Raw genomic sequence first — 144179 nt, 5'->3', positions numbered from 1 at the left:
ATGGAGTTTCAGAACTTCTCTGGATCCGTTCCCTATTAGAAGAAATTGGTGTACAGGCAGAAGAACCTATGATGTTGTACTGTGATAACCAAGCAGCAATTAACATTGCCCATAACTCAGTCCAACATGACCGAACTAAGCACATTGAAGTGGATAAACATTTTATCAGAGAAAGAGTGACTTTTGGAGAAGTTTGTCTTCCATACATTGCTTCTGATCTGCAGCTTGCTGATGTTCTCACAAAAGGTGTTGCAAAGAACAAGCTGGAGCATGATCTACGCAAGTTGGGAATGTGTGACATTTACTCCCAACTTGAGGGGGAGTGTTGAGTTGGGCCTAATTGTTTTTATTCTTATTTTAAGTTATTTAGTTAGGAAGTTGTTGGGCTTTAGGCTCATTAGTTTATGTTTTTAAGTTGTGACTATTCAGCTACATTAGTAGCCACCCTACTGAGGGCATCCTTGTAATATCTCATCCTTTAAGTTATGTATAAATTATAATGAGGGGTTGGCGGCTAGGGTTTATCTAAGAATCCTGGTTGACTCCCTACTCTTTTCTCCTCCTCTTTTCTTCTCTACTGCTAAAATCTTCATCTTCCTCCTCTTTCCCTTCACAAGAAATTCAACTAAATCTGCAATCAGTGATTTCTATTCAATGAAATGTTATAAAAGAAAAAAGGAAAGGAATAGAACAAGAACTTTCTGCATAAAAGGTCATTCTTTCAGTTTAAAGATGTGAACTGCTTGCAATTTGACATGGGACTCACCATCCTTGGTAATAGTCCAGTATTATTTCTTACACTTTCTCTGTTCAGGCTAATTCATTGGACCTTCAGGGAGTTCTCACATGTTGGGGAACAAGAGAAAACGAATGAAGTTAAAGAAGGGAAACTGTATTTAAGGATGTCATGGAAAGTAGAAATGATTTACTTTTCTCAAAAAAAATCCAAACATATCCTTTTTTAACAAGGGGACTATCATTTCATTAACTGCTTAAAATGGTTTACATGATGAATCTCAGCAGCAGTAAACTGAAAATCCAAGTTCCTTCTATCCTTACAGGCCCTATAAGCTAGAACATGGGCCTATACATTTTCTTTTCTACTTACATATATATAAAACTATCCATGATCCTTTTCCCGCCAAGTAGAATGATATGGGTCATTATGTATTGAATGGAGTTTGATGAGAAACTCTAGCTACTCAACGTTCCGTAAGATGGGAAGCTTCACTCAGGTGGGGAAGTGGCGAATGGAGCTGGCTATAGAGTCAAAGAAATTCCTATTCGAGCAGGGACGAACAAAGGGCAAGTCATACTTGAAGATCAGGGAAGGAAATAGGGCAACGATTATTCTACCAGAGGAAGCTTGCAGTTGGCTGAAAGGTTTTGTTGATGGAGTAGTCAATACTATCAAGTAAGAAGGTTGGAAAAACTCACTGAGTTGCGGTGGTAGAAGATACGATGCAGTACTTAGGAAAAACGAGAGGGGCTGGTTCTTCACAGTAACTAAGTATTTTGGCATCAACAAGAAGCAGATGATTTGTGTGCCGAAGGGGCCAAGGGAGCAAGGTTGGAGCTCCTTTGCTAGGAACCTTCAAGCTTTCCTAGTGAAGGTTGAGAGGAAGGGCAAAGAGCCTAATGGAAACCAATTGGTTTGTAACTCCACCTCCTTCTGTTTACTAGCGTCGAGTAAGAAGCACGCCCCGCTCTGTCAAGAGGTCTTAGTAAACTCTGCAACTGTTCTTCAAAAGATAACTCTCGATGAAGAAGGAAGCAACTGGGAGCACAGAATGGTGTTAAAGGCAGATAAGGTGGTGAGGGATTGGACAAAAGTCCTTAACGCAGTGGCAGAGAGATTGGGTGTTGATGGCGATGCTGTTCTTTTGCCGTTTTCTGAGAAGAAAGCAATCCTTGACATGGGTGGTGAGAAGTTGAGTTTCAGCACGGTAAGAACTGAGGATGGGCTGATACAAATTCAAAACTGGGTCAAGTCGATCCAGAAGAAGGCGGTTTCTCCATTAAACTATTAGGGCTTCCCTTCAACCTTTGGAAAGAATCGATTCTGGGAAACAATTAATAATTCAGCTACTACTTCAGCTACAATCTTTCAGCAAACAATTAATAATTCTAATTCTAAGTACTATTACTTGGATGCCCTTAATGGGCCAGCCATCACTAAAGAAATAATTAAAGAAAATAAAAGAAGGCCCATAACTAAGAAACATAACTTTTAAATACTAGTTAAAAGAAATAAATGTAGAGAACACTAATGTGGACCCCACTAAGGTGGTCCCCACTGTTCGTATGTCAGCAATAAGTTATGATTAGGATTAGTTCTTTATGATAAGATTAGGACTAGTCTTTTATATGATTAGGATTAGTCTTTTTTCAGCTTTATCTTATCTTATCTTGCCATGTAAGTAATTCAGCCCTTACAAGTATGATACTATGTATATAAATTTAAGAGGGGGACAGCTGTTTCAAACAACAACCCAACTCTCTTTTATCAAAATCTCTCTCGAGTTCTCTATCTCTCTCTCTCTCTTTTATCCCTCTTCTTTTCTTATTTTTTCTCTTCTCCTTTTAAGTGTTTGTTCAATCTTGAGCGACTACTTGGTATCAGAGCATTCGATCTAGGGTTTCTCATGTGGAATTAATTCAGCCGACCACATGAGAATTATTTAGGGCTGTTTTTTTCTTCATTCACCTGATTCTTGGAGACTACAAGAAGTCTTCAGCAACTGTCCAAGGATTGGAAATTGCTCCTTGTAATTAGGAAGAATCAGAGAAGAATTAAGTGATCAAGGTTAGGTCTTTGATCAAGATTGGAGGTGCCAATCAGATTTTTTGGTTCTCTCATCAAGACTGAAGGTGGCAATCAAGAAGATTTTTTCTCCGAGATCAGTTCTGTTTCAGAAGTTTCTCGGGTTGATCAGAATCAAGATCAGTTTTGAGCAAACTGAAGTTGGCGATCAGAATTTCAGGAAGATTTTTTAATCAAGATCTGGTTTTTTCAGAAATTCCTGGGTAAGGTCTTATTCCTTCTTGAGGTCAGCAGCAAGGATAGCTTAATTTGTGAGGTACGGCTATATAGAATTTTTTTCTTTTTCTCTTCTAGGGTTTTAAGAGAAAACCCTGAAATCCAAGACTGTTACTATGTCCGGATAAGAGATTAGACTTGTTTTTAAGTTTGGCTGCTATCAGATTTCTGTTCTCTGATCTCTGTTTTTGGAGTTCTGTACCTGGGCCAATTGCTATTAGTTCTCAGATTTAGTAGGCTGATTGATACAGTGAATTGGAAATTTTTTCTTTCTTTGAATCTGATTTCTGCTTCTAGACCTACTGTCGTTAGTTTTCAAATCCAATAGGCTGATTGTTACAGTAAATAGAAGGTGTTTTTTGCTTAACCCCCAACCAAGAATGGAGTTCAAGCACCAAGGGGAGGGTGTTTTTGGGACTGGTTCAGGTGGCATGACTGAAAACACCTTCCAGATTACAACTGTAAAGTTTGATGGTTCAAACTACTTAGAGTGGGCCCAATCAGCCATGATGGCCATTGGGGGAAGAGGAAAGCTGAACTATTTGTTGGGAGATGTGAAGGAACCAAATGAGGAGGATCCCACTTGTTTTCTCTGTTGCTACAGTAGTCCGAACTAGTAGAAGAGGAGAAGAAGAAGAAAAAGAAGAAGAAGATGAAAGAACAGTCGAACCTAATAGGTTAACCCTATTAGCTGACCCTTAATATTGATTAGGCTCTAATTAGTAGTATAAAGACTAAACTGCCCCCACTTAAGTATGGGACAGGAAGTCTCTATAAAGACTGCCACATAAGCACATAACTTAACAGAAGTCAATTGACTAATCTACCCTTATTCAGCTAGCTCTAACACTCCCCCTCAAGCTGGAGAATATATGTCATATAATCCCAGCTTGTTACATATATAGTTCACTCTCCCTAAGCTTAAGCCTTTTGTAAACAAATCTGCCCATTGATCACTTGAGCCCACATGTTATATGCTTATCTCTCCAATAAGGACCTTCTCCCTCACAAAGTGGCAATCAATATCTATGTGCTTTGTTCTCTCATGAAAAGTAGGGTTGGATGAGATGTGAAGTGCAACTTGATTGTCACAGTACAATTTCATTGGTTTATCCATGGAGAACCCGATTTCTTGTAGGAGATTCCTCAGTCATACTAATTCACATATAGTGTGTGCCATGGCTCTGTACTCGGCTTCAACACTGCTTCTAGCCACAACCGTCTGCTTCTAACTCTTCCATGTCACAAGATTTCCTCCAAGAAATGTGCAATAACCTGTAGATCTTCTATCAGACACAAAGCCTGCCTAATCTGCATCTGTATACCCAATTACTTCAAGTTTTCCTCCTGGTTTGTACAATAACCCACAGCCCGAAGCTCCCTTCAGGTACCTTACAATTCTAAGAACTGCATCCCAGTGAGGTATACGAGGTTTCTGCATAAATTGGCTCACCACACTGACTACAAAGGAGATGTCTGGTCTCGTGGTAGTCAAATAGTTCAGCTTCCCCACGTCTATACCTTCCAGGATCATCAAATATTTTCCCTGTATCACTTCTCAACTTAACATTTGGTTCCATAGGAGTTTCAACCGGTTTTGCACCTAACAGTCATGTTTCATCCAGTAGATCAAGAACATATTTTCTTTGGCACAGGTTTACACCTTGTCTTGATCTAGCAACTTCTATACCCAAGAAATACTTCAATGTCCCAAGGTCTTTTGTTTGAAAAAGATTTTGCAGAAAGACGTTTAGTTTATCAATCCCCAATTTGTCACCACCAGTTATGACGATATCATCCACATAGACCACTAATAAAATCTTTTCGGCTTTTGAATCATAGTTGAACACTAAGTGGTCAACCTAGCATTATTTCATTCCAAAATTCTTCACTACTTCACTAAACTTCCCAAACCAAGCACGAGGCGATTGTTTTAACCCATAAATTGCCTTTTTCAGTCTGCACACCTTACCATCCTCCCCCTGAGCAACAAACCTAGGTGGTTGCTCCATATATACTTCCTCCATAAGGTCACCATGAAGGAAGGCATTTTTAATATCAAGTTGAAACAAGGGCCAATCATGCATAACTGTCAGGGAAATTAGCACACGGGCAGAGCCAATCTTAGCCACTGGAGAGGTCTCCATATAGTCTACTCCATACAACTATAAATAACTTTAGCAACAAGTCTGGCCTTCACACGCTCCACACTACCATCTGGCAAGTATTTAACAGTGTACACCCATTTACAACCCACAACATGCTTACCAGGTGGAAGAGTAGTGAGCTCCCACGTGTGAGTATGATGAAGGGCAAAGAGTTCCTTCTCCATTGCCTGCCGCCACCCAGGTGAGCTAAGAGCCTCTTGGACATTCTTAGGTATAGAAATAGATGACAATAGTGAAACAAACTGGCGATGCGAGGCGGAAAGGCGAGATACTGAAACAAATTTGGAAATGGGATGGAGGGTACAACTACGTTTACCTTTTCGTAAAGCAATGGGTAGATCAAGTCATGAGGGTTCAGGGACAAGAGCAACAACAGGATCCGCAGACAAGGTAGAAGCTGAAGGAGGAGCCGGTGTTTGTCGATGAGTACATGTGTCGGATTGGTGGACGTTCAGTAGGGATCTGCACGGGAGGAGGTGAAGGGTCAATCCCAACAGGAACGCCCGGAATGGGATCACGGACTGGAAGAGGAAGAGGAAGCAAAGGTGGAGACACAAATACTTCAGGTCCCGAGAAGAAGGGGACAGACTCAAAAAAGGTGACATCAGGACAGACATAGCACTTCCGAGTAATGGGATTGTAACACTTGTACCCTTTTTCAGTCCGAGAGTAGCCAAGAAAGACACTTAATGGAGCGTGCATCCAGTTTGTCTATTCCAGGACTTAGATTGTGAACAAAGCACACACAACCAAAGATACGAGGTGTTAATGGAAAGGGAGACAAGGTGGGGAACAAGATAGAGAAGGGAGACCGACCATGAAGAATGAAGGAGGGTATCCGATTAATGAGGAAACACGCAGTAATTACAATATCACTCCAAAACCGTTTAGGAACACTCATATGATGAAGAATAGACCAAACAGTTTCAAGGAGATGACAGTTCTTTCGTTCAGCCACCCCATTTTGTTGAGGAGTGGATGCACATGAAGTTTGATGAATGATGCCATGCTGTTCTAAATACTGTTGAAAGGAAGTAAGAAAGTATTCACGACCATTATCTGAACGAAGAACTTTGATTGGAAAACCAAATTGTGTACGTATTTCAGCATGAAATTTTTGAAAAATGGAAAATAATTCACTCATTTCTTTCATTAAGTAAATCCATGTCATCCTTGAACAATCATCAATAAAATTGACAAAATACTTGTAACCATTATAAGACTATTTTGATCGGGCCCCAAACATCTGAATGAACCAAAGCAAAAGGACTCAACATACGACTTTCAACTCTAGGACTGAAGGGAACACGATGATGTTTCCCATACTGACACGACTCACACTATAACGACGACAAATGACTCAAAGACAGAACCAGTATCTTGAGTGCCTTGAGAGATGGTCCCAGTTGACAATGCCACTGTAGAGGAGTGAGAGAAGTCTAAAGTGCAACTGACGATCCACCACCGTCAAGGTAATACAATCCACTAGCCTCATGCCCCCCACCAATCTTCTTCCTCATCTTGAGATCCTGAAAAACACAAAAGGAAGGGAAAAATGTAATAGAGCAATTAAGAGTCTTGGTTAATTTACTAACAAACATAAGATGTGAATGGAAATTTGGGGACATATAGAACAGATGATAAAGAGAAAGAAGTCGTGTCAACATTACCAACACCACAAATGGGAGAAGAGGAACCGTTGACAAGGGTGACAGTTTGAGATGTGGAAGTTTCAGAGAGGGAGGAGAACACACCTAGAGTCCTGGTCATGTGATCAGAGGCTCCAGAGTCAATAATCCAGGGGAGAGGGTTTGGATGATAGACAAGCTATACCTGAGTGGGCAAGGGTGGCAGTAGTATGCTGTGAAGTAGTCTAGAGGAACTGCTCATACTCATCACGCGGTACACTCACCATCTCCTTCTCGGAAACAGATGCAGATGTGGAAGGAGTTTGATTTGCCTGTTGATTATCACTGACATCAACCCCACCAGCTACAACATGATTGGCCCATGTACAAGCAGGGCCACGGAGATCATAACAGAAATTTACCGAATGTCCGTCCCTGCCACAATGGGTACACTTCCTTGTAGAGTTACTTTTTCCTTTGCCACGACCTCCCCCTGAGTCACAACCACCACCACGGCCAAATACGGAACCACCACGACCTCCTCAGGAGGCATGTCCTCCCCCTTCAGTACCACATCCACCTCCTCTGGCAATCACAAATGCTGATTTATCAGATTGTGTGGGATTCTCTGTAGGTCCCAAAGAAATCCTATAAAGTCGTGCAAACACTTCCTCAAGTGTAGGAAGAGTAGAGCCCCCTAATATTTGGGCCCTAACTGGTTCATATTCTGATTTCAACTCCACTAAGAACCTAGTGACATCTAGTTGTTCCCTCTGTTGTTGCTGAACCTTAACATCTGGAGTGAGGGGATGATAGACATTGAGTTCATTTCTGAGGTTCTTCATACTGGCATAGTACTCTTCTAGGGTTTTATTCCCTTGCTACAGATCAAAATACTCCTGATAGAGCTGATATACCCTTGTAGTATTATCCTACCCAGAATACAGCTTCTTGGCATGTTCCCATATGTCCTTAGTTGTATCTAAGAACATAAAGTTGGCACATATTTTGGGTTCCATACTATTCCATAACCATGTCATAATTTGGGCATCTTCCTATTCCCAATCATCAAACCTTGAAGAGTCAGCTGGTGGTTTATCTTCCTTCACATGCTTCACTTTCCTCTTTGCCATGAGAAAAACTTCTACTGACTTGGCCCATGGAACATAGTTCTCACCATTAAGTTTAATTGAAGTCATCTGTACACCTAGATAGTCAAAGGGAAACACCACACTAGGTTTCTGATCACTACAGCTATCTCCAATTGCTGCCATGATGCTCTTCCAATGCTGCTTCTAATCTAAATTCCCAGTCACCAACTAAGTACTGTTGTCAGGAGTTTGATGTTCTAGGAACTACAGCAGTCCCCAAACACAATGATAGGTACAGAAGCTTTTGTTCTTGTTCACACCACTACTGATTTCACAAAACCATGAATCACACTGACATTAATTCAGCATTTACTGACCACATACAAGCCCTCTTACAGCTACTCAATAGAGATTGTGCATCACAAGCACCACAACACAGCCATAGCTGTCACACATGGTGTAGACCTGTCTGACCTTTTTTAGAGGGCACTACAAGTCCAAAGAAAACTCAACTATTCCACTGCAGTACCCCTTACACCATTCGGCCACTGTAAACACAACCTGTTCTTGGACCTTTTTCCAAGAACCAAGGCAACAACAACCTAGTTCTCTAGGTTCTGATCAGTCCTCACAGATTTTTAAAGACTTTCAACCCAGAAATATCAACAGCACAAAAAAAGGAGGTAACCAACCTTCTTTTGAGAGCTTCAGTCGACCATTCACTGCTGAAGTTGTTCTCTTGAAAAAAAACAGGTCCTGCGCAGAGAAAGAGGAACTGAGGTGTTCTCAGACCTAGGCCGAACCTGTGTTCTCCGTTGTCAGACTAGAAAGAAGAAAAAGAAGAGGCCACGAGCAGAAAGGAGCAGGTCACGAATCCGTGAGGAGATTAGAGGGCAACGTCCTGCTCTGATACCATGTTTTCTCTGTTGCTATAGTAGTTCGAACCAGTAGAAGAGGAGAAGAAGAAGACGAAGATGAAAGAACAATCGAACCTAATAGGTTAAACCCTATTAGTCGACCCTTAATATTGATTAGGCTCTAATTAGTAGTATAAAGACTAAACTGTCCCCACTTAAGTATGGGACAGAAGTCTCTATAAAGACCGCCACATAAGCACATAACTTAACATAAGTCAATTGACTAATCTACCCTTATTCGGCTAGCTCTAACACCACTTATACTAAGTGGATTCAGGAAAATTATTTGGTGATGACATGGTTGTGCAATTCCATGCAGCCACACATCAGCCAAAATTACTTATGGGCAAAAACAGCTAAAGAAATATGGGATATTGTAAAAGAAACCTACTCTTAGCCCCTTAATGTTGCTAGGGCTTATGAGCTGAAATGTGAGGTTAAAAATCTCAAGCAAGTTGAGAAACAAGTTTATGTTTATTTTTCAATCTTGAAATCCTCATGGCATGAATTTGACCACCTTGAATCAATTGAATGGGAAAGTCAGAAGGATGCACAAATTTACAGAAAGCAGATTGAAAGTAATAGAGTGTTTGAGTTCTTGGCTGGTATAAATTCAGAATATGATATTGTGAAGCAGCAATTGTTGACAAGAGACAATGTAACTCTGTCCCAGGCCTATTCCTTAGTGCACAGCGAAGAGACTAGGATTAAAGTTGCTATAGCAATAGCCTTTTGAATCTGGGGGTGATAAGGAAAGAGACATGAAGAATGAAGCTAAGAAGGACCTAGTATGTGAGCATTGCAAGAAACCTAAACATACTAAAGAGACCTGTTGGAAGTTGCATCCACATCTAGTTCTAGCAAAACTCAGAAACAAAAAGGGGAATACAAATATGGTTGTTAACACTGATAGTACAATCTCATCTAGCACAAGAGGCAATCCTCTAGACACTCTAGCTGCTGACCGAGCTGCTCTAATTCAGCTGGAAAATGAAGTTGGTAATTCAGCTCCACCTCCTCAGACACCATCAGCACCTCCTAACTCAGCTTTTGCTCATTCAGGTAATCGGGCCTCAGCTCACCATGCCTCAGCTACAGATAATACTGAACATTCATGGATAATAGATTCTGGAGCATCTAACTATACGACTGGCTTGCCGTCACTATTTACTACCTATCACTTATTTTCAAGCAGAGACAAAGTGTCCATTGTTGATGGCTCCCTTGTTCCTATTTCTGGCAAGGGAGACATCAAGTCATCTAATGCTATTTCCTTATCTTCGGTTTTGCATGTTCTTAAGCTTAGTACTAACTTGCTTTCAGTTAGTAGCATTACAAAAAACTAGAATTGTTCAGTAATCTTTTTTTCCGGATCGATGTGTTTTTCAAGATCTGGAGAGAAGGAAGGTGATTGGGACTGGCCGTTAGGCAAATGGAGTCTATCTGCTTAGAGGGAGTCCTCATTGGGAAGATAGTGAGACTAAGAGGTTCTGTGTTTCTCAGTCTGTTGATCAGGCTATGCTTTGGCATAATAGGATGGGTCATTTATCTTTTCTGGCTTTGAAGAGTTTGTTTCCTAGTTTATTTGAATCTATCCAGATGTCTAGTTTGAAATGTGAGAGTTGTGAACTTGCAAAACACTATAGGACAACCTATTCATTAAGTAATAATAAAAGTAATATTCCCTTTGAAATTGTGCATATTTATGTTTGGGGACCATACCATACCACTACCATGGGGGGGTACAAATATTTCCTACTGTTTTTTTATGATTATACTCGTTTTTCGTGGATTTATCTCATGCGTTCTCGAGATGGGGTTTCAGCATTAACCCAGACCTTTCATTAGATGATTTTAACCCAATTTGGGGTCAAAATCAAAATTTTTAGATCTAATAATGCGAAAGAATATTTTGCAAACCCATTAGCCTCCTATTTGCTTCAACATGGGATTATCCATCAGAGTACCTGTCCTCATACACCACAGCAAAATAGGGTTGTTGAAAGAAAGAATAGGCACATATTGGAGGTAGCCAGAAGCATTATGTTTACCTCCAATGTGCCTATATGTTTCTAGGGGGATGCTATTCTTACAGCAGTGTATCTCATCAATAGGATTCCTTCACGGGTTCTTGACATGAAACCTCCATTTACCCTCTTATATCCTGATAAAGAGTTACTTACCATTCCCCTTAAAACCTTTGGTTGTACATGCTTTGTTTAGATTCTTGGCTCTCATCGTTCCAAGTTTGGTCCTAAGACCTCAAAATATATTTTCCTTGGTTATGCACAAACTCAAAAGGGATATTGCTGCTATGAACCTACTTTGGGAAAAAATTGTCTCAATGGATGTCACTTTCTTTGAAGATGTACCCTATTATCCAAGGGTTTCTCCTCAGGGGGAGAGTAGTAAGGTTGGGACTAACTCGTTAGAAGTTCCTTTACCTGTCCCATTAAGTGAAGAGGGGTGTAATGGGGAGGGTTGTTAGAGATGTAGAGATGTGAGAGTCTATCACAGATGATGGAGACAGGTTGATTTCGGACATCAACAATGTAGGCCAGTCCCAGTCTCCTCTGTAGATCCAGATCCCGGTACCACAGTAGCCCCAGTTCCTTCTGCAGAGCCAAATCCAGGTACCACAGATACCACAGATGAGAGACATTCCACCATGGAGCCTTCACCTTCATTAGATGATCTTGGTCTTCCCATAGCAGTTCATAAGGGCAAGCATCGTTGCACCACATCCACAGCTCACATCATTTCTCAGTTCTTGTCCTACGATCATTTGTCTCCCTCCTATAAGTCTTTTCTTGCATCCATTGCCAATGTTCTCATTCCCAAAACAATACAGGAAGCATAGGAAGTACCAGAACGGAAAGATGCAATAAAAGCATAAATGGATGCCCTCATCAGAAACAATATTTGGGAGATAGTTGATCAGCCTAAAGGTAAGAAACCGGTTGGATGTAGATGGGTTTTCACTGTGAAACATAATGTTGATGGTTCAATTGAAAGGTATAAGGCCCAGTTAGTTGCAAAAGGATTTACTCAAACATATGGTATTTACCGTTGGGAAACTTTTGCACCAGTAGCAAAGATGACCACTATCAGAGTCTTATTATCGCTTGCAGCTAGCTACTCTTAGCCGTTGTATTAGATGGATGTTAAAAAAGCCTTCCTCAACGGAGACTTGCAAGAAGAAGTTTACATGCAGCTGCCTCCTGGATTTTATGGTACAGAGACAGGAAAGAAGGTTTGTCGATTGAACAAAGCCTTGTATGTACTAAAACAGTCCCCTAGAGCTTGGTTTGATAGATTTAGACAAGCCCTTGAAAGGTTCGGATATGTACAGGCCTAGTCAGACCACACCTTGTTTATTAAGAGAGTGGATTCTTCCTTAACCTTGCTTGCTGTATATGTGGATGATATTGTAGTAATAGGAAATGATAATACTGAGATTGAGTCCCTTAAACAACTCCTTCATCAAGAGTTTGAGGTAAAAGATCTGGCAGAACTACGATACTTCTTGGGCATTGAGGTAGCCAGATCCGAGCATGGGATTTTTGTTTCTCAAAAAAAGTATGTTCTTGACATGTTGGAAGAAACAGGAAAGTTGGGTGTTAAGCCTACTAACACACCTATTGAACAAAATCACAAGATCAATGCAGAGGGTGGATAGCCCCTTGAAGATAAAGTTATGTTCCAGCAGTTAGTTGGAAAACTTCTCTATCTTTGTCTCATTCGACCCGACATCAGTTATGCAATCAGTGTGGTTAGTTAGTATATGCACTCTCCTAGGACTACTCACTTCCTTGCAGTTGAGAGGATACTAGCATATTTGAAAAGGTGCCCAGGCTAAGGCATTTTATTCAAGAATAATGATCACATAAAGATAGAAGTTTACACAGATGCTGATTCGGCTGGGTGTGTTGATGATCAAAGATCTACCTTTGGATATTGTGCTTTTGTAGGAGGTAACCTTGTCTCTTGGAGGAGTAAGAAACAAAATGTCGTTTCTCGTTCCAGTGCTGAAGTTGAATATAGGTCCATGGCAAATGGTGTAGCTGAGATTCTATGGTTGAGATCATTATTTGAGGAGTTAGGTATTGTTTATGAGAAACCCTTGATGTTGTACTGTGATAATTAGGCTGCCATCAATATAGCCCATAATCCAGTGCAACATGACAAAACTAAGCATATTGAAGTGGATCGACATTTTATCAGAGAAAAGGGTTACATCTCAAGAAGTATGTCTTCCATACATCACCTCCGACATACAGCTGGCAGACCTTCTCACCAAGGCGGTTTCAAGGAAGAAGTTAGAGGCAGACCTATGCAAGTTGGGAGTGACAAACATCTATTCCCGACTTGAGGGGGAGTGTAGAGAACACTAATGTGGACCCCACTAAGGTGGTCCCCACTGTTCATATGTCAGCAATAAGTTATGATTAGGATTAGTTCTTTATGATAAGATTAGGACTAATCTTTTATAAGATTAGGACTAGTCTTTTATAAGATTAGGATTAGTCTTTTTTCAGCTTTATCTTATCTTATCTTGCCATGTAAGCAATTCAGTCCTTTTACAAGTATGATACTATGTATATAAATTTAAGAGGGGGGCGTCTGTTTCAAACAACAACCCAACTCTCTTTTATCGAAATCTCTCTCTCTCTCTCTCTCTCTCTCTCCCTCTTCTTTTCTTATTTTTTTCTCTTCTCCTTTTAAGTGTCTGTTCAATCTTGAGCGACTACTATAAAGAACACTAAGGCCCATTTGGCCCATTCTCACTACAAAAGCAATATTGGATAAGAGTTCATTAAAGTATCTAATAGACTAATACGATAAACTGCCCTTTGTATCTGGGTATAATAGAATTTCACTCAAAAGGACATGGCTAATTACAAATGTTTTTCTTGATGCTTCATATTTATAAACTTTAAAGACATCATAGTCTAAAGACTCAAATCCTGGTCACAAGGTGACACCATATCTATAGAATGGCTATACCTCTCCCAAGTAACATCAGATTTGGAGGATCTAAGAAACTAACAAGCACTTAAGATGACACCAAGGTCAAGCTAAATGGACAAGTTTTTTTATTTTTTATTTTTTTGATAGGTAAACTAAAGGGACAAGTTTTAGACTCTAAAATTTAGAGCATAGAAAAGGTGGACAAGATTTCTCTTGGAGTAAGAAGTCTCTAAGTAAGACTCAAAAAACAATTAAAAATTAACTCTAATCAATAAGAACTATTTTCTAACAATGAAAGAATGGTATGAACTCCACCTGACATAACATAATACAAACAATACTGAGAAGGAAAAGTCTTATGGGCTTCCTAGGATATTTCATGGGCATTCTTTTGCCCCAAACCATTTAGTTCATGATTTTCTTTTTCTTTTTTTTTTTTTTTTTGTAAGAGGCATGGTATTATGCATATCAAATCCATTTAAAAAGAAGTGTTTTGTGTTGTCACAATGAATTCATCTCATCTACATTTAAGATGTTTATTTCAGGCCTTCATAAAGGCATTCATGGGCAAAGAATACTCATAAAAGAGATCTTAGTAGTTGTTGGCTAATGTTCATAGGCTTTAACTAATGCAGCTATAAATTTTTTTTCCCATCCCTTCAATCTTTCCTGTTGATCATATCTACTATTTATTTCATGCTGATATATAAGATATTTGAGAGTATTATTTGTCTCATGCCTTTCAGGCAATATTTCAGCGGTATCCTCGGCCTGAGAAGGAATATCAATCATTTTCTCTTATATACAGTGACAGATCATTGGATTTGGTATGTGCTGCTGCTTTGTTTGTCTTGCCTGCATACGAATTTGGCACCATCAACAACATAAAAAGAAACTAATGAATTATTAGATAGGCTGATTATCTTTAGCATATGTTAATATTATTTCATCATTTAACCTTCTTGGTTTAAAACATTATGAACCCTTGCCAGATATGCAAAGATAAGGATGAGGCTGAGGTATGGTTTGTTGCTCTCAAGGCATTGATTTCATATGGTAACTACCGCAAGTGTAGAAATGAACCAAAGAATGATAGAATCTCATCAGATAGTCCCCGTGGCATTACTCAAAGAACCTCTCCCTTTGCTTCAGTATGTGAAGACAATGATGCATTGCATAAGATTCCCTTTTTGATGTTTATGAGACAATATTGATCTACTAAGTACCTTTTTAATTCAACTCTTGTGTCAAATTTGTTTCCCCGGCTTACACAGGATCCCGGAGACACCCAACGAATTCAGGTTCCTTATGAGAGTCCTCCACAAAATGCTTTGGGAAAGGCATTCTCTGATGTGATATCATACACTGCAGCTGCTAAGAGTTCTAGTCGATCAGAATCAAATGCTACTATTCTCGGCTCATTTTCATCTTCTACTGCAGATAATTCAAATGGCCAATCGTCTGCAGTTGATAATTTCAGAGTTAGTTTATCTAGTGCAGTAAGCTCATCAAGCCAGGGATCATATCACGAAGATTTTTGTGCATTTGGTGATGTTTTTATCTGGGGAGAAGGCACTGGTGAAGGAGTGTTGGGTGGTGGTATTTATAGAGTTGGAAGTTCATCTGCAGCCAGGATGGATTCACTTCTTCCAAAGGCACTTGAATCAACGGTGGTTCTTAATGTCCACAGTATTGCTTGTGGTGGTAGGAATGCTGTTTTAGTCACCAAGAAAGGGGAGATCTTTAGTTGGGGAGAAGAGTCAGGAGGTAGGCTTGGGCATGGAGTGGAAGCAGATGTTTCTCACCCAAAACTCATCAACACTCTCAGTGGCATGAACATTGAACTAGTAGCATGTGGTGAATATCACACTTGTGCTGTTACACTGTCTGGAGATCTTTATACGTGGGGTGATGGTACTCATAATTCTGGTCTCCTTGGGCATGGAAGTGAGGCCAGTCACTGGATCCCTAAAAAAGTAAGTTGTCAAATGGAAGGAATACATGTGGCATCAATCTCTTGTGGACCTTGGCATACAGCTGCTGTAACTTCATCGGGTCAGTTGTTTACATTTGGTGAAGGAACTTTCGGTGCTCTAGGGCATGGGGACCGTAGCAGCACAAGCATTCCAAGAGAAGTGGAATCTCTTAAAGGACTGCGGACCGTGAGGGTAGCTTGCGGTGTTTGGCATACTGCTGCTGTTGTGGAAGTTATGGTCAAGTCCTCTAGTTCTGGTAGCTCTTCATCTGGAAAGCTATTCACATGGGGAGATGGGGATAAAGGCCGACTTGGGCACAAAGATTCCAGACTATCCCCAGCATGTGTAACTGCTTTGGATGATCTAGACCTTTGTCAAGTGGCCTGTGGGTATGACATTACAATTGCTCTTACAACCTTAGGACGAGTATATACCATGGGAAGTACAGTTTATGGGCAATTGGGTTGTCCTGAATCCAATGGAAAGCATCCCACTTGTGTTGAAGGTAAAATCAGCAATTGCTTTGTTGAGGAGATAGCATGTGGTTCTTATCATGTAGCAATTTTGACTTCAAAAGGGGAGGTCTACACATGGGGAAAGGGAGCGAATGGCCAATTAGGACATGGAGATAATGATGACAGAAATACTCCTGCACTAGTTGAAGCTTTGAAAGATAAACAAGTCAAGAGTGTTGTGTGTGGTTCAAATTTTACTGCTATCATCTGTCTCAACAAATCGGTTTCTGGTACTGATAATTCCGTATGCTCTGGTTGTCATAATCCGTTTGGTTTCAGAAGAAAGCGTCATAATTGCTATAACTGTGGGCTTGTCTTTTGCAAAGCATGCAGCAGTAGGAAATCTCTAAAAGCTTCATTGGCTCCAAATGTTAACAAGCCTTATCGTGTGTGTGATGATTGCTTCAATAAACTTAAGAAGTCAATTGAATCTAGATCAATTTCTCGACTATTTAAGACTCGAAGTGGATGCATACATCATAGTTCCAGTGATATTGCCGAAAAAGAGATGTCAAATCCTAGATTACGTGGACAACTTTCAAGGCTCTCCTCAGTTGAATCAATGAAGCAAGCTGAGAGCAGGCAGTCCAAGGGCAACATAACAGTAGAACACAACATTTCCCTAAACTCTGCCGTTCCCAACAGAGTTTCACTATCCTCATTGAAAACATCAACCTCCTCAGTTGGATATTCAAAGAATATGTTTTCTGCTTCTGCTTCTGCTCCTGCTGTAATAGTGGGTTCCCATGCAACATCTGCATCAATGAAGCCAAATCCACCTCGTTCTGCAACCCCTAAACCACCTCTTCTTGGTCATACATCTCTTAAAGTCATGGTTGATGATCTAAAACATACAAATGACAACCTCACCCAAGAAATTATTAGATTGAAGGCACAGGTAACTATTTCCTAGATGCACAAAGAACAAACTAAAGAAGAAAACTTAACATTTTTCGCTTATTCATCCATAACTTAATTTTCTCTAGTCTTTTTGGTATCATATTGTTCAATTAGTGCCTTTATATTGCTGAATGGAGGATGATGGAGTGATAGAAAGTTTGAAGCTAGTTTTCATTATTTCTTTATTTTAATGTTTTTTTTTCAATTTAAAAATGAGTGTAATCCAAGGATGTATTCATTGCATATCAGGGTTGTATCCAGTACCTTTATCTGTATCTTACTTTATGGATATTGGTACTCTAGCCTCTTACAGGTACTGGTTATTATACCCTGAATAATCACTAGACCCGTAAAAAACCACTTGACTGAATAATAGTTTAGTTTAAGTTAATTTCAAGGTTGCTAAGTCAGCCGTTACCTGGATTTTATAGGTAGAAGATCTTACCTGCAAATCCCAACTCTTGGAAGCTGAACTAGAAAGGACATCAAGGCAACTGAAGGATGCCACTTCTCTAGCAGAAGATAAAACTGCAAAATGCATGGCTGCAAAAGAAGTGATTAAATCTCTGACCACACAGGTGAGAGTAAGAAAATTATATCAACATTTAAGAGATTTAACCAAATATGTAATACTTATCATCACCCATATTAATACAACCTACCCATAACAAAGTACTGTCACCCACTTCCATGTCAGATGTAAAACTTTACTGAAGGTCCCCTTTTTTGATGCCTTAGAATTTGGGATGATGTAGCACCCACTCTATCACCATTGAATGGATATTTTCTACCAATTTCCTCCTTGTTCTAAATCTGTCTTCAAAAATTAGTCTATTTCTTTTCCACACTTTCCAACATACAGCCAAAGGTATAACACTACAACATTTTTAATCTTTTACCACCTCTAATATTAGGTAAGCCACCTTGAAAAGAAACCTCCAGCTTAAATGATTCTGCCCTTTGTCTCTTGAAAGTAAGAAGAATTCCCAAGTAAACTCTACCAAATTGTACCTACCAAATAAATGAATGACAGTTGCCCCTTTTTTGCAGATTCTAGAAGTCTGGAAAATTTCTGTTTGACTATCTATTCACCAATATGGGGAAAGGGACTGTAGAGATATAAGAGAACATATAGGCTCTCCATTTTCTCCAAAATCCATGAGCTTTATCACTTCAGCCAAAAATTCCCACTCCACATGATCTATGCTTTTCTAATTGATTTCAGAAATTAGCCCCGGTTCTCTACTTCAATATTTTCATCTATCCACTGACAAGCTATTATCTGTCTAAAATCTGTATCCCTTCTACAAAAGTCATTTGAGTAGATCCCACCACATCTAGGATGATTGATTGAAGCCTTCTTGATAATACCTTCACAGTCAATTTATATAGAATATGAATTAAGCAGATTGGATGGAAATCCTAAAGTGCTATAGTCCCATGCTTCATTGGAATAAGAGTAATAAAAGCAGCATTAACCCCTCTATCAATAGTTTCTGGCTTTGAAGTATGTCTCTCATCTTAATCCTGATTTTTTTTTTTTTTGCTATTACATTTTAACCCTGTTCCAACACACTTTGTAGAAAGCCAGCCATATTAATCCCATCCGGTTCTGGTGCTTTCTCCATTTATCAATCTCATCACCTCAATATCTTCCATCTCAAAGCCCCCTTTCTAACCAATTAGTTTTTTCCGCCACCAAGTTTATTAAAGAAATATTGCCTGATACAAAATGCCTCCTTGGTAATGCTATTCTTATATTTGCAGAATTCTTTCTTGGGACACAAAATTCTCCCTCCCCCCTCCCTCTCCCTCCCTAAAGGCTTTGCTCGGTTAATGGCCACCATGATTCACCCCATAACTAATAGGTAATTTGTGGTGCTCTAACATGGTAAACTTTAAAGTCTGTCAAATACACCATTACCAGATTTGACCTTTTTATAGGAAGCTTGGTGCCCATATACTATCTATGGAGCCATTACTGCTACCCATCTGGTGTGGTTTCTACTAATATCTGTTGACTGGGATACTGTATCTAAAGCCTGGTAATGTTCTCTAATTCGCATTCACCTATTTCTAGTATTTAACTTCAAATCCCATGGTAATCAATTGCATCAGAATTCCCTATATTGGCAAATCTTGTAAGTATTTGTTTTCTGAGTATGCTAATATAGGACATCAGAATGCCCTATAAACAAACAACCTGTCTTTGGCAAAAAAAAAAACAATAGAGAAAAATGGGGTATCCAAATTTGTGTGCCAACATGGAAAAATAATGATAAAAGTAAAAGCTAATTATCCCATCAACCAGTTATCTTCTCATTTGTCTGATAATTTCCGCAAGTGTTACTACTACATTCACCATTCAGTATGCTATATGGTCAATGTGCTGGCAGTTGAAGGATATGGCTGAAAGGGTACCTGCTGGTTCTACTACAACTAACAGATCAAGTCCAGTTGCTGGATACGCTCCCATTGCTCTGAGGCTTGTTTCTACTGATAGCCATTCAACCAGCCCGGCTTCTTTTGAACCAGATTCCAATGGTTTCCCAGTGAATCCAGTCTTGTGCAGTGAAACCAAGGCACAAAATGAATTGGCAGACCAGGTTGTACAATATGAACCAGGTGTTTACATAACTCTTACCCCCTTGCCAGGTGGTGGCAATGACATCAAGCGTATACGTTTCAGGTATGAGAACAATAACATTTATTTTGTTCCTAGTGGGTGATTAGGAGGAACCTTCCTGATTGCAAGTATGCAACTTGTTTTTTCTCCGTTTCCATAAGATATGGTAAAGGGCATAATGCATGGAAGATCTTGGTTCCAACTGAATGATCTAAACCTACATCATTTCTATAGAAAACATTGAAATGGGGATTCATGTACAAATGGATCATATCTTGGTCTATGTTATTGAATATGGGTTGGGGTGTAAAATTTGGTTGGTTCTGGATCTGAGGTGTAGAGCTGTTCAAATTCTTGATACTACTAGGCATGTTTATTTCATAGTACACTTTAGGATTTGACCTGTATTCTATTATAAGTCAGATTAGGTATAAATCTCCAGTGAAATATGGAATCTTCATTTTGAGCTCGATGAAATTGGATCCAGGGTACGTTACCTAGATACAAAAAGGATATGGAAGGACACGGTATCAGATATGGAATTTAAACTAAAAATTAAAATATTCGACATGTTATGGCATCCTTGTACACGTACCTGGTACCATTAGGCTTCAGACAGCACTTGCAGAATAAAGCTAAATCCAGTATAATGCACTCTTCATGTGTACCTTAAGAGTACCTTTTATAGTTAAATTGGTAAGACTTCTTGGAGGATAATAACACAAATTATTTCCAGCAGAACCATTCTAACCATCTTGCTTTAATGACTTCCATTTAGCCAGCCATATTTTTAACTCTTGATGAGATGTTTTGAACATCAGTCAATCTGCTTCTTGGGCTTTGAATGATACAAAGTAAGACTAGATATGTGCCCCTAATACCATATACGCTAACTTTGACTTCTATCAAGCATACCACCATATTGTCCTAATAGAGTTTCAGATCCTGAGGTGTTATTGTAATCCTTCACAGTTTTATTGTTTATCTACCGAAAAAATATAAATGATGCTTAAATCATGCTTATGATTATAGATGCATTGGATTTTTCATGTGATGCAACCATTATTTTGAGGTACAATATAGGAAGCCTGCTTCTGACTTGACAAGCTCTATACACTGATCATTTTCAGCATCTGTTTGAACTAAAGCCTATAAGACCACTAAAAACAGACTTAATGCTTTGGTACTATATATATAAGTCATTATTCCTTGGTGGTTTTTGCATTGTATATTAATATATTCTGTCAATCCCCAAAAGAGAGTATTCTGATCAATGATTTTATTGTTTCCTTTCACTATATGTGCTTTGGAGACACTTCTTGAGAAGAGTGAAGTTCAGAATCATAGAGCAATAAGAAAAAATCTATTAAGGAAAAGCGATATTCTGTGGTCAGAAATATACTTAATAGTAACAACAGCATTGATATTCACAAACTGCAACTTCTGTAGCCATTGTAAAGGATGCAAGCACAAATGCTCTTTTCTTTACATGATTGGAAAGGTGTTTAAATCTTCTGTGTAGTCATTGGTAATGTACATTTGTAGTTGTGTACATAGTTTCTAAATTAATTAACTCAGTTACTCTTGGTTGTCTGCAGTCGGAAACATTTTAGTGAGAAACAGGCAGAGAAATGGTGGGCTGAAAATAGGATAAAGGTATTCCAGCGGCACAACATCCGGGGTGTGGAGAATATCGAGAGCTAACATTTTGTCTGAACCACAAAGAGAAAAATGGCAACCTGTTTAACTGACTAGTGATAAACATTAACCTCCCCACTCACGGTGATTGTAAATTATTTTTGCACCAACTTGTGGGTTTGCCATGTTTGAAAGGTTTCCTTGCCAGAGATTGCAGGTAGTTTCAGAAGAATTGAAACATGTAAGGCGGAAAGGAAAATATATGTCAAGGTAGCTGCATATTCTACTCCCTGCTTTGAGTTTGTGCAGTTTTTTTTTTCTTTTTCTTTCTTTCTTTTTTTTTTTAACGATTCTATTAGGTTCCATGCATTTATGGCTAAAAGCTCTCATAATTTTCTTTCTTTTTTGTTTCACAGCCTTCCTCTTTATATCCCCCTTTGGGTCCTTGTTTCCCTTTCACTTAGACTGGAATTTCTTCTAAAAGAAAGCAAAGAAAATGCTAACTTGTTTTCAAAGGAAGGTGGTACTTAATGCCACTTACTGAAGAGCTTCTGGAAATATGAAATTGCCGCTCCATATTCTGTGAAGATGTGATATTTCATTACAAGTGTGCCATTAATTTGGTTCATCTGATATGGTATTTGACCAAGTAGTTTTGGAGTCACAGGAATTTGGGCCACCAAACTAATAGCCTCATTTCTAGATGATTGCACCCTTTTAAATTTGATATCACTGGTCCTGGTTTATTGTTGATAAGAAGCAAATTAGAAGAAATACTTTATTAGCCAGTGATCCTAGTGTGAGAAGGGCAGTGGATCACCAAATTCACTCTCTTCTTCGGCGACATGCCCTTTAGTCGTTATTAGACCTGTTTATTCTTGCCTTAACCACTCATTCCTTAAACTGCATATTATTTGATTTCCATTTTATATTCCCATTAGCCAGTTTGAGCCTTATCACCAAAGCAAATCCCAGCTGATTCCGTGCCTCCAAACCTAACTGAGACCTCAACTCAGGATGAAAAGATGGTTTAGTATGTACTTAACAGTAACACAAAAAGATAATCCATTAGGGAACAGGGTTTTGCTACTAGTGCCTAGGGTACAGCCATCACTCTAGAATACAGATCAAGTGATAAAACGATAGGTTTAGAAGAGAATTAATTATAGGAGCTTGTCTTTCTTGTTTTTAACGGTGGTCTTGAGGCTTAATGGTTATTTGCTTTCACGGGTAAAATGGGTAGGACTTAGGCCGCATTCCCATCGTCTCATCTTGTTTTCAGATTTAAAGTTTAACCAAGTACCTTTATGGCTTTACCCATCATCCTCGATCCTACATATCCGCGAAACACTGGAGAATGTGAGTCCGGATTTTCTGCCCATGAGAACTCTGTCCACATTTATCGTAGTCACACATGGAGAACATCTCATCCTCTGCATAACATATTCTTTTTAACTATAATCATGGACAAATATTTTTTAAATGTCATAAACTCTGTCCATGACACGTAATGCATTTACTTTTTAAATGTCATATTTACCTTCGACAAATATTTTTTACTATATCAGTTCGGAATTGCTCCATTCTTTATTTATTCCCCTCCTTCATTCTTTCTCTAATTTCTTTCTATCCTTCTCCCTTCTTTTTTTTCCCCTCTCCCTCCCTATTGTAACTGAAACAAGTAACTAGTTAATCACCAATCATCGAATCAGGGGTGAGCTTTTGTGCCCTAGAACTCATAAGTTCTTCCATGAGCATGCAGTCCTAGCTGTCATCCACCAGAATTTCAAATCTAGTAACACTCTACTGAATCATAACTTCAAATCAATGGTCAGATTACAACAAGCCTACGACAAGAGAATCATAATCGTTAGTATGCTGTGAATGAGAGAGTCGGAATCGACAACATTTAAGAACGGTAGAACAGTTTATTGTTATCGCTCAATTATTATTTCTAGAGAGTGTGCTCAATCACTGGATGCACCTCACTTCTTGCAGGTTCAAAAGTTGAAGACAATGAATAGTACTTTGTATTTTATCATTAAAAAAAAAAACAAACAAACAAAAGGAAGGTAATTGTATAATTTTTTAAAACAACAGGAGAGATTTTTGTTATGATTAAAACATAGGAAAGGTTTATATGATTGTCAAAGAACGTAGGGACGCTTTTATGTTTTACCCTTAAATTTATTTTAAAGTCAATTTCTGAAATTTCCGAGCATATATTTTAAGTTACCTTATTTAACTGGTCATTCTCCCCAACTTTGTGGAAGCCTTTAGGCTTTAGAAATCAAGTTTATAATTGAAGAGTGAGAACGGATATTATTACTGATGTACTTTTCACATATCACATGTGTCACCTTCATCCAAATTCCATTCAGTTCATTGTTTATCTTATGAAACCAATATGATATGGGCTGATACAAGTTGATATGCATCTCCATCATCATCATTAATTCTAGTTCCAACTAGAGCCGGCTACATGAATTCTGTTTCGCCATTTTTTTCAGTGTCTTGTCCATCTTACATTGTGTGTGCTTAATAGGGGTGCAATTTGGGTGGGCTCAACCCGAGCCCAAATACTTTCAGCCCATAAGTTTATACAGGGCTGGGCTTGGACTTTTGGTCCTTCATTCTTGAGCTGGGACTGGGCTCTAAAGTTCAAACATTTTAGTTTTTCAGGTTGCATTTGGGCCTAGCCCTTAGGTAGAACAAACCTGACCTGACCTTATATATATATATATATATATATATATATATATATATATAGAGAGAGAGAGAGAGAGAGAGAGAGAGACATTTGCATGCATACAAGCATATTATTTTTAACAAACCATACATATATGCAAATATGCATGAATTATACACATATGTATATTAATTTTTTAGTGTGGGCTGATTGACCAACCCGAGCCCGGCCTAGCCAAACCCAACCTGAGTGCATCGCGTTTTAGTGCAGTCTTGACTCAGGTTACATAGTTCACAACAGTGTTTTAAAAGACCCCCCCCCCCTTCAACCAGTGCTATGCATTTTCATTCATTTTAATATAAAAGATTTTTATTAAAAATAATCTTAAATGAGATCCTCCATCCTCTTCTTCCTCTTCATCCCCCTCTTCTTATGCCTCCTTGTGTTGAAGAGGCTTATTCCTCTTATGTTCTGAACTATGTCTCATACCTCTAGGTAGTGGAATGCCTCATGTCACACTTCCATGTTTAAAACATTGGTTCAGAATTGACCTCGGGCTCAGGTTGAGCTTGGGATTTAGACCCAATTCTTGGGGTTGGGCCTAGGTTGAGCTAAAACCCAATCCAGCCCACCTGACTTGCACCCCTAGCATTTAAATCATTCCTTATTATTTCCATCTCAATCGGCCAGTCCTTTTTATCTACCCCTATTTCCTTTGGTTCCTTCAACTTGTAATAAATCACTTTTTCTATTTTCTATGCCTGTGACCAAATCATTACAATCTACTTCACTTATTGAAACTATTCCTTAATCCTTCATAAATTTGTTTTTAATCATATCCTTTCTAATTTAGTATAAATAAAATTTTATATTAAACATCTTTATTTTTAGGGAAAATTCCGCTTTAGTATCCTAAATTTTGAGGGTAGCGTAAGTTAGCACCTGAACACCCAAACTTTCAAATGTGTCATTGCAGTACTAAAGTTTAAAAAAGTGTCAATTTGGTCCCTGCCATTAACCAACTATCAGTTATCTATTAAATGTCAAAACTACCCTTCAAAAGAAGACATTGTTCATTGTCTTCTACCTTGAGACTGAAATAATTATCTTCAAAGAAAAATAGAGATTGGGAGAAGAACGCCATAGCTGAACGTAGAGAGACTGGAAGGATGAAATCTCGATTGTTTGATCGGGGCTCTTGCTATCTGTTTCCCGTGTATTAAGATTTCGAAATCACGTTTCGTAGCCAGCTCGCAAGGACAGAGGCAATAGTGTGTTGGGAACCGTCACAGGTGAGGTGACCTTCTCGCTAATAACATGGCTTTGGGTTTTCATGACGGTGAGGATCAATGTTCAGCAGGTGCTAGAATAGAACGATGCTAGTGTTGAGATGGAGATGAGGGTAATATTGGGTTTTGAAAAAAAATTATAGGTAACGTGGGGTCATATGTGTATAGATCATGATGGAGCACTAACGGATGATAGTAGAGCTAGTCAATTATCAGAAACAACAAGGGTATATTTAGTCAATTAGCATTAGAGTCAAATAGTAAGGATATATTTAGTCAATTTTGCAAACAGTAGGAATAGTTTAAGGAATTTATCCTAAAAAATGATGGGAGAATCCTGATGGTTTGATGATGTATCGGCGTTTTGTTATGGCATGTATTGATCAAAGAAAACTATGGTACAATCTAGGGATGGCAACGGGGTGGGTTCGAGGAGGGTTTTGTAAATTATAGACTTTATTCACTTTCCTAAACCTCCCAACTTGTATCCGCCTCAAAACCTGTAGCAGGTTGGATTTTGAAAATGCAAACCCTTTCCATACATGAAAATGCAAAATCCTCCCCAACCCTATCCTCTCCGCATTCAAGGGTAAAGGCGAATTGGTTTAGAACTCGTATCTAATTTTTTATTATTTCTTATCATTTATAAGCAATAAATAAGTAAAATTCTACATATTATTAAATTCAACATCAATTATATAAAGTTTATTGCTTTTCAACAATATGTGGATTGAGGAGGGTTGGATTTAGCCTAACACGTGATGAGATCTGCTCCTCACAAATGGGCGCATCACAGGCACATCCATCGTTTATTGGAAACATCTCCCATGAATTATAACTAAGTATGGGAAATGTTCCCAATGCATAATAGGATGTGGGTGTGAGGCACCAGGTGTGAGGAGCAGATCTGGCAGTACCCTATTCATACCCGTATGGGTGGTAGAATCCCAAAACTCGCTCCCACCCCCAAAACCTGTCCTTCAAGAAAAAAATAATAAAAAAATAAAAAAAATAAGCGCCCTATCAGGGAGGGTAGAGGCAGGTACCCACTGGATAGGGTAGAAATTACCATCCCAATTACAATGACATTTTCATGCTGAATTTAAGGCCAATTCATCCGGCATTCAAAAATTTTGATAAAAACGTGAATTCATCAACCACCATTAAAAGCGATTGTACCTGAAATTGTTTTTGCGTATATTGTATTTACTTTTAATTTGCAAGCGTAATTAATAATGCGTAGCAATTAACATTAACATATATAATTTTGTAACTTGATTATTACAAAAAAAAATGCATTGAGTGTGAAGTGTGTACATGCACATTCTGGAGACAAAGTAGTTCAGCTGTGGTTGTGACCATAGTACAGTACTAAAGCAAATGGTTATGTTTATGTTTTATTACACCATTTTATTGAGGCATATCAGTGAAAGATGTTTGATGCACAATTCTGTTTGGTTGGTAGAAATGTCATATCAGTGAAAGATGTTCGATGCACAATTATATTTGGTTGTTAGAAATGTCGCATTGGAATACAAGAAAATTCATGTCCATATCAGATCTAATACATTAAACATTGAAATTGAATTCAACTTTTACCAAATAATAGAAAGAAGAAAAAAAAAATCTGACTTATTCTATAGTAATTTCAACCAAGTTGCCCAGGAAAAAAATTGTGTACCAAACTCCTATATGAGCTAGTGTGTGGAAGGGGCCCCAAAGGTCGATTGTAATGGAATATTTCAAAAGGTTTTTAACTCTTGGTAAGACTAGTTGCAAAGGGAGAATGAGTCCTATGGGTGGCAACGAGCCGAGCTTTTTATGAGCTATTCGAATTCGATTCGTGAAAAATTCAATTTGGCTCGGTTTCAATCGAGTTTGAGCTCGAGCTCGAGCCTAATTCACTGGCTCGATTATGAAACGAGCCGAGCTCGAGCCTATTAGAGCTCAGTTCGTAAGGCTCACAAGTCGGCTCGAATATATATATATAATAAAATTATAGAAAATAATATATATAATAAAAATATTATAATTATTAATTATTATAATTCTTATTTTTAAATATCAAATAAAAAATATTTTTATATATAAATTTTTATTTTTATGAAATATTTTTGCTCAAAATCGAGCATGAGTTTATGAATTTTTTACTCGAGCCGAGCTCGAGCTCAAGGTTCTGGCTCAAACCAAACTCGAGCCTCGTACTATTCATCTCGACTTGGCTCGAATCCACCCCTAAAGAGTCCATTTGGCTCTATGGCAAGTAGAGGTGGATTTGAGCCGAACCAAGCCTAATATTTGGCTATTTGAGCTCAGCTTGCCAATTAAGAGGTTCAATCTTGATTTGAGCTACAAACTTGAGCTCCATTTTGGTTCTACTCAAAAGCTCGTAAGTTCAAGCTTGATTCACTCGAGTTCAACTATGAGTCAAGCTTCCTATAAAAGTAAAAAATTATACATACAAATAATTAAAACTTATAAAAACTAGTTTTTTATATGTAATATATTTTTAGTTTATATATATATTAGGCTCATGAGCCTCATGAGAAGAACTTTACTGAGTTTGAGATCGACTTGAAAATCAATTCAATCAAGTCAAATCAAACTTTTCACAAGCCGAGCTCAAATAACTCGTGAAAAGCTCAACTCATGCTTACCCTTAGTAATAGACACAGTAAGCAGCAAATTTATTCGGAATAGGCGATCCAAATCCACGATCACGGGAAATATTTCCAAGACGTTGGTGCAGAATGTTAAGAGAGACATATACTTGACGGACATTGTGAGACATGAGGTGGGCGCACGAAGATGATAAATCCCATCCCAAAGTTCATCTTTGCCAATCAGTTTTGGGTCCTGTATGTAAATTGTAACATCCAGATTGAGAGAAAAGAACAGTTGATGAACAGACAAAAGACTATATTGAAACTGAGGAACATAAAGGACTCCGTGAAGTAACATTAAAATTTTCTCCAGTGGGAATTTCGCACAGATTAAGGTTTAGGAAGATGTTCTGTGTTAGGTTGCAGTGCAATTTTATTTGCACTAATATAAATGTTTGAGAATGCAAATTTTGATTTAAATTTGTTTTGAATTTTTGGATCTTATTTTACTTCATTTTTATTGAGATCAAAGTTACAAATAAGATGAAATTTGAAACAAAAATAAATCAAATCTTACACCTAAATCATTTTGCAACTTTGCACTGCAACCAAACACAGCCTAATGAACGAATCATGACAAATCGGATACCATGTGATCCGATGCACCATTACCCACAATCTATTGAGGAAAGTTCAAATCCAAGGGTTCCTTACCAGAAAGATTAGCCATATGAAAGGTGTGATGAGGATGGAATAATTAGCAACTGCATCAGATGGGATATTTATCAATTAGTTGAGGTGCTTATCAGGTTGGCAAATCTTAAAAACTAACTTAACAACTTCGAATCTCGAACATTCTACAAGCATTCCTTTTTGTCTCACAGTAGGAGAATGGTTAACGATAAAGATTTATGTCTTCTTGAAAACAGGAAGCGACATCTATCCATGCAAAACATCTCCATTCGCCAACAAAAGCCAATTGTATGTATTTTTGCAGCAAAAGAAAAGTATTGTTTGCCACTCAAGCAAAATGAAAGAGCCTCAACCTATATATACCTTTTCTTTATCAGTACCTTTAGCCTGTAATTCAGATCTCCTACACACAAGAATCCCACCCACACCTATCCTGCAAGACATTACAGTCACACATTTGGAACATCTGTATTTGCATATATTCATGAGGAGATGTTCTCAATGCACAACTGTTGTGGCCTGTAACCACCATTTAAAAAAAATAAAATAAAAGGAATGCAATTTTATAAAACTCTATCTTCTCTTAAATATTAGAACAAAAATAAGAATGTAGTGGTTTGTGGACCTAAGGCTCAATTTAGATGGAGTACAAATATAAATATGTAGACTGCAAATTTGTGTATTTTGTATGTATTTGTACTGTACATATTTGTATTTATACTCCTTCCAAACTAAACGTAACATATACCTTGCCCTATATCCACTCCAAGCTTACTTGATTCCATGTATCTCATATACACAATGTGATGCGATCTATGCCGTCAATCAAGAGTAATATTTATTGGTGTTTTTAAGCAAAATGCAAATCAATAATATGAATTAATGTAACATGTGATAAGAAAATGTAAGATAATTAAAAATTAATATTCATCAAAATAATAAAAAACATTACTAATAATAAAATTAATATTGATAATAAAATTAAGAAAAATAATAATTAAAACTATAATAAAAGTTAAAAAGTTAAAAAATTTAATGTTGATAAAAAAATTAAAAGCGTTATTAGTAATAAAATTAATAAAATAATAATTAGAAAATATAATCAAATTAAAATATATATTATATATAAAATAATAATTAATATTGATAATAAATATCTCAACTTATACTTGTTTTGAGATATTTTTTTCTGTTTAAACTCATTGCATCTGTTTTTGCTTTACTAGGCAAATCAGAAAAGCAATTAAGACCTCAAAGATAGATAGTGTTTAGAAACTTAGGCATCGCATGAATTTAAGGCCTTTACATGTTTTTGCTTTACTATTTTAAATGTGTTACTCTTCAAATTGACCACAGAGATTGCATCCATACAATTCATTGATACTCGTAGAACAAAACTTATAATTGACCAACTCATACATCAGAAACCGCACACACTGAGGTTTTTGGAGACTGATTTCATCACTACTAAAGTAGTTGTATCATATATGAAAAGTAGGAAGTTTAGAGTCACTGGCATAAAATATTTGGAGAGGAAATACCGATCAAAAACAGATTTTGAAAAAGGGAAAGCTGTAGATATATAAATATGAGGTAAGCATGTAAACTGAAAAGGCTTCTAGAAAGTTTATCAGCTATATGTTAGAAACAAACTTTTATGCATGTGCATTTTCTGTTGTATGTGTAGGCAACAGGCTCGACATGCTCACCATGTTCATACTTTTTTCAGAGCTTGCTCATTGCTGGGTGGTTCAGATGTCCTATACCCAAGAGACCAGATCTGCTCCTCACATATGGCGTCTCACACCGACTCACAGGTACATTCTACCGTGCATTTGGAACATCTTACATATTTAAGTGTTATTGGTGGGATTTACCTGTGAGGTCATTGTGAGGCACCCTGTGTGAGGAGGAGATCCCAATTCCCCCCACCCCCTACAAATCCATCCTGTTTTTTAGCTCTTTTATCTCCTTCACAAAGTTCTTGCACTGCCAATGAACCAAAGTAATACTGGTCTCCATTATAGTATAACTAATGGGAATTGTTCTCCTTCCTGTATTTTATTAGTTAATTAGATATTTCTCAGTTTACTTTGTTTTCTTTGGAAGGTTGGGTTTTAATTTGTGGTTCACAAATTCAGTTTAGTTTACCAGCAATACTCATTGTTAAGGTGTATCACAGTCTTGATGTGCACAGAAGTAAATAAAAGTAAATAAGATTAATTTTTCCTTGTTAGTAAGCAATTACAAATCTGATTTTCTTCACTATTTCTAGTTTATGCAATATTTAACTATAACTGCATTATAGAAAAATAAAACAAAAGTATTGTCCTCAAAATTTGGCTTTCCAAGCTCTTTGATGATGCAGACTAGAGGTTTCTTGAAAGTTTGACCCATGAGAACATATAACGTCTGTTGGAATGGTTAAAGCAAACAAAATCCTGTCCGTTGGAGCTTTGTTCAGGGATTAAACACACAGCTTTGATGCTTGTTAGACGTTATCCAACAGACTTGGAGATTTGTTCAGGGATGAAACACAATCAAACAAAACACAGTTCGACCCAAGGTTTCATTTGTACTTTCAAGCGACTGTTTCTTTCTCCATCTTCCTTCTCTATTGTTTCCAAGCATCTTTTCCAGAGTTTGCGCTCGGATCATCCAGTTTTCAGTTCTCTGTGGAACCAGAAGGCTCGTTGAAACGGAAGCACGTCTCAGGCAGGCAGAAACGACTTGTGAAGCTCCAGTATTAGCTAACGCAAAACTGGATAGAACCTAAGCTGCTTTCAAGGGGGAGATCAGCTTGTAAGACTAGCGACCCTGAAACTGCCTTCAATTGGTGCTTAGATCAAAGGTTCTGTCAGTTTGAAAAAAAAAAAAATCTCATCTGACTGAAGAAAACAACAATTTTGATGGTCAGATCGTTTGGCTGGGGGCTTGTTACAGAGGTTCAGCATTAAATCAATAGTCATATTAACATACCTGACAGAAAGTGGTTACATTTCCTTACTCACATAGGCACAAGAAACTATGTTTCCCAGTATCAAATCCGCATGTCCTTCCTCCCTTGCATTTATCAATTATCATGGTACTACCGAAGGCAACGGGTGGTCACCGGAATTGGTAAGTGACGGCATTGGGATAGTATAAACCTGTGACAGAGATGCATTGGGAAATCAAGCAATTCAAGTTTACATTTCTGCCCACTCATTCTACATAATCTATGCATCTCTTGATTGTCTTCCAAATTCCAAATTGTAATAGGGTGGGTGGTGCTTGAGGGTTGCTGGAATGAGCTGTTAGGTTTGATTCTAGATGAAAATCTTGTCTAGTTTGCAGAGGAGCAGAATTTTAATTACGACTTTGATTGTTGCTTACTTGCATGGTGTTTGAAAGTGTGGGCGTTTTGTGGGACTAATTTTCAAGAAAAAACATTCATGCTTTCATGACCCGTTTTTCACCAAAAAAAAAAAAGCTTCCGCCAGTGAGCAATACTATGCTGTTTGGTAAGGTGATTTTTATCACCCTTTTTCATGTATGTGCTGACAGGTAAGCACCATATAGGATGCACATCAGTCACCGAAGCGTTTCATGCATTGTTGGGGTCCCGATTTTCGAAGTATGTCCAATTTTTTAATAATCGGCTGAACCAAACAATAAGATACATGAGCGTTTATTGAAATGCCTATATAGATCCAACGTGACACCGTTTTTTTGAAAAACGGCCACAGTTCCAAACATCCCCCAGTCATGTTCTCTTACCTATCATCGAATCCTTTCTTCTTTTTTTCTCACAGTAATTAATTTATGGGGACCATGGCTGCCACCTGCCAATAAGCAGCTGGGCAGTCAGGTAAGTGACGGCAGATATAACTAGCACTACCACAGGATGAGTCACAATGCTCAGGAACCATTCGCAGAAGCTGGGCTTGGGTCAATGAGCACATATCCTCACTAAAATTGAAGAAGGGGTATTCATTCTGAGAGGAGAGGGAGAAGGGAGTGCTGGTGTCAAAACTGAATTGCCTGATGTTATAACAAACAAATAATAACAAGAACGGGACCCAATTTCTGATATCAGTCTGTCTCAAGAGAGAACCCATTAGTGATACAGATGGTGACAGAGAAGATATTATGATTTTCTCTCAATCAGGATTTGTATGTTTAAGAAGTTGGGCATCTGTAGTTTCCCTGCTGTAGGGATTGGAGTTGTCATGTGTGATATTGGAGTTGTCATGTGTGGTATTTTAAGAGCGAGAGAAGGGTAGTTTGGATAATTAGAAAATTTTAAATAGGCATATGATAATATTTTTTCAAAGTTAACAAACGGACTGGGTCTTTGTCTAACAGCCAAAGTTCAGGGGTTTTTGTTGCAAAAAAAAAAAAAGTGCAAGAGGTCTTTATCACAGACCCCATAGTACAAGGGGATCTGTGTAATTTACCCAAGAAAATAACTATGGAGGCTAGAAAGAGAATCAGAGAATGGTAACAGAAGGCCCTCATCTGACCCCTCACAATGTCTCAGGGTACATTCTCGCCATGTATTGAAAACATCTCCCGATGATAATACCAAAAATGGTGATGTCATCATTGAGATGGATTATGGGAGTATAATCCCTGTAGCGTGTTGAGACTACGAGATATACTTGTGATCAAGAAATTGGGCGTGGTGTGCTCGAGACCACGAGATATTGAGGTGGCATTACCCACCCTATGGACAACACCACGCCCAATTGTTTGGTGAACCATGTCACGCAGGGAGAACCCTGTTGACAGACTATGAAACATGGATAGCTAAGATTTTCCCCACCCTGTGGACAACACATTGGCTTACCTGTCTACGACACCGGAAAGGTGATTATGCGAGTTTCTGATTTCTGAGTTGAGTCTTCTGACCCATTGTTTCATACGGAAAATTTATGATGCCGAAGGTACGTTACCGGAAGGGCATTAACCAATCAAAAACCCTAATTTTGATAAAAACTATCTGATTGATTACAATTTTTATGATACCAGTTGATTAGTTATAAATTTTCCGGTACATGTCTTTCCTATTCTCTAGTTCAAACCTCTAACACAATTGAGAAATTTGTAGGGTGAAATTTATTAGTTGCAAGTGACATTTTAGGGTGTGAATTCTTCGACAGAATAAGAGAAAAATAGAAAGTCAAACAAAATTTATTAAGTACTTCCCTCAACTGTGTTTCTCTATATTTCCTATCAAACCAAATATAGATTTGTGGAACTTTTAAATTAAATAGAAAAAAAAAAAAAACAGTCATAAGCATTTGGTCCGCTACCTCAAGCATGAAAGACCAAGAAACAGTGGGCATTACTTGCTACGTTGCTGGTAATAAGTAACAGTTCTTAATATCAATTTTCCAGTACAACTGCTAGTTTCTGAAATTAACTATTTACATTTCTAGATAGGCAAGACAACGAGAAACATAATGATGTCAATAAACTAAACAGTATGGATCAATTGGCAGCCAAAGGAAGATAATAGTGGCAGTGTAGAAAGGCTTAAAACGTCAATATATCAAATGGTTAAGATAACCTTATCAGGCAAAGTTCTTATCCAAAGGTCTCCTGTGGCCCTTGATCAAGCTGAGTAAGAATTAGTAAGATTTTTGGGCTATGGTTCACTAATGATGTAACATGAACAATTCAGGTATGAACACAATAGAGCACACATAGTACCAATTACAGAGATGCATTCTTCACCTTTAGCAAGAGAATTTTGAAAGAATGCTGGTCTTCAGTAGTGCTCTGAGGTAATATTTGTCAATATCATTCTTCCCACCAAACATAACAGATTGAAATTTACTCGTGCATCCAATAATACGAGGAATGAAGAATGACTCCTTCCTCCACATTTAGTAGCTGTTGTTGTCATTCCTCCAGAAAGCCAAGCGAGGAAATTGCGAAAATAGAGATTCCATTACTGTTGTGGAAGTTGTTCTGCTTTTTGTTGTTGGCTCCCTTGCTCCCACTTGAATATCAGAATCCCGCCAGAACTTCACAACATGGAGGCTCTCTTCTTCTGTTGACCTCTGTACAATTATCCGAGAAGCATAGCCTTTCTCCCTCATAGCAAGGCATATCTGTGAGGGGTTATTTGCTGCTAGCATTACCATGTACAACCAGCCCCTATCTGATAAAAGCTTGTCTGCAATGGGTAGGATCCTATCAATAACCCTCCGCCCATTCTCTCCTCCTGCCCAAGCAGAAGTAATTCCATCTCGACCAACCTCATCCTCAGGTGTCGGTACATAAGGTGGGTTCACAACCATTACATCCACAATCCCTGACAATCGCTTTTCTAAACCAGATGCAATATCAGTAGATATCACCTCTGCATGCACTCCATGTGCCTTCAGTGTCTCACTAGTCACTTGCACAGCATGTGGGTTGATATCAGTAGCAATATAGTGGACACCGGCAACTTCTTGCCCAAGCATGATAGCCAGAGATGTGATAACATACCCACTGCCACAACCCACTTCCATGCATAATGATGGATGATGCTCCAACAGGTTAGTTCGATCAGCTAGTAGTGCATCAACCAGTGCAAAAGAATCATCACAGGGCTCATAAACTTCAGGATGGCTGCTCACAAGGCGGATCTGAGCACTTTTGGAATACATCTTGTATGAGACCTGTGGAGGCAACAAATTTTAGTTTCTCTTTGACGAAACATGCATATGACCAGAGACAACAAATACAAATAAGAGGACTTCTCAAACTAAATGGGTTCTGTATGATGGAGACCCCAACCAAGCGGGGGGGGACAAAGGCTGACTGTATAAACTGAGTGAAAAAGGCATATTCCTCTTTGATGACAAGAACCAAAATTCTGGATTCAACTCTCAACAGATAGATGACCAGTGATCTTAACTTGTCACCGCAGAAGTTTATCTTGCAGAGATCATGTGAGACAAAAGAAAGAAAGAAAGAAAGAAGAAAGTGTGCAAGATCTCAATGACTTGCCAACTCAGAATAGAGGAAGAATTTGGAAGGTTGTTTGCAATTGAAGGGAACAGGACGGAGCCAATAAGTGAAGCTGTCATGTTTGCAAAGAAAATGGATGAAGAGGAGAATAGGTAAAGGACTCCCCACCTAGTGGATTCTTGAAATTAAACTTTGATGGATGTAGTAGGGGAAACCCGGGACAATCGGGGATCGGGGGTGTTTTTAGGGATGACAATGGGGTCATCTCTGCTATGTTCTCAGGCCCAATTGGAGTGGGTGACTCTCTTAGAGCTGAGATCTGTGCAGTTATGGAAGGAGTCCGGAAAGCTAAGGAATTGAACATCAAGAAACTCATAATTGAAGGGGATTCAGAGGTGGTGATAGGGTGGCTGACTAAAGATCAAAATGATTTATGAAAGTCTAATAATGAGAAGAGGAAATTCAAGTGGCTGGTGCGGGAGATGGAAGTTAAGACATGTTGGATTAAAAGATCAGCTAATTCCCTATCTGATGGTTTAGCTAAACAAGAGGCAGAAAGGGATTCATTGTTTTGGGCTAAGCTGTAACGGTAGTGTCTTTGTCTTTTTCTTTTTTCCTTTCTTGAAGCTCTTTGTGACTCTTGGAAGATAAGTGTGTTTGTCTTCCACTTGTAAATTTTATACTGATCAATTAATGAAAGTGTTATTGATAAAAAAAAAAAAAAAGGAATAGGTAAAGGACTCTTTTTGCAAGTATTTATATAGAAATGTATGCACGAGCATGAGAGTTGAGCACATGAGAGAGAGGTGGCAAAAATTCACATGTACTGGTATAGAAAGTTTGAGAGGAGGCAAGCTAGGTGAGACGTTAGAAAAAGAGATTGATTTCTCTTCTTCAAACCCCAGGTAGCTTTACATTTTTTTTAATTTTTAATGCCCTCATACACAGTAAAAAATGATCTGATCACACACACCCAAGTCACTAGAGTGAGACCATGGAGTGGAAACAAAAACCAATGGAGTACCAAATTTGAAAAGTTCCAAAGCCTTGAAGCATTAATTGAGTTTGTTGTATGCATACTTGTAGACATATTTATGTATATACAAAGTATATTTATACATATAAATTTAAAAAAGGGTTACATGTAAATAATATGAATTTGGCTATATTTTAAAATAATTTTACTTCATTAAACAATTATGGACAATAAGAATGAATTAGAGGTGGGTGGAATGGTGGATGGAGAGAGAGAGAGAGAGAAAGATAACTATTAGTGCATAACTAAAAAAGGAAAGCACATTTTACAGTCTCCTATACAAGCCTTTTTTCCCTCGTCATACCAAAGCTGTACCATGCATTGTGCCAAGCATGCTGGAACCTTGGTCCTTATTTATTTGAAGAAAGTAAGATGAAATTTTATTAAAATCAATGTTGGTACAATTACAATAGGATTACAAGCAAAACAAAAGACCCAGGGAACAGCTGCAACCCCTACAACCAGGTACACGACTCAAGAAAGACAACAGAAACAACAACCCTCGCCACCTAAACAAACTCTGGCTTTCAAAGAATGCCCTGACAAATGAGTTCTTGAAGTTTTTATCAAATTGAAACTCAGAATCCAACTCTCACCACCACCCTGCTGACCAGATCTTCTACCTAAAGAGCTTTCAAATAATCTACAGTGCCTCTCCATCCAGATAGACCACAAAACTGCTGCTGGAATAATGGCAGTCCACATAGTCTTTTCCTTCCTTGACAGACCATCCACCATCCAAGCTCGAGCAGTTGTTTTAATTGAATGTGGTTTAACCCAACACAAACTCCTGACCTTGAAGAAATATATCCAAACTTTATACATGAAGGTACAATGGATAAGGACAGAAAATTAATCAAATGATGCAAGTTTCAAAAGTTTTTGGCTTTTTGCCAGTCTAAAGTTGGGAGTATTTGGGACAGGACTAAGAAGGGGAAGATTAAAAAAAAGCGTCTCAGGTAAGAAGGGCTCTGTGTTAGACGATGGACATGCTGAGGAAATGGATAAAGCTTGAGCACTGCTTCTCATCAGAAATGGATGATTGGGTTCAGGGTGTTTTTTTTATCATTGTATAAAGGCAGGGGTTGGGAGGGTTGTTGGAACTGCATATTATTGTTTGTCTTTGTGTGGTTTGTGGAAGGGGTCTTCACCATATTTGACGTGATTTTTTCTGTTGTATTTGGGGTGGCATTTTCAGGATGTCATTTTTTTTTATTGTAGGGCTGTTTATCTTTTGTCCAAAGGGTTTGATGTTAGAGTGGGTTTGCTCTTTGCTTGGTGATGTGTTATCACCCTGTTGTCTCCTCTTTTCTCCTCTTTCTTAATAAAGTTTATTTTTTATTTAGGTTGTGTTTGGTTGCAGTGCAATTTTATTTGCATTAGTACAAATGCATAGGAGTACAAATGATAAAAATGCAAATCCTCATTTAATTTTGTTTTGGGTTTTACTTTATTTTGATTCATGTGTTAATTTACTTCATTTATACTGCAATCAAACAAAATAAGCTAAAATTTGAAACAAAAATAAGTAAGAATTTACACTCAAATCATTTGTACTGCCATAGCTTTGCATTAGTGCAAATTTATTTGCATCACAACCAAACACAGCCTTATCTTCAAAAAAATGGATAAAGATGTGGTCTGTTGTCTCCTCTACATTGCAGAGGCCACACCATGCATCTTGAATCACTAATCCTCTACAGATTAATTTGTCCTCGATCAAGCATTTCCAATGCTGCTGTCCAACCCAAAAATGCAACCTTTGAAAGGGCCGAGGACTCCTGGATTGCTTTGTAAGGAAAAGGGCTAGATCTTGTGTTGATAGATGATTAACAAATGACTTGACAGACACACCCATCCTTAGTCCATCTCCAAATCTTGGTCCTTATGTTATGAACCACAGTTTTTCAAAATTTCCAAATTGTGTTTAGATGGCATTGCCACCCTTCAACATTTGAATCACAATTTAGAATGAAAGTGTCCATTAGGGGTGGCAATTTTCAACCCAGCCTGCTGAACCCACCAACCAACCCATTTACTTAGCAGGATGCTGATGGGTTGAATGACCTATTGGAAGGCTTAAATGGGTTGGATTGGATTGGTGGTACCCATTAAACCCAAAAAATAAAGCACTTTCCTATTCAGGTGGTGGGTCAATAATTCAATTGTTCAAGTCAAACAAGTCAACCTGTGAGGTCATAATTAAATAATAAAAATGGAAAATGGATACAATGCAAAAATTACCAAAAAGATCAGAAGTTTATAAAAAATGGATCTCTTTCTAATATTATATATACATCATACTAAACAAAATTAAGTGTGATAAAAAGAATTTTTTTTAATAATGGAAATGAAAAAAAAAATACAAAAAATAATAAAACAGTAAAAAAGATAAACTATCTAACCTGTTACCCACAAATTGAGTCAAACGGTAGTTCAACTGATTGGTTAATAGGGCAATCAACTGACAGGGTTGGCCAGTCCAATCAGCTAGTTCAACATGTAATTGATATTGCATCAGCCCAACCAAACAGGTCACTAAGATGGTGACAGCTTACCAGTCTTTACCGGCCAGTCCGCTAGGTTGTTGCAAGGTTGCTGGTCCAGTCAGCTGATTCAGCCACAGGTTGAAAACACACCTCTACTCTCTCTCCTCTTAGGGCATGTTCGTTTCCTCTTAACTCTTATCTCATAATAGGAATCTTTTAACTTTAAGAGAAAATTGCTTGTTCATTTCATCTTATCTCTTATCTCTTAAAGTGCAATCACACAACTTTTTGTTTTCCAATGATACCCCAAAAAAGACAAACAAAAACTCTCATACATGGGGTCAAAATGGGTATTTGATAATTTTCAGAATTCAGAATTCAGAATTCAGAACAACATTCTCTACATTCAGAGTTCAGAGGAAAGAAAAGTTCACCAATACCAATATACCCCTTAATGTAATTATTGCACTTTCAGATGTCAGACTTCAGAGCAAACGAACAGGCCCTAATTCTTTATTCATCATCTCATTGATTCCCACTTGCCCTTTAAATTAAAATAATGCAATAACTACAACCATTAACTATTTAACTCCATCTAATTGCTAATCCAAATGCTAAACTCCATTTAAGTTTCCCATGTACATAACTTGACAAACCCAAAACACCCAAATGAAGAACAATCATGTGTAGTGTTAGGCTATGTCTTGAAAAGGTATTAAAAATAGGTTGTTTAACTTTTAAGCCATCTTTTTATAAAACTAAAATTGTTAGAATGTTAATGGATTAGGTCAAGGTGGGTTTGCGTTGATCCCAACCCATTAAGATTCATTTAAATGGGTCATAACAGTTTGGCAGGTTAGATGGATGGGTTGAAACTCAACCCAAATCCAACCCACCCAAACTTGCTCAATTGCCACCCCTAGCATCCATTAAGGGTGCAAGTCAGGTTGGCCCAAAGCTTTTCAGGTTGGGTTTGGGTCAGGTAGGCCCAGTGTTTTAAAAGCACGAGGCGCAAGGATCAATTTGCATTTGAGGCATAAAGCGCAAGGCGAGGCACGTGCCTGTTTGAAGCAAGGCACAAAAATTAAAAAAAAAAAGCTAAAAATAAAAAAAAAGTCAGAAAAATAAAAATGCCAAAAAATATTCAAAAAATATTAAACATAATATTAATAAAAAATATAAACTTTAAAATTTAAAATAAATGTTTTAAAAAACCTATTATCCAAAATTAAAATACATAAACATAACATGTAAAGCATATTCAAATGTGAATTTAAAAATAAAATCAAACATATAAAACATTTTCAAACATGTAAAACCCACAATCTCTTTTTTTCCTCAATTGCATTACTTAAAGTAGCTAATGTGATGTAAAACATGTTACATTCCTGATTCTACGAGCCACCTTTGTGCCACGCCCCTCAAGGCAAGCCCAAACAAGTCCATGTTAGGGTCCCAAATTCTTAGTTCTAACAAAAAAAAATAATGGACCCTAACCTGAGGCACATCAAGCATGCACCTTTTGAAAGGGCTGCACCTAGGACCTGCTCGAGGCACCTACCCTAAAATGTGTCTCGCTTGTGCACCTAGGCATGTCTTTTAAATCACTGGGTTGGCCCAACTTCTCTACTTCCTTTTTGCCAAGTGTTCTTACTTTCTAGACTCCAGGGTTCAAGTTAAATCAATTTAGCACTATTATGTGTAAAAGAACATATTTATCATGTTTTAGAAAAAAAAAATTGCCTTTAAACTTGAAATTTTTGGCATATAATAGACATAAATACATAAAGATAGATGCATACATACTTGCAGTGAAAAAAAATACATAAATACATAGATATATGCATATATGGATGACTAGGTACATATACAAACATGAATACATACATATTGTAGTGCTTGGGTCAGCAGGGGACCTAAAGGGATCACCACCTAATTTTTACACAAAAATTAGGAAAAAGAGGAACAAGAGAGGAAAAAGGGGAGAGATGATTTTGGAAAACAGTTTTAGTCAAAACCAGAAACTTTAGTCCCAAAATCATTTAAGTGGCTCCAAAACCAATCTAGGTAAGTATTAGGGTACAACTGTGGAAGGGGTTGGGCACCACACCTTCCTGGAATCAAAATTTTGGCCTCTACTAATTCCCGGTTTTTGTTTACATCCAAAAAGAAACATAAAAAATAAAAAGAAATGCCCAATCATATTACTTAATGATTTCTCATATTTCCTCTCAACCTTTGAATGCCATGGACAAGATAAGGGAGAGAATTCCATCCTTGAAATCCCAATTTCCTAGCATAGTCTACATGGCCTAAATGCAAGGCTATAAGGTATGTTAAGATGCAAACAAGAAGATAAAAGCATTTACTTTATTATAGTTCCTACAAGATGCATGAGCATATATGACTTCTATTAAGAGAAGAAAGAGATGTAAGCAAGTAGATAAGAGTATTCACCATTATGCTATGTGATGCATGAGCATGTGAGAAAATGCAAGCAAATAACTATGGAGACAATAGAAACCAATGGGGACCACCCCTAACCAAGCAAGCAAATGATTAAGGGGATTTAAACAAATAACTAGGTGAATTAAAACTAAAGGGGCTCTTTCCTATTCATTGGATCACGCTCATACTCCATACAGATATGAGCCAATAAAAGACATCCCAAAACTATGCTATAATACTAAGCTAAGAACAAAACGCAAATAACTATGGACCAACCTCTAATGCAATATTTCCAAAAACAATCTTCTTACAATACCCGCTTGTCTTCACAACTATGACTCAAACACCTCGGCCCAACCTCCAAAGCTTTAACTTGTCCCACACAAACCAAAGACCTCAAGAGAGTCTACGTGAACTGGAGACTTAAAAGGAGGCTAGGGTTGTTCATAAGAAGGCCCAACCCAACCAAACCGACCAACCTGGACCGACCCAACCCGAGTCGGTCGGGTTTTCATCAGGACGGGTCGGTTTTGGGTTGTGCAAATTCCTAAACCGATATTCGGGTCAGTTTCGGTTTTCACACAAGAAAACCGAAACCGACCCGAACTGAACCGACTTAGTTCCTAGTTCAAACATGAAGTTCCAAAGCCCATTAGGCCACCTAGTTTTTGAATGGTTGCAATAAACTTTGGATTAGTGAATAGTGATTAATGAACAACTTTTGTGATTAACTTTTCATTTAAATTTTATCATAGGAGATGGCTGAAATGATGTTCAATTTATGACTGTTTTTAAAATTAGCAAGATTTTATCACAGGGATGAACTTAGAACCAAAACCGACCCAACCCGACTCAAACCGACCAGGTCGGCTTTGCTTAACACTGGGTCGGTTTCGGTTTCTATGTCAGGTAACCCGACCAGATCGGGTCGGTTGGAAAAACTGCAGTAAACCGACCCAACCCAACCCGTGAACAGCCCTAAAGGAGGCCCCTCAAGATCAAGAAGCAACACTCAGAAATTTAGAACAAGGAGAATCTTCTTCTCCTAAGAGTGGCTTGCTCTCCACAATGGGAGCTTCCACTCAATTGCACTTCTTGAGCATTGTGGTTTGTTCCTTACCAAGGCTCCTAAGACCCTTGTTTATAAAGTTGAGAGGGTCAAACTTCCAAAAGGGAAAATCTTGAACCTAGACATGGCTATGTCAAGGTGCCTCTTGAATTTGAATTAAATAAACTTTGATTCAATTTGGAAAGGTTCTAGAGGCATCTTTTGATTTTTGAAGGTCGAAATCAACACTTGAAACAAGTTTCCTGTAAGAAAAACACCCTAGAGGCGGTAAAAGGTTGAAAACACCAATCTGGGCATAATTATCAAAAAAAAAAAAAACATCAATCTGGGCATCTAGGAGTGGACAGTTGTGTGGCACACTGGATCAGCCACACAATGCTTCAGACCAGCCGCATGGCACTTTGACTAGCGAGCCTAGCAAGTGTTGATGCATGAGTTTATTGTGTAGTTCTCTCCAAGCCAATCATTTTGATATATTATATGTTGAGAACGGACACCGGATCAAAAGTTATGGCTGATAGAAGTGTCAAGACTCACTCAAACCCTGTTTTTGCCCGAGTCTTTGGTACTGCAACTACAAATTAGAGGTCCTCCTCCAGGTCTCAAGTCAGGTCCGAAAGGTGTCAAAACATAGTTTAGTACTTTAAACTATTTCTGGTTATTGATCCAAAAAAATTAGTTTAGCACTTTAAAATCCAAATTGGTCCCTAAAATGTGCATGAATACATGAGTCATGTAAACTATATGCAGATACCAAACTACAGGAATTCTATGCAGTTTGCGAAATTGTGCAAACACTTGCACAATTATGTGAATCGTGTGCCAAACATGCGCCAAGTGTGAGAAGTGTGTGAATTGTGTTCCAGTTATGCAAAATGTGCATATTCATCAAAAAAATTATGCAAAATGTGCACACCCTGAACAAGGATGGTTAAAATGGAGTGTCTACACATATATGCAGAAGTACTTACATACATGAATACATGTTTATATAATAGGATAAAGTACCTATTACCACCCTGAACATTGGGGATGGTGACACTTACCCCACTAAACTTTTATTTGCAACAAAAATCCCCCTGAACTTTCAAATTCCAGCACTTTGTCCCCTCCATTAGCATTCTGTCAATTAACTTTCAAAAATGTTCTCACCTGACTATCATGTGCTCATTAAACATTTCTATATCATAATCTACCTTTTTCTTAATTCCAGGACTATTTTTCCTCCTCTCAATGACAAATTAAATCTAACCTTAGAAATATACTCTTCATCCTCTTCTCCACCGAACAGAAAACCAGAGTCTCTCTCCCCTCTTGTTTCTTCTTCTCCTCTTCTTCTTTCTTTCTCTCCTCCCCACCTCTCCACTACTGCAATTAACTCGAAAATAGAGTAGCCACCGCCCTCCCTCCCACCACTGTCAACCTGTATATGAACAGTTAAACTCACACCCAACACAGCACTCATTACAACCCTTTAAATAGTTTTGAGCAGAGAATTAGACATTCTTTGTGTATACATAATTCCTGCTCCGTCTTTGCCCAAACGCCATAGCTACAGCATGGTTGACCAAATCAATGGCACCACCACTGGCAATTTGAGCCATGGATCATGTCCACTCCTTTGCTTTCTACCCTTTAACTTGTTTATAGTCATAAGTATAGCAGGGCTCAGATTGCTCATTACCAGCCCACCTTTGACTACCAGTCTACCAGGGCCAGGCACCGAGTCTAGTCGTCAATTGACTGCATGGCCACTAGTTTGAACACGGCCAGCTTGGCCAACATTGCTTAGTAGACCTCCTTGAATCATAGCAATTTGTGGCCTTTTTTAGTTCAGACTTCAGAGAGAAAAACGAAGGAGAGAGAAGAAGCAACAACCTCAGAAACGTTGCTGTCTCTTGAGAGGGTCTATGAGAGACCAGTTTTTCTCATTATTGCTTTCAGCTCATGGAATCCTGAATGGGTATTTTGTAACTTTATTTTCATCGTTAACTCTGTTAACTGATAGGGACAATGTGTTCAAATCTAAAAGTTAATGGGGGTCTTTGTCGCAAAACAAGATTCAGGGAGTTAAGTGTCACCACCCCCAAAGTACAGGGTGGTAATCTGTAATGTATCCTATATAATATTTATACATGCAAATATGAAATTAAGTTGGGCTCGGGTTGGGTCAGGCTCGTCAAGGCATCAACCCTAAACCAACCCAAAATTAAGTCAGATTCATACTTTTCAACTAACCCTATAACCCAAACTTCAACTCAACCCAGCCCAACCGGACTTTTTAAGGCTGGATACAAGCTAATCTGACCCAAGTTGCAGTCCTAGCATCCATGGAAGAACATAGGTTTGATTACCAAAGCAGTCAGACTAAGTGAAATCTATATCCAGCCCACCCAAGATGAGCTGGTCCAAAAACTAAATTAACACAAGACACAAAAGAATGCATGCCAAACCAACTCCAGTAAAAGCATGTCAGTTGGATCTTGGATTACCCTAAGTGTCTGTTGGATCACCCATTTAACTAGCCTATTGTCATTTCCAAGGGAAAAGATAGTATGATGCAAACAAATGAATTGGGTGGCTAGTTTGGAATAGCCCAACATACAGGATGCTACACATAATGTTGTATATAGTTATTTATGATATCCTTTTTTTGATGAATTTATTTATGATATCCTTTGTTCATTAATAAAATCTTAACTGTTAATGATAAAAAAAGTGACCATTTGAACTAAGGAGTTTTGATTTTGTGACAAATGGTTCAGTTCTTTGAAAGTTTACAACAAGACATAACACTTTAAACAGTCCACAAATTAGCAGCTTACTGGTTTACTGTTCCACCGGTCCCCTTCTTTAGTTCTGATGGAGGAGGGCATGGAGGAGCTTTCAGTCCTAACATCTATTTTTGGGTCCATTTCAGTTATCCCAAACTGCAACAACCTGTAGCAAAATTCAGCCAACAATCAGAATCCAACAGGGGATATGGATGCAACAATAAGATGCATACGGTAAAAGGGGTCCATATACGAAGATACACATAACAATGAAAGTATATGTGAGGGCAGCCTCAGCCTCTTCTAATAAAACTTAGGCATATTGGTGTCACCATGCCAAAAAAAGGAAAAAGCAAAAAAAATAAGCAAAAAAAATCTTTCAACACCCTATCTTGCCAAGTCATTAGTGGTCAAATCTATTTCTGTAGGGAACCATCCTATTTAGACCAACAGGGATGACAGAACTCCTCTTATCTCATTGAGGTAGTAGAAAGTCCCCAAGCTCCATGGCCCTCAGACATATCCATCACTTCATCTAATAACATTAACTAAGTCACCTTTGGTGGCCAAAAAAAACGAGACAAGACCTCCTAGCAATCCAAGCACCAGTACGAAGATCAAGAACTTTTTCTTTAGCAAAATTTGCAACTCAGAGCCAAGATAGGACCAAAGCATGCTTTCAGTGTACCCTGGATGACCCAGGGTTGCCAACACAATGCCAAAAAAGATGGTAGTAATGATTCAATCTATCAAATCCTTTCAAAAAAAAATTAATTAAGCAAGAAACAATTCATGAAGCAAAAACCATAAAATCCTACAATCTGCATGTTTGCCTAGGAAGAACCATGAAATTTATTGCAATACATTATGCTAATGTTGACAGGATGACACTACCCCATTCTCCAACATGCTCTATATTTTGCTACTCCATCTGGATAATGTCTTTAAGGCCCACCTAGTCACAACAATGGAGCATCCTCTAACTAGAAAAGGATTGCAAAGAAAACTTTCCTCTAAAATAATAGCCCTTCTTCCAACCTTGTTTGAGTCTGACCCTAATAAATTTGGACATCAGTTTAATGATAACAACTTTATCACTTCCATGAATGCCTCCAGTTTGCCCCAAATGAGTTGACCATCAAGCATTCATCAAACTTGGACTTCAACAGGCAAGTAATGCATAACCAGTTGCTTTCAATATTGGGATAGCAACAATAGAAACCAGGCTAAAGGATTCAAAACCAGCCAATTAACAAAATCAAGTTCCTGTTTTTTTTTTTGATCAATAACATCAATTTCATTAAATTAAGAGAATAGAAGGAAAGGAATACAGAGGGAGATAAAATAACTTAGCTCCCCAAAAAAACAGAAAACTCAGAGAAAGCAAAGAAAATTAAAAACTAGCCCAGAAAACAGCCTCCCTAATCACTCCTTGCTTGGCCAACCCATCCGCAAATGAGTTGGCACTCCTCTTCACCCAGCTGTACTGAATCTCTATGTCCCTACCCAGCCATAAGAACTGTTTTTTCTCATTGTTAAAGTTCCACAAACCACTGTCCTCTGTCTTCAACCAATTAACTACCACTTTCGAGTCACCTTCCAGAATCAAACGGCTAATATTTAGATCTTTTGCTCTTTGAATTCCTTCAAGCGCTGCAAGGATCTCAGCCCCAAGAGAGTCACCTTCTCCAATAGGGCCAAAGAATAAAGCAGTAACAATCCCTTCCTCATTCCTGAAGACTCCTCCAATCCCAGAGGGCCCTGGATTCCTTACACTACTGCCATCAAAATTCAGCTTTATAAAGCCCGAGGGGGGAGGGGACCAGAACGGGCAAAGAGTCCTCTTGCATCTTGCAGTGGAAGCAATCTCTTTCCAGTTTCTTAGCAAGTCATCCATGGGACAATCTGAAAACGACTCCAAAGATTTTAGCCAGTGGACCGCTCTTATAAGGATTCGATCTAACAAGTCTTCCAAAGTTTTTTCCTTGTCAGAAAATATGCGTGAGTTTCTTTCTACCCACAAAGACCAGCAAACCGCTGCCCTAATACACCTCCACATAGTCTTCCCTCGCTTCTTAGGCCAACTGAAAAGAGATGGGGAAAACAAACCTTGAAAAGTCTCCGGAGGATACCAAGAACACCCAAAACGGGAGAAAACCCACTCCCAAACAGATTTAGCAACCTTACAAGAGACCATGAGGTGGTAGCCAGATTCCCCATCAGCTTTACAAAGAGCACATCTATTATGAAGTAAACAATAGTTGGGTCTCTTTCTTTGGAGTAAGTCTAAAGTGTTGATTCTTTCCAAGAAAATTTCCCAACAAAAAAACCCCACTCGAGGAGGAAAAGGTCTGCTCCAAATTTCCTTAACTGGAAAAGACAACCCCAGGGGGGTAGGAGGCTGAGTTAAAGTTTCAATGAAAGAAGCACAAGAAAAGGTACCAGAGCTAGAAAGGGTCCAAAATCTGGTGTCTTCCTTAGCAGAGTTTAGGAAGACACCCTCAAGGGAGGCTAGCAGAGCTACCAGGCTATCCAAGTCCGTATCCCTAATTTCCCTACGCAGGCCAAGGTTCCAACCAAAGCCCGAAGTGGAAGCTGAAGGGACTGAGAAAGAAGAAATGGGTTCATTTTTCAAGTCTGAAAGAGCATACAAGGAAGGAAACTTGTCTTTCAGAAGAAAATCCCCGACCCAAAGATGTTCCCAGAGGTTACCAGAGGTTAGACCATACCTGATCCAAGGGGAGAAAACTGGAAGCAGATTGTGGATGGATTTCCAAGGAGAAGCTGTTGAAGCCCTTGCCAAGATTCCAGGATCCCAGCCAGTGTCTTCCAACCCATGAATGCTAGCCACAATCTTAGTCCACAATTTATCAATTTCCAAAGAGAACCTCCATAACCACTTCCCTAGAAGAGCCATGTTCCTTTTCTTGAAATTACCAATCCCTAGACCCCCTATTGTTTTACACCTAGAGACCACCTCCCAACTCACCCTATGATCTCTCTTCTCCTCTCCAAGCTCCCAAAGAAAGTTCCTTATTAATTTTTCCAAAAGGTTTGAAACCTTTGAGGGGATCTTAAACACTGACAGAAAGTAAACAGGAAAGTTAGCTAGGGTAGATTTAATGAGAGAGACTCTTCCACCTAAAGAAAGATAACTCCTCTTCCAGGACGCTAGCCTCTTCTCAAACCTCTCCACTACCGGAGCCCAAAAGCTGACACTCTTAGGATTATCTCCTAAAGGGAGGCCCAAGTAAGCCAGGGGCCAATCCGTAATAGCACAACCTAGCTCATCTGCAGATTCCCTTAGGTCTCTTTCGTTCACACAAAATCAAGTTCCTGTTATGAAGAGAACTCAAAAGAGAAAACAAAAACAATAACTAAAACCCATGAAACCCCCTTTCCTCATCCTCTTAATACAAGAAATTCTTCATCAATTCCATTAAGATCCAACCAACTTATGATGTTATCCTTAAGACCATGCACTCTAATGTAAGTATAAACACTAGTAATATCAGAAGATTGGATTTTTTTCCCATCTTTGACCCAAAAGAGACTCTGAAACTGCACTCCCTGAGAATTCCAGTTTGATAAATATATTCAACTCGACTCGACTAAGCCTTGTCCCAACTATATGAGGTTGGCTGCATGAATCCTGTTCCACCATTCCACCCTGTTCGGTACAATATCCATTGTTAAATCATGGGCCCTCAAATCATTTTTCACTGCATCAATCCATGTCCTTTTTGGCCCGTCCTAGCGCTTCTAGATCCTTCAACTGGCAACAAATAACACCAGTCTCATAAAATATTGTAATGAACAATCAATAAAAATAAACAAATGGCCTCATATAAGAAGCTAAGATTAAAACAAAGGTAAGAGATAGTAAAAGATAATGAAATAAATAGAGCTTTGAACTGAGTTCCAAATAAGAAACCTAAGAAAATGCATGAACACCATTAAAAATATAAAGAATAATTCGGGTCAAAAATAAAAATATTAAATGTTCAAAACTTTGAGATAAATAGCAACTCCAGATTCACATGTTTGGCTTCTCTCTAGCTTCTATCTTATTAAGGGATATGATATGGAACAGATAGAAAAGACAGAATTAGATGATTGTATTCGTAGAAATCTAGAAATAACCCTAATATCTGAAAAAAAATGAAATTAAGATTGGCAATACATGAGCATTCCAAATAATGCACCAGTAAGGAGTAACACTGTGCAAGTTGATGGGTCTAGAAGAATTAGGGAAAGGCTGAAAGGATGTAGATTGAGGTAGAGAGAAACAGTCCTTTGACAAAGAGTGGCAGAAAAGAATCTGTCTAGCTGACCCCATTTGGGACAAGGCTCTATTGACCTGAATTAGATGATGTTGACCCCATTTGGGACAAGGCCCTATTGACCTGAATTAGATGATATCATGATATACCAGAAAGCACAGACGTAATAATCACTTAACAGCAAGGTTCACTCAGGGTCACCGATACACATTAAGATTGATGACTTTTTCAATGCTTTAATCGTTAATAGGCAGTGTACGGTATCTGCTGTTAAATTTTCAAAAGAAAACAATATAAAGAGGTGAGAGTTTTGATGGTTCAAAACTCTTGATATGCAATTTCCTCGTATCAATAGTATTAATACTTTGAACCTTGCTTAATGGTGTCCCAGGAGATGGTCAGTGAGGTTTACTATGGTTAATGTGGTTACAGATTTTGACTAAGGAGTCATTACTTCCTTTAGATTATTGAATTAATCACTAAAAACACAAAAGTACAGAAAATTCAAAATCATATATACAGTTCAGGAAAGCTGTAAGTGTTTCATGACAGAAAACCCTTTGCAGAGAGATACTTAGGCACCATGCTCCAAAAACATCTGCAGAGTATATCCGACTGCATAGGACATACTTTTATTCATTCAACGAAAGAAACGGGTGGCTGATGTAGACACGAGTTTTGTTTTCCTTTTATATTGACAAAATTTGTAGATACCATCTCAAAGCAAAGCTAAGACATATCAGTAATATTCCTTTCTCATTGTTTTTTAATACTCACTAGCCAACTACAAAAAGGGTAAACAAAGTAAGAAAGTTTCCGTTTGCATGACTTATGCTAGGGACAAAAAAAATGACATGTTTTATAAAATTTGACATCGACATTTTTAGAGTTCCTGCAGGACTGCCTTCTGGAGGATGAGCGGACAGACATGTATAGATAGCCTCAGCTCAGGATTTCAAGAGCTTCGTAGGGGTTTCTTCTAAAAACAAATCGTGCTAAACTTTCATGCTGGTAAAACATATTTCAGAAACCATGTGTTCATTTTAACTTATTCTAGCACTTACTGATTACAGTATTCTTAATTTATTCTAACACTTATATTACTAGAATAAATAACTAAAAACAGCCAGACTGACGATCAATTCAGAGAAAAGAAGCGAATGTTCAACTTTAACCATAAACAAAGAACCAAACCAAAGTACTGCATACAGATCAACAATAGCGAAGAGACAAAACGAAGCAGCGAAGAATGACAATGAATTTTATGAAGAGGAATAAATCGAACTTACCACCCCAAAATTACAGAGCCCTTATCCAACCAAAAGCAAGAACCTGAGAACAAAGAAAAAGTGAAAGAAATCTAAATAACACTTCCTAAGAAATTAAAAATGATATGGCATTCTTCGTGTTTACTTTTATCATTTTGCATTGAGAAATCATTCTCAACTTAATTAGACTGATGAAAAAAGTGCTATCCTACTGATTTTCCATCTCATATTAGGTTCTTGAAATAAAAAAGAAAAACTCAAAAGCCAAATGCTAATGTAACATTAGAAGAAAATGTTACTGTGGGACTGGTTTTTAACGTGAGAACGGTAGCTCTGATTTACTTAAAAAAGGGTTTTTTACCAGGCATCGGAACCTTTTGCCGTTGGTAAAATAGTCATCGGAACAGTAACGCCACTTGCCTGTGTCACCAGTCGCCAGGGGACAGGATAGAGAGATGAGCGGGCTACGAGTGAGGAGCGGAAGAGTCGAGAGAGAGGTTGAACGAATGGCATGAACTATTCGCATCCAAAACATTGAAAAAAAAAGAAAAAAAGAAAGGGTAAATTTCTTAAATTACCCTAGTTTAGCTAATTGACTAAGGTGGCATTGGGCAAGTCCTTTTAGGAAGATCTTCCAAAACCTCAAGACCTCAAAAGACTGACGAGCTTTCATAGGTAGATCTTCAAAGACCAAACCGTTTGGTTGCAATTTTTTTAAAGATCTTTCAAAAGCTAGAAAGATCGAGAGACCTTTTGGCAAACATGCTTATCGGTTCTTCTTACATACATGTTAAATATTGTGTGTGGGCCCTAGTAATGCATTCAAATATGCAAATATTACTTGTGGGTCCCACTTACACATTTACCTAAACAAAGAAATAGGCTCATAAATTAAGGCCTCATTAAAACAGTGTTCATAAAAGATTATACGGAAGAAAACTATTTAAAAAAGTTTTAGAAATAATTAATAACTAGTTAATGACTAGAATAAGAAAAACAATAACTAGTTAATAACTAGAAGAAGATTCAATGGTGCAGCCACTGGATGTTGATGCTGATGTTTTGTTACCATTTGAACTTATAGTTTGATGTAGTTGGGTTGTATATATGCTTAGCATGTATTCAAATGTTGAGCCTTTGTTGTGATATAAAAAAGGAAAAAAAAAAAAGGCATATCTGTACTTCAAATGTTGAGCATCTTCTTTTCACCACTAGGTCCACTACCAGATGCTGCCATGATTGTCCCAATAGTAAGGGATCATGATGGAAATATTGTCCTCAGTTTCTCAGGTCTGATTGGACATGGAAATTCTCTGAGGGCTGAAATTCTTGCTTTAATTCAAGGATTGGATCCGCTGATTTTGAATTATATGAAGGAGTTGGATGTGGAAAACTGGAGGGTGACTACCAAACAACAATTTGTTGTATAATATGCAAGAGGAGACCCCTTGGAAGTTCACACCTCTGATCAGATGGGCTCATTCTCTAGGCAGCAACTTGAATAGCTCATTCAACTGGGTTATTTTGATCCCCTTCCTTGCAGCTTCTAATAATTATTCTTCAGTAGTGTATATACTTTTGTTCCTGGTAGGAAATAAGGGGAGAGCTCAAGAATTTCACAGCCCAGGCAATGCTCCACCCATGATTCTATCTCTGTATGATACATCCATGTCCTGCTGATAAGCTGCTTGTATTACATTTTGGTTCACTTCTTCACAAAATCAACCTTTGTAGTCTCAGATTACTATCCCAAAAGCCATACTCCCAATTTGTTCATTAAATGAATCATCAACATTTTCTATGACTCATAATTCACAAGGCGGTTTCTGTTGAATGCATATTGTCAGTTTGGTTGGAAAGATTTAAGGGGGCAAGACTGTTTAGTTGCAGAGACTGCTGGACCTTGACGTTTTCACAGTAAGTATTTTTTCCCCTCATAAAATGATTTCTTTAGATTAATTAGAGTTCCAAAAGATGAAGGACAGAGTGATTTTGAATGGGAATTCTGTAATAGACTTGGATGTGGAGTTCCCTTTTCAATGAAAAAGGATAATCAATTTTCTTTTTCTTTTCCAACTATTCACATGGCTTCTCCTTCTCTGCAGTTCTTTTTTCTCTTTAACTGTTGATTCTTTTTCTTTAAGCACTTTGGGCAGGGAGATTAAACCACTTGCTAAAACAAAGGGCAGAACATGTCTGGAGTGGATGAGGAACCAGAGAAAACTCTTAGATCATGTGAAGAATGGAGACTTAAAGGAAATCAAGCTTATGAAAAGGGTAATCTAGGAGAAGTAGAGGATTGCTACACAGAAGGGGTGAATTGTGTTTCTCCAAATGAGAAGTCCATGGCATGCCTTGAGGCTATGATGTTGTGTTATAGCAACCGTGCTGCAACAAGGATGTCTCTTAGAAGGATGAGAGAGGCACTTGTGGACTGTATGGCAGCTATTGCAATAGAGCCTGAATATCTCAAGGTTCAATACAGAGCTGCAAAATGTTATCTTGAGTTGGGAGAAGTTGAAGATGCAACAAAATATTTCATGAAATTGAACTTCTGATGGTTTGCAGAAAGCTGTACAAGTGGCTGATTATATGGTTCAAACTACTGAACTTTTGCAACAGAAAACTACAGGTTTGTTTGGGGAATTGTACATATGTAAGGGTGTAAAACAACTGACGGCAACTGTTGCCTGGAAAATTAACATAGTACTTACTCTTCACTACTTCTACTGCTGTCAATAGATCGGGTCCTGAGTCTCCTGAGTCCTTACCTGATAAGAAAACACACCCAATTCTGTGTTCTGACCTACACACTATAGGGTTTGTAAGTAAATGATCAGAACCTACTCTATTGTTTGTTGGGCTTGTGGGGTCTCACCTCATTATAATAATAGATATCCTCATATATAGCCATGCCCATGTTTGTTTTGATGCTAAACCTGCTAATTCTCTCTCTCACATGTAAATCTCAACCTTATTTTGATTGGAAGGAAGTTGAAGCCAAATTACTAGAGAACTTGAAGGAATTCTGATAACGAATGTGGTTTTCCCATGGGTAGGGCAATATTTGCAAACCCCAATGGATTGTTTATTCATTTAATGGTACAGTATGCCCACAACTTGGCAATCCAAACCTGATGAAGTGGTGGAAACAAAAAGATATGGGTTCCAAGTTCCAACAGGTTGACCGGGTTTGGATATAGAAATTCGAACCCCCTATTCCCACCACTCCTCATCTGCAACTGTCAACCACCAGACCCACCCAGGTCCAAATCATTCATCAACCCTGTTAATGTTCTGACTACACCCCTCCCCCCACCTCTCTCTCTCTCTGAAATAATTCTCCTTGGTGGGACCTTGCACATGAGGCAGACAAAGTAATAGTTATGCACCAAGAGACTCAATCATGCACCCTCCACAACACCCCAGGAAGGCACCCTCCACAACACCCCAATGGGCTAAAATAATTAAAATGCTTACCGATTCCAGAAACGGGTCTCCATAGCAGAGGATTTATCCCCCTAGTGTATATCACAGTAGAAGGCCAGACAGCCCCAACTACAGTATCATCAATACTGACTATAACCTCCCTAAAAGGTCCATTTCCTAGAGTCTGAGTAAGATTAATGGAAATCAATTCCTTAACTCTCCACAACCACCTTAAATTACAATTTTAACATTAGCGTGCAGGGCAAGTCACCTAACATCAAACAGGTTTATATTGAAAAATTCTTCATTCTGTTTAGACGCATATGGGACATGTGCAATGCAAAAATCCACCAAAAAAAGCGTGTTGGATCCCCCTGCAACTGGTGGAGAAAGCTGGACCCTATGGACAACCACAAGCAATAAACAAATAGTTCACCAAACACCCCCCAGAAAAATCCTGAAGCCTACATACATGTTGATGGCTCATACGATCAGGAGCAACTGGAATAGGTTATGTTACCGCATCAAACGAGTGTTTCTAATATGACTGAATCATTTGCTACGCCAACTATTGTATATATGATTCAGATCGCAGAAATTTGAAATGTAAATAGACATAAAAAAATGTTGATGATAGAACACTAACAAATGTTAAGCCCTAACCTGGAGCCTAATGTGTCAATGGAATCCGAAAAAAAAAAAGAGCAAATGGCAGATGAGTATACCTGAACACGGTGAAGAACAGCTGGTAATTAGCCTCCTACAAGAAAAAATGTCAATTAGTACTTGATGGAAGAAGAAGAAGAAGAAGAAGAAGAAGAAGAAGAAGGGGAAATTCATGGAACGATGAAAAAAATAGATGATTGAAGGAATTAAAAGGAGAAGAACTACCTGTGCCGATGCTTCTCAGTCGCTTGGGGCAAAGTTCCTCTCAGTCACTTTCGAAAGTGGAGAACGAAGGATGTTTCGTCAAGTTCGAATATTTGCTAGAAGGTGAAAAGCCCGAATAGAGCAAAAGCTTCGGTTGTAGCTTTTCAGATAAAAGACCATTTTGGACTTTTACGGTTTTTTAGGGGTCTCATATTTTAGTCTAACGGGCTTTCATTATCCAAACAAAAAAAAGGATTTTTGGTCTTCCGGGCTTCTAAAAGCCTTGTTTCTTACAATTCACTAATTATATACCCCTCTTGTTAGCATCCGTTAATAGTCTGTCACGGTCTGTGCACATTTAACCCTACGTGACGTATAAATTTTTTTTCTAAACTCAGTATTATCCTCATCCGCTTAACCTTCATTCTCTCTCTCCATTCTCACACCTCCCCCTTCACCTTTGGTCTCTCTCTCCCCTTCTTTCTCCGTTTGGTTTCAATGGTTTCAGCATATTCATATATATACTAAGGGGTTAGAAATCCGGCCATGAAGAAGAAGAAAAATAAGTGGAAGGAGAGAAAGAGAGGAAGAGAGAGAATAGATCGGAGAGAGATCTTGCAGTCGCCACCCCTATTCTCGTCGCAAGATTAAAGAAATGAATAGTGCAGACTTGTACTGCAGTTGCTCAATAGTCGCCGCCCCTGTCTTTGGTCTCGGTGTTCGACTGAAAATTGCTCTTCTCATTCTCATGCGCATGCTCCATCATGTTCAGATCCGCCGCTGCAATGAGTTGCAACGGCGACAGCGATGATTAAACAGTAAAATGAGAGAGAGGACGGGAGGAGATAAGGAGAAAAAAAAAAGATGAAGAGAAACTGGTTCTAGTAGAGGTCGACGATGAAAGGTATTGTAACAGTCGATTTCGAATGATTTTATTGGGATCTGAATAAGAGGGGAAAAAGGAATGGACACAGAGAGAGAAATGGGAGAGAATGGCCAGAGGGGTGCCGCTGGTTCACCGCCGCTCCTCTATTTTCGTTTGAAGAGGGGTCATCGCCGCCGCCGCTGCAACTCATTGTAGCGGCGGATCTAAACATGATAGATTGCCTTCTCTCTCTCTCTCTCTCTCTCTCTCTCTCTCTCTCTCTCCCCAGTCTTTTTTCCCACCCTTTCCCTCATTTACTTTTGCATTTTAAATCATTGTTCACCCCATTGGCAGCAAAACGCAGATTCTCCGACAAGCAGAACTCGAGTTTAGAAATTAACTTCCTCTCACTAAACTATTTGTTATATCCCCGGTCGTCATTGCTACTCGAAGCTAGTAGTTGATGATTGGAACTAATCGAAATCTCTCCCTTGCTCCTCTATTCCCGCGTTGGCATTAATTCTCAGTCTTAGGCCATATAAGGTTCGTCTGAGGCCAGATAAGGTAAGTTTACTCTCGTTACTAGCTTGGCGTTCATCAGATCCACACTCGTGGTTCATAGCATTCAACTCTCAGAAGGCATCTCCTTTGCTTTATTTGCCATCAAATCCGTACAGACCAAGGGGTTTTCATTGTTGTCGTTTCATCCCTTTGCTTTCTCTCATTGTTGCCGATGTTATCAAAGGGCTTGAGATCGCGTACAAGCCATTGAGTTCAATGTTTCTTTCCCCTTTCCCTCGGTAAAATAGTATTTTTGCCTTTCTGTTAACGGGTGCTAACGGAAGGGGAAGTTTTAAAACGCAACAGGTGACAATCCAATACATGTCTTAATTAGTTGTTAACCAGCCATCTAAATACAAATGCATTAATAGTCCCAAATCGTTTTCATTCAATAAAGTTGGGGTCTGAAACTGTTAATATTTTTGTAAATGTTTGGATGGTTGATAAAGAAAATTAGAAGGCACTCAAAAAGGCATTTATTTCTTTTTTAAATGTCACTCAACAATTAATTAATAGTAAGTACTGGATTGTCATGTTTTGGAAAGTTCAGATATTAAATTGTCACATTTTTAAGTTTAGGGACCCAAGTGACACTAAATTGTCGAATTTTGGAGTTCAGGACAATAATTTGGAGTATTACTTTACTTTTCAGTCTTAAATTGGAGGCGTGTTTGAAGTATTCAAGGATATATTTGGTTGCAGTGTGATTTTATTTTCACTACTACAAATGCTTGGGAGTGCAAATGAAAATAATGCAAACTCTAGTTTCAAAGCATTGATATGTATCGAATCGGAGCCTTCCCAACATGCACCCACATGGGGTGTTTTGGGTTGGCAAGTGGTTCACGGGGTAGACCGGCCCCTTTAAACTAGATTAAAAAAAATATACCGATTCAGGTTGATACACTCTATCGGTGTATCGCCCCCTCTATCGATACTTTGAACATTGGTTTTAGGTTTCACTTAATTTTGTTTCAGGTCTTATTTTACTTTATTTTTACTTCAATTAAACAAAATAAGATAAATTTTAAAATAAAAATAAATCATAATTTGCATTAAAATCATTTACACTACCATAACTTTGCATCAATGCAAATAAATTTGCATCTCCACCAAACACAGCCCAAGGGACTTTCTCTTCGAGACACGTTTAACGGATGTTGAGTTGGAGTAAACCCTGCAACCGGCTGAAATGACAATTCTCTAAAAATAAACATAAAGGTAAACTTTCAACCTTGAATTCGAAAACCTTCCATTCTATCTCAACCCTCTTCTAAAATCTGAGCTCTCTTTGCAGAAATCATCGCAAGAATTTGTTAGGATGGACCCAGTGGTCGTAGTTTTCTAAAAATACAACAAAAAACTTCCATTGAAAATGGCGTGCTAAGGACGAAGAACACTCGATGTTGTTTACAAACAGCGTTCCATTCTGCAACAATGAAGTTCATACGTTGGTTCTTCTTGATCAGGTTTCTCATGGCAAGTATATGGGTTCAATTCATGTGCTTTTGCTTGAGGGCTATGGATTCACTAGAAATACAAATAGTCAAGTGCAATTACTGAATTACAGAAGAAATAAAAACTGTTTTTTCGGATAACTTTTCCGCTGCTGCTTTGATGTCCTGCTTCCTTGACATCATTTATCAAGATGATGGAGTGCAGAAGAAGCACATGAAACAAGGGCTAGCAGAAATATGGTATATGGATTTATATGGGTGTAGCTATGGGGGTACTTATCTGCCTTTCTGAAATGTTTCGAATATGTTACATTTTAAACAAATTGACAAAGTATACGAGACATTCGCCAACTGGTCCAACGATCGATACAGGACAACTGAACGCAATTTGCTTCTTGTAAAAGTCTAGTGACTCCATCAACGCTCGACGATGGAGTCATATGTGATGGGTGAGTATTAGTATTAGTTTGTTAGGAATCATGCAATAGCCAACTCAGTTCAAAGAAACACAACGCAGAGATCATTGAATATCCTAGCGTTGTTCGTGCTGCCATGTTTTGCGGCGGGGAGTGCGTACAAACGGTACAAGATATGGTGGTACAGCTCCAGGGCCACTCAAATCCCTTTCTTGGGTAACGTTTGAGTGATGCCTTGGCATGTAGAGCTGTGCTCGTGACTCTACCGGATCTCCATCTTCTTCCTCGTCTGCACTTCCGCCTCATCTGCTACCTCCATCTTCTTAGCATGTGGGTTTTGTGTTGAAAGAGCATCCAAGGCAACTGTGTTTTATTTTTATAACAAAGAAAAATGTTTTTAGAACTTTGTCATTTCAGCCAGTTGGAAGTTTTCGGGTAACGCATCAAAAATCCCTGAGTCTAAACGCACGGATCCGAACAACTTTGAGGTCGCAGAAGTATTCTACTACCACGGTCATAGAGGACGCGAACTCCAAACTTCCACAAGTTAAGCAGCAATGCTGCATTTAACGGCGGCAATAAAGCTGGTGTTTGGCATCCATGTCATTATTTCATACCCGCTTTTCTCAAAAAACATTGCTGTACCTGTATTGGATGCGGATCTGTTGCACTGTTTTCTAAGAAAATGACGCCTTTTCAAATCCACATTATCCAATGGTTCAAATGATGCCACATTGGTACCATGCTATGGTACTGTTGGCAGCACTAGTCCCAAAAATGAGAAAACACCACTTTTGACATTTTCTCATACCTCGCATTCCCAAATTCTAAGTTGTGGTCATTTTCTGGAACAATGCTCCTGTTTTTTTCTTATGTGGTGTCGATGTTGAGCTGTTTTCTGGGACAATGGCATCTATGCCAAACACCACCAAAGTGATCGTATTAGCCTCATAGATTTGACACGTGTGACGAGGTATTGTTCTCAAGCCCTAAATAAAACTTTGATTATTTTTCTATCCAAAAAAAAATCTTCTCTACCGAACAAAATCTTCTCAACCAATGTGCTTCATGATAATTAACAAGTTTTAACACATTAGCTATGTTCCTTAATGATTATATTCCATTTTTGGTAATGGAAGCTTAGGCCCCATTTGGCTCGTAGGAATAAGGGTCAGAATTGAAATGGATTATTTCTATTCAAATTGTTTGGTTGGATGGAATTGGAATTCCATTCCCATTCTTTTTGGAATGACATTCTCCTATTTGAAGGAATGACCATTCACAACCCCTCCCTTAAGAATGAAATCTCATTCTGGTGACTCCCATTTTCATTTATATTCATGTTTGAACCAAACAAATTATGGGAATAGATCATTCTGATTCCAATTGCAAACCATTGCAAATACAAATGTACACATTACAAATAATAAAGATTTAGAAATACAAACTGGGCCAAAGGTTCTAGTTATCTTCTCTTTTATGCCCCACCACTAGAAAAACATAGTTATAACTTATAAGTACTGATTGTGTACTTCATGAGTATATATGTAACTTCAGTATTTATTTTTAATTGGGGCAATTTGTTAACAGTTGAATATTTTGATTTGAAACCCTTATTACTCTGTCGACTAAAACTAAAGTTGAGCCCGCATCTGCTGGTCCTTGGACCAATATTTTGCTAGTCCTCGCTAATAGAAAACCTCCACGCAGCCGAGTGGTGAGGTCATCTTCCATGGGATTGTAAACCCTCCCCCCAACTTGTAACCTGTGAGCTTTGGCAACCATTGAGTGGTGATGATAACTCATACCGACGGTAATGTAATCTTCGTCGAAAAACAAGAAAGTTTCCACTGTTATTTTCTCCGGCATAATTAGCTATATCTCCCTTCATCATCTTCTTCTTCTTCCATGGGTCCACGGTAAACCCTCCCCCAAACTTTCTCTACCATAATCAGCTTCTCTTCTTCTACTACCAGATGTTAGAGTTGTATAAAAGCAAACAAGTTATTAAAAGAGAAACCAAGTCTACGTTTGCTGGGCTCATGCCACAGATAGAACCATACTTAACAAATCACAAAAAAATCCACATTAATCACATGGATTTAAATTAACTTCAACCAATAGACCGATATTAGAGTTATTCATGCTTTACCACTACCAAAGAGTATGAAGTTCATAGGTCATTGTTTGAGTTATTGTCGCCGTCCAAACTATTTTTATTATTATATTTTTTTCAAATGGTTGTCACAGGCCAGTTCCGAAGTTCACGGTTGATAGATAGGGAGAAGGGTAAAAAGGGTTTTCAGAGGTTCATCAGTTTTTGGGAAGAAAAAGACCTTGTTGGTTTTGTAAACCAACAATAGGTCTTAATAAAATTGAAATATCATTTGGAGTCCAATATTGTTGTTAGTCTGGACTCCCGTCAAATTTCAATTAAAGGGGGGGTCAGGCTACGTGGAGGTTTTCTATTGGTGGTGACTAACAAGATGTTGATTCAAGGGATTAGGAGATGCGGACTCATTTAACTACATCTTGAAAGTTTTGCTATTTTAATTGTTTTAACAACTAGGGGGTATTAGACAACATAGTTAATTTTGCTTGTTGAAAATACAAATAACTGCTACATGAACAAAATTGTTTTTGTTGATGTGGTGGTTGTTTTTCTTTTTAAAAATAAATTCAACCATGTTCTAAAACAACCCCCATAAAAGATAAAGTTTTTTGTTCAACAACTTCATGTTAACAAATGGCGATCATAGCACAGACATTATTCTTTGGGCCTTATTAGTAGATATATAATTTTGTTAATGTAGTAGTTGAATTTGTTTTTAAAACAAAACTAACCATATTATCAAACAACCACTAAAAGACAGAGTAATATATTAGTGGCCATTGTTGAGTAGTTACATTATTGTTTGAGCCACATTAGTAGACGCATCGTATAATTCTCATGTCATGCTTACACTGGGAAAGGAAACATTTTGATGAGAAAGCTATAAAAAAAAGTTGTGTTTTATCTCCATAGTCTTGGAGTTAGGGGTGGCAATGAGCCGAGTTTTTTATGACCTATTCGAGCTCGGCTCGTGAAAAGTTCGACTCGGCTCAGTTTCAACCAAACTCGAGCTCGAGCCTATTAGAGTTCGGCTCGTGAGGCTTGTGAGTCGGCTCGAATATATATATATATATATGATAGATATTTAATATATATAATAAAATTATAGAAAATAATATATATATTATAATTATTAATTATTATAATTCTTATTTTTAAAATACCAAATAAAAAATATCTTTATATATAGTTTTTTATTTTTATAAAATATTTTTTCTCAAAATCGAGTTCAAGCTCGAGCCTAGTAGAACAGTCTCAAGCCAAGCTCGAGCCTCGTATTATTCGACTCGGCTCGGCTCGAATCCACCCTTACTTGGAGCCATTCATTATTTATCTATAATCTATAATATCTATAAAAGTATGAATAGATGTGGTTGCCTTCTGGAATTTTCACTAAACTAAAAATACTACATCTTTAAGGTTTTGAATTAAAGAATGAGCAATGGCAAATATATAATTTTGTTTTATCATTTAATTCTTATCATGAAATGACTCTTCTTTCTCATTGAATGCTTGTTACAAAAAAAGACACAAAACTCCTTAATTTTTGTTCATAATTGCAAAATAAGTAAAATGTTATTTAACATTCCCATGTAATACTTATTAGGGAAAATACACAAAAATCCATCTTTTTGTTCAATGATTTGAAAACAAACAATGGTAATTGTTGAAACCTCCCTTGAAGTTTTTGATTGTTGCCCAAACCTCCCCTAAAGTTAGGTAATTATAATCACCTACCCTAAACTTCTTGACACAGTTGCAAGTAGACCCCCTTTGTAAAACCCTCTAACAAGATGCATGAATATGTCCAGAATACCCATGTAATTACAAATGAATATCCACTTAAAGATTATTTCAGTTCACTTGCACCATAGATATAATTCAAATAAATTTGAAGACCAAAACAAATATCAATGCCAATCTATAAAACCTGATAATTACCATTTTGCTTGAAGCAAGCAACAGAAGACGCTCAACCCATGCATCAATGGCAGTTTTCCAGTTATCAACCTGCTTTGGATCAACTGGTTCTCTGAAAGATTCAAATAAAAGCCCATGGGTCTTGATTGCTGAAACCACTATAGATAGCTCTGAAGGTCTAGGAAATGGGTGTTTCTCGTCAGGGAGATGGTTTATTATTAGTGAACGTAGCAACCGAGGTTTCAGACTAATATCGTACATGTTCTGAAAGTGCTTGAAGGCCGCCATTGGAGAAAAAATATTCTGACGTGCTGAGTCCATAAAACAGACACACACAATAGAGTTAGAACTACGAACTAATGGAAATGTTATCAACAAGAAAAAAAAATAGTTTAAAGTTGTAATTTTACGGATTAGGGTAATTATAAAAAAAGATTATAAATTATAAAAAAAATTTAGAAAATAAGTATTTTAGTCAAAAGCAAATATATGGATATTTTAGACATTTTGTGCTAGAAGATGCAACGGTGTCAAAAATTTAATGGAACAAATTTTCATGATTGAAGACATTTTCCAGTAGCATATTCTTCAAGAGTTGGGATCAAGTTCCAACACTATGAGATGTTCATAATGTACTGAATCTCTCGTCTTCTGAATGCAACAACTAGGGTGGGAATTCGATATTCTGGATGGGGGTGATCTGATCTTAATTATCCGTTTCATTCCAAAGATTCGAACAGGATGATCCGAATTCGATCAAATAGGATCGGATATCGGATCTGATCCACTTGCACCCTAGCGGTGGGATTTTTTCATTTATTTTATTTTTTTTGGGTGGAACGGGAATTGGGATTTCAGCTGTTGCCAGGGTCTTGGGGGTTGCGGGTACGGGCCTATGGTGTCGGACTACCCCCATTGTGTAACCGGGAGGTTCACGAAGGAACAACGTGTCAACGGCTAAACCTAAACCCCTTCAGGGTTTAAAGAGAAAAAACCACGGTCCATCTGCTTTAGTTCGTAGTTCGAACTCCATTGTGTGTGTCTGTTTTACGGACTCAGCACGTCAGAATATTTTTTTCTCCAATGGCGGCCTTCAAGCACTTTCAGAACATGTACGATATTAGTCTGAAACCTCGGTTGCTACGTTCACTAATAAGAGACCATCTCCCTGACGAGAAACACCCATTTCCTAGACCTTCAGAGCTATCTATAGTGGTTTCAGCAATCAAGACCCATGGGCTTTTATTTGAATCTTGCAGAGAACCAGTTGATCCAAAGCAGGTTGATAACTGGAAAACTGCCATTGATGCATGGGTTGAGCGTCTTCTGTTGCTTGCTTCAAGCAAAATGGTAATTATCAGGACATTTTTAAGAACTATTTATGTGTTTAGTTTCCCTTGCGTATTGGTTGTCTGGTGATAAAGTTTGAAGGCCCTTGCTTTTGCTTCTGGCTAAGAAATCACTTGGATATTTAGTTATTTATGCATATCTTTTGGTGTTATAGCCAGACAAATGCTGGGCAGGAATCTGTTTGCTAGGTCTGACTTGTCAGGATTGCAGCTCCGATCGTTTTTTGGCATCATACTCTGTTTGGTTTCAGAAGCTCGTTGCACAAATTCAGGTTTTATAGATTGGCATTGATATTTGTTTTCGTCTTCAATTTTTTTTGAATTATATCTATGGTGCAAGTGAACTGAAATAACCTTTAAGTGGATATTCGTTTGTAAGTTCTCATGCTTCAAGGGCTTAGCTTATTGGAATCCATGGACTAGAAGGTTCAATGTTTTGGTCAGCATTGGTGTCTCAGCAGAGTTACCTCCATTTCATGGGTATTGAGAAAATTGGCCCTCATTAGAAAAGTAAATATAAAGAAATAAATCATAGATAGTAGAGTTGATAATCAAACAATATTTTTGTATTGGTGTTGATAATCAGACAGCATCCGTATTCCTTAACAGGCATTACTTGTTAGTATTTGGCTTTGATTGATGAGGAGGTTTTTAAGGTTTGTGTAAATTAAACCATAACTTGGTAGAATTTCATCAATGATGCAAATCAGATCATATCAAAGTAAATATTAATTACCAACTAAATCGGTTCTAACATTCTTTGTGTGGCAGCTCTAAGGATCTGTCTTCATTAAAATTCCATGTAGGTGCAAACAGTCCTTGGCAAACAGTACAAGGAATTGGGGCCAAACTGAGACATGAGAAGTTCAATCAAGATCAGGTTTTTAGAAGGACATTTAGGTAAACCTGTTGCATTTGTCTCATAGCTGTAAGAATATGTTATAGTCTATACAAGTACTAACTACTAAGATCCTAAAATCAAAATGTATTCTTCACTCTTTTTATAACAAAACATGAATTTTTAATACAAAAAGGAAAGGGATACAGGGGCTAAAATATTACTCCAGCAAATATACACCTTATAACTCTGCACATTGCTTTTTAACTCTTGTATAGCTCATCCCCATTGTGAATGGAGTTGGCTGACCTAGGCTTTAATTGGAAGGATTTTTCACCTTGGATGTCTTTTTTCTAGTAAATGGCCCTGGATGCCATTGATCAAAAGGAAAAGCAATGATAATTTTACATAGCAAGCCATGATTTTCTTTAATAAGCTTTTCAGGAATTCTCATCTGTTGAGTGAGGTTCCTTTCATCTGAGTGGCCACCCACCACTATACACTCAGAACTGAAACTCTAAGGCTATGTTTGGTTTGAAGGAAAAGGTAGGGAAAGGAAAGGAAACATAGGGAAACCTATACAAGGTTTGCAAAGGTTTTCCTAAATTTCCCTTTCTTTCCCTACTTTTTCCTTCAAACCAAACACAGCTTAAAAGAATGTTGATGACCCGTACTCTTGAAGTAAAGGGAAGACCTCTAGTTTTGATGGAGTGAGTTTCCTATTCCAGTGGCACTGAAGAACTGCAGATCCATCTATAATCTCCAACACCCCCCTTAAAGAAAAGAGAAAAAGAAGAACCTGAGGCATCAGGTTTTTATGTCAGCATTTCACAATGATGGCATTCAGTGGGAGGAAGTCTAACAAAGTAGGACCTCCTCAACTCTGGAAGTTTTATGGATGCCGGTATTCATTCTCTTAAAATCAAGTCTATTGGGTGCTCTATGAAAATTTCCACCATCTTTAACTATTAAATAAATATGACAGTGATCAAGTCAAATACTCCTTTTAGATATTCTTTCTGAGGAAACTCCAATAACTTATTTTCTCCCAAATATTCCATAATATGGTTTGGATGGAGATCTTTATATGATCTACAGTTCAGGTTTATTTATATCAACGAAACCGATACTCTCGGGTTGACCAGCAGGCCAACCGAAACTGACTGTAAAAGAAAGAAAACAGATTAAAAATTTTATTTGCAATTTGGTCAGTTTAATGGGTTAACTGACTAATACATTGCCTTTGAACTTTGATTGGTTACCCCCTTTGGAAGGGGTTGTAAAGTTGAACTTTGATGGGAGCAGTCAAGGCAATCCAGGACCTTTGGGTATAGGAGGGATCTTGAGGAATAAGGATAGCAACATTCTGTCCTTATTTTCAGGTCCAGTGGGTTATGGAGACTCTACAAGGGCTGAACTGCTAGCTGCAGTACAAGGACTACAGATTGCCAACCAACTTGGAGTGACTAATTTGATAGTCGAGGGAGACTCTAAGGTGATAATGGGATGGTTGTCGGATCTGGATACTGTTGTTTGGGGCTACAGGGATATCATCAAAAAAGTCAAATGGCTCACAAGAACCATGCTAGTTAGATTTCAGTTGGTTAGTAGATCGGCCAATGCCACAGCAGATTCTCTAGCTAAACAAGGGGCTCCAAGGGATTCTTTGTTTTGTCTACTTTGTAACTGTAATCTGAGAAGAGTTGGGTTAAGAACCACACTTAAGGGGAGGTAACACCTCTTGCCTCCTCTTAGAGTGCTTGTACTATTTCTATCTTTGTTTAATAAAACACAACTCATTCATAAAAAAAAATTCACATGTCCCATCACCTTTTTGGGTTTTGTGTGAAGAAAGAAAGGGATGATACACTTTGGCTTCTGTGTGGAGAGAGAGAGGGCAAAATGTTTAATTTGTAACAGCTGAAGCCTTGAAAAAGGTAAGATTAACAGTCTGAGAGTATTTAATGATGATACACTTTGGCTTCTGTGTGGAGAGAGAGAGGGCAAAATGTTTAATTTGTAACAGCTGAAGCCTTGAAAAAGGTAAGATTAACAGTCTGAGAGTATTTAATGATGATACACTTTGGCTTCTGTGTGGAGAGAGAGAGGGCAAAATGTTTAATTTGTAACAGCTGAAGCCTTGAAAAAGGTAAGATTAACAGTCTGAGAGTATTTAATGATGATACCTTTCACCTGATAAACTGGCTTATTCAATGATTATAATAGTTGAAGTCAGGTAATTTTAAAAAGGTCAAAGTGTGATACTCATATCCACATCAGTTCTCATTAACATTCATATGTTGGTCCGGTTGCAGGTTTATATACACATAACCCGCAACTGAATTGATCCATCAGGTTTTAATGCTTATTGAGCCGAAACTGACCGGTTATTTTTTAAAACTGACCATCTCAGGTCGAGTCGGTCCGGTCTGGTTTGGTCGGCATGAAAAAAATTGCGAACAGCCCCAATGGGCCTAATGATGTGTGGTCATCAGGTTTTGGGCATATTTGAACATTGGCAAATGGCAACACAATCTTTTGCCATTAATACCCAGCATTGTAAACTAGGGATGACTTATCCTGGGGAAAATCAATTTACAAATACATTTAGAAAGTAACTAATTATTTACTAATATAAATGCATTTTGCAAATAGATTTCAAACCAACTTCGGAACCAATTGCTAGTAGATTTAGGTATCCATCAGAGAAGTCATTTCCTAGTATTCACCGTCTGAAAGAGTAAACAGATCCTATTATCACTTGCCCCAATCCCATCATCAAACTCCAACATACCGAGATATTGATCTTGGAAGGATTTCACTGCCTGGCATATCAAAAGCAAACAATTCTGAGATCTAACAGAGTATCATTATTAAGTTTAAGGGTTATATGTATTGATGAAAAAAAAGTTTTAGGATTATAAACAACAATCCAGATAATCCACTGCATATAAAAAAAATCCACATACTCCACAAATCATAAAGTCTAGGAGTTATCTTGGAGTGGTCCAGTTCAATGTTTCATAAGCACCCACACTGCAGTTGAGACAAACTACTCCTTCCCTTAAGGCAGCATAAGCGTCTCAACCTTGTCAAGATAAACTGCCCAAGTTTATCCACTGGAGCGCTATCTTTATCTTTTTGCATAACCTTGTATGTTCCTCATGTACACTATTACACCTTTTGTTCAAATCTAACATTACTTACACAGTTAAAGAAAATAGGAAATAAGAAACATTATTCTTCAATCTGAGCCAGCTTCTGAGTTATCTGTTGTCACTTTGAACCAATGCTTTCTGAATGCGGAGAATAATAAAGTGAATGATCCATAAAATGATTCACTACCACTACTGTACAAGTGATGGAATGCATCATTTATTACTTGTTATACATGACCTCACCTACCTAATTGCTACTCTTTAGGTGATCTACTGTGAAAATTCTATCCAGAGCCTTGAACAACTTCCTTTTTTATTCATTTTCCTTTGATCATCTCTGGCTTACCTGGGAATCTGGGATACTTTTTTTTTGTGCTATTACTTTGTGCACTATCTCCTTGCATATGTTGAAGGTCTCTTCTATTTCCTATATATGAAACTTGTTGTAACTGCTTATTTCTCATTCACTATCAATTTATTTAAAACTTCATTGCTCGAATTATCATATTGCAGCATGTTGATTATTCATTATTTGATATGATTTTTTGGTGTTTTAAGCAGCCTCCATCTGCTTCTCATTTTGTGAAAGTTGCTTCTTGTGCATCCTTGGCAGATCTTTTTACAAGGTTTGATTTATTCCTTTTATGGAAACATAATTCTCTAGGTGCATCTATCTCATGTTTGTAGTATTTGTTCTGTCATTGGTGAAGATCTGTACTTATTAATATGAATTTTCTGGGTTTGTAAATGTACCTGCATACTGGACAATGCCTCACATGCATGGGAGTTTTCTGTTGTATGCGAATATGAACCAGGATAATTCCTTGGTTATCTGCATATTTTATCTATTATCAAGTTTTAAATTGTTGAAACTGTAATTGTCCTCAATGATTGTATATGAGATTTAATCCTTAAGCTTAAATTTGAACTGCATTACTTGGAGCATTCTGAGTTGTAGTTGTTATAAGATCGTAACTTCTTCCATTTGGTTTAATTTTGGAATTAGGTTAGGTGGATTTTCAAATTTAAAGAAAGATGGGACATCTCATGCTGGGAAACTTATTCAACCAATTTTGAAGTTGCTAAGTGATGATAGCTCAGAAGCTGTGTGGGTCAGTATCCCGTAATATGTCCATATTTATTTATCTATTTATTTTTTGTGTTCAATAGCAAAGGGAGGACATTTATTAGTAGCCTAGCTGAGAGACCTGATTAAGGTCCTCCTAATGGAATTTGTTATTCTTGCCTATTAAACATCAATATATCAATTACTTTTTTTTTCCGCCCAGGGGGGGAGACACTCTCAAGCCAAATTAAAGATGATCATCAGTGTTCATTTTAGAATCCATTGTGGCTCCCTTTTCCCAATCATCTTTGTATGGAGTTCTAGACTTTTGGCATTTAAGTCCAGTAGAAACACGGTATCCTACAAGTCTGTGTCAGACACATTTTAACACTTTTCTCTCCCACTTTTTCTCAGTATTTTTCAGATGTTGGTATGTGGGTTTGATGCACATCTTGGTCTAAAGACATTAACATTTGCATTAAATACGGAGTTTTAGTTATAAATCTCATAATGCATCTATTACTATATAAAGTGGATATCCCACTTCTCTGAGAGGCTTTGTTTCATACAGAGAAATATATACAGTGGACCTCTTATCTTTGTCACAACGTACATGCCTCCTTGCTCAAGGCTGAATGTAGTGCAGATTTTTCTGTCTAGGGTTACAATATTGTGTTGGATAATTCAATTTTTAGGCCCCGCTCGTTTACAAATTTGTCACTCACTTACCTAGGTAAATGTTTCCTGGGTAACACTTACCTGGGTAAGTTCACTTACCCATGTTCTTTTGATTCCCAGGTAAGTACTATAATGATTTTTTTACCCATAAAAAGCTAATGTTAAAATGGGCAAACTTGTCCCATTATGTTTTATACACTTTCCCCCCAGGTGGAAAAGTTACCCACCTGGGAGATGGGTAAGTTTTACCTTGGTAAATGAAGATGACTTTACTGTGGGGCCCAATATTTATTGCAAAAAGAACACTGTAAAATTGGTCAATGGGAAAGAGATACCCATTGACCAACTTTCTCCCTCTTATTTACCGGTAAACGAACAAGGTCTTAGTGTACATTCAAAATCTTGCCAGCCATGTGATTCCCTTGTTGTATCTGGATAAAATAGCCAAGCAAAGAGGAAGAGGTGTAAGGAAAGCTACATTTTGAATGGGTTCTACAAAAACATTGGTTTGTTAGGTGGAAGTTTAGGATGTTTGTAAGCTGTAACAAAGGTTGGAGCTGTTGGAGGCATGTCTGGTGGGGTGTTTTGTGAGTGCAAATCCAGATGAAAAAGAAGTGGCAGTTTGAGTGAATAAGGAATGGAATACAGTTCATCCTATGGAGAGTAGGAGCTTATGTAGAAGTCTTTTTTTTGTTCATTTGTTTCAGATGAGGAAGCTGATAGTATTTTGGAATGGGAAAGGGATTAATGGCACACACCAGACATGAGAATCATGTGGAGTCTATCAGTTGGATCATTTAGGTTGCCTTGAGGAAGCCTTTTGGGTTCATGCACCACACACTTCATGTGTGGTGCATTTGGACTTTTCATGCCATGGGTGATGCTTGCAGATGCTTTAGTTGTATTGATAACAGAATAGGGTGATAGAATCAACTAAGGGCTTCCATCACCTCTTTCATTGAATTATTCTTTGTTGAGGAACACTACAAGTTTTTTCTTATTAAAAAAATCATTGAGCTTAGCTGTTTGTGTGATGATTGAGGGGGAAGATCTTGCTTATTTATTCTGTGTTGGGGATTGTTGTCAGACATAACTGTGTGGGCTTGGGCCTTTTCTCAGTTTCTGTTATGTATTTCTTTTAATTAAGTTTTATGGGCCTGGGCTTTTCCCGTACTTCTACTTTTATTTCTGCCATCTAATCAGGGGCAGTTTTGCCTTTCTTGTAATCTTTTAAATCACTCATTTCAGTACCATTTAGGGCTGGACAAAACATAAGCTGCAGCCCCTTTCTTCAGGTTCTTCTTCTCTTCTCTTAAACCTGAATATGAACAGGGATGATCAAGTTGTACATGGTAGCAAATTGGGTTTCATCTTATCATGGTTTGAGGTTGGAGATGGAGTGGTTAGTGTTGATTCATTCTATGTTGAGGATGATTAAGCGGCACATGGTGAAGGCATGGTAGCAAATTGGGTTTCATCTTATGTAGAAGATGAAGATCATGATCTGAGGTTGAAGATGGAGTGGGTAGTTGTAGGGCAAGGAGGGGGTTTATTAGAAGTATGATGGACGGGGGGGTGTTGAGGCAAGAGGGGGGGCTCAAAGGGTTATGGATGTAGAAGAAAAACAACCTTCTGTAATAAATAGTCTGTTTGAAAAGGTGCAGAAAAGTGATAGAGAACAACAGAAACAGAGAATCAAGAAGAGAGAAGAGGAAGAAGAAGGTTGCGGCAATAAGGGTTCAGAGAGAGATTTTCAAATCTAATCTCCTCTTACACCCTAATTCCTTTTCATTAACTTAATTTCAGTAATTTACAGAGAGGCCCTTAACTGGGCGAATAATTTAAAAAATACATAACATAAGAAATGCCCATTATAGAAAAGAACATAAAGAACAGAAATAAGAAAATAGTTTATGGGCCATTCGGCCCATCTTCTCTACACTCCCCGTCAAGCTGAGCATAGATGTCAATCATGTCAAGCTTGCTAGTATCATGTTGAAGTTTAGCCTTGGGGATGCCCTTGGTAAGGAAATCAGCTAATTGTCCTTCAGAAGAGATAAATGGTAGACAAACTTCTCCAGAAGCCACTCTTTCTCGAATAAAATGTTTGTCAACTTCAATATGTTTGGTTTTGTCATATTGCACTGGATTGTGAGCAATGTTGATGGCAACTTGATTATCTTAATATAACATTAATGGCTTATCATACTCAATACCCATTTCCTCCATCAAGGATCAAAGCCACAATACTTCAGAAACTCCATGAGTCATGGTTCTGTATTCAACTTCGGTTGAAGATCTGGCAACAACTGATTGTTTCTTTCTTCTCCAAGAAACAATATTACCTACCACCAAGCTATAATACCCAGAATTTGATCTTTTATCATCAATATTTCTGGTCCAATTAGCATCTGTGTAAGCCTCTAGTTTCATATAACCATGCTTAGCAAATGGAATTCCCTTTCTAGGAGAACCCTTTAAATAACACAAAATTTGTTCTGTTACTGCCATGTGAGTGTCCCTGGGAGCATGCATGAACTGACTAATGTAGCTGACAGCATATGCAATGTCTGGCCGAGTCATGCACAAATAGAGCAGCTTCCCAAGTAACCTCTAGAAGACTCCCTTATCTTTCAATAATACTCCATTTGAGGCAGAAAGTTTATGAATCATATCAATAAGAGTAGCAACTGGTCTAGCACCCATCTTCCATGTTTCAGTGAGCAAGTCAAGCACATACTTTCGTTGAGAGATAAGGATCCCATCCTTAGATCGAGCAACTTCTGTGCCAAGAAAATATCTCAATTCCCCTAGATCTTTGATCTCAAACTCTATATGAAGGAAAGATTTAAGATCATTAATCCCTGTTACATCATTACCGGTCACAACTATATCATCAACATAGATAATAAGATATACTGCCAAAGAGCCTCTCCTCTTTACAAAGAGGGTATGATCAGATTGAGTCTGTATATAGCTAAAGTTAACAAAGGTAGCCCTAAACCTTTCAAACCATGCCCTAGGTGACTGTTTACGTCCATAAAGAGATTTCTTCAGCTTGCATACTTTTCCCTCCATATCTGTGTCATACATCCCCGGAGGAAGAGACATATAGAGTTCTAGACTTTGGATCAAAACAACAATAACCCTTTTGTATGGAGGTATAACTAAGGAAAATGCATTGTGGGCCTTTGGTTCAAATTTATGTCTCTGGGTACTTGGAATGTGTACATAGCAAGTGTAGCCAAAGACATGGAGTGGAATAGGAAAAAGGTCCTTGCCTGGATGAAGAAGACTGAAAGGAGACTTAAAACTCAACACTCTGGATGGCATACAATTAATTAGGTAGGTTGCAATGAGGACAACATCCCCCTAAAATCTTGTAGGGACATGTGAGGCAAACATGATATTTCTTGCAACTTCAACAATATGCCAATTTTTTCTTTTAGCAACTTCATTCTGTTTTGGAGTCCTAACACAGGAACTTTGGTGAATATTTTTCTCAAAATATTCTTTTGCATTGTCGGATCTGAAAATTTTGATTCTAGTATCAAATTGGGTTAGAACAAATTCATGGAACCGCCTCACAAGTCTGGGAACTTCATCACGGGTCTTCATAAAAAATATCCAAGTGTATTGTGAAAAGTCATCAATGAAGAAGATAAAATATTTGTAACCACCCATGGAGGGTAAGTGGTAAGGCCCCCACACATCAAAGTGCACAATATGGAATGGAGAAGAAGATTTTTTATTACTCAAAAGGTAACTGCTTCTACAATGTTTTGACAATTCACAAGACTCACAATGAAGACTGGACAAATTAATTCCCTTAAATAGTTTTGGGAATAAATGACTCAATGCAATAAAATAAAGATGACCCAAACGAAAATGACATAACATGACACGACTGACAGACTTTGAAGATGTAGATCCAAAGGTAGCTTTCTCAGGTTGTCCTTGGCTCTATCCAGGAGTATCCAACAGATATATTCCATTCGCCTCATGGCCACTCCCAATCACTTTCTGAGACTCCAAATCCTGAAAAACACAGTAGGAAGGAAAAAAGGGTTACACTGCAATTCAAAGATTTAGTTAGGTTGCTTACAGATAACAAATTTGTATTTAGTTTGAGTACATGAAGAACAAAAGGAAGTAACAGAGAATCTGTAGCCTTGATAGTTCCCTTGCTAGAGATAGGAGCAAGAGAGCCATCGGCTAGGGTGATTTTATCACGACCAGGAAGCAAATCATAAGAAATAAACAAGGTGGAAAGATTGGTCATATGGTCAGAAGCACCAAAATCAAGAATCCAAGGGATCCTACGATTACCTGAGATAGTTGCATGATTGGCATAAGCCCGTATACCTAAATGAGCAAATGCAGAAGATGTTGAATTTCCCAGAGGGTTGGAAGAAGAGTCAGCACTCTCTAGGTTACTGATCATCCTTCCATCTCATATTCTGCCTTCATAATTGCTAACTTTTCACTAGCAGTCCTCTCTTCGGTTAGGCATTTGTCATTATCTGGACCAGCAGCAATATTGGCACTTCCTGTCTTCATATTATCAGCCTTCTTTTGGAAACGAAGGGGAAGCAGCTTTAGATGCAGTTTCCAGCACTTGTCTTTTGTATGCTTTGATTTCTTACAGTATTCACAAATAATTTCCTTCTTACCTGAACCACCTAGACTTCCTGTAGTTCCCTTAGGTTTCAGCCCCATGTTAGCAAAGTGGTCATTTAGACCAGTCCCTTGAACTTGGACTAGTTTCTTGCTTTCTTCACTACTTACCAAGGCATAGGCCTGAGACAATGAAACACTATCCTTAGATAAGATGTTCTGTTTTGTGATGCCATACTTAGGATTCAGCCCCGTAAAAAATTCAAACACCCTGTTTCTCTCAACTAGTTTTCTGTAGGTTTCAGCATCATTAGTACTTTCCCAGGCAGCAACTTCCATCAAGTCAATTTCTTGCCAAAGGGATTTCAGCATTGAGAAATAAACAACCAAAGGTTTCTCCCCCTGCCTTAAATTTTTCACATCACTCCTTAGCTTGTATTATGCCTTGGCTACATTCAGTTTCTGAGAATAGGTTTCAGCAACATTGTCCCATATTTCCTTTGCTGAATTCATCTACAAATAGTTTTGACTGGTTTGTGGTTGCATTGAATTTACTAACCATCCGATTACAATGTAATTGTCTTGCATCAATTTTTCATAGGATGGATCATCTTCCGAGGGAGCCTTCTTGCTCCCGGAGATATAACCCTACTTGCCTCTATTGCAGACATGAATTTTTACTGATTGTGACCATGCCAGATAATTGGTTCCATCTAGCTTGATTGTGGTCACAACTAGTAGAGTCAACAAAGGCCTCTGGAACCTGTTCGGATTCAGCAACATGCTTGTTTTCAACTTCCAAAGGATCCATCTTCTTAAAACACTCCAAAAATAGCTTCTACCAACTTTAATTAACAATCAATGAAGATAGGAAAAAAATGTGTTGTGAATCAACCTCTATGCAGCCGTACCTGTTAACTGCGTCACACCTGGAACCCGGGAGAAGCAGAAAAAACCTAGCCGCACCTTGTAGACTTCACATAACACTTGACAACTTGAATCAATCTTCAAGATGAAGTACAAGAAGTCTTTCAATCATTGAGTGCCAAGGTCAAACTCCCTATGGGGCCCGCAAGCAGATTTCCCCAATTAATTAGGGTTTTGGGCAACACACTTGATATTGTCAAAGTGATGACAAGGATAGCCTCCTCTCCAAAAAACTACTAACAACTAGGCTGGAAAAATTTCCTTTAACTATTCATTTGATTCAATTCTCCATACACACTGTGTATGGGAAGAAAAGAGGAGAAAAGAGAGAAAAGAAGAGCCCGCTCTAATACCAAGAAGAAAAACAACCTTATGAAATAAATGGACTGTTTGAAAAGGTGCAGAAAAGTGATAGAGAACAGTAGAAACAGAGAATCAAGAAGAGAGAAGAGGAAGAAGGTTGCTACAATAAGGGTTCAGAGAGAGATTTTCAAATCTAATCTCCTCTTACACCCTAATTCCTTTTCATTAACTTAATTTTAGTAATTTACAGAGAGGCCCTTAACTGGGCGAATAATTTAAAAAAGACATAACATAAGAAAGGCTGATGCTTTTTTTGGATGAATGATAATAAATTTATTAATTCAGAAGCAGATTTAGAATGAGTTCATACAACATCCCAGGGAGAGGCGCGAGCTGCAGCCCCTCCTTGAATCTTACAAGTAAACTAGGAAAAAAAGCAAGAATCACAACTGAGCCCAAAACAATTCTTCCCTATTTACCCCTTGCTTAGCTAACACATTTGACAAAGTATTTGCTGATCTTCCCACCCATTGTACAGTGACCAACATATTCCTTGTCAACCAACTAAACTTCTTCATTTCATTCTTGTAACGCCACATAGCCTCTTTAGGATTTTCAACCAACCCACCACCACTTTGGAATCCCCCTCGATTGTTAGGTGTTGTACCCCTAGCTGGTTTGCAAATTGCACCCGTTGTACAACAGCTAAAAGTTCTGCCCTGATGGAGTCCCCAATTTCCAAGGAACCTGAGTAGAGCAACAAAATCTCTCCCTTCTCATTTCTCAAAGCACCCCCCATTCCGGATAATCCTGGATTACCCATGCTACTTCCATCAAAGTTCAACTTCAGTGAGCCTTCGGATGGAGGAGACTAGCTTGTAAATGATTTGTCCTTTAGAGATGAACACCTCGCTACTGCTGACCAATTTCTCCAAAGGTCATTAAAGGATAATTGATGAAAGATTTCCAAGGTCTTCAGCCAAGGTATTGCCCTATTTAACACATAGTCTTTCAATTCTCGACTGCTCATTTCCTTTTCTTGAAAAATTCTAATATTCCTTTCTTCCCAAAGAGTCCAAATCAAGGCAGTACGAGCACATCTCCACATAATTCTCCCTATTGTTGTAGGCCAATAAAAGGTAGAATGGTTGAAGAGCATGTGAACTTCTGCTGGTAGACTCCAACTACTCCCAAACAATGAAAGTAGCCAAGCCCAAAGGTCTGCAGAAAAGGGACAAGATATTAATAGGTGGTAACAATCCTCATCATGAGCTCTACAGAGGACACACCAATTAGGAGAAATACAGAGGAAAGGGTTGGTGAGTAGAAAGTTGGTGAGTAGAAAGTTGAGAGATGGACTTGAAGAAAGAAGCACAAGTGAAGGTTCCATTGGGTCTAGGAGTCCATACCCTCTTATCTGGCTTGGAGGGATCCAAACAAACCTGATTAAGACAACCAAGCAAGACAGAAAGAGATTCAATTTCATCAGCCCTAAGTCCTCTACGAAACCCAAAATCCCAAGTAGGATCTAAGGGTGTTCCCAAAGGTGAGACAAATTTTGAGACCACCTCTTTTTTGTACAAAGAAACAGAAAATAGCGAAGGGAACAGATCCTTTAAAGGTGTGTGTCCTACCCAAATATCCTCCCAAAAATGAATAGTGTTGCCACAACAAACTTCATACCTGATAAAATTGAGGAATTGAGGAAGGGTGTTATGAATGGCCTTCCAAGGTGCTGCTAGGTTAGCTTGTCTTGATACACCAGCATCCCATTCATTCTCTGACCTCCCATGAATGCTTCCCACCACCTCATGCCACAATCTCTCTCTTTCCAATGGCCATCGCCACAACCATTTCCCTAACAGAGCTTGATTTTTTCTAGTTACCCTCCCAAGTTCCAAACCCCCCTCTTCTTTACTTCTGCACACAATTTCCCAATTAACCAAGTGACCCTTTTTTTCTTGTCCCGGATTCCATAAGAAATCTCTCATCAACTTCTCCAGTTTCCTAGCTTTCCTAACTGGTATCCTAAAAACAGACAAAAAATAGGTAGGTAAGTTAGCCAAGGTAGCTCTTATTAGGGTAATTCTCCCTCCTAAAGAGACATAATTCCTCTTCCATAGGCTAATATCTTCTCAAACTTTTCTATCACTGGGGTCCAAAATCTACTCTCCCTAGGATTTGCCCCTAAAGGAAGCCCTAAATATGACATAGGCCAAGCAGAGGTGGAGCACTCAAGACACTCCGCAATAGCCTCGACCTCCTCTACCTCCAAATTTACACCCGCTATGCAGCTCTTTTCCAAACTTATTCTCAAATTAGAAATACTTTCAAATCCTTTGATTAGCTCCTTTAGGTTTGCTACCTTTTCGCTAAAACCTCCTTCACAAAAGATCATTAGGTCATCTGCAAATTGAAGGTGGGTGATGGGGACTTGGTGTCCCCCTATTCTCCAGCCCCTAATGGCATCTTCACTATCGACCTTAGTAATGATCCTACTAATCACATCAGCTACTAATTGAAGGTGGGTGATGGGGACTTGGTGTCTCCCTATTCTCCAACCCCTAATGGCATCTTCACTATCAACCTTAGTAATGATCCTACTAATCACATCAGCTACTAAGGTAAAAAGGAAGGGTGAGAGTGGATGCCCTTGCTTGACACCCTTGCAAGCTGGAAAAAAGTCCCTCACCATACCATTTACCAGAATAGAGTAGTGACAAGTACTGATACACCCAAAAATCCAACTACACCACTTGTCCCCAAATCCACAGTTTCGCATAACCTCTAATAGAAACTCCCAATCCACCAAATCATAGGCCTTTTCAAGATCCAATTTACAAATGAAACCTCTCTTACTAGACCTTTTCGCTTCCTCCACACACTCATTTGCAATTAAGATCTGACCTGTTATTTGGCGCCCTTGAATGAAAGCCCCCTGGGTTTCACTAATGATAGAAGGGAGGACTGTTTTGATCCTCAACGAGAGCACTTGAGCCAGAATTTTATAGATGCTTGTCACCAGACTAATAGGCCTATAATCTTTTGGGTGGTTGGCATCATTCTTCTTAGGTATCAAGGCCAAAAGGGTGGCATTAATTCCTGGGCATATATTGTGATTGTCTGCAAATTCCTTAAAGACTTCAACTAAATCCTCTTTCAACACCTCCCAACAGTCTTGATAAAAACCCATTGTAAAGCCATCTAGACCTGAAGCCTTGGATCTATCCATTAGAAAGACAACTTTCTTAATCTCTTCTTCCTCGAAATCCCTTTCAAGCCACCTTGCCACTCCGTCATCAATTCTTGGCCATTCCACCCCTTCCACGATTGCTCTCTCACTCAAAGGTCTTCTATAAATCGATTTGAAGTGGTCCACAAATTTTCTAGCTATGTCATCCTGGTTGGTAATCACCTCCTCTCCTATCTCTAGCTTGGTCACAAGATTCTTTCTTCGTCTCCCATTTGTCAAATCATGGAAAAATCTAGTGTTCCCATCGGCCGATGTTGAGGTCCATTACAGCAAAGAACATAAAGAAAGAAATAATAAAACAGTCTATGGGCCATTCGACCCATCTTCTCTACAGATGTTTTAAAGGGACTCTTTATGGTGCTGGTACATTCTTAGAAAGAGAATATTAGGGGAATGGATGGTACTTTCAAATTAGAAAGGAAGGATGATGATCATCATTGCTTGGATAATAATGAATTCTAAAATCTTAAATTGGATGGATCATGGATTAATACATTGTTTTAAGATCATGGATATCTTCAATCCCTTCTCAGTGCATGATATCTTAAGAGAGTAGAAAGTGATAGAAAGTTTGTCTACTAAAAGGAGGGTATACCAACTGGAATGGTATCCACCAAGCAGTGACTAGTGATTACATAAAGTGCAATTTTGATCTAGTTATTTTGAAATAGTGCCTTCTTTTCCTTTTTCCTCTCTTTTACAAAGGTGAGATCCCTTCTTCTTCCTATCCTCTTTTCTAACATCATAGCTGTATAGATATGTTGTTTGTACCCAATGCCTTGCCTTTTGATATCTGGAACATAAGATTTATTTTTTTCCACCCAGTCCTGTGCCAAATGTATTCATTAGTATTTGTGGTACTGGTACTTTTTTTTTGATCATTTTTTTTAATTATCAACTCTTTCTCATCCATTTTGATTACTTTTGCAGGAAGGAGCAGTTGATCTGTTGTGCAGCATTCTTATTTACTTTCCAGCTTCTGTCCATCGTCACTATGACACTGCAAGTTCTATTTATCCTTTTTCCTCACTAGACCTTGAAGTACACTGTTTGAAAATGCTTTTTGTAGCTTGATTTGTGCAGCTTTCTTCTGTTTGTTGATCCGTAAATTGTGAAATAATATGTTTTATACACTTATTTCCCAAACCAAGATATGTTCAAGCCTACCATGGTGCTCTATCATGCTTCTTGATTCTCTTTTTCTAGGTCCTTGTTGAGTCCAGATGTTGTATATTGGATGTGTAGTTATTGAGAGATGCAAGTGATGACTATAAGTTGTTTGTTGCTGCAAACTTTGAAGCATTAATTAAAAAAATATTGAAATCCTCTGAAGGACTTAGTATTGGATGCTGAGTACCACGGATTCAGGTGAAGTCCTAATTGATTCAAAGGTTTTCTGGTGCTAGCACTTTCAGATTAATTGGAAAACTAGCACCAGTCTATCAGTTAACGATTCATTAAGTAGGCTAAATGTTGTTTCTCTGTTTGCTAATTTTCACCTTATCCAATAGGGAGGAAGATCCATCCCTCAAAAATACATATAGAGATCTCCGATGCTAGTAAAGGTGGCCTTTCTTTATGTGGATGGTGTATTACTTAATTTCACAGAACTGGATAATTCTATTATTTCCTTCTTCATATGAAGTGGGGATTGTTGATCACCTCTTGTTTATTTTTCTTAGAAATGCATGAGATTTCTTCCTTGTTATGTTCAGCATGTGTTGAGTTAAACCAAGTGTTTTGGAGCAGCTACAGTAGTCCGAACCAGTGAAGAAGGAAGAAGAAGATGAGGAAGAAGACAAGAGAAAGAGAGAACAGGAGGGTTTAGTCGAACTGATTAGTCTTCCCATTCAGTCGACCCCCTTGTGTTTATTAGGTTCTAATTACACTTACAAAGACTAAACTGCCCTCACTTAAGTGTGGGGCAGAGTACTCTAATAAAACAGCCACATAAGCAAAGTACTTAACTGACATAAGATTACTAAATTACCCTTATTCGGCTCACTCTAACACTCCCCCTCAAGCTGGAGAATATATGTCATATAATCCCAGCTTGTTACATAGATGATTCACTTTCCCTGAGTTTAGAGCTTTTGTAAACAAATCTGCCCATTGATCATTCGAGCCCACATGTTCTGTGTTTATCTCTCCAGCAAGGACCTTCTCCCTCACAAAGTGGCAATCAACCTCTATGTGCTTTGTTCTCTCATGAAATACAGGATTGGATGAGATATGGAGTACAGCTTGGTTGTCACAATACAGTCTCATAGGTTTATCCATGTGAAACCCAATTTCTTGTAGAAGATTCCTCAACCACACTAACTCACAGGTAGTATGTGCCATGGCCCTATACTCAGCTTCAGCACTACTTCTGGCCACAACCGTCTGCTTTTTACTCTTCCACGTCACAAGATTTCCTCCAAGAAATGTGCAATAGCCCGTAGTAGATCTTCTATCATTCACTGAGCCTGCCCAGTCTGCATCTGTATACCCCACTACTTCAAGTTTTCCTCCTGGTTTATACAATAGTCCACGACCTGGAACTCCTTTTAGATACCTCACAATTCTAAGAATTGCATCCCAGTGAGGTATACGAGGATCCTGCATGAATTGGCTCACCACACTGACTGCAAAGGATATGTCGGGTCTCGTGATAGTTAGATAGTTCAGCTTCTCCACTAGTCGTCTATACCTTCCAGGATCTTCAAATATTTCTCATGTATCACTGCTCAACTTAACATTTGGTTCCATAGGGGTCTCAGCCGGTTTTGCACCTAACAGTCCTGTTTCTTCCAATAGATCAAGAACATATTTTCTTTGGCACAGATTTACACCTTGTTTTGACCTGGCAACCTCTATTCCCAAGAAATATTTCAATGTTCCAAGATCTTTTGTTTGGAAATGGTTTTGCAAAAATACCTTTAATTTGCCAATCCCCAATTTATCACTGCCAGTAATGACAATATCATCCACATAGACCACTAATAGAATCTTCCCAGCTTCTGAGTCATAGCTGAACACTAAGTGATCTACCTGGCACTGCTTCATTCCAAAACTCTTCACCACTTCACTGAACTTCCCAAACCAAGCACGCAGCGATTGTTTCAACCCATAAATTGCCTTTTTCAATCTGCATACTTTACCATCCTCCCCCTGAGCAACAAACCCAGGTGGTTGCTCCATATATACCTCCTCTACAAGATCACCATGGAGAAAGGCATTCTTGATATCAAGCTGAAACAGAGGCCAATCATACATAACTGCCAGGGAAATTAGTACACGAACAGAACCAATCTTAGCCACCGGAGAGAATGTCTCCATGTAGTCTACTCCATACAACTGGGAGTAACCTTTAGCAACAAGTCTGGCCTTCAGACGCTCTACACTACTATCTGGCAAGTATTTCACAGTATACACCCATTTACATCCCACAGCATGCTTACCAGGTGGGAGAGTAGTAAGTTCCCACGTTTGAGTATGTTGAAGAGCAGAAAGTTCCTCCTCCATTGCCTGCCGCCAATCAGGTGAACTGAGAGCTTCTTGGACATTGTTAGGTATGGAAATAGAGGATAAAAGGGAAACAAACTGGCGATGTGATGTAGAAAGACGAGATAATGAAACGAAATTGGAAATGGGATGGAGGGTAGAACTGCGTTTACCTTTCCGTAAGGCAATGGGTAGATCAAGGTTTGAGGGTTCAACAATAGGAGCCATGAGAGGATCCGCAGATGAGGTATAAGCTGGAGGAGGGGCTGGTGCCGTTCGACGTGTATACACTTGCCGGATTGGTGGACGTTCGGTGGTGATCTGCATGGGATGAGGTGATGAGTCTACTCCAACAACAACATCTGGAACTGGATCACTGACAGGGAGAGGAAGAGGAAGTGCAGGTGGAGACGAGGGTGCTTCAGGACTTGAGAAGAAGGGGACTGACTCAAAAAAGGTGACATCAGGACAGACATAGCACTTCCGGGTAATGGGATTATAACACTTGTACCCTTTCTGAGTTCGTGAGTAGCCAAGGAAGACACATTTAATTGAGCGTGCATCTAGCTTGTCTATTCCAGGACTCAGATTGTGGACAAAGCACACACAACCAAAGACACGAGGAATTAATGGGAATGGAGATAAAGTGGGAAACAAGATAGAGAAGGGGGACCGACCATGAAGAATGAAGGAGGGCATCCGATTAATGAGAAAACATGCAGTGAGTACAGCATCACTCCAAAAACGTTTAGGAACATTCATGTGGTGAAGAATAGACTGAGCAGTTTCAAGAAGCTGACGGTTCTTCCGTTCAGCTACCCCATTTTGTTGAGGGGTGTATGCACATGATGTCTGATGAATAATGCCATGCTGTTCTAAATACTGTTGAAATGAAGTAAGAAAGTATTCACGACCATTATCTGAACGGAGAATTTTGATTGGAACACCAAATTGTGTGCGTATTTCAGCATGGAATTTTTGAAAAATAGAAAACAATTCACTTCTTTCTTTCATTAAGTAAATCCATGTCATTCTTGAACAATCATCAATAAAGGAGACAAAATACTTGTACCCATTATAAGACTCTATTTTGATTGGACCCCAAACATCTGAATGAACCAAAGAAAAAGGACTCAACATACGACTCTCAACTCTTGGACTGAAGGACACACGACGATGTTTTCCAAACTGACATGACTCACATTGCAAAACTGACAAATGACTCAATGACGGGACCAAAATCTTGAGAGCCTTGAGAGATGGATGTCCCAGTCGGCAATGCCATTGTAGAGGAGTAAGCGAAGTCTGAAGAGCAATTGAAGATCCACCACCGTCAAGATAGTACAGTCCACCAGCTTCATGCCCCCCACCAATCTTCTTCCCCGTCTTGAGATCCTGAAAAACACAGGTGGAAGGAAAGAAGGTAACGGAACAGTTAAGAGCTTTGGTTATTTTACTAACAGACATAAGATTGAATGGAAATTTAGGGACATATAAAACAGATGATAAGGGCACAGGAGCCATGTCAATATTACCAACACCACATATGGGAGATGAGGACCCATCGGCAAGTGTAACAGTTTGTGATGTGGAGGTTTCAGAGAGAGAAGAGAACACACCTGGAGTCCCGGTCATATGATCTGAGGCTCCAGAGTCAATAATCCAAGGAGAGGTTTTAGATGACATGCAAGCAATACCTGATTGGGCAAGTGTGGCAGTGGTATGCTGTGAAGTAGTTTGAAGGAACCGTTCATACTCATCACGCGGTACGCTCACCATTTCCCTCCCAGAGGTAGATGTAGATGTGGGATAAGTTCGGTCTGCCGGTTTACTGTCACTGATATCAACCTCACCCGCTACAGCATGATTAGCCCATTTAGAGGGAGGGCCATGTAGATCATAACAGAAATTCACTGTGTGTCCCTCTCTACCACAATGAGTGCATTTCCTTGTAGAGTTATTCTTCCCTCTGCCACGACCTCCCCCTGAGTCACGACCACCCCGACTAATCATGGAACTGCCACGGCCTCCTCGGGGAGCATGACCTCCCCCTCTTGTACTATATCCAACCCCTCGAGCTGTCACAAGTGCTGATCTATCAGACTGTGTGGAGTTCTCTGTCTGTCCCAAAGAGATTCTACGAAGCCTTGAGAATACTTCCTCAAGTGTAGGAAGAGTAGAGCCCCCCAATATTTGGGCTCTAACTGGTTCATATTCCGACTTCAGCCCCACCAAAAATCTTGTAACATCTAGTTGCTCCCTTTGCTGTTGCTGAACTTTAATATCTGGAGTAAGGGGGTGATAGACATTGAGTTCATTCCTTATATTCTTCATGTTGGCATAGTACTCTTCTAGTGTTTTGGTTCCTTGTTGTAAATCAAAATACTCCTGATAAAGCTGATACACTCTTGTTGTGTTATCTTGTCCAGAATATAGCTTTTTAGCATGCTCCCATATATCCTTAGCCGTATCAAGAAACATGAAGTTGGCACTAATTTTAGGTTCCATACTATTCCACAGCCAAGTCATGATTTGAGCATCTTCTTGCTCCCAATCATCAAACCCTGGAGAGTCCTCCGATGGCTTTTCATCTCTTACATGCTTTACTTTCTTCTTTGCCTTGAGAAACACTTCCACTGATTTGGCCCATGGAACATAGTTCTCCCCATTCAGCTTAATTGAGGTCATTTGTACCCCTAGGTAGTCGGAGGAAATTACCACATTAGGTTTCTGATCATTGTAGCCATCTCCTATTGCTGCCATTGTACTCTTTCACAGTTGCCTCTAACCTTACTTCTCAGCTACAAGCTGATTGATGTTGTTCACAGTTTGATACTTCAGCACCTATTGCAGCCCCTAAACACAACAGTGGGAGCACACACTTGTTCTTCTTTACACTACTGCTGACTTCACACACCTACGACCCACATAAGCATCACAAGCACCACAACACAACAGTAGGCCCTCTTACAACCACTCAATAAAAAAAATTGCGCATCACAAGCACCACAACACAGTCAAACTGCTACACCCAGTTCAGATTTGTTTAACACACTTAAGAGGGCATTACACGACCACAAGGAGCTTGGCAAGGTCACTGCATTCCACCTTACACCACTCGGCCACCTACAGCAGCCCTAACACCACTCAACAACTCACAGCAGCCCTACACCATTCGGCTACTGCACACACAGCCCTTTTTAGGGCAACAATGAACCTAGTTCTCTAGGTTCTAATCAGTACTAACTGATTCTTGAAGGGTTCCTACCCAGAAATACCAGCAACACAAGAGGACTAAATAACCAACCTTCCTTTGAGAGTATCAGCCAACCATTCACTGCTGAAATCACCTTCCTTGATGAAGAAAACTGTGCGCAGCAGAGAGCAACGAACTGTGATGTCTCAGACCTAGGGCGAACCAGCTCTCTCCATTAACCAACTAGAAACGAAGAGGAGGGTGTCACGAACACAGCTGAGATGCTTTGCAAGCGGAAGCAGGTCAGAAACCTTGCTCTGATACCATGTTTTGGAGCAGCTACAGTAGTCCGAACCAGTGAAGAAGGAAGAAGAAGATGAGGAAGAAGACAAGAGAAAGAGAGAACAGGAGGGTTTAGTCGAACTGATTAGTCTTCCCATTCAGTCGACCCCCTTGTGTTTATTAGGTTCTAATTACACTTACAAAGACTAAACTGCCCTCACTTAAGTGTGGGGCAGAGTACTCTAATAAAACAGCCACATAAGCAAAGTACTTAACTGACATAAGATTACTAAATTACCCTTATTCGGCTCACTCTAACACCAAGAAGCTTGGATGTGCTAGGTTGGTACTCTCAATATTTTGGTCAAGACAGCCAAATTTTGTGGAGGATGGTGCCTTCTGCATTACCTTGAATGAATTTGGAAAGGAGTGTAGATATTTTTATGATAAAGGTAGAGGGCTTAGAAAGACTATTGATACTGCTAGGTATCTCTTGTTCTTTTTTGTGTTATGATCTAAAAAATTTCAGACTCACATTTTGTTGAATTTATGTTTGGGTGGCATGAGCTAATTTTTGATGGTGGACCAATCAGTGATCTCTGGCACCTAGCTATTGGTGGGCAAATAGGCAGTGGCAGTAAAGGATTTAGTGCACCATAGGAGCTGCAGATGGATAAGAATATGGATTACAGATCTGTACAGAAATTATTGAAGGAACAGTCCAAGAATATGGTTAGTTTTGAGAAAAAAAGTAAGCTGAATGATAGGAAATGGATTTGGTCTGTGTGAGGTGATGGAATTTTTATTGCAAAATCCAGTGTAGGAGAAATCCGTGCATAGGTATAAAAATATTGAACTGTAGCTTTCTATAAATAGAAGCTTAAGTATAAATATAGGTAGCAAGTATTTTCGATGATAAGGCCTCTTCAATGGAAGCTTTAATCTGCAAAGCTGAATGGACATTAAGGGGATGGGCCATGGCCCTGCAGTTGTTCTCTGATGTTCCAGCTGAATGGTTCAGGAACAATTGAATTCTACCATATGTGGATATCACTAGTCACACCTCCTTTGTAAATCTTCGAGGGCTTCTCACCTCACCCTCTTTTATGGTAATACAATACTCTTTATCATTTATCCAAAAACACAAGTTTAAAACTGTACCAAGTAAATGAAAAATGGACGAAATGTTGTAACTTTCTCCATCTACAAAGGCTAAATTTTGAGTCTAAAAACACAAAGTTTACTTACAGATTGAAAAACAACATAACCATGCATTGGCTCTTGCATTAGGAGAATTTCTATTTCTCCTAAAGCATCTTTTGAAAGTTTCTTCAGTTAATGGGTGCATTTCTGCCTACCGCTGAACTAAAGACAATGGTCTTCGGAATACAAAAAGCCATGGAGATAGGGGTAAGGAAGTTGGTTGTAGAAGGCGACTCCAAAGTAGTTATAAGTTGGCTAAAGCAAGATGGGAAGACTCCTTGGGTATTCAGAAACGAGATCAAGAAACTTAATCATATTACAAAGGACATGCAGATATTATATCAGTGGACTCCAAGAGAAGCAAATGGATTTGCGGACAAGCTAGTGAAGCAAGGGGCTAATAGGGAACATTGTTTTTGGGCTCAATTGTAAGGATGTAAAGCAAATATTAGATGGAATCTTAAAGGAAAATGGGGTAGCCGAGGCTACTCAATCTCTGTACTAATTCTCATATATTTTTCTTAATAAAATCACTTTTACTGATAAAAAAAAGGGGTGCATTTCTGCCTTACTATTTGCAATTTCTTTCCTATTCATGGGGGCCATCCCTGCATGAGACAAATTTGTTTTTCTCCCTGTAGTGAGAATGGGCTGAATGGGCCTTAGTGTTCTTTATTTCTTTTAAGTAGTATTTAAAAGTTATATTTCTTAGTTATGGGCCCTATGGGCCTTCTTTTATTTTCTTTAATTATTTCTTAGTGCTGGCCGCCCCATTAAGGGCATCCAAGTACTTAAAAGTGATGAAAGGGGGATAGAGAGAGGTTCAAATTCTTCTTTTCTCTCTTCCCTTCTTTTCTTCTTCCACAACCTATTGCTGGAACTTCTTTCTTCTTCTTTCTCTTTCTCTCTTTTCTTCTTTTATTGCATTATCTGAATTACTGTAGGTGTAATTTTCAACTTGGTATTAGAGCGGGTTCTCACTTTTGACTTTTTTCTCCTTTCTTTGCCCATACATAGTATGTATGGAGAACTGATCGGTTGATCAATCAGCTACTTATGCAGCCCAGTTAGGAAGGCAATTGGAGAGTTTTGTGGAGTTTTTTCATCCTTAGATGAAGCCCATGGCAGGTTCTTGGAGATTTTTCCTGAAAACCCTAGATAGCTGGAGAAACCTTGTTACAGGTCGTAGAGATAGTTTGAACCAGGCACTTGGGGATCAGAGGTAAGCCTTTTGATTTCTATTAGGGGCGATTTTGGTTGGATTGAATTCTGGAACCTCTGGAAGGGGTAGTTGAAGTTTCTCTCTTTCTCCCCATCCTACAGGACCCTGTGAAACCCTAATTTTGGGGGGTTGAAAGGTTGTTCTTTGCTTAGAACAGTAAATCTAGCCTAGTAAAGCCCTAATTTGATTTTCGTTTGCATCCGTTTACTCAATGGAGCAAACTGGAGGAGAGACCAAACATTCCACAAGTTCCGGGTTTGGACATGGGGGGTCAAAGGAGAATCTTTTTGGGGTTGTGACTACTATGAAGCTAGATGGGATCAATTATTTAGCTTGGTCTAAATCTATTAAGATACATGTGTATAGTAGAGGAAAATGGGGTTATATTACTGGGAGCAAGAAGAAACCAGAGGAGGATGATCCTACCTATGAAAGGTGGATGCAAGAAAACTATACAGTAGTGGGATGGTTCGTGAATTCTATGCAACCACACATTAGTCAGCATTACCTGTGGATGGAAACTGCAAAAGAAGTGTGGGATAGTGTCACAGAGACCTATTCCCAAAAGCTTAATGTTGCTCGGGCCTACAAAGTGAAGCATGATGTGAATAATCTTAGACAGGGGGAGAAGCCCTTAGCAACCTACTTCTTTGTGCTGAAATCTCTTTGGCAAGAGATTGATTTGATGAAGACTGTTGTTTGGGGTTGCACAAAGGATGTAGAAACATATAGGAGGTTGGTGGAGAGAAATTGAGTCTTTGAGTTCCTCACTGGACTCAACTTGGAGTATGATATTGTAAGGCAAAATGTTTTAGCAAAGGATGTGGTGACTTTGTCTCAGGCATATGCTATGGTGAGTAATGAGAAGAGCAGAAGACAGGTTCAGTCTGTTGAGCCACAGGTTGATCACTATGCTAATGCTAGGATGAACCTGAAGGTTAGCAATGGGAAGAAAGATGCTATCTGTGAATACTACAAGAAGCCTAAACACACTAAAGACACATATTGGAAGCTGCATCCATAGCTCGTTCTTGCTAGATTCAAGAAAGAAAATGGTGGAAAAAGGGTTGAAACTGGAAAAGGTGGAAATGCAAATGTAGCCACTTCTTCACAAGGTGAAAAAGGACAAGGTGGAGAGAAGTTAGTGGGAGAATAACTTGCAACTGCCAGGGCTGACTATGAGAAGTATGGATGAATCATCAGTCACTTGGAGTCCACTTTACAGCTCCTTCGGAGATTGTTCCTTCCTCTGCATATGCTCACTCAGGTATTCGTGCCACTACACATCATGCTTCTGTCTGAGGTACTCATAAAATCCCTTGGATAATTGATTATGGTGCTTTTGAATATGACCAGTGTTTCACAGTTGTTCACCTCTTACCAGCTTCTTTCTAGACATGATAAGATATCACTTATTGATGGCTCCCTAGCCTCTATCACGGGAAACGAAGACATTAAGACGTCTAATGCCTTGATCGTATCATCTATTCTTCATGTACCTAAACTTAATACCAAATTGCTTTTAGTTAGTAATTTGACTAAATTTCTGAATTGCAATGTGACCTTTTTGAATCTCAGAAGGTGATTGGGTGTGGCCATGAGGCGAATGGGATCTATCTGTTAGACATGCCTGAGCAAAGCCAAGTACAACCTAAGGAAATTGCATTTGTTTTAGAGTCCACTAGTCATATTATGTTATGTCATAGTTGTTTTGGTCATTTGTTCTTTTCTTCATTAAGTCAGTTTTTTCCAGAGTTATTTAAAGGAATTAGTCTATCGAGTCTTCATTGTGAGTCTTGTGAGTTCTTAAATCATTGTAAGAGCACTTATCCTTCAAGTAATAAAAGATCAACTATTCCTTTTAATATTGTTCACTCTGATGGGTAGGTATAAATATTTCATCATATTTATTGATGATTTTTCATGATATACTTGGATTTAACTTATGCGCTCTCGGGCTGAAGTGCCTAAACTTGTGCAATAGTTCCATGAACACATACTTAGTTAATACTTGCATCAAAATATTCCGGTCAGACAATGATGATGAATATTTTGAGGACCTTACCTCCTATCTTAAGAAGGTTGGGGTTATTCATCAGAGTTCTTGTGCCTGCACTCCACAACAAAATGAAGTAGCAGAGAGGAAAAGCAAACACATTGTGGAAGTTGCAAGGAGCATTCTTTTTTCTACCCATGTTCTTGTGAAGTTTTAGGGTGATGCAGTTTTAACAGCTACCTACCTTATCAACCACATGCCTTCTTGAGTCTTGGGGTTAAAATCTCCTTTTGGAGTTTTCTTTCCTGATGTTGAGATTTTCTCTATTCCTTTGAGGGTCTTTGGTTGTACTTGTTATGTCCACATTCCCAGTTCCAAAAGAAACAAGTTTGACCCCTAGGCTCAGAAGTGTATCTTCCTTGGTTATGCCTCCACACAGAAAGGGGGGTACTGTTTTGATCCCATTGGTGGCACCCGGTTTGTTTCCATGGATGTCACCTTTGCAGAGTTAGTTCCTTTTTATAGCCATTCTTTTGAGGGGGAGTTGTTTTTTTCATCCCTTTCTTTGCCAACTCTAGTTGAGTCTTGTGTCGAGCTCTCCACAATTATTCCCATTCCCGTGGAGGGATCCTCTCATTTGCGGTCTTCCGCTCTTGCTCCTCCCCCTCCTCCTGCTAGTCCTCCAGTTGTTTCCACTCATCCTATTCTCTAGGTACTAGAGGTAAAGGCTAAGGCAAACACAGGTTGATACCACACCTCCAGTTTGAGTCTCAGGTGCTCCCGATTATTGAAGAGAGGACATGTCCATCACCTCCTCAACCAGCACCCTCGTTTCCAAACCTTGACCTACCCATTGCTTTGAGAAAAGGTAAGAGGAAATGTACAACTCATTGTATTTCCAAACACCTTTCCTACAGCTTGTTGCCCCTATCCTACTATGCCTTTCTAGCCTCCATTTCCTCCCAATCCATTCCAAAGTCTATTTCAGAAGCCTTAGCCACACTGGATTGCAGTGATGCTATGAGTACCAAAATAGAAGCCCTTCATAAAAACAATGCCTGAGATATTGTTGACTTGCCAACTGGGAAGGAACCTATTAGGTGCAAATGGGTTTTCATTATCAAGTATCGTGTAGATGGGTTAATTGAGAGGTATAAGGCTCAGCTTGTTGTGAAGGGATATACCCAGGTATATGGGTAGATTACATCGAGACCTTTTCTTCAGTTGCTAAGATGACTTTGGTGAGAGTTCTTTTATCCTTAGCAGTGAGCTATGATTGGCCTCTGTATCAATTTGGTGTTAAGAATGCATTCCTGAATGGTGATCTCATTGAAGATGTGTATATATGTCCCTTCCTCCTGATATATATGGCAAGGAAATGCCAGGGTAAGGTGTGTAGATTGAAGAAATCACTTCATGGGCTGAAACAATCTCTACGTGCTTGGTTTGACAGGTACAGGGCTGCTCTTGTTCAGTTCGACTACACTCAAACTCAATCAGATCATACCCTCTTTTTTAAGAGAAAAGGCGCTCTGGTGACATTTCTTATAGTTTATGTAGATGATATGTTGGTTACTAGCAGTGATACAGAAGAAGATAGTGCTCTCAAGAAGTTTCTCAGTTCTGAATTTGAAATTAAAGATTTAGGGGAATTGCGGTACTTTCTAGGCATTGAGGTTGCTAGGTCCAAGGAAGGTATCTTTACTTCTTAATGGAAGTATGTGCTAGACCTTCTTATTGAGATTAGAAAACTTGGTTCTAAACCTGCCTCTACCCCTATTGATGTGAATCATAAACTCTCAGTTAATGATGGAGAACTTTAAATGACAGGGAGTGTTTTAGAGATTACTAGGGAAACTTCTTTATCTATGTATGACTCGTCTAGACATTTCATATGCTGTGAGTGTCATCAGCCAGTTCATGCATGCTCCTAGAGACACACATATGGCTGTTGTAGAAAGGGTGTTATGCTACCTTAAGGGAACCCCCGAGAAGGGTATATTATTTGCTAAACATGGACACATGAAGGTAGAAGCATATGCAGATGCTGATTGGGCAGGAAATGTGGATGATCATCCACATTAGGATATTATACTATGGTAGCCGGAAATATTGTTTCTTGGAGAAGCAAAAAGTAATAAGTGATTGCTAGATCTTCAGCTGAGGTAGAGTATAAAGCTATGGTCCATGGTGTTTCTGAGTTGTTGTGGCTTATATCTCTCCTTAATGAGATGGATGTTTCATGTGACGAGCCATTGATGTTGTATTGTGATAAACAAGCTGCTATTAACATTGCTCACAACCCAGTTCATCATGATAGAACTAAGCACATTGAGGTAGATAGACACTTTATACGGGAGAGAGTGGCTTCAGAAAGGCGTGCCTACCTTTCATTGCATCAGAAGAGCAACTTGCAGATTTTCTAACTAAGGGAGTCCCGAAGGCAAAGCTTCAACATTATGTAAGCAAGCTGGGCATGATTGACATCTATGCTCAGCTTGAGGGGGAGTGTAGTGAGAATGGGCCGAATGGGCCTTGGTTTTCTTTATTTCTTTTAAGTAGTATTTAAAAATTATGTTTCTTAGTTATGGGTCTTATGGGCCTTATTTTATTTTCTTTAATGCTGGCCGCCTCATTAAGGGCATCCAAGTAATTGTACTCAGACTTAGAATTATTAATATAAGTGATGAAAGGGGGCTAGAGAGGTTCAAATTCTTCTTTTCTCTCTTCCCTTCTTTTCTTCTTCCACAACCTATTGCTGAAACTTCTTTCTTCTTCTTTCTCTTTCTCTCTTTTCTTCTTTTCTTGCATTATCTGAATTACTGTAGGTGTAATTTTCAACTCTCCCAAAAGTAGATGCTTTGATATTTTTTTCAGGCACTGGTACATTTGGACCTTTCAATTTGCAATGTTCCTCATGGTCTGAGCTTGAAGCTCTAAGGGCGAGTTGCTAGCTCTTTTCAAGGGTTAAAGTTGATCTTTTCTTCTGGATGGAATCGGCTGGTGGTTGCAAATCTTTGCCTTGCAGGCAGATTAGGTTATGCACTCAACTTATGTAATATCTCCCAACTTTCAGGTTCTCTCCCATGGCTTTTTACTTCCTCCACTTCTTCATCTGTATGATTTTCATTTCCCTGTTATACATCAATGAAATACCATAATCACTAATCAGAGGAAAAAGAAAAGAATACTTTCTTTTTTTGCTTCAAGGGGCTACACAATGGGGGGTAGCCCATCCCCTCCCTTAACCCCCCTACTCTGGTGACAATGGGATTTGATCCCAGGTCGACTCTGATGAGTCAGAGATCCTACCAACTGAGCCACCATCAGTTGGTAAGAAAAGAGTACTGAGCCATATTCCTTACTGTTTCTACTGTTGCTGTGTGCGATTTCTGACTTCAACTTAACTTTGATGCTGATTAAAAACTGAAGTCACTTCATTGATCCAAAAAAAAAAAACGAAAAGAAAGAAAAAAGAGACACTTTAGGGACAGGCTGGTCTTGCATGCTACTCTATAAGGTAGTCTAGCAATCTTGTTTTGCTGTGTGTGCACCATCTATTCTATTATTTTAAACAAACATAGCTGTTTGGGTACCACCCAAATGCCAAAATAAGTGTGGAATATCTTTGGCAGGTTGAGGCTATTATTGTTTCAAGAATTATGTCAGAGAAATGCAGTGCGACTATATCTAAGGTGAGTTACTTGCTTTGAAAATCTTCAGCATTTTCCAATTATGAGAGATTTTATAGTATATTGCATAAAGATGAATATGTTGTAATTTTATGTTTGGCCTTCCATGTTTAGAAGTTTGTCTATTGCTTAGCCCTACTTCCAAAATCGAAAGGAGATGAGGATAGCTGGTCTTTGATGATGCAAAAGATTCTAATATCAATAAATGCTCATCTGGATGATGCCTTTCAAGGATTAGAAGAAGGTATAGGATACTGCCACTGGTTATGCTGGATGTGATCTTTTTCATTACGGTCTTAGTGATACTAACATTTCTTTGCATATGGCACAGAAACTAAATCTAATGAAGTTATCAGACATTTGGTTCCACCTGGGAAAGAACCCCCTCCTCCTCTAGGAGGCCAGCCAATGTCTGGAGAAGCCTCTAATCAAGCAACTAAAGCATCTGAGCAGTTTATACTGCGTAGAGTGTCTTTGCTGGTTTGCAGCTGTTGTACAATGCTTACTAATCCTTATACTATTCAAGTATGATATTTATTTGGTTCTCTTTGTATTATCTATAATGCTTTCATAAATTAATTCCCATAAAAAACATACTGTTGGGGGCTTTTCGGGATGATTGCTTTTGGTATATCTTGAAGTATCTAAATCCACTTATAAAATAGATTCTTTGGAAACATCATACATTTTTCCTGACAGGTAACTATTCCTGTTCGCCCTTTACTAGCACTTGTTAGAAGAGTGCTAATGGTGGATGGTTCTCTGTCACAAGCCTTGCTGCCCTTCTTCACAGTCATACAACAAGAGTCTATTTGTTCAGACCTTCCTCTGCTGCACTTGTGTACTTTGGATCTTTTGACTGCAATCATTAAGGGAGTACGCAGGTAAAAGACTATTCACGTTATGTATCTTGGATGATCATTTTTATGGAAGGCATATTTAACACTAAACTTGGACCAATACTACATGTCATAAACAAAAATGGATGTAGAATGCATGCTTTGTCTACTGCAGCATTGGGTTAATTGTTCCTTTTAAATGTATACACTTTCTTTAAAGTATTAGGGAGTGCAATAGAATCTAAGTTAATGAGAGTTTTCTTTATGCACATTTTTATGTTACTAGATTGCTCTATTCTACATATATATTCCAAATGTTAAATATATTGTTTAGTACCTTCATTTTGTTACTTTGTTTGCTTATATTTGTAGGAGACATTCAATCTTATTTATATACTTCCTTCCATAGCTAGTCTTCTGATGACTGATGAGGATGTATGTTTTTATGTTTTGCAAATATGTTCGATTTCCTTGGCAGCCAACTATTACCACATGCTGCAGATGTTGTGCGCCTCCTAACAGAGTATTTCAGGCGATGTGCACTCCCAGCTTTAAGAATAAAGGTTTATTCAATCATGCGGGTTTTGCTAATATCAATGGGTGTTGGTAATGAAACAATTTCTTGAAAATAGCTTTTACCCACATATGTACACAGCACATTCTATAAAGCTACTATTGCAATATAAAGTAGAACAAGGATGCCCCCCTTTTTCCACCTTTATTCTTTTTTATCATGAGAATAAACAAGTGATTGAAACTTGATAATCAGGACAATTAATGCGAACTTTGATCCTTTCTTTGTGTTGTAGAAAATTTTCTAAAGCAAGTCTCCTTGTATGTTCTGGTCATAATTTTTTTTCAGGATTTTCCTTATTATTTGTGCAATTTCCCTTCTGACTCAACAATTTATATTACAGATTTCTGTTATTGTTATTTAGAGAAATATGTTCCATGAGTCATCTAGCTTTTTTGTAACCTTCCTGGTTGTTTTTATTTCAAGGGTTGTGTTCTGAACTGACCTTTGTTTGAAGGCCCAGATCTGTTACCAACATTATGCTTGCCAGATTGCACCTAGCATAACTATTTTATGCCACCTATCTTAATATGCAAGAAGTTTGTGCTTGTGTGAAACTATGAAGTAGCTCCTGTCATGTTGTCCTTTGAGAACTTTTTCAACCAAATAACCCTCCTGTAACTATATATATTTTTTATCAGTAAACATGTATTTTATTAAATTTCAGATTGTAAACGGCTTATACAACTTGGTGATGGGACTGTTGATCCCTTTAATCACTCTATTCTATCCCTCATTACACTGCAGCCCAAAGTAGTTGCTGTCTCAATGCCCCCTGTTTTGCTAAAGCATCAGCTAGCCCATTTGCACTTCTTCGAACCCATTTAAATTCAGCCTCAACCTCCTTTGCAATCTTTTCCACTTCCTTAATCACATGCTTAAACGTCCATGGGGTATGGCTACTGTTTGCTGCCCAGGAAATTACTACTTTTGAGTCCCCTTCCACCTCAACATGTCTGTATCCTAACTGTTTGGCTAACTTTAGCCCTTGTAGTAATGCCAAAAGTTCAGCCTTCAGTGAGTTTCCAGTGCCAATTGGTCCTGAGAACAAACCCAATATCCTCCTTTCAGAATTTCTGAATACTCCTTCCACTCCTAAAATGCCTGGATTTCCAAAGGAGCTCCCATCAAAATTTAGTTTCACTTTATTGCCTTTTGGTGGTTTCCACTCCAGCCTTACTTTATCTCTTATTCTCAATGACCGTGCTATTTCAGACCGGTTCTTAGAATGTCTGTGACTGAGAAGACTTGAAAGCTATCCAAGGGTTTTACCCAATGAGCTACTTTCACCTTGATGCTATCAATGACTTCCTCTACAGTTTTGCTTTTTTCCAAGAAAATCCTGTTATTCCTGTCTTCCCATATTACCCAACAAATTGCTGCATTTGTTGCTTTCCACATTACCATCCCTCTTTTCTTTCGTTGTCTCAAGAAGTCACGGTTGAAGAGTCCTGCCACATCTTGAGGGGGAACCCACCTACAACCAAAAAGAGTACAAAAGAATTCCCAAATTTGGAGCACAAAAGAATAGGCATTATTAAATGGGATAGGGTCTCACCACTTTCCTTACATAAAGAGCACACATGAGGAGAAAGGGAAATGCATGGCCTTCTTCTCTGCAACATATTGCAAGTGCTTATCTTACCAAGGAGTATGTCCAAACAGAAGGCTTGAATCTTCGGGGGAATAGGTTTGCACAAAATTTCTTTCACAGGGAAATCCCCATCTAGGGGGTTGCGGGAGGCAAGAAGTTTGAAGAAGGAAGAGCAAGAAAAGAGACCGTTTGGAGAGCCTACCCAGATTCTAGAATCTTCCAGTGAAGGGTCCAAGTGTATTTCCCCTAGAAGGTCCAGCAGTAGGATTAAAGACTCACACTTATTTTCCTTTAGTCCCCTTTTGAGGCCCAAGTTCCAATTCACACCATTTGGACACTGTGCTCCCAACATGGATATAGCTTCCCCATTGAGGTTAGATATTACAAAAAGATCAGGAAATTGATCTTTAGGTGGGGTTTCCCCTACCCATAGATCTTTCCAAAACAGAATTTTATTACCTTATCCCACATCGAACTGGATGGAATTGAGGAAAGTAGGGTAGATTTCATGAATTGTTTTCCAAGGAGAAGCTGAAGAACGGTGAGGGGAGATTTTTGCATCCCAGCCATTTCCGTCCATCCCATGAATGCTCTCAATCACTTTGTGCCATAGTCTGTCACTCTCAAAGGGAAACCTCCAAATCCATTTACCTAGTAGAGCTGTGTTCCTTAATACGATTGTCCCAATTCCTAAACCCCCTTGTTCCTTAGGTTTGCTAAATGCTAACCTGCTCCCACTTGATCAAATGGTCCTTCCTTTCCTCTCCTAGATCCCAAAGGAAATCTCTCATATACTTCTCTAAGCACCTTGCTACCCTAGAAGGGATTCTAAAGGCTGAAAGGAAATAGGTGGGGAGGTTTGTCAGTGTGGCTCTAATCAAGGTTATTTTTCCACCCAAAGAAATATAATTCCTCTTCCACTGGGCTAACTTCCTATCAAACCTTTCTAAAACTGGTTTCCAAAACCCAACTGACCCAGGGTTTCCTCCTAAAGGTAGACCTAGGTAACTGATAGACCAGCTTCTGATCTCGCACCCCAAGATCTCATCAAATCTTATTAGATCTCTTTCCTCCAAGTTGACCCCTACAATTCCACTTTTGGTCCAATTTATCCTCAGCCCTGTCACTCCCAGAAAATTATTCAGCAGCATCCTCAGATTTTCCACCACTTCCTCATTGTTAACTTCACAGAAAAAGATGGTGTCGTCTGCAAATTGGAGATGGGTAACAATCACCTGATTTCTACCTACCCTCCAACCTCTAAAAAGGCCTTGGTCATCAGCTTTTGCCACCATTCTGCTTAACACTTCTGCGACTAGGGTAAACAAGAAAGGGGATAGGGGGTCACCTTGCCTAATTCCTCTCCTAGTTGGGAAGAAGTCCTTTGCTGTACCATTGATTAGGATTGGGTGGTCAGCTGAACTTAGGCGTCCTTTAATCCACAACCTCCATCTAACTTCAAATCCCAGTCTTTCTAGTATTTTTAGGAGGACTTCCCAATTAACCAAGTCATAGGCTTTTTCTAAATCTACTTTACAAACCGGCCCCTTTTCTCTACCCTTTCTTCTTTCCACGACGCATTCATTGGCCATCAAGATTTGATCTGCAATCTGCCTTGTGGATCCCAACTGCAAATAGATACTCCCCTAACTAAATTCCCCTGTATCCCAACTGCAAATAAATACTCCCGTCAGCAATATAAAACTGTTCCTGCTGCTTGTCACAGCATATTGCCCAGATCTGTTGTTCACAACTAGCATTAGTAAGCGTTCCTATTGCAAACCTCTTCTCCTTCTTTTGTTGTATTGTTAGGATCTGCTACTTGCCACCAATACAGTAACAAATGAGGTTGATGCGTTAAAGTGTTATCTACAAGATAAACAAAGTTAGACAATAGGAGGGCCATATCATAGACTAGTATATTCGAACAGAGTGTATGAAGCTTTTTATTACTTCAATCACTTTTGATACAGTGTATGAAGCTTTTTCCACCAACTGAAACAACTGGAGCAGGGGTAGAAAAGAAAGGAGAAGAAAGTAGTTGAAATGGAGAAGACTCTTAGCATTCAGATAGAGGAGGGAAGGAAACAAGATTATATTAGGAACATCGGTTGGTGATATAGACAAAGGAAGAGCCAGTTGGCTGGAATGCATGGGGATATTATCAGAGAGAAGTTGCAGATAAAGACGACTTTACTATTAGCTTTGTTTGTTTGAAATAAGGCTATCCTGGAGATAATGGAAAACATCAAGTTGGATGAAATCACAGTCCTTTAATCAGATGAAGGCCAACTGATGATAAGTTGATGGTGTCCTTTTTCAAATGCAAAAGTTTTCTAGATGGGGGGATTCAAGGGTCCTTGGTCTTCCGTTTCACCTATGGTCAAAGAACACTATGACTATGATTGCTGCACTGTGTGGTGGCACCCTCAAAGTAACTTATTTAGGGGATCTTCACTCAGTGGTCATGGTCCCCAAAGGAACTAAGCCAGAAAGCATACATTGGAAAGCGGATTTGATAACAGAAGGTGTGGTTTTCAACATTTGGCCAACCTCGATAGGGCTACAACTGTTAGGGATTTGAGGGTGGGTAAGGAAGGAATGATAGTCACACGACTTCAATTTGCTAATGTCATAACTATTTGTGAGGATGTGTGATTACAAGAAGGTGAGGAATTTGACATTGGTGGTGAGCTTTTTCCAAAAGTTGCCTACTAGGAATTAATGTGGGGGAAGTTGAATCAAGAGCCTTTATTTGGAATCCTAGGTTGCTCAATTATTCAATGACTTTTGAACTACCTGGTCTCCAACTCGGGGTCAATCCAAAGGAGAGTAGATTTTGGAATCCTATCATAGAGAACGTGAAGAAGAAATTAACATCTTGAAAAAGAAACTAGATCTCGTTGGGAGGGGGGTAGAATAACCTCAATGAAATCTACTTTGGCAAACCTTCCAATCTACTGCCTTCAATATTTTAGATCCCATAGCAAAGGAAATTTTGAGAATTATGAGGGATTTCTTATGAGAGCCGAGAGAAGGAAGTTTGTAAAAGTAAGAGCCAAGGTGGATTGGGGATTGGTGAGTTGGGAACAAAGAACCTTTCATTGCTGGGGAAGTGGTTGTGGAGGCTACCATTGGAGAAAGAAAAACTACAAGGCAAGGTGATAGTAAGCATCGATGGATTGACAACCGATGAGTGAGATGCAGGTGTATTGTGAGGGCTACCTTGATGTCTCCTTGAACGGCTATACATGGCATAATTCCAAATTTCCTAAACTTTGTTAGGTATGATTCTTGTTTTGACAATAAAATTCTTTTTTGGAACGATATTTGGGTGGACAGTTCTACTCTCAAGTTTTTGTTTTCTTCTTTGTATTCCATCTCTACTTTCAAAAAAGAACCAATTTCTAAATTTCTATCATCGTCATTATCTTTATCACCCATGGGTTATGAGTGGGACATGGGATTTCGAAAAAGAACCAATTTCTAAATTTCTATCCCTTCCATTGTCTTTTTTTTTTCTGTCAAAGAAGTGTGGGACAGACCTATTCCTCCTAAAATGGGGGCTTTCTGTTTTGAAGTGTACCATGCAAAGATTAACACCTTGTACTTGTGACAAAAGAAAAGACCAAATTGCTATTTGTCCCCAAATTGGTGCACACTTTGTAAGGCCGATGGTGAGACATGTTACCATTTACTAATCTCCTATCCTTTTGTTGTGTGTATTTGGGTGAAGTTCTTCTCTCTCTCTGTTTGTAGGTAGATGAGGCCTTCAGATTGGACTAGGCTATTAAGTGCAGAAACCTTCAGGTGGCCAAGGGAAAGAGGAAGGATTTTGTGGAGATGAATAAGGGAAGCAGTTGTGTGGACAATTTGGGAAGAGAGAAATGCAAGAATCTTAAAGGAAGAGGAAAGAAGCACGGAAGCAGTTTTGGAAATCCAGGTTCATCAGGTATAGGAGGAATTTTCAGAAACCAGGAAATATCATTGCTCTGTTCTCAGGACCATTAGGTGAAGGGGACTCAAATGAAGGAAACCCCAGCCCTTCAGGCATTGGGGGAGTTTTTAGGAATGAGGAAGGTGAGATTTATTACCATGTTTTAAGACCCAGTTAGGGAAGGGGATTCACTCTAAACATTAGCAGTTTGATCATTGAAGGAGATTCTAAGTTGGTAATAGAATGGTTAAAAAAGGAGGACAATGGCATGTGGAGTTACATTAATGAAAGAAGGACCATTAAGTGGCTGACTCTGGGCATGTATGTGTGCAGTGGGTCAAAAGCTGTGTTAATTCGTTTGCAGATGCACTTGCCAAACAAGGGGTGGGAAGGAACCAATTGTTTTGGGCTCCGTTGTAATTTTACAGTTTTTTAGGGGGGGAGTTAAGAGAGTTTAGCTCCCCCTGTTCTTTTACCTGTTTCTTTCTCTTTTTATTAATAAAATGATTCTGTTATTGATAAAAAAAGATATAATGGGTGTCGAGATCAGTAAATAGAATGGCTGGCACTTTAGCCAAGTAAGGGGTCACTAGAAGTCATTTGCATTGGGCTTGCTTGTAAAATGGTTAATATCATAGAGATAGGGTGGTAATAAAGTTTAAAGCTACTCATAAAAAATACTAATAAAAAAATCCAGAGGATATGAAAGAGCTCTTTTCTACCCTTGTTAGATGTTTCTCTTCTCCTCTCTTGTTTCCTGGGTGAAGGAGCTGTTGATTGGCCATGCTTATTTTACAAAAGTTTAAGAAATGATTTAGAAAAGCATGGTAAGTTCACTGGTTAAAAAAAGCATGGCATGGTCTCATGCATGTCTTATTCAGGGTAGGGAGGGAGGTTACAAGTAGAGAAGAGTTACATACATCGGTAAGGCTTAATCTATCCAAGAAAAACAACTACTGCATACTGGCAGGTGTAAACCAAAAAGAAAGAAGGGAAAGATAACACAGAGCATCAGTGTCACTTGTTACTGTGTAGTAGGTGACAAGAAGCCCTTCAGTACCTAAGGCGAGCAGCAGGAATACTTCTAACACCCTTGGTGGGATTAGTTTTGCACAAGTGCCAAGCTTCCTTCATGTTAACTGTTAAGGACAGATACATAAAATGGTAATGTTTGGCTCAATGTTGTTGGTATAATGTTACTAGCAGCTCAAGGATTTTTTTGCCTTCCTTTTTTTTCTTTCTTTATTGCTGCAATTCTACCTTGCTTACAAAGTGGGCCTGGTGATACTCCTGATTAGCTAATAGTTGAGCTGGATTTTGTGCAGGAATGGCTCTCTACCTTGCTCAGGAAGTTACCAACAATGCAATTATTGATCTAGATTTCATTGCTTATGGTTGGGGTAGGGCATCTTACAACCCCAACTCAAAGGCTACAACTGAGGCATTGCATCAGCCAAGTCACAGGAAAAGGAAGCATAGTACTATAACAGCATCCTTTCAAGTGCAGCAAAGTGGTGTTGGCAGGGAGGTTGAAACAGTAAAAAACAAACAAGTAACTCCAATTGCTGTCCAGATAGCTGCACTACAGGCATTGGAGGCTCTTCTTTCTGTGGTATGCATGTTTTTGTTTTAAGTAAATTGTGGTTTCAGCTTGTGTATAGTTTATTTTTCACTTACCAATTAGACTAAGCTAGGGTCAACTGGAACTGAACCAATATTTGTGCATCTGTTGGAATCTTTACATGTTGGGTTCACCATTTGCTAGATCCAGATCACAATACACCATTGTTAAAAGTCAACTAAATAACTGATCCGAATTACTGAACAGTCCAGCTAGTTTAATGTAGAATTGAAGGATGTAAGCCCATCAATAAGAGGACTACAGAATACTCGTTCTATTGCTTCATGACTCATGAAGTTACTCTTTTAACATAGAAAATTCCACTGGGACCCTGGCCCTGCGACTGTAAGAAAATGTTAGATGTGCTCAATTGGGTGAAATTTTTGAATTTGATCATGCTACTTTGAAATTTGATGGTGTTTTTTATAGCAGTTCAAGGGGTTGGTTTACTTTGGTACACACTTCATTTGCTTTGCTCTTCTTTTTGGAGTTGATTGGTAGGTTCCACCCTTTATGCTTAGTGAGTGAAGTATTATTATATACATTGTGGAGCCTTGATTTCCTCCTCTCTTCATTATGTAATGATTGTTTTTTCTCCAAGAATAAAAGAACAGAAAGTTGTTTCAAGGAATTCTAATACACCCTCATTTTTGTAATCATCAATTGGACATGATTTATTATTCATAATGTGACAAGCCCATCCCCAACAAGGATGAGAAAAGTACAAAAACCAGCCAACTGCTGTGCCAATGCTTAACTTCCTGTATGTAACAAAGTCTATCCCTTGGCTTGGGCCTCCCTCAATCAGATTTGGTCATGTAATTCTTGCCCCAGCCATGGAATCAGCTAGATTATTGGAAGACCTGGGAATCCAATTGAACAAGTAGTTCATATAATGTGCCAATGTCTTTGCTTCTTTAATTAGATGTCTAAGAGTCCTAGGACAAGATTCTATTGATGTAAACCAGGAATTACAACCTGACAGTCTCCAATTCTAGCTTTGGCCAATGTTTTAAAAACTGACCTGGAGGCTGACCTTCTTTTCCTCTGGGTGGTGGGCCAGCAGTTCAGTCATCTGGGTTGAACAGCAACACATGCCATCATAAATAAATAATACAAAATAGTGAAATACAAGAAAAAAGATATGTACACATTGCAGAAAATAATGCATTTGTTGATCGATACATTCATAGATGCCATGTACATAGATACAGGTGTGTTTTTAAAAAGATTTAAACTTAAAAATTAAAGTATTATATAATTTGTAACTTGTCACCTACTGTCTAGGTCTCTGATTGATGGTTCAACCACTCCAGGGTGCAAGGTCTCTGATCGAGTCAATGGGTTTTGTAGATCTATAAATTCATGGATGCCCTACATACATAGATACATATCCATAGATTTAGGTGCACAATTAAAACATTTAAACTTAAAAATTAAAATATATTAGAATTTGTAATTCCTCGTCACCTAGTGTCTAGGTCAACTGGCTTAATGGATCAATCGCTCAGGTTGCAAGTCTCTGACTGAGTCAATTGGTTTTGATTAAAGACAGGTTAGGATTGTAGTTGACCCGAGCTGTATCATGACCTAGGTGGCCAACATTTTTTTTTTCAAATACCTCCAATATTTTGCTAATATGTTTTTGCGATATTTCAGATTTCATTGATAGACTATATATTTAAGGTTTAGAAGATTTTTAAAATCTTTATGATATTTCATTAAAATCATCATATTATTATTTTTAAATATTTTCCTAAAACAGCCATGGAGAATTGGTAATTGGATAATTGGCTTACTGTTTTAATATGATTCACTTAATAAGTCACTATAATTCAAAAAAGAAAATAAAATGCAGATAACTACAAAATAGTATACTCAAAATAATCAAAACATATAGTAACAAAAAAAAGACAAAAGTCAAAATGGCAAGTGATTGACATATATATATATATATATATATATTTTGATGAATGAAGTGATTGACATATTTAATGAAGAGAAGATGGCTGAAATACTAAAACAGAGACAAAGAGAAAGATACCCATTAAAGTCTCTCAATTTTGTCCTATTTGATTTATACAGTTCTTTGCCATGGTTTTTTGAGTTTCAAAATGTGCTATTATATTTATGTTAATGGATCCTTGAAGGTTTATTAAATAATTCCATGTTTCTAGAGATCATTCTTGATTTTACAAATATCTTAGCAAAACAAATGAAATATCTCTTAAATTTCTTGGTCTCTACAGGGCAACCATCTATATTGAAATTACAAACCATGGTTTTCACCAAATTCTCTCCTGTGAAATTCCTTCAAGATGAGAATGGGGCTAAAAGACTTTCTCAGGCCACTTTCTTTTCAGATTTGTTAACTTATTTTTGGGCTTCCAAAGAGGCTCAAATACATTTTGATGAACTTCACATTTATTTCCTATGGTAATTGAAGTTATAAAAACTTGTCATTGTCTTTACTTTGATTAGAAATTGTAACTTCCTATGTACACTCAAATCTGAGTTGAACTCCACAATAAACCTTGGTGAACATTGAGTTCTGAGCCAAAAATGATTCTTTTTAAGAAGCTAATTTTTTAGCTTCAAAGAATCAATTCTTAGAATAAGTTTTTTGCCCAGAAAAAAATGTTTAGTTCCAATGTTTTTTTTTCATAAATCCAGACTTGAAAGTGATTCTTAGAATCACAAAATACATCAAAACTATTTCTCTAAAAGCATGCCTCCTGTAGTCTTAGAAGTTGGAGCATAGTTATTGTACCACTAGGGTTAGCTGGTCCTTTAAGTTGTAACATTATAATTTTGTTGTGGCCAAAACAGACATGAGTGTTCATCAAGTAAATAATAAGCTTAACATGTCAGACATGCATATTTGCTACATCAAAAACACAATGGAGACCAAAATGATCATTGATGATAGCATAAGCTTAGATGAAATTAGAACAATAACATCAATCATTTAGAAAATGAAGAAGAAACAGAAGCAACTTTTTTTTTATGAATACAGTAAATTTCATTGAAAACCATCATACTACACAAAAACAGTGCAGTAGGCAAATGGGAACAAAACAGCTCACCCCTTGTATATTACAGCTCGGGCTTGGGCATCCCTGTTCTAACTCATCTTGCCCCATCCCAGCTCTAGCCTGAGTCTGCCAATACATTAGCACTCCTACGCACCCAATTGAACGAGGTATTCAAAGAACCACCTAGAGATTGAGCCAGTCTCACTAGAAACCTGAATTTCTATGGACTTTGGTCTTGCAATTTCATCCAGAAAATGATGGTTTGACAGTCCCCTTTCACTTCCACCTTCCTGGCTTCCTCAAGCCTTGCATTAATTGTTCTAGACCTTGATTTAGAGCCAAGAACTCAGCTATCAGTGAATTGCCTTGACCAGCCAGCCCTGTATAGCTAAGAAGGATGTAACCATTATCATCCCTAACAACATCCCTAACACCAGGAGCCCCTGGATTTCCTAAAGAACACCCATCAAGGTTAAGTTTTACTGACCCCGTTTACTATTCTCTGCTGCCTGCTGTTTTGAAAACTAGCCACGATCTGTCATCCCCTCAATATATCATTAAGGAATCTCCTTTAAAATCTTCACATGTTATTTCTCTCTGAGCGGCCCTAATTTTTGTGATCTCAAACAGATCTTCAACTTTTTTTTTGATCAATAACTGTGGATTGAATTAATATTAAAAATATGAGAAAATTACAGGGCAAGGGGGCTAAACAATCTTAGCTCCCAAGAACAACCATTAAACATCAAAAGAACAAAAATTACAAGACAGCCCAAAAAATAGAATGTCTGTTCACCCCTTGTCTATCTAGACCATCTGCCAAAGAGTTCGCACTTCGTTTTACCCACTTGTATTGGATTTCCATGTCCTTAGTCAGCCACTTGAATTTCCTCTTTTCATTACTGTAATTCCAGAGTCTAAGACTATCCTCTTTCAGCCAGTTTACCACCACTTCAGAATCTCCTTCTATGATCAGCTTGTTAATATGCATATCCTTGATTCTTTGTACCCCTTCAAGAGCTGCAAGAATCTCATCTCTCAAAGAATCTCCCACCCCAACTGGTCCAGAATACATAGCTAACAGCTTCCCTTGTTCATCTCTTATTACTCCTATTCTGGATGGCCCTGGATTGCCCAAGCTGCTGCCATCAAAGTTCAGTTTGAGAAAGTCATGGGGTGGGGGTATCCAACAAACATTTGAGATCTTCCTCACTGGAACAAGTTCTGCTATCTCCTTCCACTTTCTTTGCAGCTCATCAACTGAGAATTCTGCGAACAGAGCCAAGGTTTTCAACCAGTGTATAACCCTAATGTGGATGACCTCCAGCATTGCTTCCAAACTTCTCTCCTTATCTGTAAATATTCGTGAATTTCTCTCCTCCCAAATAGTCCAACAGACTGCAGCCCTCATACACCTCCACATAAACTTGGCCCTTTTTGTTGGCCGAAACGGCATAAATGTGAATAGGCTTAGCACATTCGAAGGGGGGTCCACCTGCACCCAAACAAAGAATTACACCACTCCCAAATGATGTTAGTGAACCGACAAGAGATTAGTAAGTGATATCTAGACTCACCATCAGCTTTATATTTATAGAGGACACACTAGTGAGGACAAAAACAACTATTGGGTCTTTTCCTTCGAAGTAAATTTGCTGTGTTAACTCTTTCCAGAAAGGCTTCCCAACAGAAACTCCCAACCTTAGGAGGTATAGGATGACACCACACCTCTTTAACAGGGAAAGAAAAGCCAGAAGAAGAAGAATGTGTGAGAGCACTAAAGAAAGAGGCACAAGTGAAAGAACCAGAGGGGGTGAGAGTCCAAATTCTACTATCTGCATTTGTTGGCTCTAGGAACACCCCTTCAAGAATGGATAACAGTGATGAGATACCACCAAGCTCTGTGTCCCTGATATCTCTTCGCAGGCCCAAGCTCCAGCTGACCCCAGAAATAGAATTAGAAGGAACAATGAATGAAGACACCTGTATATTTTTAAAAGTGGAAAGGGCAAAAAGGCTTGGGAATTGGTCCAAACATGTTCCCAAAAATTAATGAGATTGCCTGAGTGCAAGTCATACTTGATCTATGGAAAGCTTGAATAGCTTTCCAAGGAAATGCTCTTGTACTCCTTTCCAGACTCCCAGAGTCCCATCCGTTTGCTGCAACCCCATGAATACTTCCCACTATCTTCACCCAAAGTTTGTCCTCCAATGAGAACCTCCAAAGCCATTTCCCCAGAAGGGCCAAGTTCCTATTCCTTATGTTCCCAATACCCAAACCTCCCTCCCTCTTACTCCTACAAACCATTTCTTACCCCACCCTATGGTCCTTCTTCTCCTCCCCCGGCTCCCAGAGAAAGTCTCTCATTAGTTTTTCTAATCCACTAGCCACCTTTGTCGGAATCTTGAAGATTGACAAAAAGTAAACAGGAAGGTTAGCTAAAGTAAACCTGATTAGAGTGGTTCTCCCTCCAAGAGACAAATAGTTTTTCTTCCAAGTTGCTAATTTCTTTTCAAACCTCTCCACAACCGGAACCCAAAACTCACCTTTCTGAGGGTTATCACCCAATGTCAAACTGAGGTAATTAAGGGGCCAATTTGCTATTGCACATTCTAAGATGTCTGCAGCCTCAGAGATCTCCCCCTCACCCATATTTACCCCAACTATACAACTCTTCTCAAAATTCACCTTAAGGTTTGACATTTGCTCAAAAAGTCATATAGTGAGCTTCAAATTTCTAATCCCGTTAGGGTTCCCTGCTTCACAAAAGAATATGGTGTCATCTGCAAATTACAAATGTGTGAGTGGCACAAGCTCCCTTCCAACAGATCTTCAACTTTCTTATAATTCTCTTCAAAGATTTTTGCATTTCTTTCAATCCACAACCTCCATAGGACAGCCCCTCACTAAAGAATTCAGATATCATTAAAATAAATCTTGTTAAAAGGATGAGACCTCAACACAGGGTGGAGGCCCTGGAGGGCAACACAGCTTCTGTGGATCAAGAGTTGAGGGCCCTCTTAGACAGAATAACTATTGCTGCTCCTGCTTATCATATGTTCATCTCTAGTATCTTCATCTGCGAGCAGAAAGGATCCCAAAGGACAGGTCTGCTGGATCTGAGCTTATGAGCCTATTGGAGAGTGAGACCCAGCCAAGTCCCAGCCATGCCCCAGCCATGTACCTATTGGTTTCCAATATTGACGACACCACCATTATTAACTGAATCTTCACAGCTTACCTGCACCAAAATTCCTCCTCTTCTCCCAAGAGCAAAGAATCAGGGAATGATGGTTTTATAGATTTGGAATTTACTAAACCCCAAAAACAATCAGTTATGAATTTTCAATTGATACCAGTCTAATGACTCTAATGGTTAGTTTCTATTTTACAAAGCCATACCTTGAGGTGCAACATAAAATTGCAATTTGAAGCCTGAGCCTTTCACTTAGAGGTTGAGGCTTATTGAGGCAAGGCAAATTGGCCTCAGCTAGCCTTGAGGTGTTTGCATTTTGCCTCACCTCAAGTGCCTTTTAGAACCATGATATAAACAGTCTTCTCATGAAGGAATGGCAGCAACCTTCTTTGTTCTGAAAAACAAGCAAGTGAAACCACGACAGGCGGGAGTTCCAATTTGTTCTTACTACCATGTCTGATCCTCTTGTAGTTGCTAACTACAGATAGAATATGATTAAGTTTTTAATCCAACTAAAGAAACTGATGATGGTAAGATGTTTTTGCTTAGATTACAGTTTCAATTTAGCAAATTTCAAATTTCATTTTGCAGATTTGCTGATATAGTTTATTTGGGTTTTTAAAATTGATATTGTGCAAATGCTTACATGCCATTAGCAACTCCTTTTTCTGATGGATATAAAGTCCTATAAACTTTTCCTTTTATAGGGTGGTGCTTTAAGATCTGAGAGTTGGCGATCCAATCTAGATCTTCTTTTGATAACAGTGGCAACAAATGCATATGATGGGGGATGGGCCAATGAGGAAAAGGGCATTTCTGTCTTGTCTTTTGAACCAAATTGTACGTGGGCAGAGTTCCAGCTTGCTGCATTACGTGCACTTTTAGCCTCTTTTCTTTCCCCATCTCGTGTTTGGCCTCGATATTTGTCCGATGGTCTTGAACTCTTTCGTAGAGGTAAACCATCTATCATGTAACTGGATACTCCCCCCCCTCCCCCCCTTCTATCTCTCTCAACTTGCAAAACTGCTAATAGATTGTACAGGCAATTTTGGAATCTTACTGTCAACTAAGGTCAGGGAAGTACTTATTTGAGTTTTCCTTTTGTTGAGAATTTGTTTCAACTTAGTACTTGTTTTGAGACTTTGTAACCTCATGCTGATTCCTGAGATTGAGGGTCATTACCCAATTTAGTCCAGGCTAACTGGGGTTTTGGGAAGGATGGACTGGATATTGCATGAAGTTGGTGCTCTTAAACACAAACTGGGTTCTCGTACTTCTCAGTCTGAGCTTTTATCATTGCACCAAGAAGTGCCCCCTAACTTCATCCTGGGATTACCTCCCTAATGTATATATAGTATTCACAAAATGAAAGTCAAAGCATGGCATTTTGAACAGTCAAATAAAAAACACATGTTAGTTAAAGCAATGACTGATTGTTGCCTAGGCAACTTCTTGAGGATTTTCAGGCCCCCAGCTATCACTAGTAGTGCAACCTGGACCCAGGTTGATCAATAATCGAAATGTTCAAACTAATTTGTTGGTCTTTTGAGTGAGTCTTGTTTGTTATGTTATAAACGTTCATGAATAATACATGGATTTTTCCGGGGTTTAAGCTTCAGCTTTTTTTTTCAGTTCAGTACATTATTCTCACCACCTGCTTTGTGCAAAAATGCCAAGGTTAGGTCCACATACAGTCCATCCCTCCCAAACCCCAATCATGGGGCCAATATTGGGTCATGACCTTTATATTACTCTTACGATCATGTTTATTTCTTTTTATGCTTTTGCCCCTCCCATATAGTTTTGTATACACAAAACAAAAACTGAATGGAGAAAAAGGTTCAGACCACATTATGGAGATTATTTGACTTTATTGTTTTTAATGTTTTCCTTGGAATTTTGAATAACTATTTTTAGTTTGTTGGGGGTAACTACTAGGAACATGATTCCAAGGAGCTTACATAATAGCACCTAGATAATGATAATGGGGTTAAGCAAGTGGTTTTTTTTGGCTGGTGCGATCCATGAGGGAGGAGGGAAGAAAGCAATGTAGCTTGGAGTTTTGGGTATTTCTCTTCATGCTTGGAGCTTGAGCACATTTTAGGAGACTAGTAATCGTGCATGTGCTTTGTACGTGGCAATTTTAGATGATGATGATGATGATTATAGTAAATAATATGTTTCCAAAATTTTCTACAATTTTTTTAATGTTTTTATGTCCATAGCAATTTTTCTTATTTGTCACACTTATTTTTGTTTAATACGATGAACATATGATATTAAAGAAATGTCCAAATGTTTTCAACAATTTCTTTTTGGTATTTTTTATACGTTTGTGTGTTTTCATCTTTTTAACTTATATTATTATCTAATTATGACATCGAGGGTTTACACATTTTCACCCAAAAGGTTGTATTATTGACTCGCCACCAAACAGGAAAACAACTCCATTTTTGGGTTGAATTCAAATCTGTATTTTATTTCTATCATAAATAAAAACAAGGGTACAAAACTTAAACATATCTTGAGTTTTCATAACGTACCTTTTGTTTTCAAATAGACTTAAATATACCTTGTGGGCTGACCCCGATGGACTTAAGCATACCCTCCATCAGTGAAACATCACATGTGAACTAGACCTATTCATGGGCCGGGTAGCCCAATGGGCCAGCCCGGCTCGACTTGTTCTAAGTCGGGCTTGGACATAATTTTAGGCCCACAGGCTTGGACTTGGGCCTAAAATAGTCGGACTCGGGCTTTCTCAAAAAATCCTAGCTAGAGCCCAATCCCAACTTGATAATATATATTAAATAATGAAAAACATAATTTATTTAATAAAAAATATATATGATATTTTTCTTTGTTCCTCTTCTCTTTTTTCAAGTAATAATGAGATCTTTTATTATTTTTTACTTTTACGGGTTTTTAATATAAATAAAACACTTCTTTATTGAATAAAAAAGAAAAAAATTTGATTTCAAATTTCTAGTCGGGCTTGGGCTTCAGCCTTTATATGAGGGTTTAGCTTGGGCTCGGGCTTTCATATATTCTGTTGATACATAGACAAAGCCTGGACTGGCCCGTGAACAGGTCTAATGTGGACTCATTTAAAATTTTTAAAATCTTTTTTCCCCTTTTGCGTACATATGAGACCTAACTTTACATTTACATTTTTTTTTTCTTTGATGACTGGAGTGATGTGGGGTTCCTTTATGTTGATGCTTCTGCATCCATCCCACATTTAACTTAAGACCCTTCTTGTAGCTCTCAGGCCTAGCACTGGTAAAGTATGGGTGCCTTCCACATCGAGGCTGACATGGTATAACCCATCGGTATTCCTCTTCAAAGACTCTTCCTCTGCAACCACTGGTAATTGGCTCGAATCTCGTGTTGTCGCTTCCATGGTGGCTGCTCTATAAGCCCAATAGATTCTTGGAGTTCAATCAAGTTAACTAAAAAACTTAAACACGAAGTTGAATGCACAAAGGTGTCATTTAGGATTAGGCAACAAAGGAGAGTAGATATGGATTGGTCCCATCTTAGATGCCTAGATCCAGCAAGTGGTAAGAGAGAGGAAGAGCTATAAGAGAAAGGGGAAGAGAGAGAGAGAGATGAACCCTCAATAACCTTTCTTTTGTCCAAGCCTTGGGATTTCCATTTCAGGGCTTTATCTATACTTTCATATGTTTCTCTTTGTATATAGTGAGTAGCATTGTAAACTCCAATGGCTGGAGTGATGTGGGGCTCCTTAACATGTACTTGCCATCTCCAGAGTTGTGGAGGCCATTGGAGCCACCCCAACTGCAAATGCCTTGTTAATGCTTAGGATGCTGGTTTTATTTGATTCCGTAGGAGTTTGAAAAACTCAAGGTATATTTTGAAAATTTGAAAGAAAATAAAGGGTAAAAGAGTCACAAGGTGTATTTATGTCTTTGAAAATCTTAGGGTACGTTCAAGTCAATTTATGAAAACTTAGGGTATGTTTAAATCTTGTACCCTAAAAACAATTATTCCTTGTCACAGTTATTTTTCTTTAATATGGTTAATTAATATAGGGTTCAATGAAAATGGGAGTTAATACCCTAAATATAAGACTTAATGAGAGGGAATTAAATGAGGAGAAATATAGTAGTTCAAATTGCATTGTGTTCTCACAGTTAGAACGAGACTAAATTCAAAAATAGGGGTATTCTAGTCAAGAATATGATTCAACGAATGTCAATGGGAGTTAATACCTTAAATATAAGACTTGATGAGAGGAATTTGAATATGGAAAAAAGTGGTGGTTCAAATTACATTTGTGCCTTTACAATTAGAGAACAATCAAATTCAAAAGCTGTGGTATTTTAGTCAAATAAAAGTTCCACACTCTCATTCATACTTTTAATAGTAATATAGATTGGACATAGATGCGGAAAATTTATTAAGTACAACAAGATGATTAGAACTTGGGAGGGTGATCATATTGAAATGGAAGAGGGGGATGATCATCATGATGAGTGGTGCAGGTGTAGGGGTTATAGATGAAGGTAAAGAATTAGAGAATGGGAGGGGGAGTAATGAAGATAGATTGGTAAAATTTCAGAAGGGGACAAGAGGAGAAATCTTGGTGGAGAAAGAAGGGGAAGATGGTAGGACAAAACCTATTACAGATTTGGAAGTAGGGGAAGAAGATTCAGATGGAAATTCTCAAGTAGAGGAGATATTGGTAGATGAAAACACACACTACAGGAATGGGATTGATTTGGAAGAAATGGTTAATAAGGAGGTAGAAGTGAGAAAAACCTTGGGATTTTTCTTCCTTGGGGGTGAGGAGTTTACAAGAAAATCATTTAGAGAACTAGGAGAAAACAGGGGACAACCTGAAAAGAAAAAAAAAAAAAAAGTGATGGAGGAAGGAGAGGTGGGACAGGCTTGATGATAAAGGTGGTTTCTTAAAGGTCAGCTGGGTTTGTGGTCAGGGTGAGAATTTGGTATCAGGTGGGAGAAGAATGTTGGTTTGGGGGATGTTTTTTCTTTCTTATTGGTGTTATCTTAGTACTATTTTTGTTCATTGTACTCTCACTCTAGTTCTTAATAAAATTTTCTTTTTTATTTATCTTCAAGAAAAATACTAGGGCTGTAAATGGGTTGGGTTTTGATTTGATCCAGCTACATCCAAATCCAAATCTACATTATTGTCATTAAAATAAAGAAAGTTCTAAAAGTTTCTTTATTTTAATGACTTATACAAATTAATAAATTTGTATTTATTAATTTGTATAAATATAAAATATTGAATTTATTTTATATATGTAACTGCATATTTAAACAGATGGAATGGAGTCAAATCTGCATCCAATCTGATTTTTATACAGATGCAGGTTTTAACATCCAAGTTAGAAATCAGAAAAGAAAGAAGAACATAGATGGAATGGAGGTTCAGACCTGTTTTGGCAAGAAGAAATCAGAAAAGAAAGAAAGAACAGAGATGGAAGAGAAGAGAAGAAGAGAGGAGAAAAGAAAGAATAGAGAGAAAAGGGATGCAGAAAAATCAGTCTTATCTGCCGCCCCAGGTGCTATTTATATTAGTCTTACAATAAAAGAGGTACAATGACAGGAATACCCGTCACTAGTAACAACAGTAAAAACACATGCTAACAGCAAGATGATCAGTAAAATATCATCAAGAAATAATGAAGAATAGGGACCACAAGCTAGTCAATCATTTTCTCTACAATCCAAATCTGAAATAACTGGTTCAGATGTTGTGTTGGCTTTGGACTTTCTGAGTCCATTGGTAGCTCCACCTAATACAATTGAATTGATTTCTGTTTGCCCCTTGTTTGGCTACAGCATCTTCCATGCTATTAGCTAACCTTTTTATTCATTTAATTTCAACTATCAATTCTCTTTCTAGCTGTCTTACTCACTACATGTTTGCACTGCCCGGTCCTAGGGTATCATGTCTTGTCTGGGCCACTATTACAGGGGAATCTCCTCCCAGTGTGGATTCATTATAGTTTAGTAATTCTGCTAACGTGTTGTGGTGTTAGTAATTAAGCCTTTGAGTCACCTTTACCTACAGGTCCAGACTCCAGAGTATAATGCCATGATCACATGTCCATGCCATTACCATCCCTTAAGGCACCACCATGGCCTGACCTTCCAGGATTTCCCGAGCTTCATACAATTGAAATCTAGCTTTATGTCATTTTGGTTTGGTGGGGAGCAAGCTGGCCTCCTGCACGGACACGCAGCGATAGAGGGATTGGAAGGTGCCAAAATGGGTTGAATCCTCAAAACCCAAGCTCCCAATACTTGAAAATCCTAGTTGGGGCTGAGCTACAGCTCAAACAAGAGAGAAAGAACCAAAAAGACCCCTATAGAAACAACCCCCTTCTCTTTTATAAGACTCAATGGCTTGCTAGAGAAGCCAATTAAAATATTTACAAATGAGCCCCTAGAATGTTTCCCTTTAACAAACAATTCCTTGAAAACAAAGCTAGCTCCAAAAAACCCCCAAAAGATAACTTTTGTTACAAAAAGACCCAAGAGACCAAAACCTAACTGGTGTGCACCCAATTGCCCCTGACTAGAATCTGAATTATAAATTGATGAAAGTACCCCTGGACCCAAACTGTCAACAAAGCTACCAGAAACAACAATTTGGGATCTTCAACAAAAAAACATGCAATACGGAATACATCCACATTTTTTTCTTCTTTTTTTTTTTCCTTAGAATTTTGATAACTAGGCTTTTGCAAAATGCTGAAGTGATCGTGTACCTTTGTTCTATTAGGGAACCATCATTAAAGAGAGAAGTTGGACTTTTCTTTTTCATGTTATGGAATATGGGAATGGTTCATCAAATATATTACTTATTAACCATGGATGGAAAGTATGACTTACAATTAGAACTACCTATCATAAGTTTTCTAGCAAGGAAAATCTGATTGACACTTAAATCTAAAATCCTTGTTAGTAAGACTATCGGGATGCCACACTTCAGTCTGACACAAGGGCATCCAGTTAAATAAGGTAGCTGGGCAAGCTCTTTAAAGAGCAACTTGATTTGGTCCAAGATCCCTGATACTGAAGTTCCATAAGCTGCTACTGTTTGCAATTAGATGCTTTCAAAAGTAAAATGATCCCAAGAGAAACAATTTTAAGGACTCAAGCTAGTCTTATTGCCAAAAAAGAAGTTTAGAGCATTTCTTTGCTCTCTATTTTGGACAACAAAAAGATGTTTCACTGTTTGACTAAGCCAGTGTTCTTTTTTTCATTTTAGATGCTGCCTATTTCTCTCTTGTTTATATGCAATTGAGTCTTGTATATATGGTTAACAGGCAAGCAAGAGATTGGAACAAAGCTAGCTGAATTTTGTGCTCATGCTCTTTTAGCCTTAGAAGTGCTCATACATCCTCGTTCCCTTCCGCTGGTGGATATTTCATCTGGAAGTCAGGGTGAATTTGTTTCAAGTTTTGACCACAGATTACCAGAAAATTTATTTTCTGTTAGCCAGAAAAACAACAATTGTACATTTCCAAGAGATATTTTGGTAATGGATGATCCTGAACTTGATGATGACCTGTATAGTAGCTGGCTGGGGAATGGTGAGGAAACTGATGTCCCAATGAGTGTGCCAGACAAGAAATTGAGAAGTGCTCAAGAACTTTGTGGGAAAGATGTTTGGCAGGCTACAGGAGATTGTCTGGCGGAAAAGATACTTTCTGATTCAACTGGTGCTTTGTTTCTCATGGAAGGTGATGGTGGGGCTACAGGTGCTGCCCATATGGAGATAGGAGGAAATGGTAATGTGATTATGACAGAATCAGAGCAAGTGCAAGAAATTGTTCGAAATAATGATGTTGAGGCACAGGATAAAGACATTGTGATTAGTACTGGTAGTTTTACATTAATTGAAGGAAAACCCAAGAAAGGTAAAGCAGAGAGCAATAGGATATACGCTTCCAAAGTTGCCACAACTATATCTAGTTTTTCTGTCGTCAATGGGATGGATAGCAGTGATCCCGTGGCAGCTGCTGCTACTGCTAAGTCAACTCCAGCTCAAGGTGGTCTTATTACTACATTGATCTCTGAGAAAGGAAGGGGACTTTCTCTTGAGTACAATACTGATGCATCAATGGATTCCTTTCCTGATATTGTTGATGGTGATCCAGATTCCGATTAGCACTGGATTTATAACTTTCACTACGTTTTAATGGGCTTGTAAGGGAAATGATCCCTAAAAGAGTGTAAAGCTAATTTTCCAAAGAGGAAAATGTTGTTCACTTCAAATGCAACCGAGATTTTTTTTATGCATTTATTCTTTGTTGTACCAATTTGCAATTATTCTCAGTTTCATTTGTCTCATGCCTACTTGCTTTATGGTTGTGGAAGCTCCTTACCAAAGTGACCAAACCACAAAATGGGTTCAAAGTTGAGGCCCATAAATAAATAATTCGTTCAAGCCTAGGGGTTTCCCTGTTTTCGGCAGTTAATTTTGTACTCTGTCCCTCTTGTAGCAAGGCTGTAAGCCTCACCTTTATGTTTCCCTTTTTCGGGGTACAGGACGACTGTTTGGCTAACAAGATGAGGGAGGACATGCCCATTGAAATCGTCAGAAAGGATCTGAAAAAGATTTAGAGATGGCGAATTCACACAGGATTGTGGTCCGTTGTATTCATATTCCATCTCAAGGATGTGCTAAAACTGGAACGACTTGAAATCCAGAGTATTTGGCGGATGTTATTGACTGATTTGATTATTGTCTACTTCTGCAGTATTTTTCTGATGGCCTTCTACGACAGCTTTGGAATCTGCCTGTAGATGGATCTTCATCATTCTTATGTTCTTTGTCCGGTAAACATCTTTGAACTCTGCCCATCCTTAGGCAATGCTGACTGAGCAGTTTCCTACGTCATGGGCTGAAATCACCTTGCAGCTTTGAAGATCATACCTATGGCTGCAATTTCTGGTTTAGGTCAAACTATTACTTAGTAATTCATAAGAATCCATCTGTCGGGTTTATTCGGTTATTCCACTCAACTAGAATGTTTCTTTCAATTTCTATCGCTTCTCCAGTGGTTTATGGTAATTGCAAACTTGTTTAGACCGTGCATCCAGAACTCCTTCCCTTTTTCGCTTTCCTCTAAACTGTGTTTGATTGCAGTAAAAATTTGTGCTTATATAAATGCATGGAAGTGCAAATGGGCGGTGTGTAAATTAAATCTAGTTTACTAGATTTGACAATATTTTTTTTTGGCTTTATGGGGCTACACAACAGGGGTAGCCCATCCCCCCTTTCCCTTAACCCCCCCACCCCCTGGTGGCAGCGGGATTTGATCCCAGGTCTCTATTCCAACGAGTCAAAGAACCTACTAACTGAGCCACCATCAGTTGGCTAGATTTGACAATATCGATGAACTGAAACCGACCCAACAGTTCTGAAAACCAACCATATCGGTTCAGTTTGGGCCAGTTTGGTTGTGATGTAACTGGTTCCAGTCATGTATCATTTTTTCGTGATGTACAATTTTTGGCTAAGTACCTTGTCATCTCGTCAGCTCCCATGTGGTTGGTGACTCAGAGGTTGAAGTGGAGCTCCCTGGTGGTGAGCTACCTAGTGGCGAACTGCCTGGTACCGAGCTGCCTGGTGGTGAACTACCTTGACGAGTTGTCTGGTGGTGAGCTACTTTGATGAGCAGCCTAGGGGTGAGCTACCTTGATGAGCTGCTTGGATGTGAGATACCTTGATGAGCTGCCTGGATGTGAGTTACCTTGATGGGCTTTGTTGCTCTTTTAGAGGCCTGCAAGGAACCAGATGTTAGAGGACCCGGGGGTGTTTACCCGGTGAAGTCACTCCGATGGCTAAGTTAGCACTCAGTAGAGAGCTGAGAATGATATTAGAGAATGAAAGAGCTAGAGAGTAGAGGTTATCCATCATCTTCTCGCATCATACTTTTACCCCTGGGGGTGAGGTCTTTATATACTGGGGTCCTCATGGGTTAGGTGGAACAGTTCATGGATTCCCGCTCTGGATCAGGTCTTTATATATCAGGGTAGCCCATCTGGCCCCCATCCTTTGGCCCCTCCCCAAACCCCGGTGCTTGGTGGCAGCGAGATTTTTTATCTTAGGTCCCTGGGAGACTGGGACTGATAAGCCACCTCCAAGACATTTGGTGAAGGAACAATCCACTTCTTGGAAAATCAGATGCCCCCCCAAAAGTTAAAACTGTTCATTTGGAGACTCTAGATTTTATCTTTTGAATAGAGGCACTTTGAATAACGCAACCTGCTCCCTTTGTGATCAATATGTGGAAAACTCCCTACATTTGTAAGAGATGCCTCTTTGTTAGTCCATGGACGATAATTTTTCCTCGTAATCTCTACTTCTTTCTTGAAGTCCTTTATTTTTTGGCTCACAAATTCAATATCAAAATTCTATTCAATCAATTCTTGTCCTGGATTGCTACAGCCTGATATTTCATTTGGCAGCTAATAAGGAGCAATGTTATATTTCCGAATGTGTTTAAGGATGCGTCGTGGGTCCTTGGGCAAATCCAGATATGTTTCCAAGGTTACAACAATGCAGATAATCAAAACAAACACGAACATTGTTTTTCCTCTCTCTCTCTTGCCTGCATCAATTTGCAAATCAATTCCATTTAAGATAAAATCACTACAATCTATGATGGAGGCTTCAGTCTAGTGAACCAAGGATCTTAGGCTGTGTTTGTTGCAGTGCGAATTTATTTGCACTAGTACAAATGCATGGGAGTGGAAATGTAAAAAAGAATGTAAATTCTTATTTAATTTTATTTTGAATTTTACTTTATTCTGTGTCATATCTTAATTTACTTCATTTATATTGCAATCAAATAAAATAAGCTAAAACTTGAAATAAAAATGGATCAAAATTCACACTCAAATCATTTGAACTGCCATGAATTTGTATCAGTGCAAATTTATTTGCATTGCAACCAAACACAGCTTATGATTTAGTCATTTTAGACTGTAACTCTAAATTTCTCTCTGCTGATGGTAATAAAAGTAATTCTGTTTGCAGCCCTTTGTAAGCTGAATGCATATCAGTCAAGAAAAGTCTTCTTTTTGCAAAGTCGATTGGGTGGTCCTGTTTAATCATCAGCACCGATGCAAAGCACCTAGTAGAACCTTTGAATGGATATCTGGAGTTTTTTCATCTTATTTTATTTATTTTTTGTTTTGTTTGACACCTCGAGTTTTTTTATAACTCTTTGACTAATCATCTTAAAAGCATTAAAAACTTATCTTCAGAATTTTTATCTATAAGTATTTATTATAGGAACAGGGAACTTACCTTGGCTGCCCACTCTGTGGCCAGTAGGGATGCAAACAGATCAGATTGGATTTGAATCAAAATCCGATTTAACACTGTTCATGTAGATCGAATCTGATAGGGTTCAAATTCAGTAAGTCAAATCTTTGGATTTGATTTGATCCAACTTGTTTTTTTTAAATTAATAAATTATTAAAAGAAAAATAAAATATATTATTTTAAATAAAGTAAAAACAAAAATATAAATGTTTTTTTAATTATTTTCATCATATATATACATATTTTTTATAAAAAATAAATAATATAACAAATTTATAAAAGTATACTTATAACTAACTAAATAAATAAATAGCATATATATGTGTGATATATTTATATTTATAAATATATAATATATATTGGATTGAATCTTCTCAAATCAAATAGAGGGTGATCCAAATCTGATTCAAAGATCCAAACAGGAGTGTTTTGAATTCAACAAAATAGGGATCTGGTCCATTTAAACCCCTAGGCCCAAGAGGCCAAAAGTTCTGAGATTTTTTGGTATATTGGGAAAACATGTCTGAGATTTTTTTCATTGTTTTTTTTTTATTTTTAATTATTTTGACAAAGATAATAAAATAATGAATAATTTTTATCTATCAGAATAAAAACGTTTGGGTGAAAGGCACATTAACTGGGAAATGTGCCACACAGCTATTATATGTTCAATCATTGTGCTTACCTAACGTGCCTCCTGGACGGACTCAACTATTTTTGCTCTTTCTTAATATAAATCAACTTTCATCCAAAAAAAAATCAGAATCTAACGTTAAATATTTGGATAAATTACAGATTGCTATCTGTACTTTGGGGGTGGTGACATTTAAATCCCAACTTTTATTTTGTGACAAAGCCCCCTAAACTTTCAGTTTACGACATTTTGCCCCTTCCATTACAGTTCTATCACATTTTAACACATGTAATTGTCATGTACCTTTTCAACATTTATAAATCTTCAAACTAACTTTTTCGTAAATATTGAGACCATCTTAATGTTTAATTTACTTATTTGTTTAAACCTTTTTTGTTTGGTTTAAAAAAAATTAAACCGTAATTTACTAATTTGATCTAAGATCTTCTCTAAATTGCATCAATCAGATTCGAACACCTATCTATTATAAATACGTGACACACAAAAAGAGGTGTCTAGAGAAGGGGTGCAACTTTCCTCCCTTGGTTAAGAATGGGAAAGAGGAAGAGATTGGGGTTAGAATTATTTGTTTTTCCATCATTATCCCCTTTACAAATTACAATTAAAGAAATTGCCTATTATATCAATTACGGGTGCAAATGGATCAGATCCCGGTCCAATCTTATTTGGATCACCCCCTATTCAGATCTTTGGATCAGATCAGATAATAGGATCCGATCACAAATTGGATCGAATTGGATCACCCCCTATCCGATCCAAGAAGATTTGATCTGATATATATTATATATTTATGAATATAAATATATATGTTATTTATTTATTTATAAATATATTTTTATAAATTTATTATATTATTTATTTTTTTATGTATACATATGATGAAAATAACTAAAAAATACTTGTATATTTTGTTTTTTTTCTTTATTTAAATTAGTATACTTTAATTTTTTTAATAATTTATTACTTTTTAAAGAAAATAAGTCGGATCAGATCAGATTCAAAGATCCAACTTACCAATAGGATTCAAATTCAAATTGAATCCTATAAGATCCGATCGAATATTCGGATCGGATCCAACATAAACAGTATCAGATCGAATTCAAATATACCCTGATTCGAATCTGATTCGATCCATTTGTATCCATAATATCAATGATTAATAATCAGCTTGGGCATCTATCGGATAAAATTAGATTATATCCAAATTCATTCTAGTAAATTATTGGCTTCAAAAGAAGGGAAAAAAAACCAATCTTGTAAATTAAGTGGTAAAATACCAATATCCAAATTTCATTGATACTCATACTTGGATTATGCAAGTTCGATTTGATAATGCTGAATTTGGATTTTTGGATGCCATTTACACCCCTGGTGGGGTTGTTAATGGTGCCAGTTGGGCTGGGTTAGGTAACGTTGGTGACCCATTATGAACTATTTAAACGCCCAAACTATGACTCTACACCAAATTTGGATTGCCCGGTTGCCCCAACTTCTCTACTTTCTTTTGCCAATTTTCTTATTTCCTAAAGGATTGAGTTCATTCAATTTTAGCATTGTTATATTTAAATGGACATAATTATCATGCTTTAGAAAAAAATTGCATTTAAACCTAGAGTTATTGACATGAAAATATACATACATATATCATATATCATATATCGATAACATACATACATATAGACTTGTTCATGGACCGGACTGCTTGAGCTCTTTATAAATAGAAAATGAGTATACCCAAGCCTGAGCTCTTTAAAGAGCATATAAATATATATACATACATACATATAGAAAATGAGCATACACAAGCCTGAGCTCTTTAAAGAGCACATAAATGTACATATATACATACATAGAGAAAATGAAGCTCAATCTTGAACAAGTCAACCCAAAGCCTGATTTGAACAAATATTATAATATATAATACTTTTTTGCTATTAATTTTGTTATTATATATTATTACTATATTTATATCTTTTATTATGTATAATATTATTTAGCTAGACTTATTTGAGAAAGCTTTAGCCGGGCCCAAAATAATAATTGGACCCAATGTTCAGAGCCAAGCCAACAATCTTAAAAATGTGTCAAAGAGTGACATAGAATAGATTAAACCAGACCAGCCCGTCAAGCTACCCAACTCATGGACATGTATATCTAGCAATCTATTAGAAAGATATACACACATATAGAAAGGAACATATATATCCTTTCGCACGTATGGAAGAGTAGAAACAAGAGTACTTTCACTAACGTGACTGATCCCCCTCAACTCCAGTTGTTCTTAAAAGAGCAATTGGGGCCCATTTGGAATTTGTAAATAATTCCAAGGGGAAAGAAAATGAAAAATTAATTTTGATGCCTCTTGTATTGATGGAGAGGTGTGCTTGATAGCTTGCATTGCTAGGAATCACTTTGACGAGAGGTAGTGGATCTTAAAGCTTACTTCCCTAGACTTACTACCATCAATTTGGTTGAGGCTTGGGCAGTGTAGGAAGCTCAGAATGTGGCAATGAACTTCAAGAACAAACCCTCAAAGCTGGTGATTTCAGGTCTACAACGTTAACTCAATTCTCCTTGGAGACTAACATACAACCATGTATTCTGCAAAGCAAACCTGGCAGTTGATTGTTTGGCTCATGAAGCTCTTCTTGTAGTTAATGAGTCTGTTTCCTATAACCTTAATGACCTCTCTTGGTCGCTCTCTTTTATTTGTTATAGTGGTTGTTGGGGACGTGCTACCCCGTCTTGTGTAGCTCCCTTTTTTAATTATCAAAAAAATTATTAATAAATATTTAGAATAAAAAATAGGGACAATTTTCAAATAGCACCCTGTACTTTGGCTTGGGTGACAATTTGGTCCCCGAACTTTAAAATGCATAATCTATTATCCAAACTTTTGAAACACGACAATCTATCTACCGTTAACCAGCCGTTAAGTGACATATGAAACATTATCCTGCAAGTATCATCAAATTTTCTTTATCAACCAGAAAATAACTCGGTATCCGAAAAACCAGAGATACAAAGAAAGGAAAATGATGGAGAGAGAGAAGTTAAGTGAGAGGGAGAGGGTGTGGTATGAAGCTTAAAAGTTAAAGTTAATGGGAGCGGAAGAAGAGGCGGGTAATTGCAACGACAACAACCACTATCATTTTCCTTGGTCTTCACTGCACACCCGTCAGCCAGCCTGACTTGGCACTGGTGGTAGTCTTTATTTTAGTACTGATTACCAATCTTTCCAGCTCCGTAGCTCTAATCAAAGCTCACAGGTACTGGAATAATCCTTTTACCTTTCTCTGTTTCTTTCCTTGTAGGTGCCTCTGGTAAGCTTGGAGAGAGTACAACTGAAAATGTGGGGATTTTTAAGTGGAATGTAGAGAACCGAAAAAAAAAAAGCGTGGCATGGGCATTGGATAGGTTTTCAGAGTGCAATTGTACTTTCATTTCCTTTTGGGTTGATGAATTCTTCATTCGATCGAAATGTTGGATGGCTGAGTAGTGGAAGCCATGAGGCATTAAGTTATAGTGAGACTTCTTTGACGTGCAAGGCAGAAGTTACCCTTTGTTCGTCATTTTGAGTAAGGAATTATGGACAGATGAGTGGATATGAAGATGGCTCCGAGATTTTTTGCAGCTTTGAGATTCTTGGAGCCTATTTATTCCACCTAGAGTTTGGAAAACTCGATTCAGAGCATGGCTTATGTTTCTCCTGTAAGCCCGTAAGGCTAGTTGATTATGCTGATTAATTTTTGGTTAAGATTGTTAGCCCACGTCAGGTAAGGTCTGGTTCTGGTATGGATTGTTTTGTCTCCATTCATAGTCGCCACAATAACTCTTTGCCTCTTGATGCATCATGGTTCATTAATCATGGCAGCACATTGGCACAAGTTTCAGTGTTAAGAGATGGTAAAGATCACTTGAGCCTTAAGGTAATAAGGAACGACCGGTACCATTTTATTGATGAAGAAGATGATGAACAATATGTTTTATATTCAAGGATAATTTTGATATTTTTAAAAGTCTTAAATCGTACATGAAGTCACGCGATATACATAATTGACGGTCCATTAACAATAGGTACTAGATTGTCACAGTTTGAAAGTTCGAGCATTGGATTGTTGCATTTTAAAGTTTAGGGACCAAATTATCACTTGAGCCAAAGTACAGGGTATTGATTGGGAATTTTCCCTAACACATATTTGGAGTTAAATATTAGGGTTTGTTCATTTCTTCTTAACTCTTATCTCTTAGGCCTCGTTTGTTTTTTGGTAAGTTATTTACCCGAGTAAATGCAATTGCCTAGGTAAGTTTTTCTTGGAAACACTTACCTGGTTAAGTGCATTTACCCATGTTCTTTTATTTCCTAGGTAAATAAGGTAATGACCATTTTAGCCTTAAAAAGCTATTATTAAAAGGGGCATTTTTATCCCATTCAAGTGTTAGCAATTTTCCCCTTAGGTGAAAAAATTATTTACCCACCTAGGAGATAAGTACCCAGGAAAGTAAACTTTCATTGGTCCCCACATAAATATGAAAAATGAACATGGGATTCTTGGTCAATGGGAACCAAAATCCCATTGACCAACTTTCCCCCCTCTCAAAATCCAAGAAAAGAACATTCCCTTAGGAGGAATCTTTTAGCTTTAACAGAAAAATGGTTGTTCATGTCTTTTTATCTCTTATTCCTTAACTTTTTGTTTTCAATGATACTCTCAAAAAGACAAACAAAAACTCTTATATATGGGGTCAAAATAGATATTTGATAATTTTCAAAATCTAGAAATTTAGAACAACATTCTTTGCATTTAGAATTCATAGAAAAGAAAAGTTCACTAATACCAATATACCTCTTAATGTAATTATTGCACTTTCAAATGTCCGACTTAAGAGCAAACAAACAAACACTTACTCTATGCAATATAAAGGAGATGAGCCTAATTTTTAAGATTCCCCGAGGTCGAACCTGGGTATAATTTATGCCTTCTCTATTCATTATAGCCCAAATCTACACATTTATCACCATAGTCAGAAATAGCTCAAATTACTGAATTAGTGGCATAGATGTTTAGGCTGTGTTTGGTTGTAATGCAAATAAATTTGCACTAATACAAAATTATGGCAGTACAAATGATTTGAATGTAAATTCTGGGCTATTTTGTTTTAAATTTTAGCTTATTTTGTTTGATTGCATTATAAATGAAGTAAATTAAGACATGGAAAAAAATAAAATAAAATCCAAAAAAAAAAAAACAAAAATTTACATTTTTTACATTTGCACTTCTATGCATTTGTATTAATATAAATAAAATTGCATTGCAACCAAACACAGCCTTAGTATCATAGATCATATTTATTTTATTTATTGGATTCAACATTTCAGTCGGTCAAAAAAATGGGTGCATTGCAGGTCTATTTATTAAAAAAGCCCGAACCCGGCCCATTAACTATTCAACATGTTGTCTGTAACCCTAGCCTGCTGGTTGCAAATGAAGTTTTAGGGTTTAGTGCTACTATATAATGAATGCCTTCACTTCCATCGTCTAGTTGGTCCACTTATTGTTCTCCTCTCCCCCGCGACATCAGAAGGGGAAAAGTGACGACGGAGCAATGGTTCACGTTAGTTTTTATAGAAACTGTAAGCTTCCCACTCTCCCACATATTTTTTCCGTTTCTTTCACTAATATATTATGCTTGTTGGTCATGATTTGATCTGATATGATATGGTTGTAATGTTCTCTACCAATTCTCACTTATTTGATCTTGACATTTCTTTTCAAGTTTAAATCATCTTGTCTGAAGTGTTAGAGGAACACGAGTTAATTTCCATACGGGATCGTTTGCGTTTTTATGAATTGATCCCTGTTGGAGCTTTGATGTGAATATTGGTACTGAATATTTTTAGATGGGAAGACTTTCAAGAAACCTCGTCGTCCGTACGAGAAAGAGCGTTTGGATGCCGAGTTGAAGCTCGTCGGAGAGTATGGGCTCCGATGTAAGAGGGAGTTGTGGAGGGTTCAGTACGCTCTGAGCCGCATCCGTAATAACGCGAGAATGCTTCTCACTCTCGATGAGAAGAATCCTCGTCGGATATTTGAAGGTGAAGCCCTTCTTCGCAGGATGAACAGGTACGGTCTTTTGGATGAGAGCCAGAACAAGCTCGATTACGTATTGGCCTTAACTGTGGAGAACTTCCTCGAGCGCCGTCTCCAGACTCTTGTGTTCAAGTCTGGAATGGCAAAGTCAATTCACCATGCCCGAGTGCTAATTAGGCAGAGACATATCAGGTATAAATTACATTCTATTGCGTCTTGGAAAGAATGTTACGTTTTCTTATACTAGGCGTGAATTTTCATGTGTTGAGGCTTGAGAATATCGAAAGACACCTGGAATACAAAATTTACCTTTACTTGGGTTGTATAGACATCACTGGAAGAAAAGCCCTGGTGTCTACATATTTGGTATTATCTTTGTTATTTACTTATTAATAACTAATAAGAAAATAAATGTACATTATCGAATTGTTTAAGATAGCGATTTTCTCCATATAATTGATGCGATGCAGATTTAAGTAGTAGGGAACCTGAGTGAGGGTAGAAAAAAGAAAGAGGTAGTTGGACCTTTCTCCTGGATTGCCGGGAATTTAGTAGACCTTGTAGAGATACCGAGGTAACTCCTTGAATAGCACTTCCTGAATGTAGGTAAAAGTGTTGTTGCATGTAACTGAAGAATCCCAATATGAGTTTCAAGTTGTATTAGTGTTATCAGTGTGGTGAAGTGATGACTAGTCTTAGGCCTCTCTAGTTGATGGCTTGATGCCATAAGAAAGGACCCATTCTAAATTTAAGATATTGATGTAACCTCATATACAAGTTAATACAAGCTACAATTGTTGCACGAAAAGTATGGTATTAGATATTTAGTTTGACCTTTATCTTTCAAGCAGAGAAGAAAGTTTCTAAAAATGATTAATCTTGCTGTGGAAAAACTGTGATTATTTGATGTGCTGTTCGTTTGTGGTGACTCCATACCAACAGACCACTCATTGGAAGAAAATTTGAAAGGACTCCATTGCCTTCTTTTATTTTATGCTTTTTTTTTGCTATTTTATGTATCATCGCCCAATCATGGTCCACCACAAATATTTAATGCAATAGCATGAAATGTCCAAAAAAATGAGTGTGGAAGAAATGTGTATGCTGAGGTGGATGAGTGGAAAAACTAGAAGGATGAGATCAGAAATTAAGCCATTTTTAAGAACCTAGGAGTATCTCCAATGGGTGATGAAAATGAAAGAAAGCATAGAAGACCATCAACAGCACCTATAAGAAGTGGTTTGTTACACGTTGAAAGGGTTAGAATAGAAAAAATGGGAAGGCCAAAACTGGACATGGGTTGAAATAGTAAGAAATGATTTAAGCACCAATAATTTGACAATGGGTATGGCGTTAAACAGAACAGACTAGTGAAACGGGATTCATGTAGCTGACCCCATATTCGTTGGGATAAGGGTTGGTTGATGATGCAAGCTTCTGTTTGACATTGATTAGTTGAGCTAGTTAATGCTTAGTAGTCCTAGGCGATCACATAGTTGGGATCAACTGACTAGTTAGTCATGCAGTTGCTTTGATAACACTGATCCAGGCTTCTAATTACTTTTATCACTTACAAAATAATACAGGGTTCTATTAGCAGAACTGATAACACAAAATTATTAACAACAGATAATGTTCATTTTGTTTATTCTTTTGTACTCAATGCTAAATGATAAGACAGATTAAAATTTATTTTCTCAGATAGATTTATCTTTTGATGTCAATTTAAATGGGCCAAAGGAATGTCTTAAGTGATTAGTAACTGAGCTTAGTGAGTATTTTTATGAGTTAAAAACAGTTATTATGACTCATGAACTGGTTGAATTCAACTATGCTCCTAACTTTTTTTTTTTGCTTTGAATACATATTAATTTAATAATCTTGATAAATATGCCCAAGATTAATTGTGCCAATGTGAGCTTGTCTTACACAGCTGATCCTAAGCATAGATAAACGAGGGTTGAGTGTTGTGCCAGGAAATGTATGGTTCTAGCATAGGTTTTTTTATGGATAACATATTACATTTTATTGGTTGTGAGAAAAGAATGGATATATACAAACTGTGCCTAACACCCCAAAAGAAGGATAGCTACACTGCCTGAGCCACATGCAAATAACTGTTATGGTTTAAATTAAGAAGCCCATTTGTACCCCAGAGGAGCTGTTGTCTATGCATTCACTTCTTTGCTAAATTGTCTGCAAATTCTGTTGGCAACTCTAGACTCCTCAAATTCCATGATGATGTACCCCAGAGGAGCTGTTGTCTATTCATTCACTTCTTTGCTAAATTGTCTGCAAATTCTGTTGGCAACTCTAGACTCCTCAAATTCCATGATGATGTCCTTCCCCAAATCTTTATTTCCCTTGTATGTTTTCAGAACTGCTATGTTACAAAGTTATCATTTCTAAGCCAGCACAGCACCACTTTAGGATCACCTTCCACAATTAAATTGCCAAACCCAAGTGATATTGCCAATCTCAAGGTTCTAGCACAGTATCACCTTTTCAGGGTCATTGGAATGCTAGATGCTGAGAATTGGGGCCTTTTCGTAGGTTAAACATTAATACCTATCGTAACTTATCTATTTATGAATTTCAGACCGAAAAAAACAAGAGTATCAATTGTTGAAATCTCTGCATACTCGATTTGTGTATCCAAACTATTGATACTTTGAATGATGGTTAAATGATGGGTTTAAACAAAGACAGCTAGGATGAACCAAAAGAGTAAAAAGAAAATGGGATGGTGATTTTGTTCAGGATCTCGAGTGGTTCATACTATTGGTACTTTGTATGAAGGTTAAATGATGGGTTAAACAAAGACGGCTAGGATGAACCAAAAGAGTAAAAAGAAAATGGAATGGTCATTGTGTTCAGGATCGCCAGTGATTTATACTTTCATTAGGCATTTAATATGATCTTTCAACATATTGAGTGCAAGGATGTTTTTTCTGTTACTATCATTTGACCTACCTAGATATTGAGTGCAAGGATGTTTTTTAACGCTGGTCAATGTTCTTTGCTTTCTGTCAGAATGGGATGGATATAGTTGATATCCTAATCGTGGAATTCCTTGGAGATCAGTGATATTGTAGTTGTCTTGATCATTTCTATTTTATCCATTGTTGCATAAAATCTCCCAAGTGGGTTAAGTTTCCTGCTGAACATGTGTCAAATTCTAATACTTAAATGCTTTTTTCTTGATATTTTAACATACATTTTCTGTTCATTTGACACATGAATGGCTAATATACACAAGGAATGTCATTTTTTTTGGAAACCATTATTAAATAACGAAATTAAAGTTCTAAATGTGTTGTGGAACATATGGATGTCATGTGGTATTTGAATGTATTTAGTGTGACATGTGCCAGATGGCAACATAGATGAATGACATGTGGTAGCACATATGGATGCCATGTGGCAGCATATATGGATTCCATGGCATTCACATGTGTGCAGTATAATGTTGTGTTCAAATGGCATGTAGAAAGTAGCAATAGAACACGGAGCATAGCGGGTTAATTGTTTATGCTTTCTATAGATGTTCAACAAATCCTTGTTTTGCCTTCTCGTTGAGTCAGACTCGTGGACATTGTCAGAATATTAGGGAGACTTTCCCTAATTGTTTCTGCACCCATTTAATAGCATTTTCTGTTGTTTATTTCTTATATAGTAACATGTTCCAGCGTAAAGCCAGGTTCCTTGAAATATATTGTGAAGGGATTTGAGTCATTTTATGACCTTTTCTTTTTTATAATATTATGGGAAATCATTCAAATTTTATTGCAATTTTTTTCTTCCGCTGCAGGGTTGGAAGGCAGGTGGTTAACATTCCATCTTTCATGGTGAGGGTGGACTCGCAGAAGCATATTGATTTCTCTCTCACTAGTCCTCTTGGAGGTGGTCGCCCTGGAAGAGTGAAGCGAAAGAACCAGAAGGCCGCTGCCAAGAAGGCTGCTGGAGGAGATGGAGATGAAGAGGATGAAGATTGAGCCTCATCTCTTGCTTGTTGCCTTTCCTCTTTTATAACTATTTTTATTTTCTCTCATCTCCAGTTAGATTTGTTGTTTGGGAACGTTGAGGTCTAGAAGTCATAAATTTTGATGATTTTCTTGTCATATAACTTATTGGTTGCTACTCTTTTAAGGGTTATGACTTGTTTCTGAAGAGCATCATTTGTTGCTAACTTGCTTTAAATTTCAAACGGTTATGGTTTTCAAGTTTGGACAGGTATATATTTGCTAACTGCAATTCCTATTCTTGTTTGGTATGTGGACTTGTGGCAGAGGTCAAAAATCCCTGCTCTGGCTCATGAATGAAGTCATGATGCCCGTGCATTCTAATCGAGCTTTCAATTTCAGTAGGCTAGATCATCGGGATTAACTTGGTTGCTAGGCTAGATCTGGATGGAGGTGGTGTGGATGAGTGCTTTCTGTTTCGCTTGATACTGTTTATATTTTATACTTGTTACCAATGACCTGGTATAGTGGATTAACTGAATCAAGGTTCAAAATATCGATCAGTGTTGGCCTGTATTTGACTGACCGGTCTACCATTCTTTTTTGCATTTTTGTATGGTCCAGTGATCTCGCATAAATTGCTACGTCTTTCCGGTGTCTTTGGTGTACGATGCACTTATAAAGTTCATCGATCCCTTATAGATGGGAAATTAAGAGTGTTTTCCCATCAAGTCACTTGTAGTCTAACATGGCGAAAGGGATAACCATGTGGCAGATCATAAGTAGTTATCTGGCTGGAAGCCTGGAATACGAAAGATCATTCAGGTGAATCGTCATATTTCCTAACACTAGTAGAATGGCCCGGGGTATTTGAACCAATAATTGAGTAACCACAAGTATTGGGGGTCTTCATTCAGCCTCAACACCTCAATGTGTATCAAGTTGGTAAGGAGGTTGAGTGGACTTCCCGTCAGGAAATCTCTGATTGGTTCGTTTGAAGATTTATTATTGTCTAATTGATTGTCATCCGGCAAACTCAGGTTAATATCTATACTTGCAACTTAAGAGTTTGTATAGTGTAGACTATTCCTCGTAAACAATTGAACCAGTGTTAGTAACTGTGCAAAGTACAATAATAAGCAAATATATATGTGAATTATTCAAAATTTTGATAGGTTAAAGGATTGCATCGGACAGAGATCAGGACGTGGGTATCTTTTCCAGTTTTCTTAGCAAAAACCTATGCAAAATGAAAGAGTACTAATAAAGTTCCTACAAGGAATTGACAGTTGATTGGACCTGACATTGAGTAGTTTCATATGGGTTTGAGCATATCTAGTTAGCTTCATTTACATACAGCCTAAGATATCAACTACAAGTTTGAAAATGATGATATAATCATAATGAAATATAAATGAATGTGCAAATATTTTAGACAATATGAATTCATACTGCACAAATTTCAAAAAAAGAAATAATCAAATCTTGCTGCAATAAATATAAAAATAATGGAATATAGTAGGAAATTTATGGGGAGATACAAATGAATAGTGAATTCCTTGGGGAGTCTAAATTAAGAAAGTTTGTAACCAAAATACAAAGACAGCATTAGTGTATCATATAAAAAAATATAAAACAATGTTTTTTAGATATATGCTAAATAGGATAGAATATACCTTGCTTTCTACTTGAAATCACTGATATGAAAGTCTACTTATTCCATACTTTTATTACTTGTATCAGGGTTTCATTGAATTGAAAATAGAACTGGGACAAGAAATCCACCTAGCAAGAAATGTTTTAGACTATTTTGAATTTGCAAAAAAAAAAAAGGTTAAAAAAAAATAATGATGAACTACTATAAGGAATTGACAGCTAATTGGACCTAAGATTAAGTAGTTTCACATGGGTTTGGGTATATCTAGTTAGTTTCATTAATTAACAATAAATTCTGACATTTTAATAAATATTCACAGAGAAAAGTTGTACTTGAATTGACAAAATCAACACTTCAGAGAGGTGAATCTTGGATATAATTGTTGACATGACCATCTTTGTTGGGGGGATGGTAGAAATAATCCTCTAAATCTTACTTGCATATCTTAACAAATAGTTCTCTAAATGCTTCATGTTTCCAGAACTTTCAGCTATCTCTAAATAACAGTTTCAATCACTTCATTTTGTTTACCTTCAAATTCTGATAAAAGGTCAATTTGTTTGAGCTGGTGTTCCAAAAGTAGCTATGTGAATTAGTAAATGTTGCATTCAGTTGATCTATTCAACTCTGATGAATAGAAAAGCAGTTTAACTTGCTTACTTTTAAGTGTAGTTCAAAGAATTCTTTTCCTGTTTTATGATAAATAGAAAAATTGAGATGCTAATTCCTAGGTTATTTTTATCTAATTCCAGATCCATCCCACATCAACTATGATGAATAGAAAAATAGTAAAACGCCCTCTGCTACTTTCCTCTTGTTCGTTTTTTAGCACCCTAAAAAAAAAAAAAACCATTCATCCAATGGAGAAGTGAAACTTCTGTTCACCAATGCTAATGTCAGGGTGTTTGTCCAATCGGACAACCCGGCATTTGCAACTATGCAGGGGTGAGAATGGGACGAAAACGCATTTGTTATTTGGCCCCACTCTCATTTCCAATTTTCAGGGGTAATATTGAAATTGTATATCAGAGTGTTAGGCCATTGTACTTGCCCCACTTTGATGAACAGCGTACGGCCTTATGATAATTAAATACTGGGAAAACGAAAAATATAAAGAATAAAAAGGGAAAGTAAAATCGGGTTTTTTGACACAACAATTAATATCATCCTCATTTTTATAAATGGTATAGAAATGGTATCGGGTGTATGGTATTGTTACTTGTTAGAGTCCTGTACTCCTGTTAACCGAAATAAAAAACATATTGGATTTTTGGCAATTTCAGGTGGCTAGGCCTAAGAGGCTAAGATCGATCCCCTGTAGATTTTTAAACAAAAAAAATAATAATAAAAAAATAAAAATAAAGGCTTGCATACCTTGAATTGAAAACACTTGATAGTTGATACAAGATGTTCATGCGAAATATTATCAAGAAAAAACAAGATTTTGAACTTTGATTCTGTCCATTGAAATGTTGTAAATAAAACAGATTTAAAACAGTTCATTGAAGTTTTTTTAATATAGTGGAAATGTGGAATCATCAAGTTTTGGTCAGTCATCATATTTTTCGAATGGCATGTCAAAGCTAGGTCACCATTTGATTTGCCAACATTAGGCCATTGGTGGCCGCGGGTGAATCAGTCATTATTAATGAGTCATGAATCAGTATCACTTTTGCTTGATTTTCCAGACCTACCTGGACGGAACCACATTATTCACATACACTATCTACTACGAGAGATTATTTGCATTTAACATGAATCTGTGAAGTGAATTGATTATATCTATGCATTGTAACTATCAAATGTATGGTCAGAACAATTGGACTTGAGAGTTTAATGAGATTGGGGTGCATGGGTTGGGTTAGTTGGGATTGAACGGGTTGGTGGGGTTTAAAGTAATTTACGTATAAACTTTTATATAGTCATCTTTTATTGAGTTTTATGGCCTAAGAGTAGAATTGAATGAAAATATATTTATAAATTACATATATATTTATATGCATATATATATATATATATATATATAATTAGTAAAAAGATATTTTATATGAATATAATATACACGTGCATGTAATTTTTTAAATAAACTCGGAATGGGTCGGGCCAGGCTTGGACTACCCAAGGCCTCAATCCAAATTTAGGTCAAGCCTGAAAACTCAGGTCCAACCCATGCAAAAACAAAGATCATCTTTACACGAAATATTGGCCATTTGCCCCTACAAACGGATAGGATCAAATTGGATATAGGTAGACCCCAATTTCATTCATTTATATTCAAAGTTGAGTTATAATTGAATATTAAATGGTATAAATAAGTCAAGTTAGAAATGGTCAAAATGTTATATATTATTAACAAAATGAACTAAGAAATGACTTTAATATTATATTTTATAAACAAAATGAATTGAAAATTACTTGTATAAAACTTGAACCTATGAACATTCAATAAAAATACAACATTCAAACCAACTCCAATGATAGATATAATATAAAATTTAAGTATATATGAGCATCTATATTTAAATCGAATGGAAATATGGAATCTGATTATATCAGATCAGATATGGGTAGATCTATATTTGATCCAATTACAAATGGATCAAATTCGGATCACCCTTAATAGTATGTAATTTGAATTCAAATTTGGATAATCAAATACATTTGCAGCCCTACCTGATCTGCTGGGTACTTAGTAGTGGAATCCTTTTGTTGGATCTCTAATAATAATTCACCTTTACAAATAGTGTTTTATCAGGTTGAAGAACAAGAAACCCTGTAAGCTATGCATTCTTTTTTGGGGGTCATTTACTAAAACACCCCTTATAGTTTTATATATTTATGAAAATCTAACTTATAATTTATATTTTGCAATTGATTTACTTAATCAACCTTTTGTCAATAATCTTTTATATTGCCATCAGAAAAGCACATATACTGAGTGGAAAATGTTTAAGGGATTGGGCCTATAGTATTTTATTCTTAAAGTACCCCTAGCACTTCATTTCAAGCTTTTAAAATGAACCAATGTTTGATTTTCAGATCTATCACACATTGTTTGGTTTAATAAGAATGAAGAAGAAGATAGAACAATGCATCCCAAGCTATTAGTTTGCAATAACATGTCCTCATTATTCAAATAAAGAAAAAAAAATTGATGAAAAAGAGTTGTTGCCCATGTTTTACTAGGGGCAAGAATGACATTTTCATTTATATTTTCTGTTGATTAAATTGGTCCCAACAGATACTAAAAATACAAATATGTAAAGAACAAATAGATACAAAATAATACAAAATATCAAGTTTTGCACTCTGCATATTTGTATTTATACTCCTTGCAAATTGAGCCTATGATCAAAACTGTCATTTTCCACTTCAATGTAATGAAAGGTTGATTAAGTAAATCCGTTATGAACTATAAGGGTGTTTTAGTAAAACACAAATCATAGGGCAAATTTTTGTAAATCCATTAGACTATGTAGTGATAAGTGAGGGAGAGAGGCAGCGAGCAGAACATGTTTGATGGTGATTGGATTTGGTAAACCGTTGTATAAGTTTTGCTTGTAGCATATCCGGAGTCACCAGTTATCCTCTAGATAAAATTTAAGGAAAATTCTTGATTAGTACCCTATACTTTGTGTCTAGTGTCAAACTTTAAAATGCGACATTCAATACCTGAATTGTCAAAACGTAACAATCCAGTACTTGCCATTAATCAGCAATTAACCTTCTGTTAAGGCTGCATTTGGAAACGATGCAAATGAAGTGTAAATCCCGGTTCAGGGTAAATTTGCACTCTGATTCACTTTTGCTTGTGTTTGGCAACATTACATTTATGCATTGACAAATGACAGACTAATGTATATTTACATTGATAAAAAGATGTAAAAGCACATCACCAAAAAAAGAAGTAAATTTGCATTCAAGTGGGCTTTTGATAAAAAAAGCATATGCTTTATTGAAATTCATGTTTACATCCATTACAATTAAAAAGCCTGCTTGGTAAGAAGGTAAATTTGCCAGTGCAAAACTAACCCAACTTTGCAATTTATATGAACCATTTTCACTCTACATATTTGCATCGTTTCTAAACACAGCCTAGTGACATTTGAAAAGGACACAAATGCCCCTTGAATATCTTTTAATTTTCTTTATCAACCATCTAAACATTGACAAAAAATTAACAGTCTTAAATCCTTACTTCTTCCATTCAACAAAGTTGGGTTATGTTTGAGTGAGCATTCTAGTGACCCCGACTTTCTTGAATAGAAGAGGCGAGGATTTGAAACTACTAATTTTTTTTGTCAATATTTGAATAGTTGATAAAGAAAATTAGATGACACTCGAAGGGCATTTGTGTCTTTTTAAAGTGTCACTTAAGGGATAATTAACAGCTAGTTAATGGTAGGTATTTGATTGTCACATTTTGAAAGTTCAGGTATTGAATTGTCGCATTTTAAAGTTTAGAGACCAAAATAACACTAAACCCAAAGTACAAGGTACTAATTGAAAATTTTCCCTAAAATTTATAGATGTGTTCAAGAAGAAGGTTGGTGTTTGGACAGATTTTCTAATTTTCTGTTAAGCAAATAAAAAGACGATATATTAGTTAAGAGTCAAAAAATTTTTAGGGGTGCAATCGGTATTCAATAAAGAGTGATCGTAATTTGATCTTTTATATAGATTGCCCCTATCCAATTCTATATAATCGATTCGATTTGATTTATACATGTTCATATATATACTTTCTGTTAACAAAGTTAGTTGAACTATTGTGTTTTTACTTCAAATTTCACACATAGTTTTTAATTTAGTTTGTTCATTACATACAATATCAAATTATTTAACTATCTAACGTGTGATTGAGATTTGAGTTGTATTTTAATCCAAAATGAATCTGATAAAAAATATGTCATTTGAATTTGAATATACTTTTTTTTTTCGTGAAACAAAGCCCAAAGGCTAAGTATCTGTATCTAAGTTCATTCAATTGCGGACAGGGGGTGGCAGAGGGGAGTCACCCTCCATGCCTTGAAAATCCCTATAGTAGCTATTTGAATCCCACATATATTTTGCCCCCATGTTTTTTATCTTTTGGCCTCCCTTATCCATATTTATTACGTTTTGCCCTCCTCATTAAAAAATTGGGAGAATGGTGGTTCAGTCTAAGGTTAGAATTTTTAGGCCCAAAAGTATAGTTGGGGTAGGTGTCAGTTTGGAATTTTTAGGCCCAAAAGTAGGGGTTTTTGACATTTTGGATGTTTATAGATCTGCAATGAAATTCAAAAATCTGCATTGGGCCTATCCGTACTTTTTCATAAAAAATTCTACCTCTGCCTCTGTTTGCAGCCCTAAAAACTTTTATACAAAGAACTTACTGTAACCAACAACAAGATTCAAAGTATCAGAAACGCAAGGTGTACTAAAAATGTAATTTTAAGGGATGTATCAAGATACGCATGGATACACTAGAAAATTCAAAAAATCTTTAAAAAATATGAACAATAATAAAAATGAGTTTTATGTAATTATAACTAATTTATTTAAACATAAAAATTTGTTTTTAATGATTTATATGAAGTATTGGGATATAATTAGTAACCATTGAAAAATAATAGAAGAACTAAAATGTATGTGTATACATACTAATATTTATTAGTTAATATTTTTTGAAGTCATTTATTAGTTAATATTTATTATATATAGATTTAGATGATATTTATTATGTATACAAATTAATATATTTCTTAGTTTTTAATAAATAAATTTAGCTTGTATCCGTCTTATTATTATATAAATATTAATAATCAAATCTATAGCATAAGTAATTGAGGTTGGCGTAATGGTTAATTAATTAGTGTTGCAAGCAAATGATTTCGGTTCAAAACTTTTTACCTTTGGTTTGTGATTTTTAACAAGTTATTTGACTTAAATAACATTTAATGACATATCAAATGATAACTTAAATGAGCATTTAATTAAATTATATTAGCATTTAGTAACGTCTCAGACTTAGGCTTAATTAAAATTGATATTAATGAGAGAGAAAAGAAGTAGAAGTGCAAATATGTATGATACAAATATATACAAAATAATATAAAATATAAAGTTTTGCACTTTAGATATTTGTATTTGTACTCTTTCGAAGCTGAGCCTTAAGCTGTATTTAATTGCAATGCAAATAAATTTGTACTGATGCAAAATTATGGCAATGTAAATTCTGACATATATATTTTTTAATTTTATCTTATTTTGTTTGACTGCAATACAAATGGAATAAATTAAGACATTAAGCAGAATAAAATAAAATCTAAATTAAACAAGAATTTACATTTTTTTATATTTACATCTCTTTGCATTTAAACTAGTGCAAATTAAATTAGACTGCAACCAAACACAGCCTTAATTTCTATGACTCAGGTACTGACCACATCCATCATTAGATGTGTTCCACTGGCAGGAAAAATGAGATAGCACAATGACCAATTGAATTCTGAAAAATTAGAGCGTTCAGTGGTTAGGTATGGCCATTTATATTGAATTTATTTTCTGAAAAGGCCGTTTTTCAAATTTGACCTCAATTGTTGCCAAAAGTAATTTAATCCCAATTAAAAACATATGGACACATTAACTTGGTAACTTTGTTTTTCGCAAAGTTTGCGGAGGGGAGCCATGCCCCCCCCCCCCCAATGTCCTCAAAATTCCAATAAAACACATTTAAATCTTACTTATATTTTTGATCCTTTACCTATGTTTCTTAGCTTTTGGCCCCCCTTATTAATATTTCCTAGCTTTTGGCCCTCCTCAAGAAAAAAATACTAGCTCCGCCCCTGGGAGGGATCCCTTAAATTAGAGAATACCACTCCTCTAGTAATGGGAATGGGATTCTGATTTTGTCCAGCCAAAAGGTTGGGATCGGAACGACCCATCAAAACAAAGATCCACTATTGGAACAAGCACTTTCCCCGATGTATCATCCAAGCCCTAACCTATTACCATATCACCAACCGATGTCTGGTGGCAAAGAATCAACCAGTGACCCTGACGGTAAGCTCTTCCTCTTCTTCTTCTTCCTCTTTACTCTATTATTGCTTCAGGCGTGTAGAGTGTGGTTTTGAATAGTTGAACAAGGCTCTATCCTCTTATGTGACACTTGATAAACAAATAAAAATTCATTGGGCAAGAGAAAAGGGAGGCATTTGTGGTTTATAGTTTATCTTTTGGGTAAAATATAAAATCCTCCCCTAAGTTTTCTGACAAACATAAAATCCTCCCTTACTTTTTCACTTTAGCAAAATCCTCCCCTATATTTTGAAAAACAATGCACTTACCTCCCTTCCCCCATGGTCCCATTCAGAAAGAGCTGATTTAATATGTTTATTTTTTTAAATACCTATTTTGCCTTTATATCTATTAATTAAGATAATAAAATAGTTGTAGAACACTATTCATCTTCTTCTCCAAGAACTAAGAGCCAGAGATAGCAAAGGCAACTTACTCCATCCCTCCATCTTTTCAATTCCCCCTCTCTCTCTCTCTCTCTCTCTCTCTCTCTCTCTCTCTCTCATTCTCTAAACTCTACCCTAGTCTTTGCCATTTCCTTCACAGTCCCATGGCCTTTCTTCTAAACGGCCATGGTATGGTATAATGATAATTTACTTGTTCAGTAAGATATAATGATAACATCTCGTTTTCCGTATGTTATAAATTTTCGTCACTCCAAGGAAATATATACAAATATTCAGCGCTATCTTTCTCTCTGAAATATTTCCCTCAAATCTTTTACAAAACCCCAATTTTTAAACTTTTTCTCATATTAAATGTTCGTGTCCCGGCTTAAATCCAAATTTCAAAACAAAAGTACGTCACGAATTTCTGCAAAAAAATACAAGTTTTTCTCAAATCCTCTAGTAGCAACAACAAGCACAGTATGATGGTTGGCTGACTTGGCCCTTTCAGGCACGCCTTCAACGGAAGAAAGAGTGTCAAATGAACATTGGGGACCATATCCATCACTCGATAGAGCAGCAGCGGTAGAAGGAGCAGGAGACAAGTAAAAAATGGGGGCCTCCATAGTTTTTTGGCACTTAGCTAACTAGTGGGCCCTCAGCCACCAGGGATTCCAAACAATCCTCTTCATCTTTGGATGCAGAGGTTACTTCCCCTGATAAAGAAATCTATGAACAACTCTTCCGAATTACACTGTGGAGAGTGGCACCTAAGAGGTGCATCAACTCCACAGACGTTTTCGGAGCTGCCCAAGAGGCGTAGAATTCCATATGTATGAAAGATATCAGGTCATCTCTGCATTAGAAAGCAACGAAATCAACACCTTCTACCGTTGCATCAGGGCAAATTCCGATAGAAAGCATTCGCCTCCGATTTTATGATCAACTCCTCGTCTAGGACAAGGTACTGATTTTATGATATCTCTAATTTTATGCTTTGCAACAGTAGAACGGTACCTCATCTGGGACAAGGTACTGGTTTCTTGGGTGAGAACACAAGGGCTGATACCACCGAACTCCCCATTCAGAAGTTGCAGTGGTCACTGTCGCCTGCAACAATGGTATTAAAATCATCGCCACTATTGCAACTTCCAATAGTGGCACTGAACAATAAGAGTATTTAGGAATTTTAAAGTAGGGCAATATCTAACCAATAAAGGTATAGTTTGTCAAATTCATAAATAGTAGTTTAAAAGATTTACCCTTTCTAATTTTACATAAAATTTAACTATATAAAATCCTATTGAACTGACTAGGAAAAATCAAAGAGACTGTTGAGTGACTTGCGTTAATATCATCTAGAGATATTTTCAATACATGGCAAGGATGTATTGTGGGACGTTGTGGGGCGCAGATATGAATTGTTTTCAGGATGATGCAAGGCGTGGCGACCTACGCTAACTGTTAGGTAACAGAATACCGGTAGAAATAAATATGATATAATGTCTGTGTGCATTTTTAGTGCCACATGACTTAAGTGGGAGGTAGTGTTCCAGCTGGAATTAACTCTTTCGTCACGTGGATTTTGGTTTGTTCATTTTCTACTCTGGATGGACACGTGTAAAGCTGAGGTGGGCTGATTTGAACTCGGCTTCAACTGATCAGCCTCCTAACAATTGACCGTTTCCGTGAAAAGTAGATGTGGATGGAAGTATCCGAAACCGACCTAACAAACACGAGTTCAAATCTACGCCTCACACAATGGAAGTCCGCCACCTGTCCTTTCGTACAAATTCACCTCTCAGTGCGCGCGGAGGCCGTTAGCTCCAAATTTCACCCAAAATGAAAATTTCCACCCATTCGGCCATTCCCGCTCATACTCTCTCGACAACTCAAAAATGCCATTTTAAAAACTGAAACACAGATCAAAAGCATATAAGAAAGGTTATTTGTGAAATCCAAGTTTTTTCCTTGTTTCGAAACAACACTGGGAGACAAAACTCCAGTTAGAACCTACGCAATAAACAACAAAGCGAACCAGAGAAGAAATATCTTTTATCTTTTAAGGTGTGGTTAGGGTCTTAGGGAGAGAAACATGCAAAAACTAATTTTTTTAAGGCAGACTCAAATGAAACATGTAGGAAAAACAACGTGAACAAAGTAAAGAAAAAAAAAAAAAGATTTGAAGCAGAATGTGAAATGAGCATTCTTGCTGTCTAAAAACTGAAGCGGAAATTCAGATGGGTTGCTCTGTAAACCCAAAACTGAAGCAGAAAACTTGATGTCTGTTCTCTGTCTATCTCTTACCATCATTCGAGTCCGACGAACCGAAACTCAGCCAAGCGAGAAAGACCAGAAGGACCAAGGAATGCCGGGATGCCATGATGGACTATGCAACAGAACTGATGATAAAAATACCCAGCATCTCAACAGTCATCCCAAACATCGGACTCAACTGGAAAGCCAAAATCAGCAGAACCCCTTCATGCTATAAAGCCTTAAACAGTCACAATACTCTAAAAAGGTAGCCATGCTTTAAAGCTCTTGATTTGAAGCATATTTTTATCTTCTGTGATCACTTTAGATGTTTGTTAAGATTATCGTCTTGGAGAGAAGGAGAAGCAGAAAAAATTTCTTCTAGTTGCAGACATTGAAGCGATGTCTTCAAAGGATTTCGTCATTTTATCCCGAAATTTTCATTATTTTTATTCTCTTTGTTGTAATTAATTCTGGTTCTGGGAACGATTATATGTCAAGACGATATTACTGTTCATCGCGAGTATGAGCGAGGAATGGGGAGAAATTTTCATTCTGGGTGAAATTCGGAGCTAACGGCCGTCCCTTGGCTCCGCACGCGCTGCGGGGAGAATTTGTGCGAGAGGACAGGTGGCGATTTCCATCGTGTGGTGCGTCTGTGGGGCGCCCGGTCGTGGTCGCAGATTTGAACTCAACGAGAACAAACCTAGAGCTTGTGCGTCTGCATAGGGGAAGATATTCCCAATTAACGGAGTAGTGTATTGTGGGTAGGGGTGGGTAGGGTTCTTGTGGGCAGGAGAGCCGGAGTCGGCAACAAGACTGAGAATCCATTCCTCTTCAGTCTTCTCTTCTTCCGGTTAAAACCTACACACAGCATCAACGTCTGATGATCCATGAAGTCAGGTGGTTTAACTAGAAGTCGGTTTATGTCACGTGGGCCAAGTTACACGTGACGACGCTCTTCTTTACGCCTTCACGTCGGTTCACTCTCCTTCACCCTCACGGTTTCTGTCACGTGGCCCAAGTCACACGGGACGACGCTCTGCTTCACGCCTTCACGAATCACGGTTCACTCTCCCTCACCCTCACCCTCACGGTTTCTGTCACGCGTCTTCGCTTCAGAAACTTCACGAAGGCAGCGTCCGCGGAAACCATATAAGAAGAATAGACTTGCTTGGTCGACCACAGCTCCAGAGCTGTGAGGAGTTGCTGATCGAGAGGAACACCAGTTTTGGTTCTTCAATTTTAGCTCAATCATGAAAGTAGAGCATGCAACAGAATCCAGAGAGCAGTATTCTCGTCGTGTTTTTCATAATCTCGTTGATCTTGGGAGGTCAGTCATCGATATGGATATAGAAAACAAAGCTCCGCCAGAAGTTGATCAACAGAGACAAGGATCGCTAGAGAATCTGACGTCCTCCAAACGGGTAGAAAATTGGAAATGTATCATTCATCATCAAGTGCTCAAGATCAGAGAAGAAGATTCACACCTCGGTGAGGACATCGCTGAAGGTCTAAAAGAAAAGCTCGCTATTGTCAGCCTGACTTCCCAGATGGATAGGTTGAATATTATAGCAAGGCCAATCTTGCCTTCTTCGCCTCTTAGCGGCAAAGCTGCCGTTCTTAATTAATTCAAGGTTCGAATGCCGATCTTTCCTTTTCCCTCCTCATCCTTCTTCTTCCTATCTATTGCTTGTTTGATCTTCGCTTTCTTTTTTGCCTCTTTAAATTCTTAATTTTTTCTTTTGATAGAATTCGTGTTGTTTTTTTTTTTTTTTTTTTTATTGTATATGCTGTCCTCTTACTCTGCCTTTATTGTTTCTACAGCCTCTTCAATAGTTCCTCGAACATTAAAGAGTTCGATTTCCGATTTACTTTCAAAATGTTTTCTCCGTATCAATTCCATCCAGTAAATACTTTGTCTTATAATTTGTTTAAGCAAATTTGTTCTGAATCTGATCCTTTTTCCCTCAAGTAAATGATAATTATTCTTCGTTGTTTATCAAAAAGGAAGGTAA

The 144179-nt window shown here is 37.9% G+C and overlaps 4 protein-coding genes and 2 long non-coding RNA genes across 9 annotated transcripts in view; 4 read left to right on the top strand and 2 right to left on the bottom strand.

Moving 5' to 3' along the window:
* Positions 1 to 30943: 30943 nt before the first annotated feature.
* Positions 30944 to 31928, bottom strand: LOC148863113 (uncharacterized). The gene is made up of 2 exons (XR_016110004.1): positions 31724 to 31928; positions 30944 to 31598 (listed from the first exon to the last, which is right to left on the bottom strand). It is a non-coding gene; the product is annotated as an uncharacterized LOC148863113 (long non-coding RNA).
* Positions 31929 to 34085: 2157 nt separating this feature from the next.
* On the bottom strand, positions 34086 to 56828 carry LOC148863111 (S-adenosyl-L-methionine-dependent methyltransferases superfamily protein). 2 transcript variants are annotated; one of them, XM_088978538.1, is made up of 5 exons: positions 55380 to 56828; positions 55214 to 55248; positions 51081 to 51123; positions 45560 to 45674; positions 34086 to 35400 (listed from the first exon to the last, which is right to left on the bottom strand). In XM_088978538.1, exons 4-5 carry the CDS (start codon positions 45647 to 45649, stop codon positions 34618 to 34620), a joined length of 873 nt encoding a protein of 290 aa, XP_088834664.1. In that variant the 5' UTR covers positions 45650 to 45674; positions 51081 to 51123; positions 55214 to 55248; positions 55380 to 56828; the 3' UTR covers positions 34086 to 34617. The 2 variants fall into 2 exon arrangements, with proteins under 2 accessions (XP_088834664.1, XP_088834665.1); XM_088978539.1 differs by lacking the exon at positions 51081 to 51123 and having other exon boundaries at positions 55380 to 56812.
* Positions 53252 to 53617, top strand: LOC148863112 (uncharacterized). Its single transcript, XM_088976252.1, has one exon. It carries the CDS (start codon positions 53252 to 53254, stop codon positions 53615 to 53617), a length of 366 nt encoding a protein of 121 aa, XP_088832378.1.
* Positions 56829 to 63538: 6710 nt separating the features above from the next.
* On the top strand, positions 63539 to 117077 carry LOC148863110 (uncharacterized). 3 transcript variants are annotated; one of them, XM_088975375.1, is made up of 13 exons: positions 63539 to 64040; positions 64195 to 64311; positions 68597 to 68661; positions 69042 to 69147; positions 79810 to 79881; positions 93900 to 93959; positions 94071 to 94200; positions 94288 to 94481; positions 94656 to 94840; positions 95274 to 95401; positions 102226 to 102512; positions 109461 to 109707; positions 116082 to 117077. In XM_088975375.1, the coding sequence occupies exons 1-13, from the start codon at positions 63774 to 63776 to the stop codon at positions 116924 to 116926; spliced, it is 2703 nt and encodes a 900-aa protein (XP_088831501.1). In that variant the 5' UTR covers positions 63539 to 63773; the 3' UTR covers positions 116927 to 117077. The 3 variants fall into 3 exon arrangements, with proteins under 3 accessions (XP_088831501.1, XP_088831502.1, XP_088831500.1); XM_088975376.1 differs by having other exon boundaries at positions 63698 to 64040; positions 68594 to 68661; positions 94074 to 94200; XM_088975374.1 differs by having other exon boundaries at positions 63698 to 64040; positions 68594 to 68661.
* A 9080-nt stretch (positions 117078 to 126157) lies between these two features.
* On the top strand, positions 126158 to 131064 carry LOC148863109 (small ribosomal subunit protein uS4y-like). The gene is made up of 3 exons (XM_088980700.1): positions 126158 to 126384; positions 126652 to 127033; positions 130653 to 131064. The coding sequence occupies exons 1-3, from the start codon at positions 126357 to 126359 to the stop codon at positions 130834 to 130836; spliced, it is 594 nt and encodes a 197-aa protein (XP_088836826.1). The 5' UTR covers positions 126158 to 126356; the 3' UTR covers positions 130837 to 131064.
* An 11025-nt stretch (positions 131065 to 142089) lies between these two features.
* Positions 142090 to 144179, top strand: part of LOC148863108 (uncharacterized) — a 2887-nt gene continuing 797 nt past the window's right edge. The window contains exon 1 of the long non-coding RNA XR_016108916.1: positions 142090 to 143798. This is a non-coding gene — a long non-coding RNA (uncharacterized LOC148863108). The remainder of the gene's footprint in view (positions 143799 to 144179) is intronic.

This window comes from Nelumbo lutea, chromosome 3 (genome assembly GCF_056320005.1).
Source record: "Nelumbo lutea isolate HS-2025 chromosome 3, American lotus-T2T, whole genome shotgun sequence".
Classification (NCBI taxonomy): Eukaryota; Viridiplantae; Streptophyta; class Magnoliopsida; order Proteales; family Nelumbonaceae; genus Nelumbo; species Nelumbo lutea.
The sequence above is the reverse complement of the archived record's forward strand: the minus strand, read 5'-3'. Positions and strand labels throughout refer to the sequence as shown.

Bases quoted from the DNA above. Each gene is read 5' to 3' on its own strand.
- LOC148863109 (XM_088980700.1), top strand. From the start codon at position 126,357: ATGGTTCACGTTAGTTTTTATAGAAACT. The intron at 126,385-126,651 runs GTAAGCTTCCCA...GAATATTTTTAG, and splicing joins CGTTAGTTTTTATAGAAACT to ATGGGAAGACTTTCAAGAAA. The intron at 127,034-130,652 runs GTATAAATTACA...CTTCCGCTGCAG, and splicing joins ATTAGGCAGAGACATATCAG to GGTTGGAAGGCAGGTGGTTA.
- LOC148863110 (XM_088975374.1), top strand. From the start codon at position 63,774: ATGGCGGCCTTCAAGCACTTTCAGAACATGTACGATATTAGTCTGAAA. The intron at 68,662-69,041 runs GTTTGATTTATT...TTTTGGAATTAG, and splicing joins TTGGCAGATCTTTTTACAAG to GTTAGGTGGATTTTCAAATT. The intron at 94,201-94,287 runs GTATAGGATACT...CATATGGCACAG, and splicing joins CTTTCAAGGATTAGAAGAAG to AAACTAAATCTAATGAAGTT.
- LOC148863111 (XM_088978538.1), bottom strand. From the start codon at position 45,649: ATGGACCCAAAAATAGATGTTAGGACTGAAAGCTCCTCCATGCCCTCC. The intron at 35,401-45,559 runs GTAAGCTGCTAA...TTGCCTCCACAG, and splicing joins ACCGGTGGAACAGTAAACCA to GTCTCATACAAGATGTATTC.
- LOC148863112 (XM_088976252.1), top strand. From the start codon at position 53,252: ATGTCTGGAGTGGATGAGGAACCAGAGAAAACTCTTAGATCATGTGAA.